We start from the raw sequence: 144,179 nt of genomic DNA, 5'->3' as shown, positions 1-144,179 counted from the left end.
AGAATTCTCCTGCACTCAGCACTTCAGCGTGAAAATTCTCCCACGCTGTCAGTGACGTACATGAGGTCAGCTGAGTTCATTGGACATGAATGAGCTCACCTCATGCACGTCACTGACAGCGTGGGAAAATTCTCACGCTGAAGCGCTGAGTGCAGGAGAATTTTCCCACGCTGTCAGTGACGTGCATGAGGTGAGCTCATTCATGTCCAATGATCTCAGCTCACCTCATGCACGTCACTGACAGCGTGGGAAAATTCTCCTGCACTCAGCGCTACAGCGTGAGAATTCTCCCACGCTGTCAGTGACGTGCATGAGGTGAGCTCATTCATGTCCAATGAACTCAGCTGACCTCATGCACGTCACTGACAGCGTGGGAGAATTCTCACGCTGAAGTGCTGAGTGCAGGAGAATTCTCCCACGCTGTCAGTGACGTGCATGAGGTGCGCCGAGTTCATTGGACATGAACTCGTCTCATCTTTATGCCGTCACAGCCAGACACTGCAGAGCGCAAGCATGCCTGCGCTTCTCAGTGTCTGCGGGATGACAGGCTGGATGGCAGCGTTCTGCTGCGGTCCAGCCTGTTATCTCGATGTAGCAGAGCTGAAGCTGTCGTGGGAACCATGGAAAGGTAAGGATGAGGTTGCTTTATTATTTTTCTTTTATTGCAGGAGATCGTTGGCTTCAGCTGGAATGGGCGTGATGGTAAGTATGGTTTAATTTAGAACAATAAAGGAATGTGTCTTTATTTCAATTAAAGGACTTTATTCTGGGTGTTTGTGTTTTCTTTTAACTTTGACTATGGGGTTAGTAATGGGGGTGTCTTATAGACGCCTCTCCATTACTAACCTGGGCTTGATGTCAGCTGGCATTATAAGCTGACATCAACCCCAACCATATTACCCCCTGCCACCGCACCAGGGCAGCGTGGAAGAGCGAGGCTAAGTGCCAGAATTGGCGCATCCTATGGATGCGCCATTTCTGGGGCGGCTGACGGCTGGTGTTTCTAGCCTGGGAGGGGGCCAATATTCATGGTTCCCTTCCTGGGCTATTAATATCAGCCCCCAGCTGTCTGCCTAGCCTTTGCTAGCTATTAAATTAGGGGGGACCCCACGTCATTTTTTTGGGGGGTCCCCCATTTTAATAGCTAGTAAAGGCTAGGTATTCAGCTGGGGGCTGATATTAGTAGTCTGGGAAGCTCCGTGGGTATTACCCCCTTCCCAGGTTTCAAACATCTGCCCCAGCTGTCTGCTTAACCTCCGCTAGAGACTAAAATTACGGGGAACCCCACGCCAATTTTTTTTAATAATAAATCCTTTATTTTAATACTAAATGACAAGTACAGTAACCAACACTGTCACTGTACTTATTATATATGTGACTGACATGTTTCTATCTATCTAATCTATGTGTGAAGCTCTATTCTGTCTGTTATAAATTGTCGTTTACAGATGCTGAATTGCCGGCCGGCTTTTTTAAAGAGACGGTGCATGAAAACACTATTATTTTTTTTAATAAATCCTTTACACAAAATGACAAGTACAGTAAGAAACACTGTCACTGTACTTCATATATATGTGGCTGACATGTTTCTATCTATCTAATCTATGTGTGATTCTCTATTCCTTCTATTCTAAATTGTCGGGTACAGATGCTGAATTGCCAGCCGGCTGTTTTAAAGAGACGGTGCATGAAAACACTATTATTTTTTTTAATAAATCCTTTGCAGTAAATGACAAGTACAGTAAGCAACACTGTCACAGTACTTCATATATATGTGACTGACATGTTTCTATCTATCTAATCTATGTGTGAAGCTCTATTCTGTCTGTTATAAATTGTCGGGTACCGCTGCTGAATTGCCGGCCGGCTTTTTTAAAGAGACGGTGCACGAAAACACTATTATATTTTTTAATAAATCCTTTACACTAAATGACAAGTACAGTAAGCAACACTGTCACTGTACTTCCTATATATGTGGCTGACATGTTTCTATCTATCTAATCTATGTGTGATTCTCTATTCCTTCTATTCTAAATTGTCGGGTACAGATGTTGAATTGCCGGCCGGCTTTTTTAAAGAGACGGTGCATGAAAACACTATTATTTTTTTTGATAAATCCTTTACACTAAATGACAAGTACAGTAAGCAACACTGTCACTGTGCTTCTTATATGTGTGACTGACATGTTTCTATCTATCTAATCTATGTGTGATTCTCTATTCTTTCTGTTCTAAATTGTCGGGTACCGGTGTATGCCGCTGCTGAATTGCCGGCTTTTCATGTTTCACTGTGAGCACTGTTCCCATCGATTTGGGCAATCACTGTAATGCCACAACCACCATGGCTGTGGCAATACAGTGAGTGGCAGACAATCCCTGCATGATTGGTGCTCTAAATAGCGCCAGACATGCAGGACACGCTTTTGGTGCACGAACAGTTATCGAACATAACCTCGAACAGCCGAATTTTTTGCAAATCGTTCAGGTTCGTCGAACAACTCGAACACCGCCCAAAACAGCTCGAATTTGAGATTGGCGAACAGTTCTAGTCGAACACCGCTCATCTCTAGTTAACAGCAGCTCAGATTAGAGACCAGGTCAATGCCACACAGAGTTCTAGCAGCAGACACATCTCTTCAATAACTGTTAAGAGGAGACTTTGTGCAGCAGGCATTCATGGTAAAATAGCTGCTAGGAAACCACTGCTAAGGACAGGCAACAAGCAGAAGAGACTTGTTTGGGCTAAAAAACACAAGGAATTGACATTAGACCAGTGGAAATCTGTGCTTTGGTCTGATGAGTCCAAATTTGAGATCTTTGGTTCCAACCACCATGTCTTTGTGCAACGCAGAAAAGGTGAACGGATGGACTCTACATGCCTGGTTCCCACCGTAAACCATGCAGGAGGAGGTGTGATGGTGTGGGAGTGCTTTGCTGTTGACACTGTTGGGGATTTATTCAAAATTGAGGGCATACTGAACCAGCATGGCTACAAGAGCATCTTGCAGCGGTATGCTATTCCATCCGGTTTGCATTTAGTTGGACCATCATTTATTTTTCAACAGGACAATGACCCCAAACACACCTTCAGGCTATGTAAGGGCTATTTGACCAAGGAGAGTGATGGGGTGCTACGCCAGATGACCTGGCCTCCACAGTCACCAGACCTGAACCCAATTGAGAAGGTTTGGGGTGAACTGGACCGCAGAGTGAAGGCAAAAGGGCCAACAAGTGCTAAGCATCTCTGGGAACTCCTTCAAGATTGTTGGAAGACTATTTCCGGTGACTACCTCTTGAAGCTCATCAAGAGAATGCCAAGAGTGTGCAAAGCAGTCATCAAAGGAAAAGGTGGCTACTTTGAAGAACCTAGAATATAAGGCATATTTTCAGTTGTTTCACACTTTTTTGTTAAGTATATAATTCCACATGTGTTAATTCATAGTTTTGATGCCTTCAGTGTGAATGTACAATTTTCATAGTCATGAAAATACAGAAAAATCTTTAAATGAGAAGGTGTGTCCAAACTTTTGGTCTATACTGTACCTCTCATTAACTACAGTTGAAACCAGAAGTTTACAGTTACAGAAGAAGTTACACTATATAAAAAGACATGAAATCAGAATAAACCTTGCCCGTTTTTAGGTCAATTAAGATTACCATAATTTTTAATATTCGCCAAATGCCAGAATAATGAGAGAGAGAATGTTTTAATGAATTTTATTACTTACTGCCAAGTCAAAAGTTTACATACACTAACATTACTTTGCCTTTAAACAATTCTGGCCTGCCCATATGATGATGTCATGTGTTTGGAAGCTTCTGATAGTTTTTTTGGCAACATCTGAGTTAATAAGAGACACGCATGTGGAAGTATTTTAATGCACACCTGAAACACACTGCTTCTTTGTGTAGCATCATGGGTAAGTCTAAAGAAATCAGGCAAGATATCAGGAAGAGAATTATGGACTTGCACAAGTTTGGCTCATCCTTGGGTACAATTTCGAGATACCTTAAGGTGCCTTATTCATGTGTACAAACAATTATACTTAATTATGGTAATCCAATTTGACCTAAAACGGGAAAGGTTTATTCTGATTTCATGTCAGATATTGAGAAAAGCATGCATATATGTCTTTTTCTATAGTGTATGTAAACTTCTGGTTTCAACTGTATGTGTCCGGTAGCTGCCTTACAATATATATATTGTGAGGTCACTGGCAAAATACTGGATTGGAGATATGTCACTCAGGATGTTAGCCTCAGTGATATGAACCTGTAAAATATGCTCCAGCATACAAAGTGCTGAGAGGGGTTAATTGGCCATGTTATGGGCTGGGTTTTTGTGAACAGCTGAAGAGTGGGAGGCTGTTCACTATATCTCTACCCCAGGGAGTGTTCCAGAAGGCAAATGTAGAGCTGTTGGCTCATTCAGTGTTCGGTGTGTCTGGAGATTAGATCTCCAGAGCTGTGGTAGTGTTAAAGAGAACTGAACCTTGTTTTTGAATCCCCACAGCCACACAAACTGTACTGTATGCTATTTTGTTTTTCCCATTATGCCTGATGGGCCATGTTTGTTTACCTATTTTTGGACTGGTTTATGCAGTACATTTTTAATAAACTAGTTGAAAACTTAAATGGAGAGTGTTCCTGTGACTGCCTCTTTAAGTAGCTGAGTGAGTGGCTATCTATATAGCTGTATATATATATATATTAGGAAATGGTGCACTGCCCACACAGAGATTAACTTAGGTTTCAAGCCAACCTAGACCAATTGTAATGTATTAGTATTGACCCTTAAAAAAATGTAAAGATGTCCTCAAATTATCCTATTGGCACTGCAAACTTAACCATTGTTATTACTTTCTTACCTTTTCAAATTTATTGGTTTTTCCTACATAGTAAACTCTTACTATGGGGGATGGGTTGATGAGTGAATTTTTCTATACCCGCAAGATCTTTACATAAAAATTGTACAGTTCCATTTTCTTTATTTTATTTGAAAAAAAATTGAAACGTTGAAAAACTCTTGAAAATGAAATGACAGTTTAAAATGTTTTAGATTACTTGAGTTCTCCTATAAAAACATGTTCAATCTGTATTAAGGATAATAATATAATCTTCTGGCAAATCGCTCTGCAATTCATTTTACCCTTTAGATTTAAGTCCCTGCTTCTTTGTAAAAGGGCAATATCCCACATATCTTTAGATATATTTTACAAATCCCTTAGTGAATTACAAAATGAATTTATTATAAATGATAGTGCATTATGTCATATAAGGGTAACATCCCTACTGGGTTGGTTTGACCCCCAAAGTAAAGGCTCTGTCTTTTGTTTGGAGAATACTCTTATAGGCCTAAGGCCATAACAAAGTGATAGAGTAAACTTGCCTCAGGTACTGGCAGATTGAGAATTTGACCCAAAGTCCCAGTATTTATGAAACAGTAAACTGGGACAAAAGAAGTCAAGTTTACCCAGCTCTGTAAATCCTCATAATCTATCTTTCTCAGTCGGAAATTCAGCAGAACACACATGAGTATTTCAGACACTTGAAAATTACAAAGAAGCTTTAGACTGTGTGCACAATTGACAACTTGGGTGTTTTTTGTTCAGCTTTCTCCTGATAATTTATTTTATGTGCTGTTTTAGGCTATGTGCACATGTTAAATATTTGCTGCAGACATTTCTGCACCAAAAATTTGCCTCTTTATACTTTGCAGAGGTTATTTTCATATCTTCAGGGACACTTAAAGGGCCTACCAAATCTCTCCCCATGATTCCTGTCCAAAATATGACTCCACCACCTCCTATTTGATGTTGCAGCCTTGCTGGGAAATTATGGCCATCCACCAACCATCCACTACTCCATCCATCTTGACGATCCAGGGTTGCACGGCACTCATCAGTAAACAAAACTGTTTTGAAATTATTCTTCATGTATATCTTTTGCCAACATCAACTGATTCTCCTCATGAACACTGTTTTGGGGGTGGCTAAATGCTAGTTTTATAGATAAGTGCAAGCCTCTGGGTGATCCTATACCTTGTGGTTTCCGAGACTTCAGAGGTACCAGCAGCTTGAAATATTTGTTTGCTGCATGATAAGGGTATTTTATCCCCTTTGCTCTTAATTTGATTAATTTGTCTTTCAGAAACCTTCCTTGCTATGCCTTTATCTGCACAAACCCGTCTGTGTTCTGTATCAGCCGAAAATTTCTTCACAGTACGATGATCATGCTTAACTCCTTCCCGACCAATGCAGTATATATACATCATGGCAATCACGTATGCACAGGGGGCTGTGATTGGGGGCAATCGCCCCAAGGTGTCTGCTGATTCTGACAGCTGACACCCGGCACTCAGTTCCAGTAGGGATGCGAGCACTGCTCCCGGCATTTTAATGCGCTAAATGCTGTGACCAATATTGATCTCAGCATTTAGAGAAGAGGCACAGGGAGGAAGCCACTCTGCTCTTGGATCGGCTCCCATGCAATGTCATCGCGGGGGCCTGATCGTTGTAATGGTGATCCCCTGTCGTCACGATGACATCCGGGTCACCAGAACTAGCAGTTGCTAGGCCATAAAGTTGCTAGATCATACTCAGTGCATGATCTACCAAGTTTTCTTGTCAGTGCAGCACTGACAGTTTATAAGGCATAGGAATGCTCCTGATCCCTATGCTTTATAAGCAATCAGGCTGAAAAAAGTGAACGTCCCATAAAGGGACAAAGTAAAAAAGTAAAAAAAATGTAAAAAAGTGAATTTTTTAAAAAAATATATATAAAAAAACAAGTCACAAAATTATTTTAATAAAAAAATAGATTATAACCATAAATAAATAATTTTATGAAAAAAACAAAAACAAACTACACATATTTGCTATCACCACGCTCAGAACGAACCGACCTATCAAACTGTCCCCCTATTTAATCCCTTCAGTGAACACCGTAAAAAAAAAAACCTAGGCAAAATAAGATGGTTTAGCATCATACCACTGGACAAAAAGTGGAATAAAATGTGATCAAACAGACAAATGTAAATATGGTATTTCTGAAAAATGTCATCTTATCCCACAAAAAGCAAGTTGCCATACAGCTCCATCAGCTAAAAAATAAAAGTCATAGCTCTCAGAATAAAGCGATGCGAAATTAATTTTTTTTCTATAAAATAGTTTCTATTGCATAAAAACGCCAAAACATAAAAAATATATAAATGTGATATTGCTGTAATTGCACCAACCCGAAGAATAAAGCCACCTTATCAATTTTCCCCCACACAGAATAGCATAAAAAAAAAAAACTATTCCTGAATTGCTGTTTTTTGTTAATTCTGCCTCCCAAAAATCAAAATAGAAAACGATCAAAAAATGTCATGTTCCTAAAAATGGTATCAATAAAAACGTCAACTCATCCTGCAAAAAAAGAGGCTGTCACATGACTCTGTCAGCAGAAATATGGAAAAATTATAGGCAATGCAAAACCTAGGTTTTGCAATAAAAAAGTGTCTTTTAGTGTGGGACAGCTGCCAAACATAAAAAACAGATATAAATCTGGTATCGCTGTAATCGCACCAACAATAAGAATAAAGTCATCTAATCACTTATGCCGCAGGAGGAACGGCATAAAAAATAAATAAAACCAACTTCACCTGCTGTTAATTTGTTCATTCTGCCTCCCAAAGATTGGTGTAAGTCTCGGCTCACATTTGTCCTGCGCTCTGCGTTGAGCGCGTACACCGAGATTTCCATGTAAATCTCTGAAATACGTCATTCAGATGGAATCCTCAGAGGAAGATTCCCTATAATAAGGCAATGGAGTTACTGTGGACACCATCTGGCCTGTGATCCGACGATGTTGGTCTTTTTATGCGGGCATAAGAGCACAGTCCACCACAGTTTTTTGCACATCTGAAAATAAGGACACCGCTGAACAGTGGCCAGATGGAGTCCAGAGTAACTCTGCTGCCTCATTATAGTGAATGGATCCATCAGGGGTTTCATCTGAATCACGTCACTCGGAGAATTAGATGGAAATCCTGATGTAAGTGCTCAGTGTAGAGTGCAGGATTAATGTGATCCAAAATATTATGTAAAATGTTCCCAATAAAAGCTTCAACTCAATCCACAAAAAAAGCAGTTCTCCACTCAGGTCCGTCATCTGTTAACAAAAATACAGGGGGCTTCCATGTTATGGGTAGCGTAAAGGCTCAGGAAAAGCAAAATGGCTCTTTGCCCCCCAAACAAATCCAGTGAATTCTGTGCTCCCAAATCCAAATGCCCTCTTCCTTCTGAGCACCACAGTGTGTCTAAACCGCAGTTAGCGTCCACATGTTTGGCATTCCTGTAGCGATGAGAGCCCACCTAATTTATGGGTGCATATCTCCAGAAGCATAAGCTGGGCTTAACATACTGGTCACAACAACATACTGGTCATTACAGTGGCAGTTTGCAATTTTCACTCAGCAAACTCCACTGCTGATTGCTTCTGGAAAAGACCCACAGAGTCAAATTCGTCACTACACCTGTAGATAAATTCCCAAAGGGGTATAATTTCCAAAATGGGGTCTCTTAGGGGATTCTGCTCTTCTAGCCCTAGGGGCTCTGTATACAGAGTCTGCATACTATTCTAGGAAAATCTGCACTTCAGGAGGCTCCGTCCCTCCCAAGTCTCGCCGTGTGGCTAAGTGGTACTGTATAGCCACATATGGGGTATTTCTACATTCAGAAGAAATTGTGGGACAAATTTTGGTGTCATTTTTCCCAGTGTGGAAATGTAAAATTTGGAGCTAAAATGAAATGTTAGTGGAAAAAAATATAATTATTTTTTTCTTCACTGCTCAATGGTATAAAATTCTGTGATGCACCTGTGGTGTCAATATGATTACTGCATCCCTAGAAGAATTAGTTCAGAGGTGTAGTTTGTAAAATGGGGTCTTTTATGGGGGGATTCTGCTGTTCTGGCACCTCAGGGGCTCTGCCAATGTGACATGGCACCCTCAAACCAGTCCAGAAAAATCTGTACTCCAACATGGTGCTTCTTCCCTTTTAAGCTTTGCACTGTGCCTCAAAAGTAGCTTTTTACCACATATGGAGTTTCGGTGTACAAATGAGAAATTTCACAACAAATTTGGGGTTCATTTTCTCCTGCTATCATTGTGAAAATGAAAACACTTGTGGCTAAAACAACATTTTTTTTTTCATTTTTACAAATCCACGTTGTAAAATTCTGTGAATCACCTGTGGGTTCAAGGGTCACACCACACATCTAAATAAATTTCTTGAGGGATCTAGTTTCCAAAATAGGGTTACTTGTGGGGGTTTTCCTCTGTTTAGGCACATCATAAGCTCTCCAAATGTGACATGACACCTGCAGACCATTCCATCAAAGTCAGCGTTCCTTTCTGAGCCCTGCCGTGTGCCCAAACAATAGTTTTCCCCAACATATGGGGTATTTGCGTGCTCAAGAGAAAATACGCAACAAATTTTTTGGTCCATTTCTCCTGTTACTCTTGATAAAATTAAAAAAGTAGGGCTAAAAGAACTTTTTTGTGGGAAAAATTAGATTTTTTTACTTTCATGGCTCTATGTTATAAACTTCTGTGAAGTACTTGGGGGTTCAAGGTGCTAACCACACATCTAGATAGGTTCTTTGAGGGGTCTAGGTCCAAAATTGTGTCACTTGTGGGTGTTTCCTCTGTTCAGGCACATCAGAGGCTTTTCAAATGCGACATGGTGTGTGCAAATTATTTCAGCAAATTTTGCATTCAAAAAGTCAAATGACGCTCCTTATTTTGAAAGCCCAGCTTTTCGCCAAAACCATATCTTTCCTTCACATATTGGGTATCGGTGTACTCAGGAGAAATTGTACAACATATTTTATTGTGCAATTTCTTCTATTACCCTTGTGAAAATGCAAAATTTGGGGCTAAAAAATATTTTTGGGGGAAAAATTTGATTTTTTTTATTTTCATGGCTTAACATTATAGTTTTTGTGAAGCACCAGGGGTTAAAGGTGGTCACCACACCTTTAGATAAGTTACTTGAAGGGTGTAGTTTCCAGAATAGTGTCACTTGTATGAGATTTCTACTGTTTAGGCACATCAGGGGCTCTCCAAATGCAACATGGCGTCCGATATGATTCCAGCAAATTTTAGATTCGAAAAGTCAAATGGCACTACTTCCCTTCCGTGCCCTGCCATGCGCCCAAACAGTGTTTTTTCCCCACATATGGGCTATCGGCATACTCAGGAGAAATTGCACAATACATTTTCGGGGTTATTTTCTCCTGTCACCCTTGTGAAAATTGATAAATTTGGGTCTAAGATAAAATTTTTGTGAAAAAAAGTTAAATGGTCAATTTTTCTTTCTACATTCCATTAATTCCTGTGAAGCACCTGATGCCGCGCAGGGTGTGGGAGAGATACCTCCTAGTCTGGTCTAGTGTCACCCTGTCTCAATTATCATCCCTATATAAGCTCTTCACCAATCGCCGCACGCTTGCCTTGCGCTGACTTTCCCTGGTGTATGGCTAAGGCTAGGGAAGGGAGGAGACGAGCACTAGTTAATCTCCACTAAACTCTATAGACAAAAAGGGTAGATAAACATTGGGGGATTGCTTAGCTTTAGACAACTTCAGCCAAATGCGCACACGGTCTCAAGCTTGAGAGAGGACGAAGTACTGCTCTTGCTAAAGCCTCACAAGTATTAATGAATATCGCCGGCACCTCCCTCTCAGACACACCAGGTATTTATACACTCAGGCTAGGGAGCTAATTAGTCAGAGGGAGGTAGCCGCTGGGTCCTAGAGACAGCCAGCCTCTAAGAAGATGTCTGTAATGCCAAACGTAGAGATCTCTTGCAACCAACTGTAGGGCAACTGTCTGTCACCTCTGACAGACCCGTGACACCTGAAGGGTTAATTAACTTCTTGAATGCGGTTTTGAGCACCTTGAGGGGGTGCAGTTTTTAGAATGATGTCACTTTGTGGGTGTTTTCTGTCATATGGACCCCTCAAAGTCACTTCAAATATGATGGGGTCCCTAAAAAATGGTTTTGTAAATTTTGTTGGAAAAATTAGAAATCGCTGGTCAACTTTTAACCCTTATAACTTCCTAACAGAAAAAAATATATTTTTCAAAAATTGTGCTGATGTAAAGTAGACATATGGGAAATTGTATTTATTAACTATTTTGTGTGATATAACTCTTATTTAAGGGCATAAAAATTCAAAGTATGAAAATTGCAAAAAATTTTTTACATTTTTGCCAAATTTCTTTTTTTTTCACAAATAAACACAAGTCAAATCGAATAAATTTTACCACTAGCATGAAGTACAATATGTCATGAAAAAACATTCTCAGAATCAGTTGGATCCATTGAAGAATTTCAGAGTCATTACCTTATAATTTGACAGTGGTCAGAATTGTAAAATTTGGCCATGAAGGTGAAAACAGGCTTGGGGGGTGAATGGGTTAAAGGGGTGGTCCGAAGATCAAGTAAATTTTAATCTCAATCCATTTCTATTGAGTGCTGTAATCTAAACTAATTTCTAATATACTTGCATTAAAATTTCCCTACTTTTCCCTAACTACACTAACAGCTATTGCATTTATTTCGCTATTTCTTTTGTAATGACACTTTGTTTGAGTATCCTAGTGCATCCTGGGGTATTCAAACTAAGCGGGAGCAGAGGCTGCAGTCACTGCCGCAGACTCTTCCTCTACTCTGAAACAGAGTGTCATCAATGATGCTCATTTCAGGGGGCGGGGCTGGTCCCTGATCTGTCCCTGCGCTCTGTTATTGTGTGATGTGCACAAAGACAGCACACTCTGTGTTGCCATTTTAGATTAATAGTAACGAGCCAGCAACAGAGCAACACACACAGTCAGATGGAAGTGTCTGAATACCCGGTGTTCAGAGGCCAGTGGCGTCAATTGCGAGGGCTCCGCTGGTGTCTGAATGCTGGGTATCCTGACACCGCACTCTGACAGTGCACGCTGCTCTGTTGCCGGTTTGATACTACTGATCTGAGTCAGGAACATAGAGTGCGCTGTGATTGTGCACATCACACAATAACAGTGCGCAGGGACTAGCCCCGCCCATGAAACAAACATCACTGATGACTGGTGACCACAGCCTCTGCCCCCCCCGCCCGCCCCGCTGACACTTTGTTTGAGCATCTCAGGATGCACTGGGATACTCAAATGTAGCATCATCACATAGGAGAAATGCAATAGCTGTTAGATAGTGTAGTTAGCGAACAGTAGGTCATTTTTAATTCAAGCATATTAGGAATTAGTTTAAATTACAGCACTAAATAGATAGGGATTGAGATTAAAAGTTTTTTGACCTTCGGACCACCCATTTAAGTGTTCATGAAATATCTAATGTTTTCATACCTTGTCCAAGGCATTGCATTATTTGATGCTTTTCGGTAGCAGACAGATCCCTTTTCTTTCCCATATTCCTTGAAACCTGTGGCCTGCTTAATAAAGTGAATGGCCATTTTAAGTAGTTTTTCTTTAATTAGACTCTCCTGGCAAACTAATTATCACAGGTGACTGATATTGATTTCAGTGATCCAAAGAGCCCTGAGACACAATACCATCCAATGCCATATGAAAAACAAAAAATTGCCGTATTTTTAAGACTATAATACGGACTTTTTTCCTCCAAAAATTTGGAGGAAAGTGGGTGTGGATGGTGGGGTGTGGGGGGAGCAGCAACGGTGGAGGAGCGGGGCACAGGAGGCAGGAGCTGCCTGCTGCATCTAACAGGGTGCTCACTGTTACAAAAAATGAATATTCACTGCTCCCTACGACCATGGGGCCATGAATACAAGGATGGGGGCATATAGATACCAGGATGGGGAATATTAGTACAGAATTCTGTGATATTGCCCGTATAACAGTCTCAGCAGCAGACCCCTCCCCCATAACAGGGCATCATGACCACATTTTTTGCTTTAATTTTTTTCTATTTTCCTCCTCTAAAACCTAGGTGTGTCTTATGGTCCAGTGTGTCTTGTAGTCCGAAAAATATGATACATCTTTATGTCACTTAAAACCATTTTGCATAATAATTTGGAACACAGTATATATAATCCGGGTGAAGTGTAAATAATAATAAAAATCACAGTGATATTTAGTATGAGCACTTCACATAAAAGGTAAGTAGCAGCATCGCCTAATAATAGTATATGGTCAAAGTATTGGAAGCTAAGGAATTAGCTAAAAGTAAAAAAGTAAATATAAGTTATACCCATATTATTCTCCTCCTGCTGGAATAGAGCCAGGCTCTGACATGCATTTTGGTGCTAGACTTCATCAGAGGTTAGGAAATTAATAAGAAAGGTACAGAATTCTTTTTGGAGGAACTTAAAAGGAATTCTTTTTATCTTACTTTTTAATCCACCATATAGTGAAACCAGGGTAGGTTTCCTAGACACACTGCAGAAGATAAGATCTTGACAAAAAGTTAGAGGAAAGAGGGTGACTCGAATAGTTTAATTTCTTTATCTAGTCATCACCTCCCTATCTGGCTCCGAAACACCCCAAAGGGTCAATTTATAAGAGCTAGAAAGGACTACACCAAGGAGGATGATGATTTACAATAAGAGGAAAGACTGTAAATGGAATTTCATAGTAGGGGATATAACACTGATAAACTGAAAAGAACCAAGGGAAAAATAAAAGGGAGTCTGTCAGTAAGTTTTGCAGAGTAATCAAAGAACGGCATGTTGTAGAGACAGAGACCCTGATTCTAGCAATATATCACTTACTGGTCTGCTGGTGCAGTTTTGATAGGATCTGTGTTTTGTCTGCTGTAAATGAAGCAGTTATCTGAATGCTGAGCTCTGTATAACCCCGGCAACACCCCTGATTGGCAGCTTCCTGTGTACACTGTGAATTGTCAGCAAGCTGCCAATGAGTGGTGGGGGTGGGGGTTACACAAATTAGCTGGACTGGCCTGCACATGAGACCTAGTCCTCAAGTGATAATCTCCTGCTGATAAAACTCTGATTGTTTTGAAATTGCACAACAGCATATAGCCTAATAGGTGACACATCGTTGAAATCAGAGTCTCAGTCCCTACATTATGCTGCTTTCGGGTTAAATTACAAAAACCTGCTGACAGATTTCCTTTAAAAATAGAATACGTAATAATCTACTATTAAAACAAAAAGATATTCAGAAGAAGATATGGATGCTAAAAAGAATAATATGATAATTTTGATTATTACTTAATATGACGATTGAATGGACATCTTTAAGAGACTAGTTAAAAAATATTGGCTGGATTTAAGACATGAATTGGCTATTTTAAAAAAAAACAACATTTTATTCACAGTTCTTTGCACCAGCGCTGTATGCTTTACAATATCACATCATCAATACAGTATATTTGCATTATAAAATATCCTACAGGCCATAAAAACTGGTAAATAACTTTAAATGTTGAATGGCTTTTTAGTAATATGTAGATCTGATTTTGATATAGAAAGAGTGAGGAAAATAAGTATTTGATACATTGACGATTTTGCAAGTTTTCCCACCTACAAAGAATGGAGATGTCTGTAATTTTATAGTAGGTACAATTCAACTGTTTTAAACAATCTAGAAAATAAAAACCAGAAAACCACATTGCATGATTTTTAAACAATTGAATTGCATTCGTTGCTTGAAATAAATATTTGATCACCTTCCAATCAGCAAGAATTTTGGCTCTCACAGACTTGTTAGTTTTTCTTTAAGAAGACATCCTCCTCTGCACTCATTATCTGTATTAATTTCACCTGTTTGAACTCGTTACCTGTATAAAAGAAACCTGCCCACACACTCAATCAATCACACTCCAACCTCTCCACCATGGCCAAGACCAAAGAGCTGTCTAAGGACACCAGGGACAAAATTGTAGACCTGCACAAGGCTGAGATGGGCTACAGGACAATAGACAAGCAGCTTGGTGAGAAGGCAACAACTGTTGACGCAATCATTAGAAAATGGAAGTAGCACAAGATGACTGTCAATCTTCCTCAGTCAGGAAGATCTCGCCTCGTGGGGCAAGGATGATTCTGAGAAAGGTCAGGAATTAGCCAAGAACTACACAGGAGGACCTGGTCAATTACCTGAAGGGAGCTAGGATCACAATCTCAAACATTACCAATAGTAACACACTGCACCATCATGGATTAATCCTGCACAGCACGCAAGGTCCCAAAACTCATGATAGCACATGTCCAGGCCCATTTGAAGATCGCTAATGACCATCTGGATAATCCAGAGGAGGCATAAGAGAAGGTCATATACAACCTAAGAACACCGTCCCAACTGTGAAGCATGGTGGGAGAAACATTATACTTTGAGAGTGTTTTTCTGGAAAGGGGACAGGAAAACTGCACTGTATTGAAGGGACGATGAATGGGGCCATGTATACTTCGGCCAACAACCTCCTTCCCTCAGTAAGAGTATTGAAGATGGGTCGTGGCTGGGTCCTCCAGCATGAAAATGACCTGAAAAACAGAGCCAGAGTGGCTCCGTAAGGAGCATTTAAGGTCCTGGAGTGGCGTGGCCAGTCTCCACACCATAACCCAATAAAAATTTTTTGGAGGGAGCTGAAACTCAATGTTGCCCAGTGACAGCCATGAAAACTGAAAGATCTGAAGAAGATCTGTATGGAGGAGAGGGACAAAATCTTTGCCACAGGGTGTGCAAACTTGGTCAAGAAGTACAGGAAACATCTGACCTCTGTTATTGCAAACAAAAGTTTATGTACCAAATATTAAGTTCTGTTTTTCTATTGTATCAAATACTTATTTCATGCAATAAAACGAAAATGAATTATGTAAAATTCATACAATGTGATTTTTTTGTTTTTTTTCAGATTCTGTCTCTCACAGTTGAGTGTACCTATGATAAAAATTACAGACCTCTCCATTCTTTGTAGGTGGAAAAATTTTCAAAATCGGCAGTGTATCAAATATTTATTTTCCCCATTGTATCTAATCAGAAAATCCTGAGGCAGTAACTCGATGTATAAATATGGGCAGACGTAGGTAGGTTCACTTCCTCAGACTAAACATGATGATTGATGTTGACAGATGAAAAGACTAGAATGATTCAAGCTGACAGGACAGTGACACTAACTCAAGTAACCTTGCATTAACGATAAAATACAGAAAAGATACCGTAAACCACATCCAACCTGGAAATCAATGTGCTGCAGAAGTAGAAGACCACACAATGTTCTACTGCTATCATCGATGACTAGGAAACTGAGACTTCCAGTCTGGATAGCTAAAGACTGGAATTATTTCTTCGTCTGAGTAATATAGATTTCTGCTGCACCTTATTGGTCAGGATGGTAAGATGGCATGAGGAGGTTTTCGCTTATATGCATTAGATCTTCCAATATTAGCTCCATTTTTTTAAAGAAACCTCAGTATGCTCAGTGTGACGGTAACCTTTCAAACTTCACTTAAAAGCAACTGTCCTTTTTTACAAAAAATTAACTGACTATACATCATCTTTCTAATATTTAAGTCATTTAAGTAGTTGCAAACTACAAAGTTGCAAACTGAACTTTGCAGAAGTAATTAGAATGAAGATTTTTGGGAGAGGGTCATAACAGCACAGGTCAGTGAAGGGAGAGAAACGTAATTCGTGAGAAAGGTTTGTGGTGGCAGAAAAAAGATTATTGTATTTAGTTGGTCAGTTCGTATTCAGGCAACGTTTTATTGATGATTTCACACAGCAGCCTGTTGTCAAAATGAGTTTTCTGATGTGACCTCCAAGGCTAACAAACCCAATCCAGGTACAAAAGAGTTAGGCAAGTGATTTGATTTGCTATTGTCACACCTTTTGTATTCTTTTAGCCATGCATGATAACATATTGCAAAAAGTACAAACATTATATACTCAGTCCTACATACACTCGAATATACAGTATATCCATTCAAAGCATTCAGATGCTAGATCTGTTTTTTTGTTTTTTGTTTGTACTTAAAAAGGTTGTCTACTACTTGGACAGCCCCTTCTTATACCCCAAGCTTGGCTCCGATATTATAAAAAAAGCTTATACTCACCTCATGTGCAGACACCATTCCAGCGATGTCGGCACTCACATTCTCGGGGCTGTTGTGTGGTTGTTATGACACATGAGCCACGCGCCCAATCAGTGCTGGCATCATTTGTCCTGTCTTAGGACAAATCGAGTATCAAAAGAAAGTCAGGACTGCGGCTACTCTTTCCCTTCCTCTTAATGTTCAATTTGTCTGTAGGCGGAGACAGTGATGCCAGCACTGATTGGGCACCAGGTTGACGTGTCACAACACCGCACCAGAGCTCTGGGAGTGTGAGTACTGACACCACTGGAATGGCGCTGACACGGAGGCGAGTACAAGCTTTATTTTATTGGCGCCAAACATTTAGATCAAAAAGGGGTTGTCCTTGTAGTGGACAACCCCTTTAAGCTATTTAGAAACTACTGTACCTTAAATTTTCCCATTAAAAGTAACATAAAAATGTATCCAATATTCATCTCAACAGATAATACTGTTACTCCTTGGGCTTGCTCGCGATCTGTGTTTTTGTTATGTTATGTCCTGCACTTTTTTTAAGATAAAAAATGCTGCACTTTACAGGATCATCAAAGTGAATGAGATTTTTGAAATCTCATGCACATGCTGCTTACTTCTTTCTTGCAAATTTGAACCATCAAAGCGTTTTTTTCAAATCTGCAGGGTCAAATCTTTCCATGTTTTCACATCATTTTTTACCCATTGAAATGAATGAGGAAAGAAACGCAAGAAAAAATGCATGAAAAATGCATGTTAAAACACATCAACTGCTGCTCTTATTTTACACAGCGTCTTTTTGGCCATAATCTGGTTTTTGGTGCTGTAAGATGTGCTTCAAATACTCAACATCTGCAGACACCCACTCAGTTCTTTTTTTGCAATATATAAGAATTAGTGATGAGCAAACATGCTTTCCACTACTCAGTACTTGCCCTACATGTTTGGCGCTCTTTAGAGATCCAATGAACATGCAGGGATTGCTTGCCACACACTGTAATTCTGTAGCCATATTGGTTGTGGGAATTACAGAGATTGGCTGGCCGCATAGCGTCATCGGGTCTATTTAAACCCTGGCTGTGCTCGTCACAGTCTACCTCGGAAACAGGCAGAGTAGGGAGAGGTGCTGCTGAGTCAGGGAGAGATTTTCTTGTTTATAGTTAGTATAGGTATTCCACAGCATATCTATAAATCCATCTGAACTAACAGTCTTTATGAGGACTATTCCAGCTGCATATATTCAGTGGTGATAGCAGGAGATAATTGTACATATAGCACCAGATATCAGGGGCCATGGATAATTTTTTTTTCATCTTAATCCTGGTTTGGCAGGCAGGGTATGTGACAGACTGCACTGCATACAGCACAAAAGGGTCGATTGCACGTTCTGACTGATCCTGCTATTACAGATAGTTGTAGACATAGCCCCAGGTATCAGGGGCCAGGGTTAATTTTTTTTTATCTTAATCCTGATTATGTGCTTAATAAGCAATCCAGAATACACCATTTTTCTGCTCCATTTGCTTGTTAGCACTGCAGAATACAGCCAGATCTTTTCTACATTACAGCGATAAAAATCCAGAAATTTGAACTGAACGTGGAAAATATTGGCCTCCATTTCCATTTTGCTGCAGTAAGTCGGTGAAGCTATTCACACGGGGTCGCTGTGAAGAATAGTATTAGTAACCTACAGGCCCGCTTTTTTAAACCGTGGTTCTCCTTCAGACGTATCACATATAATTGTGTTCCCAAATCAGCCATTTCTGGCTTCCATTTCCATTTTGTTGCAGTGTGTCAGTCAAGCTATTCATACGAGGTCGCTGTGAAGAATAGTATTAGAAAACTATAGGCCCAATTTTAAAAACCATGGTTTTCCGTCAGACATATCACATATAACTGCGTTCCAAATTCAGCCATTTCTGGCCTCCATTTCCATTTTGTTGCAGTGTGTCAGTAAAGCTATTCACACAAGGTTGCTGTGAAGAATGGTATTAGTAAACTACAGGCCCGCTATTTAAAACCATCGTTCTCTGTCAGACGTATCACGTATAACTGCTTTCCAAATTCAGCCATTTCTGGCCTCCATTTCTATTTTGTTGCAGTATGTCGGTGAAGCTATTCACACGAGGTCTCTGTGAAGAATAGTATTAGTAAACTACAGGCCCGCTATTTAAAACCATGGTTGTCTGTAACACGTATCACATATAACTGCGGTTCAAATCCAGCCATTTGTAGTGAACGTGCAAGGTGCATGGCAAGTGGACGTGATGGTGATGGTGCATGCAGAGGCCGAGGCCGTGGACAAGCTGAAATTGTGCCACAACAAACACCCACATCTTGTCGCTCGACCTTCCTGTCCCAATTATTAGGGGACCGCAGAACACCACTATTGAACATAGAGCAGTGTCAAAAGGTTGTTGGTTGGATAGCAGATAATGCTTCCAGTCACTTAGCCACTACAACCACCTTTATCCTGTTCTCCACATGGTCTAGTCTAAGTAGCCATGAGTCTAAAAAGCATATACTTCTGCTTGATCCACGTTCCTCCCACCATGCCAAGTGCCTGGATACTACTGATCCCACACTTGGACACTCAGAAGAGCTGTTCAATTTTCCATTTATAGATTTGGGCCTCTCGCCCGGCCAGCTTCAAGCGAGTCAAGAGGAGAACGCGAGTAGCAATGCCCAAACATTTGAGCAGCCAAAATCACACGAAGGCAACGGTGGAAAAGTGCTATTACTGTCACAAGAGGTGGATGATAACGAGCCACAATTGCCAGAAATTCAGGAGGAGAACAAGGGTGCGGAAGAGGAAGACGAGGTGATGGATGACATAGTAACTGACCCAACTTGGCAGGGGGACATGCAGAGCAGGACAGCAGCACACAGGGGGAGGGAGGTGTATCACCACAACAGGCAGGAAGAAGCAGTGCGGTTGCCGTAGACACAAGGCGGGAAAGAGTTACCGGTAACGCAAACACGGCGGAAGTTGTCAGTACAACTGTTAGGTCTTCCTGAGACTGGGTGTTTTTTAAAGACTCTGCAGATAACCCCAAAAAGGCCATTTGCACCACTTTCCAGGCCAACATCAGTAGGGGTAGAAAAACTAGAAGCCTAACCACCACCAGCATGATCAGGCACATGGCAGCAAAGCACCCGACTAAGTGGGCCAAACCTCAGAGTCCAGAAACAGTGTCTGCGGGTGACACCAATGCTTCTTCCGCTGTTGTGCGTGCATGACAATCCCCTGTCCATGACGCATGCGAAGATGCCTCCAACCCTGTACCTGTGGATGCACACTCTCAATTAGCAAGCATGTCCAGGTCCTTGTCCCAGCAGAGTGTTCAGTTGTCCCTACACCAGTCCTTGGAATGCAAGTGCAAATACGCAGCCAATGCCCCACAGGCCACATTACTAAATTCACACATTTCACGAAAGCTTGTGCTCGAAATGTTGCCTTTTAAGCTCGTGGAGATGGACGCTTTCCGCAACCTGATGGCGGCGGCCATCCCTCGGTACTCGGTCCCCAACCTCCATTATTTCTCCCGATGTGCCGTCCCTGCATTACACGAGCACATGTTCCACATCATCATCCCACAACAACGCAGTTTATGGCAAAGTCCATCAAACCACGGACATGTGGACAAGTGCTTGTGGGCAGGGACGGTACATCTTGCTGACGGCACACTGGGATAATATAGTGGAAGCCGGGACACAGTCAGATGTTGGGATGGAACACGTCCTCCTGAAGCCGAGGATTGCGGGCCCTGGGTCAATCAGGGTGTTCCCCACATTTCTACAGCTCCTGCACCTCCTCCTCCTCTTCAGCCTCCATCTCCAAAATGAACACATCAGTCACAAGTTGGAAGCACTGCAGCACTGTCTCAGCCAAGCAGCAACTGGTTGTGCTGAAGCTAATATGCTTCGGTGACAAACCTCACATTGCTGAAGAGTTGTGGACAGTTCTAAAAAAGCAGGCAGATCTGTGGCTGACACCACTGATCCTACAGCCAGGCATTGTCGTGTGTGACAATGGCCGGAACCTGCTGGCGGCTTTGAAACGAGGCGAGCTCACACACATACCATGCCTGTCTCATGTGCTTAACTTCGTGGTTCAGTGGTTCCTCAAAACCTACCCAAATCTGCTGGATCTGCAAGTCAAAGTATGCCACCTGTGTCCCCATTTTAGAAAGTTAGCTACAGCTTCCGCTGTTCTTACCATGATTCAGAAGCGTTTGCAGCTTCCATCTCACTGACTGGTGTGGGATGTCCCCACACATTGGAACTCTACATTGCAGATGTTGGGAAGGATATGTGAGCAGAAGAGGGCAGTTGTTGACTACCAGCATCAATAAGGCCATCGGTATTCAGGTCAGACTCCACACATAAGACCTCAGGCGTGGACATGGATGTGAAACATCTGTACCATCCTCCAAAACTTTGAGGACTCCACCAAGATGGTGAGCGGCGATGATGCCATAATTAGCGTCACCATCCCACTTCTCGGTCTTCTAAAACACACTCTGCTCACAATTAAGGAACATGCATTGCAGGCGGAGCACGATGAAATGAAGCAAGGAACCATGCAGGGTGATTTCACACAGCCCAGCCTCATCTCATCCCAATGTGGATTGGGTGACAATGAGGAAGTGGAGGAGGAAGAACATGAGCTAGTTTCCTGCGCTATAGATGGTACTACCTGCACAACTATCATACCATCTGTTGAGCGTGAATAGCCTGAGGACAGGGAGGAGGAGTAGGAGAAGGAGGAGGATGAAGAGAGCATGGTCAGTCATCCTCGGGAAGTCTTGCCTGTTAGCAGTCTGGCACACATGTTTGAGTTAATGTTAGCCTGCTTTTCCCTTGAACCTCGCGTTGTCCAAATTTTGAGCGCCAGTCATTACTGGTTGGTGACACTTCTAGACCCACGCTTACAAGGATAACTTTCTGTCTCTTATTTACGCGCCAGAGAGGCCTAATAAAATGGGGCAGTACCAGAAGGCCCTTGTTGCAGAATTATTAAAAAAATTCCCACCTGAAAACACTGGCAGCAGAGGTCACAGTTTGTGTGTACAACCAAGGAGTACAGGCTAAAGAGGCTCAAATCCAATCCAGCAGAGGCAGGGGAACACTGTCAAAGATCTGTGACAGTTTTCTCAGACCCTCTCATCACACAGGCCCTGAGATGTGGGGTACTGTCACAAGGAGGGAAAAGTTTGGAAAGATGCTGACGGAGTACCTTGCCGACCCTATCAACATCCTCCGTGATTCCTCTGTGCCTTATAATTATTGGGTATCCAAGCAGGACATGTGGCATGAACTGACTCTCTACGCCTTGGAAGTGCTGGCCTGCCCTGCCACTAGCATTTTGTGAGAGCAGATTTTTAGTGCCGCTGGTGGAATTATAACTGATAGGTGCATCCGCTTGTCAACTGAAAATGCTGACAGGCTGGCTCTTATAAAAATGAACAAGAGCTGGATTGGGCCAGACTTCTCAACACTACCGAATGATAGCAGCATAACATAAACTCAAATACAGTGTCTTTTTTTTGGGAGGTCTAACTCTATTCCCATGCACCTCTGTTTTCACACCCATACATGGGTATACGCTTCCTGATTTTGTCTATTTGCTCTTGTCCTCCTCCTTCTCCTCATCCTCATCTACCATATCACCATATCTACATCTCTTGCAAGGGGCATTGGAGTGCCTCCAAATTTTTCACATCCGTTGCATTCACTGCATAGGCAAACAGTATGGGAGACCCACTTCCTAATAATGGGAACTTTTTTTCAGAAGGCCCTCCTCTACTTGTCTTGCAAGGGGCATTGGTATGTCTCCAAATTTTTGTCAGATGTTGCATTCACTAGTATGGGAGACCCACTTCCTAATAATGGGAACAATTTTTTCAGGAGGCCCTCCTCTACATCTCTTGCAAGGGGCATTCAAACACCTCAAAATTTTTGGCAACCGTTGCAGTCACTGCATACGCAAGAACAGTATGGAAGACCCACTCCTTTCTAATGGGAGCAAGTTGTACTCGTGACTGAGGCCCACCTCTATGTGTCTTTAAATTGTTATTGATTTTATTTCCAAATTTTGGCAGCCCTTCGACTGCATACAATATAACTGGATAGCAGAAAACTCTCCTTTCTAATGGGAACTTGTCATTCCTCTGACCAAGCTCTATGTGTATTTAAATTGTTAGTAGGGTTTTTCCTACATTTTTGCAGCCATTGGACTCACTGCATACCCTATCACTGAATAGCAGACCCTTTCCTTTTTAGGAATATATCGTTACTGAGGTCCACCTCTATGTGTATTTAAAATAGGGTTTTTCTATTGGGGTTTTCCCAAATTTTGGCAGCACTTCTACTCACTGCACAACCTATAACATGATAGCAGACCCGCTCCTTTTTAATGGAAACATGTCATTACTGTGGCACACCTCTAGGTGTCTTTCAATTGTTATTGGGGTTTTTCCCAAATTTTGCCAGTCCTTGTACTCACTGCATACCCTATAAATGGATAGCAGACCCGCTCCTTTCTAATGGGAACATGTTGTTACTGAGGCCCAGCTCTATATGTCTTTAAATTGTTATTGGGATTTTACCTAAATTTTGGCAGCCCTTGTTCTCACTGCATACGCTATAACTGGATAGCAGAACCGCTCCTTTCTAATGGAACATGTTGTTACAGAGGCCCACCTCTAAGTGTCTTTAAATTGTTATTGTTTTTTTTTCAAAATTTTGGCAGCCCTTCTACTCACTGCATACCCTATAACTGGATAGCAGAAACGCTCCTTTCTAATGAGAAAAGGTCATTACTCTGGCCAGCTCTATGTGTCTTTAAATTGTTAGTAGGGTTTTCCCAAATGTTGGCAGCCATTGTACTCACTGCATACTCTATAACTGGATAGCAGACCCTCTCCTTTCTAATGGGAACATACCATTACTGTGGCCCACCTCTATGTGTCTTTAAATTGTTATTGGGGTTTTTCTCAAATGTTGGCAGCCATTGTACTCACTGCGTACCCTATAACTGGATAGCAGAACAGCTCCTTTCTAATGGAACATGTTGTTACTGAGGCCCACCTCTATGTGTCTTTAAATTGTTATTCGGATTTTTCCCAAATTTTGGCAGCCCTTGTACTCACTGCATACCCTATAACTGGATAGCAGAACAGCTCCTTTCTAATAGATTACGTTGTTGCTGAGGCCCACCTCTATGTGTCTTTAAATTGTTATTGGGGTTTTTTCCAAATGTTGGCAGCCCTTGTACTCACTGCATACCCTATAACTCGATAGCAGAACCGCTCCTTTCTAATGGAACATGTTGTTACTGAGGCCCACCTCTATGTGTCTTTAAATTGTTATTGGGGTTTTTCCCATATTCGGCAACCCTTCTACTCACTGCATTCCCAATAACTGGAAAGCAGACCCGCTCCTTTCTAATGGGAACATATCGTTACTGTGGCCTACCTCTAGGTGTCTTTAAATTGTTATTGGGATTTTTCCCAAAATTTGGCAGCCCTTGAATTCACTGCATACCCTATAACTGGAATGCAGACCCGCTCCTTTCTAATGGGAGCATGTCATTACTGAGGCCCACCTCTATGTGTATTTAAATTGTTATTTGGATATTTCCCACATTCGGCAACCCTTCTACTCACTGCATACCCTATAACTGTAAAGCAGAACCACTCCTTTCTAATGGGAACATGTCGTTACTAAGGCCCACCTCTATGTGTCTTTAAATTGTTATTCGAGTTTTTCCCAAATGTTGGCAGCCCTTCTACTCACTGCAAGCGCTATAACTGGATAGCAAAACTGCTCCTTTCTGAGGCCCACCTCTATGTGTATTTAAATTGTTATTAGGATTTTTCCCACATTCGGCAACCCTTCTACTCACTGAATTCCCTATAACTGGATAGCAGACCCACTCCTTTCTAATGGGAACATGTCATTACTGAGGCCCACCTCTATGTGTATTTAAATTGTTATTGGAGTTTTTACCAAATTTTGGCAGCCCTTATACTCAATGCATACCCTATAACTGGATAGTATACCCACTCCTTTCTAATGGAAAAATGTCGTTACTGTGGCCCACGTCTATGTGTCTTTAAAAATGGTATTGGGGTTTTTTCCCAAATTTAGGCAGCGTTGTACTCACTGCATACCCTATAATTGTATAGCAGAACCGCTCCTTTCTAATGGGAACATGTCGTTACTAAGACTCACCTCTATGTGTCTTCAAATTGGTATTTGTTTTTTTCCCAAATTTTGGCAGCCATTGCAGTTACTGTATATGCAATGACAGAGACTCACTCTTTAATAATGGGAACAACAAAGCATAGCCAGCTGATGGCTCTCTAACCATAGTGAGGGCCGACTGCTGGCCCTTCAAGAATAGTAAGGGCCGCCTGATGGCCCTATAAAAATAGGCTTTGTGACTTTCAGAGTTCCTACTTCATAAATGAAACTGGATGTGTCCGATCATGTCTCACACACCACATGGCCAGATAAGGTAGTAAAATCTTTAAATGACATTTACCTGCGAATGCAATGCAAAAGTGCAAAAATGCATCAAAAACGCTCCATGTGAGCATAGGAGCATTTTTGGAGGAGCATTTTTGTTTTTGGTTATTTATTTTGCCTGATATACAAGTCATTACCCTGGAAAGGATGTTCCTTAACATTTTTCCCAGGAAAATCCATTTTGGTTTGTTTTTGTATGTATTATTGTGAGTCCGTAAAAGTGTTGTAATACTCTGACAGCATTGTTCACAGCAGTGACCTGGGAGTCAGAGATGCTTCCAGGGGTCTTCCCCATGCTGTTCCCATGTCATTTGAGCACTGTTCTCTTCGATTTCGGCAATTTTTAGCCCCTCTGCAGACCGCCGGGGAGAGGGCCACCAGAAAAATGCTCGAGTTTCCCATAGACTTTTATTGGGCTCATTGCTCGGATCAAGCACCCGAGCATTCCAATTTGCTCGACCCGAGTAACGAGTAAGCAATGACTGTTTACTTCTTAAATTAAAAAAACTGTAGGTATCAGCAGATATCGTACAGGTTCTATGTGGCTTTGTGGTATCAATCAGCCATGGACTGCACTAACCACATAGTTATGGACTTAAAGGGAATTTGTCCCAAGAAAAAAAGCTATTAACCTGCCCTGCACCTATACTTAGCCTAACGCTAGCTAGCATTCTGGTTTCAGTCACAGAGGCGGCGCCGTCGTTGGTTGGTGGGCAGGTTAATAATGCAATTAAACTGCAGATTAAATACATATCTGCAGGTAATAGCGTTTTTTCTGGTGACAAGTTCTCTTTCATTATTTTCTATTAGTTAGTTATTGTCATTATGAAATAGTATTCTGCAATATATACAGTGCCTACAAGTAGTATTCAACCCCCTGCAGATTTAGCTGGTTGACACATGCGGAATTAACTTGGCATTGTGACATTTGTACTGTAGATCAGCCTGGAAGTGGGAAATGCACTGCAGCAAATTTTGTTTTTGTTTTTTTTTTTTGTCTTTTTTTTAAAATGTTAAAAGTTAATTCAGAGTGTCATTTATTATTCAACCCCTCAAACCACAAGAATTCTGTTTGGTCCCCCTAAAGTATTAAGAAGTAGTTCAGGCACCAAGAATAATGAGCTTCACATGTGTGGATTAAACATCTCTTTTGCCAGCCTTTTCTGACTATTTAAGACCCTCCCCAAACTTGTGAACAGCTCTCAGACATGGTCAACATGGGAAAGACAAAGGAGCATTCCAAGGCCATCAGAGACAAGATCGTGGAGGGTCACAAGGCTGGCAAGGGGTACAAAACCCTTTCCAAGGAGTTGGGCCTACCTGTCTCCACTGTTGGGAGCATCATCCGTAAGTGGAAGGCTTATGGAACTACTGTTAGCCTTCCACGGCCAGGACAGCCTTTGAAAGTGTCCTCCCGTGCCGAGGCCAGGCTTGTCCGAAGAGTCAAGGCTAACCCAAGGACAACAAGGAAGGAGCTCCGGGAAGATCTCATGGCAGTTGGGACATTGGTTACAGTCAATACCATAAGTATCGTACTTCACCGCAATGGTGTCCGTTCCAGACGAGCCCGTAAGGTACCTTTACTTTCAAAGCGTCATGTCAAGGCTCATCTACAGTTTGCTCATGATCACTTGGAGGACTCTGAGACAGACTGGTTCAAGGTTCTATGGTCGGATGAGACCAAGATCGAGATCTTTGGTGCCAACCACACACGTGACGTTTGGAGACTGGATGGCACTGCATACGACCCCAAGAATACCATCCCTACAGTCAAGCATGGTGGTGGCAGCATCATGCTGTGGGGCTGTTTTTCTGCCAAGGGGCCTGGCCATCTGGTCCGCATCCATGGGAAGATGGATAGCACTGCCTACCTGGAGATTTTGGCCAAGAACCTCCGCTCCTCCATCAAGGATCTTAAGATGGGTCGTAATTTCATCTTCCAACAAGACAACGACCCAAAGCACACAGCCAAGAAAACCAAGGCCTGGTTCAAGAGGGAAAAAGTCAAGGTGTTGGAGTGGCCTAGTCAGTCTCCTGACCTTAACCCAATTGAAAACTTGTGGAAGGAGCTCAAGAATAAAGTCCACATGAGACACCCAAAGAACCTAGATAACTTGGAGAAGATCTGCATGGAGGAGTGGGCCAAGATAACTCCACAGACCTGTGCCGGCCTGATCAGGTCTTATAAAAGACGATTATTAGCTGTAATTGCAAACAAGGGTTATTCCACAAAATATTAAACATAGGGGTTGTATAATAATTGACCCACACTTTTATGTTTAAAATTTAATAAAATTCAACTGAGCAACATAACTTTTTGGTTTGTAAGATTTATGCTTCTGTTCATAAAACCTACTCTCGTTTGCAGTTTGAAGGCTCTAACTTATTTGCATCTTATCAAACCAGCTAAATCTGCAGGGGGTTGAATACTACTTGTAGGCACTGTATGTAATAATGATTTCTCTAGGGCTTCACTTACATCATCATTGCTGTCAACATTGGGTTCACAATTTAAATTGTGTATCAGTTTGTCATTACAAAATAATCCCACATTGTGTTTGTACTCTTCTCATAATCATGCAAATGCACTAGGCTCACTCTTCAATAAAAAAAAATAGTAATTAGCAATTTATTGATGTTTATGAGGCATTCTAGGAAGATTTCATATAAATGAGTAAGACCACTCTGACACACGGAACTGGACTTACTGTGCTAGTTGCTGACTTTCCTTAAATGGACATTCTAGAAAAATGTATCAGACAAAATTGCTATAGATATTTTTGTCCAGAAGCCAAAGCAATATGTGTAACACAAATCTAACAATGACAATATCTCATAGGTCTTAGAATACAGAAAAACTTTTGAAGACTATGAAGACAAGTTTGTTCCAAATTTAATATATGAACTGAGAGAAATCGTAGGTATGATGCTGATAAGTATGGCTACATTGTTTAAATTGCATGGAGTTTATCGCTTACGCAACCATCAAAATTGGAAAAAACGAGAAGACATAAATACTCATAAAAACTAGTAAGATATATTTGTGGCGTTTCCTTTAAATGTTTATCATGTACTTAATACAAAAAAAATCATTGATGAGCTACTTGAGACAACCCACTTCAAATAAATGTTAAACAGTAGAGCACTGGGGGAGATCCTGAAGGGCTGACAGATTAAACCTTGATGGCACTTAAGAGAAAATGTTATTCTCCATGAAATATAACTATTAAATGGATTACGTTTGAAGAGAGGTCTGTTACAGAACCGCATTATCTAAAGTATTAGAAACCTTTTCATTCTTTGATAGGATGTAATGGAAACTCTGGAATGATTCAGGTGCTTTCTATTACATTGTTTTACATTTAATAAAAGACTTGAGAGTCAAGTATCAGATGTCAGAGAAACTCTATATTTGCTGTTCACGTTGCATTGATTTGTTTTAAATGTATATTCAGTTGGGTAAAGTATTGTTCATAATAGAATCCATGTAAAAATATGTTTTAATGGTAACTCGATGATCTTCGATCATAAAAAGTATGGATAGCCTAACATAGTAGGGTTCATTGTGCCGTATTTCTGCTCAATATATTTGGTTATTTACAAGGACATGAGATATGACTTATTGGAAAACAATTAATAGATCTTAACTTATTTAATTGTAAATTGGTTAAGGTAATGTAAAATAATTAGCAAAATGCAGAAAAAGATTAAAAAAAGTTTTTTCAATGATTAGACTACAATCTATTCATTTATGTCACCCACAATGTTGTATAGGACCAGCTGCCACTGTTGCTCCAGACTGACAGAGGATCTTTCACCAAACTTTTCATGATGATTCTGCAAACCAGAATAATATGTTTTTTTAAGTCTGGAGTACTGCAACTTTCTTGTGATGGGTCTCCCTCTAAACAAACTCTCTCCTCTCCAATCCATCCTGAATGCAGCAGTCAGGGTCGTATTTCTGTCAGGCCGCTCCACCGACGCCTCTACCCTTTGCCAGTCATTGCACTTGGTTACCCATCGCTACAGAATACAATTCAAACTCATCTCTCTCACCCACAAAACTCTCCACAGTTCTGCACCGCCTTATATCTCATCCCTCACTGCTGTGTATCACCCCTCCCGTGCCCTCCGTTCTGCAACTGATCTAATGTTATGCACACGCCCGGGCTAAGCGGCGTGTGCGTGTGATTGGTAGTGATTCCACTGGACCGTGCCGGAGAGTGAATGCCTGGAGGGGCGTGACTAAGTATTCACCCGATCCGACCAGGGTGGCACGACGGCATACGACGCCAGTGCACCAAGGAGGAACCGAGCAGAGGGACCAGGTGCTACTCCAGGACAGACCCCGGACACGGCTGTTGACCCACACAGGGGAATACAGGAACAGGCTGGTAGGCTGGCACACAGACTGGAGGGTATAGGCAGGCACGACTGGTATGCAGGCAGGCGGGTATGCAGGCAGGGGGGTAAAGGCAAGCACAGCTAGAGTGCAGACAGGGAGGCACTAGCAGGTAGGAACACAGGCGGGATAGGACCCAGTACACACCGGGACTCAGGAACAATACAGGCAGAGGGTTACAGGCAAGCACAGCTAGAGTGCAGACAAGGCTGAGCAGGGAGGACAGGGCTCTGTTCACACGGAACAGACAGGAAGGGAAAGACAGAGCCAGATACTCACACAGTACTTGCAGAGACAACAAGCAGGAGTTAGGTACGAGTTCAGACTCTGCAGAAAAAGGAAGGGAACGGACATAGAGGCAAAACAGGTAAAGGACAGGAGAGAGTTCAGACTGGAACTGAGTGTACGGAGGAGACCGACACTGCAGAGGGATACAGGAGCGGGTCTGGGAATACGGCCCCCAGAGAGGCGGAACGAACAGGCAAGGAGCGTGTTCAGACAGGACAGACCAGACGCAGGAGCGGGTCTAGGAAATCGGCCACTAGAAGGCGGAACGAACAGGCAAGGAGCGTGTTCAGACAGGACAGACCAGACACAGGAGCGGGTCTAGGAAATCGGCCACTAGAAGGCGAGAGGAACAGGCTAGGAGCGTGTTCAGACAGGACAGACAAGAGAACACAGAAAGGAGTCAGTTCAGACACGGGAGCTGAAACCGCAAAGCAGGAGACATACAGGACTCAGTTCAGACACGGGAGCTGATACCGCAAAGCAGGAGACATACAGGACTCAGTTCAGACACGGGAGCTGATACCGCAAAGCAGGAGACATACAGGACTCAGTTCAGACACGGGAACTGATACAAAAAGCAGGAGACAAGAGACGGGACCTGGCACCTTCAGAGTGCAAGCACACACTGAAGGAAACACTATGCTCAGGCAGGGATAGAAGGGAGCTGCTGAGCTATATACCAAGTGACAGACAGCAATAGGCTGAGGACGCACAAGGGGTGTGACCCACAGCAGGTACAAAAGGCAGGAAGTGATCGGGCGCCGCCCTTAAGCAGCAGAAACAGACACAAACAGACAGCATGGAGGGAAGCCAGAGAGACATTCTGGACAGGAGATCAAGTGCGCCCTCTTGCACAGTGGGAGATGGACCACCATGCAAGGACGCCGCCAGGTATGTTACAGTACCTCCCCCCTTACGCCCCCTCTTCTTCAGGCCTGCCAGAATCTTCCGCAGGGAATTCGAGGGCCAGTCGTTCACTGGGTTGGAGGGGGACAGAGACTTAAGGGTAATCTCTGCTTCGAGGTACATCTTGTCAAGCTCACAGGAAGAAATAGACGGGTTATCACGTACATAATGAGGAAAAGTCACTGTCTCTTTGTTATCTGGTGGTATCCCGGAGGATTCAGGAAACAACTGGAGGTCCTCCGCCGGGTCAGAAGAGTGCAGAGGCTCAGAGAAAACAACTGCTTCAGAGTACACTAGGTCGGACTCACTGGAGGAAGCAGGCGAGGTATCGGGTACCGAGTATAGGAAAGTCTCTGTCCATTCACCACCAGGTGGCACCCCGAAGGGTTCTGGAGACAGCTGGCGGTCCTCCGCCTGGTCAGAGGGGTGTAGAGACTCACGGGTAACCTCTGCTTCAGAGTACACTAGGTCGGACTCACTGGAGGAAGCAGGCGAGGTATCGGGTACCGAGTATAGGAAAGTCTCTGTCCATTCACCACCAGGTGGCACCCCGAAGGGTTCTGGAGACAGCTGGCGGTCCTCCGCCTGGTCAGAGGGGTGTAGAGACTCACGGGTAACCTCTGCTTCAGAGTACACTAGGTCGGACTCACTGGACGAAGCAAGCGAGGTATCAGATCCAGGATATAGGAAAGTCTCTGTCCATTCACCACCAGGTGGCACCCCGAAGGATTCTGAACACAACTGGAGGTCCTCCGCCTGGTCGGAGGGGTGTAGAGACTCAGGAGTAACCTCTGCTTCGGAGTACACTAAGTTGGACTCACTGGACGAAGCGAGCGAGGTATCAGGTACAGAGTATAGGAGAGTCTCTGTCCTTTCGCTACCAGGTAGCACCCCGAAGGGTTCAGGAGCAACTGGAGATCCTCCGCCTGGTCGGAGGGGTGTAGAGACTCGGAGGTAACTACCACTTTGGGGTACCCATTGTCAGGCTCACAGGACGAAGCGGACAAAGTATTGAGTACCGGGTGTAGAGAAGTCTCTCTCCATTTGTCATCGAGTGGTATCCCGGAGGGTTCAGGAGGCAACAGGGGATCCTCCGCCAGGTAGTAGAGGTGCACAGACTCTGAGGTAACCACAGCTTTGGAGCATCCTTGGACATGCACACCGGTTAAAGAGAAAGAAGCATCTGATGCCGGGTGCAGGAAGTTCTCCTGTGTGGAGTCTGGATGGGCAGAAGTCTCTTCGGCCAGGAGAACTGGGGCACTACCCACGCACATTACCCATTGGGGTTTCTCCGGGATACAGGGAGATGAAGCTTCAGTAGGGACTTCAAGGTTGGGGTCAGGAGGTCTCAGGGAGGACAGACCCTGGCGTGACGGCTTGCCTCTAAGTCTAGCACGTCTGGACTGCCTCTTGAGGTTGAGAGAAGTATTCCGGAAAGCGTAGTCACCCTGTGAGGATTCTGGGTGGGCAGTAGTCTCATTGGGCTGGAGGACTATTGCGCTACCCACACACATTACCCGTCGGGGCTGCTCCGGGATATTGGGAAGTGAAGCTTCAGCAGGGGCTTCAGAGTTAGGGTCCTCGAAGACCATACGAAAGGCCACCAGGAAGGCCTGCAGGTCAAGGATGACAGGATCCCATGCTTCCCATAGGGGGGTGACCCATTTCAAGGCATCACCCGCTAGGTAGTCAATCATAAAGGCCACTTTAGCCCAATCGGAAGGAAAATAGAGAGGGTAGGCCTTAAAGTGTAGCATGCATTGCTCCACAAATGCACGACACTGTCTTGGATCCCCATAGTAACGTGGCGGATCCGCAGGAACGAGAGCTGATAGATCCATCTGGACGGGTGCGTAATTCGCCTGGAACTCAGCTAAAGGGGGAAAAAAAATTTATTTATTTTATTTTAATGCATGTATTCGCTGGAAAAACTTCTCAAAGAGCGAAGGCCGTGGGGCTCAACGGGAACCATGGCCTGAGCATGCTGTTATGCACACGCCCGGGCTAAGCGGCGTGTGCGTGTGATTGGTAGTGATTCCACTGGACCGTGCCGGAGAGTGAATGCCTGGAGGGGCGTGACTAAGTATTCACCCGATCCGACAAGGGTCGCACGACGGCATACGATGCCAGTGCACCAAGGAGGAACCGAGCAGAGGGACCAGGTGCTACTCCAGGACAGACCCCGGACACGGCTGTTGACCCACACAGGGGAATACAGGAACAGGCTGGTAGGCTGGCACACAGACTGGAGGGTATAGGCAGGCACGACTGGTATGCAGGCAGGCGGGTATGCAGGCAGGGGGGTAAAGGCAAGCACAGCTAGAGTGCAGACAGGGAGGCACTAGCAGGTAGGAACACAGGCGGGATAGGACCCAGTACACACCGGGACTCAGGAACAATACAGGCAGAGGGTTACAGGCAAGCACAGCTAGAGTGCAGACAAGGCTGAGCAGGGAGGACAGGGCTCTGTTCACACGGAACAGACAGGAAGGGAAAGACAGAGCCAGATACTCACACAGTACTTGCAGAGACAACAAGCAGGAGTTAGGTACGAGTTCAGACTCTGCAGAAAAAGGAAGGGAACGGACATAGAGGCAAAACAGGTAAAGGACAGGAGAGAGTTCAGACTGGAACTGAGTGTACGGAGGAGACCGACACTGCAGAGGGATACAGGAGCGGGTCTGGGAATACGGCCCCCAGAGAGGCGGAACGAACAGGCAAGGAGCGTGTTCAGACAGGACAGACCAGACGCAGGAGCGGGTCTAGGAAATCGGCCACTAGAAGGCGGAACGAACAGGCAAGGAGCGTGTTCAGACAGGACAGACCAGACACAGGAGCGGGTCTAGGAAATCGGCCACTAGAAGGCGAGAGGAACAGGCTAGGAGCGTGTTCAGACAGGACAGACAAGAGAACACAGAAAGGAGTCAGTTCAGACACGGGAGCTGAAACCGCAAAGCAGGAGACATACAGGACTCAGTTCAGACACGGGAGCTGATACCGCAAAGCAGGAGACATACAGGACTCAGTTCAGACACGGGAGCTGATACCGCAAAGCAGGAGACATACAGGACTCAGTTCAGACACGGGAACTGATACAAAAAGCAGGAGACAAGAGACGGGACCTGGCACCTTCAGAGTGCAAGCACACACTGAAGGAAACACTATGCTCAGGCAGGGATAGAAGGGAGCTGCTGAGCTATATACCAAGTGACAGACAGCAATAGGCTGAGGACGCACAAGGGGTGTGACCCACAGCAGGTACAAAAGGCAGGAAGTGATCGGGCGCCGCCCTTAAGCAGCAGAAACAGACACAAACAGACAGCATGGAGGGAAGCCAGAGAGACATTCTGGACAGGAGATCAAGTGCGCCCTCTTGCACAGTGGGAGATGGACCACCATGCAAGGATGCCGCCAGGTATGTTACATCTAAGACTAACGTCCTCCAAAATCCGAACCTCACACCTCCGTCTCCAAGACTTCTCTCATGCTGTGTTAGTGTTTTGGAATGCACTACCCCAAACGATGCGAATAATATCTAGCCCCCACATTTTTAAGCATGCTTTAAAAACACATCTGTTTAGACAAGCCTACCACCTCAACTCACTAACCCAACTCTCCCCCGTTCCTTTCTAAATGTTAATCATAATCTGCTCCATGTTATTCATCTGTCTCTACATGCTCCATGCACATGTAAGAAGGAAGACTTGCCTAGGGACAGGTGCGGAGCTTCGGCGCCGGAACTGCCATGGTCCTGCCCAGTGTTGCCAGGGGACGGGAATAAGAGTGCACGGGGGGCTTCCTAGACAGTGCTGGGGGACAGAGGAGAGGGACAGAAGAGAGGAAGTCAGGAGTCTGGGCTCGCGCGAAAGAGGCAGTTGGTTGTGGAGAGCAGACCGGCAGTTGGGGAGAAACAGTCTGACCTGCCGACTACGAGAGAGAGATGTTCTGCCCTGTCATCAGTGAAATAGAGACGTGCTGACCTGTCTGCGGTGATGGATGAACGTGTGACACAGCTTGCCGCAAAACAAGGGGCATGCAGTCTGTACCGGGCCTACAGAAAGTGATCGTTCAGTTACTTGCATCACCACAGTTTTCCAGACATCTGACGGTGACCTACGGGTGAGGACGCACCCGGGATTAGTGATCCTAACGCAGTTTGTTGTACGCCGGAGGAGCTTGCTACGGCTCATAAAGGAGTCGTGACTGCTGTCATGTGGTCAAAAGGACTGGGGGCCCAGTGGGTGAGACCCGAGACCGCCCACTGCCGCCAGAAGATGGACACCCTCCGGAGTGAGTATCTGAAGACGGACGCAGTTATCGCTAAAGGACAGATAAATGCAAGCCTCCAGTAATCTACCTTCTCTTATTCAGCCTGAACTTTTGGGACTGCGCCGTATTGTTCATCCTTTCCGTGTTATAGTTAAACCACAATCGTTTATTGTCCGATTTTACTGTTTTATTATTGTGTTACTTAAATTTACACTCCCTGTGTGGAGAAACCAAATCTTGAATTAAACCTCTTCTATACTCTCTGCGAGCCTTTTAACACACCCAAGAGCACACGGTAACTGCACTTAGTCAGATGCTGGCTGATGACGGATCATGCAGCGTTATATAAAAAACCCTTATTTTTTAAAATGATGAGCTGGACCATACATAACAGCATATTCTACCTATTGTGTCCCCCTATTTCCATATAGATTGTAAGCTTGCGAATATGGCCCTCACTCCTCCTGTAACTGTTGAAATGTCATACATTGTATTTTTTATTTCATCTCTCTGCTGCAAAGATTTTAGCAATCACATATGACACCTTTTGATTTACTTTTTGCTAAGTCCATGTGGGCATTATCAGAGAGGTTTCATTGGGGGCGAGTCCTTCTGCCAGAAAAGGAAACAAAAGTATGGGCATAAAGGCGTCTCAGTGATTAGCACTGCAGCCTTGCAGCGCTGGGGTCTTTGGTAGAGATGAGCATTGTTCTACTCGAACTGTTCGCCAATCTCAAATTCGAGCTGTTTTGGGCGGTGTTCGAGCCGTTCGGCGAACACGAACGATTTGAGAAAAATTCGGCTGTTCGAGGTTATGTTCGATAACTGTTCGTGCACCAAAATCATAACTGGATTTTTTCTCAGTAATGATGAAAATTAATGTTAATACGCAGTTTGAGTGTACAGCGGGGTGGGGGGAGGGGCAGGGGATGGATCTCTGCAGGAATAATGAAGATCTCCATTTTTTTTTCTCTTTCCCGCATTTACAGTGGGGAGGTGCAATCTGTCAGCCTATCAGCACCTCACACACGGAGCGAAGTGATTTTTTTCACACAAGCAAGGGCATGTGTCATTGGCAGTGTATGTCACATGTCCTTGCCCTATAAGACCAAGCCATTTTCCCCGTCGCCATCATTTTCTCACTGCTGCAGCTGCGTGTTAGACGGCACCGCTGTTGCTGTGTGCGCTACACCTTGTTAATTTCAAGCCAATTTTCGCACAAATCTACAGATAGCTTGGGAGTAGGGAATAGTTGTGATTGCAGTCCTTTTAAGGACTAGGTTACAGCATTTCCTACGACTTTTATCAGGCAGGTCTGTGCTCTTAGATAGATTGTGGGAGTAAAGACTAATTGTAATTGCAGTCCTTTTCAGGACTAGGTTACATCAGTTCCTATCAGTTTTTGCCAGGCAGGTCTGTGCCAGTGCTGTGCAAGTTTTTTTCACAGCATTTGGCTGAATCTAGCAAAGCTAATCCTTTTAGCCCTATTGCAGAGTGTGTTACTCAGTGGAGTAGCCTATCTGTGTTGCAAGATATATCACCTGTGTATAGAATACCAATTTTTTTACTGCACCTAGTGAAGTAAAATCTTTTGGGCATAGCATCATTCTATTAGTCCATCTATACTGACCTCCATCAGGTTGCAAATTGAATATAATTTTTTTCTGCATCTAGCTCTGAAAAAATATTTGGGCTTCTAGCAGTGTGTGGGACTTGTTCTATTAGTCCATCTATACTGACCTCCATCAGGTTGCAAACTGAATATAATTTTTTTCTGCATCTAGCTCTGAAAAAATATTTGGCCTTCTAGCAGTGTGTGGGACTTTCTCTATTAGTCCATCTATACTGACCTCCATCAGGTTGCAAATTAAAAATATTTTTTTGTCTGCATCTAGCTCTGAAAAAATATTTGGCCTTCTAGCAGTGTGTGGGACTTTCTCTATTAGTCCATCTATACTGACCTCCATCAGGTTGCAAATTAAAAATAATTTTATCTGCATCTAGCTCTGAAAAAATATTTGGCCTTCTAGCAGTGTGTGGGACTTTCTCTATTAGTCCATCTATACTGACCTCCATCAGGTTGCAAACTGATTATATTTTTTTTCTGCGTCTACCTCTGAAAAAATATTGGGCTTCTAGCTGTGTGTGGGACTTGTTCTATTAATCCATCTATACAGACCTCCATCAGGTTGCAAACTGAATATAATTTTTTTCTGCATCTACCTCTGAAAAAATATTTGGGCTTCTAGCGGTGTGTGGGACTTGTTCTATTAGTCCATCTGTACTGACCTCCATCAGATTGCAAACTGAATATAATTTTTTTCTGCATCTAGCTCTGAAAAATATTTGGCCTTCTAGCAGTGTGTGGGACTTTCTCTATTAGTCCATCTATACTGACCTCCATCAGGTTGCAAATTAAAAATAATTTTTATCTGCATCTAGCTCTGAAAAAATATTTGGCCTTCTAGCAGTGTGTGGGACTTTCTCTATTAGTCCATCTATACTGACCTCCATCAGGTTGCAAATTAAAAATAATTTTTATCTGCATCTAACTCTGAAAAAATATTTGGCCTTCTAGCAGTGTGTGGGACTTTCTCTATTAGTCCATCTATACTGACCTCCATCAGGCTGCAAATTAAAAATAATTTTTATCTGCATCTACCTCTGAAAAAATATTTGGCCTTCTAGCAGTGTGTGGGACTTTCTCTATTAGTCCATCTATACTGACCTCCATCAGGTTGCAAACTGAATATATTTTTTTTCTGCGTCTACCTCTGAAAAAATATTGGGCTTCTAGCTGTGTGTGGGACTTGTTCTATTAATCCATCTATACAGACCTCCATCAGGTTGCAAATTGAATATAATTTTTTTCTGCATCTAACCCAGCCAATTGTTTTGGCCTAATACCACAGTTTGGCCACTCAGCTCTGCTCGGTTCCCATCCATTGTTTTTTTGTGCAAACAACTCCAGAGTTGTGAATTAGTTAACCACCAAAATGAGTGGAAAAAGGCCTGCTGCTGGTGGAAAGGGGAATAGGCGTGTTGGGAAGGGGAAAAAAGGTTGTGTCCGTGGGGTAGGTGTTAAAGCAACAGTAACATCTGCAGAAGAAAGACCATCTTCCAGCCAAACTAAAATGTCTACTTCTTTTAGCGGACAATGTGATAAGATCCCTTTCTTACGGCCACGCCAATTGCTACAAATTCCAGATGAGGCACAAAAACAGCAGGTGCTTCAACGGATATCAAGTGCTCCTTTAAGTGGGCTCTCCTCCACATCAACTTCAACATCACAAATACTCCAGTCCTCAAAGGTGTCACCCCAATCGCACTTGCTTCCTCACAGCTCCCAAATCTCCAGCTGCCCGTCTGAGTATGAGGTAGAACAGATGGTTGAGTCTGCAGAGCTGTTTACTCATACTATAGCCTGGGAATCAGAGGTCGACTCCAGCGCTTCTGTGAATCCAGACGAGGAAATGATCTGCACTGATGCCCAGAATCTTTATGAGTCGGATCCAGGACCAGACGCAGAAGGTTCTGACCATAATGTAGACCCTCATTCCCAAACTGTAACTCCTGTTGGTGGAGACAATGAGGAAGACGGTGATGAGACTCAAATACCTGATTGGAGCGACAACTTTAGTTTTTTGTCAGGGCAGGAACAGGTTGGCTCTGAGGATGACGGGTGTGATAACGCAAAGGGTGATGATGATGAGGTTGGAGATCCCACTTACTGTCAACCCACAGTCAGCCAAGAGATGAGGTCAGCAGAGGAGGTGGAGGAAGATGCTAGTGACGACGAGTTCAGGTTGCGCCTTCCTGGACAGAGACGTAGTGCTGGAAGCACGTCAACAACTGCATCCTCAAACACAACTCTGACTCTCACCACAAGTCGTGGTGGCTCTTCAGGTCACATGGGTGCTAAGCCTTGCATAGCCTGGGCATTTTTTCAGATCGATAAAGATGACCCAACTCATGTTATCTGTAACATTTGTCAGCAAAAGCTAAGTAGAGGCCAAAAAATACATAGTTTTAGTACTTCATGCATGAACCGGCACATGGACATGAAGCATAAGTTGCAGTGGGAAGCTCAGTGTGCTACAATGCGGCCTAGCCGGCCGGGCCAACCACCGTCTGCCATATCTTGTGCATCCGCGGCCTCTTCATCCTCTGTGACTGGGGGGACAGCGTTCACACCTGTTTTGGGGCGCAGACCTGCCACCTCTTTACCCGCAACAGCCAGCGTGATTGGCAGGTCATCATTTTCTTTGGAGGTGGTAACACCAGCTGGTGTTGAGCGCTGTCCGACATCGATAGCACCACCTTTGGATCAAGGCAACCTAACATGTCCGCCTGCATCTTCCTCACAGACCGGCAGTTTGCCGGGGACACCCTTATCAACCCCGTCTAAGCACAATAGCCAGCCCTCGGTCCCTCAGATGTGGACAAGTAAAAGACCATTTCCTCCTAGCCATGAGAAAGCTAAGAGGTTGAATTTCACCATCTGCAAGCTCTTGGCTACAGAAATGCTGCCTTTCCGCCTGGTGGACACAGAGGATTTTCGAGACCTTATGTCCGTCGCAGTGCCCCAGTACCAGATGCCCAGTCGGCACTACTTCTCAAAGAAAGGTGTGCCTGCGCTCCACCAGCATGTCGCACACAACATCACCGCTTCTTTGAGAAACTCTGTGTGTGACAGGGTGCATTTCACCACAGACACTTGGACAAGTAGGCATGGACAAGGGCGTTACATGTCGCTGACTGGGCACTGGGTAACTATGGTGACAGCAGGACAAGGGGCTGCTGTCCAAGTCTTGCCGTCCCCATGAGTTGTGCGTCAATCCTCTTTATGTCAAAGTTCCTCCACTGCTTTTGCCTCCTCAACCTCCTCTCGGTCTTCCACCTGCACCCAAAGCCTGTCTGGTCATGCCACAAGCTTTCTAACTGCGCAGAAGGGATCCTGCACACCTCCTTACTATGCTGGCAGTAGGGCTCAACGTCATCAGGCGGTTTTTACATTGAAATGTCTGGGAAATGTGAGTCACACAGCTGAGGAGTTGTGGTCAGCTCTGGAGAACCAATTTCATGAATGGTTGTCTCCACTGGACCTGAAACCAGGGAAGGCCGTGTGCGACAATGCTGCAAACCTGGGTGCGGCCCTTCGCCGGGGCAATGTCACACACGTGCCTTGTATGGCTCACGTGTTGAACCTGGTTGTCCAGCAATTTTTAGCCCACTATCCCAGACTAGATGGCCTTCTGCAGAGGGCACGGTCGCTGTGTGCTCACTTCCGCCGTTCGCATGCCGCAGCTCAGCGACTTACATCTCTACAGAAGTCGTTGGGCCTGCCACTTCACTGGCTAAAATGCGATGTGCCTACCCGGTGGAATTCAACTCTGCACATGTTGCAGCGACTGTGGCAGCACCGACAAGCCCTGGTGCAATACGTTCTGACGTATAGCCTGGGCCAACGAGATCCAGAGTTGGGGCAAATCACGCTGGTGGAGTGGTCTCAGATCAGGGACCTATGCACCCTTCTGCACAGTTTTGAAATGGCAACGAAGATGTTTAGTGCTGACGATGCCATTATCAGCATGACTATTCCGGTGATTTACATGCTGGAGCACATGTTAAACAGAATTCGGAGTCAGGTGGTGGCACAAGAGGAGGTGGAGGAAGTAGAGGAGGAGGAGTTGTATGCGGAAGGGCTAACATTTGCAAGGTCCAGACGGTCGGCAGCACCAAGGCGGCAGGCATGTGAGGGTGGGGGAGATGGTTTTACCAGGGCGCATGGTAGCAGCCAAACTAGTGAGGAAGGTGCAGGAGCCCAGGAAGAAGTGGAGGACGAACTGATGGAAGACTCATCAGATGAGGGAGACCTTGATCACATTTCTGTTGTGCGAGGTTGGGGGGAGAGGACAGAGGAAGGAAGCATGATTGTTACCTCGCTACCAACACAACAGGGACTTGGTGCTCCTGGATGCGCAACACACATGAGTGCCTTCTTGCTGCACTACCTGCAACATGACCCTTGAATTGTGAGAATTAGAAATAATCCTGACTACTGGGTTGCCACACTGTTAGATCCCCGGTACAAAAGTAAATTTGCAGAAATTATTCCTGCCATAGAAAGGGATGCACGCATGCAGGAGTATCAGCAGAGACTGTTGCAGAATCTTACATGTGCTTTTCCACAAAACACCAGTGGTGCACGTAGTGAATCTCACAGTTCCAACTTGCCAACCGTGGGACCGTCAAGTGTTCAGCACTCAAACCGTAACAGAACCACAGTATCTGCTGGTAACATCAATTTTGCGGAATCATTTCACCACTTTTTTAGCCCATCCTTTGCAAGGCCACAGGAGACAAGAAGTCTGACACATAGTCAACGCCTAGAGACGATGGTACAGGAGTATCTCCAAGTAAACATTGAAGCCTTGACTGTGTCACTGGACCCTTGCTCTTTTTGGGCTTCCAATCTGGATAAATGGCCGGAGCTAGCCACTTACGCCTTGGAGATCTTGTCATGCCCCGCAGCCAGCGTTCTGTCTGAACGTGTGTTCAGCGCTGCTGGTGGTGTGCTGACAGATAAGCGCACGCGGCTCTCCACTGATAATGTAGACAGACTCACGTTCATAAAGATGAACAAATCATGGATCCGAAACGACTTTTCTACCCCTGTGTCATCCTGGGGAGAGTAAAAGCTTGATGTTTGGTTAAAATCACCCTACCAACCGTTTTAAGCTTTCAAATTACTAATCATGTTTATCTGTATCTTGGCTGGAAAATAATTTGGGCTTTGTAGCAGTGTGCAGCACTGATTCTATTAGGCCATCTATAATAAGCTCCACCAGATTTAAAATTAATAATAATTTTTAGCTGCATCTAGCCCGGAAAATAATTTTGAGGCTCCGAGATGCGCAAGACACATAAGTGCCTTCTTGCTGCACTACCTGCAACATGACCCTCATATTGTCAGAATTCGAAGTAATCATGACTACTGGGTTGCCACACTCTTAGATCCCCCAAACTTTTCGATCAACCTTTTCGTTTTAATAAAGACCAAAAAAATGGTCATTTTTGAAATTATAAGCATTAGCAGGTTATTAGAAACTGAAATCAAACAGTTTTCAACTCAAAACTTTATTCTAGGTGATGTTACATTTTCACATAGGACCCCTTGTTCGAAAGGAGCTTCTGAACTCTCTCGTCCATTGAATTTGTCAGGTTTTGGATGGTTTCTGCTTCAATTGTTTTGCATGAGGACAGAATACCCTCCCAGAGGTGTTGCTTAGATGTGAACTGCCTCCCACCATCATAGACACTCCTTTTGATGATGCTCCAGAGGTTCTGAATGGGGTAGAGGTCAGGGGAGCATGGGGGTCACACCATAAGTTTGTCCCCTTTTATGCCCATATCAGCCAGAGATGCAGATGTTTTATGTGCAGCATGAGATGGTGCATTATCATGCAAAAAAATGATCTTGCTGTGAAATACACGGTTCTTCTTCTTGAACCATGGCAGGAAGTGCTGTTTGAGAAAATCCACATACATTTTGGAGTTCATCTTTAGCGCCTTCAGGGATTCTAAAGGGGCCGACAATCTCTCTCCCTATGATTCCAGCCCAAAACATTACTCCACCTCCTCCTTGTTGGCGCTGTAGCCGTGTTTGCGTGGGGTGTCCATCAACCAGCCATCCTCCACTCCATCCATCTGGACCATCGAGCGCTGCACGGCACTCATCCGTGAACAAAACAGTTTTGAAATCAGTCTTCATGTAATGTTTGGCCCACTGGAGCCGTTTCTGCTTGTGTGAAGTGGATAGAGGAGGTCGACAGGATGGCGTATGCACAGCTGCAAATCTCTGAAGGACCCTGCATCTTGTTGTTCGGGGGACGTTGGAGGCACCAGCAGCTTCAAAAACTTGTCTGCTGCTATGACAAGGTTTTTTTGCCGCTGCTCTTTTAACCTGACGTAATTGCCTGTAGGAAAGAGTCCTCAATTTGCCCTTATCAGCACGCACACGTGTGTACTGTGAATCAGCTACATACTTCTTGATTGCCAAGACACTTCATCCTGATCATCGCACAATGTTGATTGTAGTCATGCCTTGACCTAAACACTCCACAATTTGTTGCTTCTCAGCAGCCGACACATCCTTTTTCTTTCCCATTTTGGCAGAAAATGTAGGCTGCTTAATAATGTGAGAGAGCCTTCTTAAGTAGTCTTGCCTTTCATTGGACACACCTGCCAAACTAATTAGCACAGGTGTCTGCAATTGCTTACAGTGATATAAAGAGCCCTGACACACATCACCATCAATGAGTTTAACTGACAAACAAACAAATTCTTCCCTTATCACTCCTAAACACTTTTTGCATAATAATTTGGAACACAGTGTACATGTGCTTTTCCACAAAACACCAGTGGTTCACGTAGTGAATCTTACAGTTCTAACTTGCCAACCGTGGTCTGTATTGAGTTGTTCAATAAAGGGCCCAAAATTAAGATAACATAGATGGGAGAGGTCTCTATGAATAGGAATTCCTAAGTATTTGATACCCTGTGAGGGCCAGGCAAAGGGAAAGTTGGACTGGATGGAATCCTATATGGATTTGGGGAGGGAGACATCGAGGGCCTCAGACTTTGCTGCATTGATTTTAAAATTTGACCATGTAACAAAGTGATCTATTTCAGCCATAACAGCATGGATGGATATATGTGATTGAGTGATATATACTAGGACATCATCAGCAAATAGAGAGCACTTGTACTCGGTGCCTCCCACCTCAATCCACCTAATATTGGGGTTATGGCGAATTGATGAGAGCAGGTGCTCCGTCACTAGGATGTATAAGAGAGGGGACAGAGGACATCCCTGCCTTGTCCCATTGGTGATTGTGAAAGGTGATGAAAATGTTCTGATGCACCCCCTGGGCCTTGGGACACCCGGAGCCGGACCCTTTTTGGTGGATGCTGGTGGTTGTAGTCTTCGTGGCGGCGACCCGGTTCCGTGGCTCAGGGTGGTCAAACCAGTGGCGGAACTATTTATGTGGTTTTGATGTTTAAATGTCCGACTACGCCACCCGTGGATTGCGGTCAGAGTGAACCGCCGCTGCAGGGCAGACCGCTGAGGCTGGTGTTGTGGGTGCAGCAGAGCGTAGCATAACTCCCCACGGGAGGAGTATAGCCTCAGGGCAGTGTATGCGGAGGATGGGGGTGATGGTGCAGGGCAGCAGCAGTAACGACACGGAGTCAGTGATGCAGTACAGGGCCTTTACTCACAGTTCTTATTATCCAGACCACGTCTGCAGGTAACGGCTGCCCACGTCGTACTGTGCTCACCAGGTGAGGGGCTCAGACAACTCCCAGATAACTTTGGAGCGCTTCACAGGACCCCCTTTGTGTGTCCTTTGTCTGGCCTTTCTTACCAACCCTTCTGTCCGGCTGCCTCGGGCCTCCTCTTGGTAAACTTGGCGCCAGTTTCCCTGACCCTATGTGGTGCAGTCCTAGCGGGTGTAGCGAGGGGCTGCACCACATAAAATGTCACAGCCTCCGGTTTCTAGCTGAGGGTCGTTTCCTGCCTCCACTAGTTTCGGGGACCGGTCTCCCCCTTTGGCCTGACCCCTCCACGCAGGTGGATTCGGGCGTGCGGTGGCAACTCGCCCGTCCGCACCCCTGGGATCCCTTTGTTCCTCGTTCCTGGAGCCTTCTCCACTCCTCTTCCTTCCTTCTCCCTCTTCCAGGCCTGGGCCTCTGTTACTAGGCCCGCCTCCGGAGCAGAGCTCATGCAGAGCCCCTGCTCCCTGCCACTTCTGCTCAGACTTCTCTGCACTGAACTAAGATGGTGCCCACCTTTTATACTCCCTTCTCAATGCACCCAGGAACTGCTTCCTCCCTGCTCCTGCACTACAGGGTTCCCCTTCCTCAGTGTTCCCTCCCCCCACTCCAGCCAGGGACAGGGACTGTCGTGCCCATCTCAGGGGCATATTGGTCGCCCTGCCCCACGGCAATGTGGTGTAATGCATGCAGGTGTCGGGTCCTGATCCACACTCCATCCTTACCTGAGAGTGAGATATCACACCTCTGGGTGAGGTGCAATACCTCTGTAGCAACCGAGCCCTCAGGGTTCTACAGTTCCATTTATCTTCAGCCTAGGTGACGTATTGTGATACAGGGCGTGATTTTGGCTATAAAAGGGTCCCCTAGACCCCTACCCCAAGCTTTTTAAGAGAATCATATATGGCGTGCCAGGAGACTCTATGGAATGCTTTCTCAGCATCCAACGAGAGTATCTAATTACAAATTTTTAACTGCATCTAGCCCAGGAAATACTTTGTGCCTAGTAGCAGTGTCTGCTAGTCAGCGGATTATCAGGGCTGTTAAGCAAGTTACACCACCTGTAGTTTGGACACTTAATTTTTTCAAAGGAAATGCTTCGGGACCACGGGATACTCAGTGAAGAGCATCAGGAGGCACCCCAAGGCATAGGGGCTGGGACTGGCAGTAGGATGCCTTGCGGTGGACAGCCGAGCTCGATCCTTATAAAAGCTTTTTAACTGCAGCAGCTTTAGTGGACACTACTGGAGCTGGAATTACGCGGCTGCTGGCATGAGACTTGCCCTCCAATAGATCCTTGTAAATGGATTTAAAGTGTATTCATTCAAATTAGAGAGAAAATTTAAATTAAAAAGCTTAGAGCTGCCTCCACCACAGGGGGGCTCGCTCGACCCACCAGCGGACAGGCACCAGTATTGGGAGAGGGGGGCTGTCCGTCAGGGTTCACCGCGGCTCTGGCACAAACCCGGCGATACGGAGGTGGCACGGGCAGGAGCGGACTGAACGTGTCGGCTTCTCACTTTTTGGATTTTAGAAGGGTATGACATGCCTATATCTGTGTCTCCCCCTCCTTTTACTCCTCCACCTCTTTTCTTTTCGCATGACTATATGTACTTGTCACTTTTCCATGTGTTAGTTGTGTCTTCTGAGCAGTTTGTCAGCTTTTGGACACCTTTAAAGGTGTTTTCTATGTGTTTCTATGTGTTTTTTTTTGCCTGCCATTGGTTTTAATGGTGTTCGAAGGTGTTCGACGAACAGTTCGGCGAACACACGGGTGTTCGACGAACCGAACCAAACTCGAACACTACGGGGGTGGCTCAACACTAGTCTTTGGTTCAAATCCCATCAGGGACAACATCTGCAAGGAATTTGTATGTTCTCCCCGTGTTTGTGTGGGTTTCCTTCGGGTTCTCATATTTCCTTCCACACTCCAAAGACATACTGATAGAGAATTTAGATTGTGAGCCCCAATGGGGACAGCGGTATATTGAAATATAACTGATGTTCGGTAGGTGGGGATTTTGTTCCTGATTTTGCTACAACCTATTCTCCTACTCTATGTAATCATTATATTATATTTTTAGTTAGAAATGTTGCTCTCATTGTATCTGTGTTCATTAAAACTTAAAAAGGTGATGCCATACAGCCTTGATTATCTTGTATTTTATGTATAATACCTTTTAGCTAAATTATCTTTGTACTATATATTAATCTACAGTTCCAAACTGCAGCTACTGCTGATATGTTGATGAGATATGCTACAGACTATGTTCTGATAGGAATCTCAATGACAATGGTGTTATTTAGTGTGTTGGCAATTTACTACATTGCCGAGATAGATTTGAATGATGCCATCTGATTACATTATGATGTTTCGTAAGCTCTTATGTTCTATTATGATAATTCAGAGTAAAGATGAAAGGGTTAAAACCTTCATAATACTGTTGATTCAGGTTTTGCAAGTATTCTCTTGAGTATTGAGTACATCCACTTACCACCTTAGAGTCTCTAGGATCATCTCGACATGGGCTAAGTTCGGGAAGAAATTTCTGTCAAGGGAAATAAAAGGCCATCATCTCTGATTCCTAGATGGATTCTGCTTTCCTCTGCGTGGTGGTGAGAACACGACAGACCCTGTTGTTACCAGCCGTCCCTAGAGACTAACAGATTCTAGTGTGAGCAGAAACCAAGAAAATTACACTTTTCCATCTGACGCAAAGAGCAATATTGTAGCACCATGAAGAGATTGAGATCGACAGGAAGAGGAAGGAAACCCACATACAGTGAAATTATAGGATGCTTAAGTACAGACTGTGCAATATATATAGTGGCTCAGGACACTTAGACTGAACTCTGTGTACAATTGGCAAACAGGGGACAATGGATTTATGGCCCAGATACTGAGCGTTTCTTAGGAAAGTATAAAGCACAATAGGGCTATCGCAGCAGCACAAAGTCTTACCTAAAACTTTGATGCTTTTAAGAAAAATATACTGAAAGTAGGTTTCTATTTATTCCAAGGAAATAGAAAAAATAAGATTAAAGGGGTTGACCCTAAAGATGAGCAAGTTGATTAGTAACCAATCAAATCAATTACAAATTTCCAAATATTTTTATTTTTTGGGGAATGTGAAACTTTGGAGTTTTGATTAGCAAGGATTCAGCAAAATATAAACTGGTAACCGTTTTTCAGAAATCTATTGAGGGTTGGGAATGGGTTAAAAAATAATAAAATATTATATTTTCCTGTTCTAGGCCCTACAATCACCTGTCCTGTCACTGCAGCCCCGTACAGATCCTATATTCGATCCCTCCGGTCTGAAGACCCCCGTGATTGCTCAGAGACTATGATTTTTCCTACGTACAACAATACTTTTCTATTATTGTATATAGCACAAGTGTGAAGCACAGCTGTGCTTTGTATCACAAATCCTAGAAGGGTGTATTGAAGGATTCCTCCACAAGAGCCCTCATAACCATTCACACATCTCCACCTTCCACCTCAGACCACCAGAGGGAGCCCGTTAGGGATAGATAAATAGGGAGGGTGGAGCCAGGCAGCTCAGTTCCTCTGGAGAGTTCAGCAAGTACAAACCTGAATGCAGAGTCGAGCTCAGTTAGTCTAGACTGGAACTGACAGAGAGCAAACCTGTTGAGAGAGTTCCTGCAGTAGAAGCCTGAGAGAGGTAAGTCTGCGGTGGAGCGTGTACTAGACTCAGTTGTAGCTCAGAGAGGTGAGCTTTAGGTGTGCCAGCGCCATAAGATCGGTGAAGCGTGGCAAGCTGCCGTTAGTGTGAGTAGCCTATTGAGGGCCCGATTAGGCCAAGGGCGAGTAGAGAGAGTTAGTTCATAGGGGGCAGAGGAGCTTAACTAGCTCACCCCGAAGAAGCAGTTACCGGACAACGGGTCCGAAGCTTACCGGGATCTCCATGACCCAGTAAGATAAACCGGAATCCCTGGAGAACTACAAGTCCCAGGATCGCTAAAGTGCTGATATGTACCAGAGCCAGGAGACACATAGGCCCCGTAGGTCGGGAGCGTGCACTCCAAGAGAAGGCCCTACAAAAAGGTCAGCCAGCGCAGGACAGAGACAAAGTTAGGCCTAGCTCCAGGCAGGTCAGAAACTTACTACACAGAGGCAAGAAACAGGAGGCCCAAAACCCACTCATTGGGGAGGATCCGGACATACACCCTTCACCCTACAGTGCTCCGGGGAGTGCTTGAATTTCCATCAGTAAAAGGTACTGAAGTGACTATTGTGTCCGTCCCTGTTCTTGCTCTGACCCGGCTGAGTCTCTCTGTCCTGCATACCCCGTCTGTACCCTGCCCTGAGGCCTAGCTCCACCTGTGGGGAGCAATACCATCTAGCTGCCTTATCACCAGCCTCAGTGGACTGCGCAGCGCTGGTGAATATCATCAGAAACCATAGGTGGCATCACGAACTTTTATAAACTTGATAACTATCAACGCCTTTTTAAAGAGAGACCCCAGAGTACGGGCCCGGGAGCCGACCATCGCGACCTCCTTAAGGCTAAAGGCCCAGGTAACCGAGTCATCCCCCATCCCCTGGGCTTGTCATCTCTTCTGGCATCACGAACAGGATTGCGTGCCCGCTGCAACGATGCCGTATTTTGCCCATTGCCACCGGGTACTGTGCGCCTTTATTCTGAACTGTGTACGTAAAGTTGTGGTGAAGGTTGCCGCCATTGTTGGGCCGCTGAGCGAGAAGAAGGGCGTAACAGCGGGAAAATCAGGGGCGTACCTGCAAAAGAGCGAGAAGTCCCGGACACGCCCCACGCCTCGATGTAAAATCAGGAAGCGCCAGGTCCTGTACGGAGCGTCGCATCTGATGTAGGACGCAAGCGACGCAAGGTCCTGAAGATAACCGTCACCTGTGGAGCTGCTTCCTACCGGAAGAAAAACCAGAAGGTAGGCCACGGTTAACTAGGGGGGCGCTAAGATGTCCAACGAGCAGCAGAACGCCGACCTGCCGGTCAACGTCCCTGAAGTTCAACCCGCGCCCGATGATGAGCAGGCCGAAGCCGCCGCTCCACCGGCAGCGCCTGTAACACCCGTAATTCCTATGACTTTACCGTACATTCCTGGAGCAAAGTGGCTCCCCCAGTACAACGGCAAACCAGATACCCTGTCTGGATTCAAACGGAAGATATGTGGTATCTTAGACATGTACTCTATGACCGGAAAACAAAGAACTGCCGTTGTATTAGGACAACTGACTGGTGCTGCGGAACGGGAAGTGGAAACATGGTCAGCCGCAGACCAGGAGTCAGTGTCAGCAATATTCCAAAAACTACAGACTGTATTTGAGGACCTTACTGAGGCGGATCTCCAGATGAGGTTCTACAGCTGCTCCCAACAACCAGAGGACAATGTTCGGGACTATGCCTGGCGTCTCCAAGGGGCCCTGCGGGCTCTGAACCAGGTTAGTCCAACCAGCGTTGAGAATGAGTACAAAATGCTGAAGGAACAGTTTGTTCGGGGACTGAAGTCTCCAGAGGAGAGCAGGACTGTGCGTTGGTGGTCCCTGGATCATCCGGATGCCACCTTTGACAATCTTAAGGACATGGCTATAAAAGGACTGCAGCCCCTGGAAACAAATTCCATCCAACGTTACCAGGGTGGGGCTACTCCAGTGCCTGCTACACCCACCTTATCCCCAGTGGCTGCTGAAGTTAAAGTCCCAGCAACGTCCCCTAAAGAACTGGACTGTCTGCGCTCTGAGGTGCATCAGTTGAGCAAAACTCTGACCACCGTGCAGAGTGCTCTGCAGCTGCGGACGGAGCCCGAGGAAGGAGGGAAGATCCTGCTATCCAATAGTTCTGAGGATGTCCCCTGGATGCGAAGGAGGAGGAGGCCAACACCACCCTCTTCGAGGACCAGTGACCAGCGCCGTCCACCGAGGGACCCAACCTGCTACCGCTGCCGCAAGACCGGACTCCTCGCCCAGAAGTGTCTTTTAAACGAGAAAACCCTGGGTCCGAGGGCTGACACCCAGGAGAAGACTCACCAGGCCCATCAGACTGGTAGAACAGGTTCGTCGGAGGAAGACCTTTCCTGTCCATTGTACTGGACGGGATTCCGACGCATGCCCTGCTGGACACAGGATCTCAGGTAACCATCATGCCTGACTTTCTCTACAAGAGGTTCTGGTCCATGGATGACCTATGTCCGCCAGCTCCAAATTTGACTGTATATGCCTCTAATGGACTCCCCCTTAACCTACTCGGGGTTAAGAATGTGACTGTAAAGGTGGGGAGAGTGGAGCTGAAGGACCAGGGACTAATTGTAGTAGAGACCAATCCTGATGACACTAATCCGTATATGGTACTTGGCACTAACATTGTTGGTAACTGTTTGGGAGAGGTTGTGTTCTTACTCCAACAGATAGCTGACACTGCCAAATCAGGACAGAGGAGGGCACTACAGAAGGAGATCCGAGTCCTGATGTATGAACAGCAAGTAAGGCTAACAGATGGTGAAATCGGAAATGTGAGGGTAACAGACCCCATACCCATTGTCATCCCCCCAATGAGTGAAATGCTCATCTGGTGTAGAGCTGCCATACGTCTTAGAGGACAGAGCTACCAGGCGGTAGTAGAACCCCTTTTCTCCGAGCATAGACCTATGCTCTTAACCGCCAGGGGAGTGGTAGATGCACATAATGGGAGGGTGCCCGTTCATCTTCTCAACTTAGGGGAAGACGAGGTCAGACTGCCACGTTATGCCACCGTTGCCAAATTACATGCTGTCAATAATAACTGCATCCATGAGGCGGAGTCCTTAACCTCACCAGACGAAGTAGAGGATAATGACCCTGCAACCCAGGTGGAGGATTGGTGTCAACAGCTCCATGTTGGGACAGACACCACTCCTGCCCATCAAAAACAGGGTGTACACCGGGTGGTTCAGGAATACTCGCAGGTGTTCAGTAAACATCCACTTGATTTCGGGAGGGTTAACTGGGTTCAACATCATATCCCCACAGGCAACCATTCCCCAATCAAAGAACGTTATAGGCCTATACCCCCAGCTCACTACCAGAAGGCAAAGAAATGTTGCATGATATGAGGAAGGCGGGAGTGATAAGGGATAGTTGTAGTCCCTGGGCGACTCCCCTAGTGCTGGTTAGGAAAAAGGACGGGAGCATGAGAATGTGTGTAGATTACGTCAAGTAAATCGCATTACACATAAAGATGCATACCCTTTACCATGCATAGAGGAGTCCCGAGCTGCCTTGAAGTCTGCAAATTACTTTTCCATCCTTGACTTCACTAGTGGATACTGGCAAGTAGCTGTGGTTGAGGAGGATTGGGAGAAGACGGCCTTCACCACCCTGATGGGACTCTGCGAGTTCAACAGCATGCCGTTTGGACTCTGCAATGCCCCCAGAACGTTCCAGAGATTGATGGAGTGCTGCCTGGGACACCGCAACTTCAAGACTGTGTTACTTTACCTGGATGACGTAATTGTGTACTCCAGAACGTACGAGGACCACTTGAAACACCTGGCAGAGGTATTTGAGTCACTGTCCCGGTACGGGATGAAGTTGAAGCCCTGAAAGTGCCACCTGCTCAAGAAGAAGGTACAGTACCTGGGACACATTGTCAGTCCGGAAGGCATGGCACCAGACCCGGAGAAAGTCACAGCCATCCAGAAGTGGCCGGAGCCGAAGAACCTCAAGGAGGTGCGTCAGTTCTTGGGACTAGTAGGATACTACCGGAGGTTCGTAAAGGACTACACAAAGAAAGCAGCTCCTCTGCAAGACCTCCTGGTAGGGCAGTCCCCCAAAGGCAAAAACCCCCCATTCCACTGGGGTAAGGAGCAAGCCGAGTCGTTTCAGGAGATGAAGGAGATCCTGACAGGTGATGAGATCCTAGCCAACCCTGACTACAGCCAGCCGTTCCTGCTGTATACAGATGCCAGCAATGAAGGGCTGGGCGCTGTCCTAAGTCAGAAGCAGAATGGGCAAGAGAAAGTCATCGCATACGCAAGCAGGAAGCTCCGCCCGACTGAGAGGAACCCAGAGAACTATAGCAGCTTCAAGTTGGAGTTCCTGGCCTTAGTCTGGGCCATCACTGAAAGATTCAAGCACTATCTGGCTTCCAGCAAGTTCACTGCCTTTACTGATAACAACCCCTTGACCCATCTTGAAACAGCTAAGTTGGGGGCTCTGGAACAACGATGGATGGCTTGCCTGTCAAACTACCAATTTACAATCAAATACCGGGCGGGCCCCAAGAACGCCAACGCCGATGCCCTGTCTAGGATACCTCACCAGTCAGACACAGAAGAAGAAGTGGATGACCTGGAAGAGATTGAGCTACCTGCCTTTCACCGGAATGGGATGATCCATGAGCAGAGAGCCTCCAGGAAGCAGCGTGGAAAGACGATAAACCCCCTTCCTGACCACAGCTGGAAAGAGACCCAGGACAGTGACCCGGTTGTCAGCCGCATTAAACAGCTGATAACCCAAGAAGGTGCCTCCCTGGAGAAGGAAGCGTCTCTGCAAGCAAAGCAGCTGTGGAACGAGAGAAGCTGGCTGTTTATTTACCGTGAGAAGCTGTGCCGGAGGTACGTCAATCCAAAAACTCATGAGATGGTATGGCAGATAGTAGTCCCTAAGACAGACATTCAGATGGTATTGAAAGCTTACCACGATCAGGCAGGGCACTTTGGCTGGAAAAAGCTAGAGACCCTGCTGAAATGTCGATTCTACTGGGTAGGAATGCGCAGCTCCATTGAAAGGTGGTGCCGGGACTGTGGACCCTGCAGCCTAAGAAGAAAAGACTTCAGCAGCCAGAAGGCACCCCTGCAACCCATCAAGACGACTCGGCCCCTGGAGATCGTAGCCCTGGACCATGTCAAGCTGTCCCCCAGCAGGTCAGGGTACTCCTATGCTCTGACAATGGTAGATCACTACTCACGTTTTCTGGTGGTCGCCCCCGTTAAAGACCTGACGGCAGAGACAGCAGCAAAAACGTTCCAAGCATATTTCTGCCGACCCCATGGCTACCCTGAGCAGGTGCTGACAGACCAGGGCCCGGCCTTTGAGGCTGAGTTGTTCAAGGAGTTCTGCCATCTCTATGGGTGTAAAAAGATAAGAACTAAGCCTTACCACCCACAAACAAACGGTCTCTGCGAAAAGATGAACAACATCATCATCGACCTGCAAAAGACCATACCACTTGAGGAGAGAAACCAGTGGCCAGACCTACTACCAGACCTAGTGGATCTGTACAATCATATACCAGTCAGTTCCACCAATTGCACTCCGGCATATCTCATGCGGGCAAGGCCAGGAAAGCTGCCCATGGATTTGGAGCTTGGTGTTGTTGAACCTGAAGCTGATATGACCACTGAAGACTGGGACAAGACCAGACAAGAGCAGTACAGAAGGGTACAAGCTTGTGTCAAGGGCAGTCTTACTCGGGTGAGCGAAAAGCAGGAAATGCACTACAACAAAAACGCACCAGCAGAACCTTTCACACCAGGTGAAACAGTACTAAAAAGGAAAAGACGTAACCACAAACTTGATGACCAGTGGGAAAAAGACCCTTACACTGTGTTACCGTCAAGATTTGACAACAAAAAGACATGCATAATCAGTCGTGATGGAGGAAAAACATTTGCTACAGTGTCCAGGGACCACTTAAAGTTGTGTCCAGAATTACTGAAACCCCAAGAAAAAGTGCCTCTCACAATCCCGGAAGAACCTAAAGAAGCGGTGATACACACTGACCTTGGAGACTTCCCAACTGATTGGCCTCAGATAGGAGGTGCAGTAATCATTCCAGTACTCCAATTCTCTGAACAGCCAGAAAACCCTCCACAGCAAGTTGTACCTGTAAGTGCTGCAGAAGAGCCAGCTCAAGAAGTATCCCCGGATGAAGGATCCCCGGCAGGAGCAGAGCAAGAGGGCCCAGCCAATGGTAGACTTGCCAGTCCAAGAGAGAGGTTAAGGCAGTTTTACAACATTCTTACATGTTGAACTGATAGAGTAACTGAGGATACAGACACTGACACTCCACCAACCACAACACTACGCAGATCAGTACGCAGCACAAGAGGTAAACCTCCTGCTAGGTACACTGAGTAAAGTAGCAAAATTTCAGAGAGTGTAGATAGTTACCCCTGGGGTATTGTATATTAAATTGTGATGTACTGCATAGTTGTATAATTTCATGCATGCTTATCAATTTGTGATTTTTCCTATTAATTCTTTATGCCTACATAATGAACTTCATGGCTGAGGACTGTGTGCAGCCCAAAAACTTTTATTGTATACAATTGCGCTCCCTGGAGTGCCATTTAGGTGACCTCAGAAGGAAAACCTGTCTGGAGTGGCACTCTTGGAGGTCCAACTCGGGATCTTCATGCCCTGCAGCCACCCCAGGGTCTACGTAGAGGGTTTAGGACAGGTCCCTCAAAACCACCAAAGTACTCTACCTTGTGAGATGGACATCATTCTTGGGAACCTCACCACAAGAGACTTGGATTCTGAGGACACTCTGTAATTGTTTAGTTATGCAACGTTTAAGATTCGTGCCTCCCATAAAGGGAAGATTGTTCTTGTTATGTTTCCCATTGTTCCTGTTAATATAAAATGTACTTCATCCCAGTAGTGCTGAGTTTAACTAGGGGGGAATGTGAAGCCCAGCTGTGCTTGGTATCACAAATCCTAGAAGTGTGTATTGAAGGATTACTGCAGAAGAGGCCCTCATAACCATTCACACATCTCCACTTCCACCTCAGACCACCAGAGGGAGCTTGTTAGGGATAGATAAAAAGGGAAGGTGGAGCCAGGCAGCTCAGTTCCTCTGGAGAGTTCAGCAAGTACAAACCTGAATGCGGAGTCGAGCTCAGTTAGTCTAGACCGGAACTGACAGAGAGCAAACCTGTTGAGAGAGTTCCTGCAGTAGAAGCCTGAGAGAGGTCAGTCTGCGGTGGAGCGTGTTCTAGACTCAGTTGTAGCTCAGAGAGGTGAGCTTTATGTGTGCCGGCGCCATAAGATCGGTGAAGCGTGGCAAGCTGCCGTTAGTGTGAGTAGCCTATTGAGGGCCCGAGTAGGCCGAGGGTGAGTAGAGAGAGTTAGTTCATAGGGGGCAGAGGAGCTTAACTAGCTCACCCCGAAGAAGCAGTTACCGGACACCGGGTCTGAAGCTTACCGGGATCTCCATGACCCAGTAAGATAAACCGGAATCCCTGGAGAACTACAAGTCCCAGGATCGCTAAAGTTCTGATATGTACCAGAGCCAGGAGACACATAGGCCCCGTAGGTCGGGAGCGTGCACTCCAAGAGAAGGCCCTACCACAAGGTCAGCCAGCGCAGGACAGAGACAAAGTTAGGCCTAGCTCCAGGCAGGTCAGAAACTTACTACGCAGAGGCAAGAAACAGGAGGCCCAAAACCCGCTCATTGGGGAGGATCCGGACATATACCCTTCACCCTACAGTGCTCCGGGGAGTGCCTGAATTTCCATCAGTAAAAGGTACTGAAGTGACTATTGTGTCCGTCCCTGTTCTTGCTCTGACCCGGCTGAGTCTCTCCGTCCTGCATACCCCGTCCGTACCCTGCCCTGAGGCCTAGCTCCACCTGTGGGGAGCCATACCATCTAGCTGCCTTATCACCGGCCTCAGTGGACTGCGCAGCGCTGGTGAATATCATCAGAAACCATAGGTGGCGTCACAAACTTTTATAAACTTGATAACTATCAACGCCTTTTTAAAGAGAGACCCCAGAGTACGGGCCCGGGAGCCGACCACCGCGACCTCCTTAAGGCTAAAGACCCCGGTAACCGAGTCATCCCCCATCCCCTGGGCTTGTCACAAGCAATTGGACAATGGGGTAAGTCCCCTAGAGGTTAGTTAAAATACAATGAATTTGGTATTATTTCCATAGTCCACACAGTTTTTTCTTTAATTCCACACATTTTTTACAGGCTGAGATGTCTAGTTCCTAGAACTGGAGTAAACTACTCTTAATGCTCTATAAATAAAATCCTATTAAAGGAAACTTACTGCTGTAAGATATTATAATTATATTCTTTATAAACCCATTTATCACAAAGTAAAAAATCTGCTATGCTGAAAGGATGACCTTGCGTTCAGGTCCATAGTAATGTAGGTTCAAGCATTCTCGCCTCAAAGTGACCATATGGACGTAGTTTAAGGCATTATGCATTAGCTGTATTGCTTGAAAATTCAATTGCATGTCATATGGACGAGAACAGATTTCAGCTCTCTGCCAGGCTTAAATACTAAAGGGCAGATGTTGACAAAAAATTAAATTTACTCGCAGACCAGTTCAGGCTGCAACAGATGCAAGAACATTGTGTGAACAGCTCAGTACTACCACTTGCTAGAATCAACAACCATGCCACTGCCAAGGAAGGAGGAACTAAATACCTTTGGCGTGGAAGATAAATTGTGAACAGCACTAGAAAAATGTGCAGCATATCACTTGCATATTTAATGAGAAGAAAATAACATATGTATAATTAGAGTGGAGTAGATGTCCTGGTTCTTCATGTAGACATCCAGCTGCTGTATGAAGACACGCTGTGGCCCTTTTCTGTTTTTGTGCTTTCTTTTTTTTTCTCCTGTTCTTCCCTTAGCCATAACTTTTTTATATTTCTCCATCAATATGGCCATGTGCGAGCTTTTTCTTTTGCGGGACAAGTTGTACTTTTGAACGACGTCATTGTTTTTCACCATATAGTGTACTGGAAAACAGTAGAAAAATTCAAAGTGCGGTGAAATTTCAAAAAAGAAGTGCAATTCCACAATTGCTTTTTTTTTTACCACGTTTTCTAAATACTAATACTGACCTGCCATTATAATTCTACAGGTCATTACGAGTTCACGGATATCAAACATGTATAGGTTCTTTTTTATTTAAGTAATGAAAAAAAAATCCAAAGTTTGTAAAAAAAAATGGCTTCCATTTTCTGAGACCTGTTGAATCTCCATTTTTCGTGATCTGGGGCTGATTGAGGGCTTATTTTTTACGTGCTGAGCTGATGTTTTTACTGATACCATTTTGGTGTGGATACGATGTTTTGATCGCCATTTATTTCATTTTATTTCAATGTTGCGGAGAATAAAAAAACCTTAATTCTGACATTTTGATTTTTTTCTCATTACACCATTTATCGATCGAATTCATTTTTTTTATATATTGATAGATCGGGCAATTCTGAATGCGAGCGATACCAAATATGTGGATGATTTGAACTTTTATATATGTATATTTTTTAAATATTTTTAAAAACTATTTTTGTTATTTTTACTTGCTTAAGTAGTCTCCATAGGAGACTAGAAGCTGCAATCATCCGATTGCCTGTGTTACACATAGCAGCGCTTCAGCCTTGCTATGTGTAACAAAAGTGCTCATCTGCTTTGGGTGCTGACTACCACAGGGGTCTCCGGCAGACCCCAGGTTGTCATGCCAACTCATCGGTGACCCGTGATCATTTCATGTGCACGCCTAAAGGTGCGGTTTGCGACGTGCTTAAAGCGCGGCCATGCTAATTGCCGTTGTCGGAGTTTGACAGCAGCATTTAACATGCTAACAGCCACGAGTGGATCGTGATTCCACCCACGATCGTGATTCCACCCAGCTGTCATGTGCCCAGAAAGGTACGGACTCATTGCCGGAGCCCCCACAAAAGAGGGAGACACATGCACATACATATACGGCGCATGTTATGAAGGGGTTATAAAGTAACTGGCATGTTAATTTTTTATTTCATAAACCAATAATACACATAAAAATAAATAACTTTGTAATATATCTTATCAGAGAAATTGGCGTGTTTCTCTTCCTAGACTGATCATTTATCCACAATATTCTCAATTTTAAAGTAAAATTCAGTGAATACAGATTTTCTCATTACTGAGATGAGAATTGGCAGAAAGTACTTATAACATTCCATGGAGAACTGTAACTATCGTTTATGGAGAACATAAGCCACTAGCTCCTCCTCTCTTCATAGAATTTTAAAATCACCAACTGTCATCTCCTATCTCAATAATGGGAAAGTTTGTTTTCCCTGAATTCAGATTTTGCAGATTTCTACTCTTGAAGAGAGAGGAAAGATCAGTCCAGAAGGAGAAGGAAGCAAATTTTTCTGATAAGATATACTACAACGTTTCTTATTTTCATATGTACTATTGATTTATGAGATAACAATGAAAATGATGGTTACATTTTAAAGGCAATGCCACATGGGAAAAATTACCTTTTCTACAGAAAACAATTTTATCTTCATTTGTCCACCTTTTATTGTCATTTTTTATGTCCTAATTAGTGATGATCGAGCATGCTCGTTGCTCGACATTTACGAGCATGATCGGGTGAGCACCTGTTATCTTCAGCGTGCTCGAGCGTTAAGGTTTCGTCGCTCCATGAACATGATTTGCGACTGTTTGACAGCTTTAATATATGTGACGAATGCCTGTTTTTCCAGCATTCCTCACATGTATAAAAGCTGTCAAACTGTCGCAAATCATGTTTACTGAACGACGAAAACTTAACGCCTGAGCACGCTGAAGATAATAGGTGCTCACCCGAGCATGCTCGTAAATCTCGAGCAATGAGCATGCTCGCTCATCACTAGTCCTAATGTCTTTGCTCGATATTTTATTATTATACCATTAGGCTGTGCCTTTAAGATAACGTGCAGCTGCGATGGGGCTAAAATCGTGCCAGCATTGCTCTTTCATTGGTAATGACCCTGTGGTTATGCAGGAAAATGTCAGTTTATCTCACAACCATTAACAATGAAAGCAATTTTAACAGCGGTCTTTCTTAAACCACATTGATCAATATGTCAGCACAGTTTTTGGACACATGGCATATACAAAGCATCAAAATAATCAAAGAGTTGTATTTCTCTAAATCGCTTTCATAGACATAAATTAAAGAGATAACACACTGGCTGCCTGCAGATCCCACTAGATGAACCATAGGAGTTAAGTTCGTTCTGATTTATAATAAAGGGGACCTGTCATCACGAGCAGTTTGGGGGTCTGTAACTGGCACAACTCACTACACAGTGACTGACAGCCTGCTCTGCATCCTATGTGTGCAACATGTGTGTGCAGAGCAGACTGTCAGTCACACTGCCAGACAGTGATTACAGAGCTGTCACTGTGGAGAGAGTGGTGACTGGAACGGCACACTGTACTTCAACAAATGTTATGAAGTGAGCGGCTGCAGGGAGAATATGACTTAATTTTCTCTCTGTAGCCGCACTTCCAGTTAATGATCCAGGCATGGTTTAAATGCTAATTACCTACAGATTACCACTATATATGCAGGTAAGCTACATTTCTCTCTCAGTAAGTACGTTAATCAGACATACCTTTTCTAGGGGCAGCTACAGGCAATTTGCATGTTATCTTTTTAAACTTAAGATGTAGAATTTCTTATCTTGACCTGTGTGGCATGCTACACTATAATCGTAGGAAACCAAAGTCGTTTATATAGCATGGCTGCTTATTTACTTGTAACAGAGCAGCTGTGCTACATTGATTCCACATGAATCAAAGCAAAAGATGAAGATGGGTGGCACAATAACAGCGAATAATCTTGAGTACAATTTAATTTTATTCCCCAAAATACTAATGTTTTTTGTAATTTGACGATTTAGCAAGATGGTGGCCACTGCAAACCATTTTTCTTAATCATAAAAAGTCATCAAAATATTTGAAAAATCCTTATATTCACCTTATCGCTCACCTCTTCAGCCCCTCCTTGTCACTCATCCGGTCCTCGTTGCATCTTCAGCTTGTCGCTGCTTGCACTGAAATTCCCGGGACGTCCGGCTTTGATGAAGCCCGGGAGGAGTCTGTGCAAGAAAACGAAAGGTTAGCATCTAGAATTTCAGGGGTGGTTGAAATCTCTGTCCAGTTAGTTCATAAGGTACAATATACTGTACATGTGCAATGGAGTGGAAAATAAGATGGCATCCAGTGAAAAGTGTTATAGTGTTTTATTGTATTGTATTCATTGCTCCATTATGCTGTGAATTGATGTAGAGAGAATGCAAAGTGATTCTTATAAATAAAGTGTTATTTGGAAGAACAGCACTTTCAGAAACAAATATTAGGAGGGAGTTAAAGCTCTACTCCAGTATTTTTTTTAAAAGTAGCAGATACAAGCCTAAATGCAATAGATGCTAAAAGAGGGGCAAAGGGATGAATAGCAAATAATGATTATTACTTTCAAAGCCAAAGCTTAATTGTGTTCCTTTCTGTGACTATAAATTGAAACTGCTACTCTTTATCTTGTTACTTCATGCTATCACTCCATTTTTTGTAACCAGATGAAACCAGATTATAGACTCCTGCTAAAACAAGAAAACCAAAAATCCTCCTCAACCCACGCTATTTCACAGATTCACGTGGTAACACTTTAGCTGTGGTTTATACGGCTGTCAATAGTGCATTCTTGTACCTCTTTATCTGACATGATTCCTGCTTTTTCCAGGGAGAAAGCATTCAGCAAAGCCCAAATTCAGTGTAAACAATTTTTTCATTTTCTATTGTTGCCGGGTAGTGTTGAGCGAGCACGCTCGACACTGCTCGGTACTCGTTCGAGCATCTCACTACTCGGGATGTTCGACGAGCATCGAGCATTTCCGGGTTACTCGGGCGGGAGCTTGGGTCTCCGCCCTGCTCGTTTGGCGCTCTTTACAGAACCAATGAACATGCAGTGATTGCCAACAAGTCACTGGAAAGCCGCAGCCATGTTGTTTGTGGGCATTACAGTGATTGGATGGCCGCACAGCGTCACCTAGAGTATTTAAAACCGGGAGCCGCCATCTTGAACACAGTCACTCCGGATCAGACAGTGTAGTGTCAGTGCTGCTGAGTTAGGGAGAGATATAAAGTGCGAAATAGGTAGTGTAGGGTCTCTAAAGCCTGCCAAATCAAACAAACAGTCCTTCTCAGGACTAATATCCATCCCAGATATCAGGCAGGCAGGCAGGCTGTATAGGAGACGCAGTGGTTATACCAGCAAACACTGCATTACAGTACTGTGTGCTCCTGTTGGTCAAATTGCTAGACTTATATATACCCTGGTCTCAGGGGCCAGGAAAAATCCTTTTTTTTCCCCCAGTCAGACAGTACAAATAAGCGTCTTATTAACCTTTTGGAATTCCCCCCCCCAAAAAAAATTTAGTGAGTCTGTGACTGTTCAAACACCAATATATCTGTTTAAAAGAGTCTGGTTGTAGGCCAGAGAAACAGAACTGTGGTTTTGCAGTTCCATGGGTCAGTTCTCTGTATTATCCTGCTTTTGGCATTTTTTGCCGTAAAAAAAACTGTAATAGTGTCTCCCTGACTGGTCAGACACCAATACATCTGTTTAAAAGAGTCTGGTGTTGGCCAGAGAAATAGAACTATGGTTTTGCAGTTCCACGGGTCAAATCTCTGTATTATCCTGCTTTTGGCATTTTTTGCCGTAAAAAAAACCGTAATAGTGTCTCCCTGACTGGTCAGACACCAATATATTTGTTTAAGAGTCTGGTGTAGGCCAGATAAATAGAACTGTGATTTTACAGTTCCACGAGTCAAATCTCTGTATTATACTGCTTTTGGCATTTTTTGCCGTAAAAAAAAACTGTAATAGTGTCTCCCTGACTGGTCAGACACCAATGTATCTGATTAAAAGAGTCAGGAGTAGGCCAGAGAAATAGAACTGTGGTTTTCCTATTCCACAGTTCTAATCTCCTTTTTATTACCCTTTTTCCATTGATAGTGCGAGTGTAAGCTATTTTACTTCATTAACAATGGGCAAGGCGCGTGGCAAGGGACGTGGAACTGGATGTTCCGGAGATGGTGCGTGTAAAGGACGGGGCCGTGGCCAAGGTGAAAATGCGCCACAACCAACAGCCACCTTCTCGCTCCCACTTCTTGACCAAATTACTAGGGAAGCACACTACAACACCAGTATTGCGAACTGATCAGTGTGAACAGGTCATTAATTGGATAGCAGATAATACTTCCAGTTACCTGGGCACCACCACCTCCGGTCTGTCTTCCACATGGTCAAGTTTTAGTAGCCGTGAGTCTCGACCGCATACTCCTCCTCTCCCTGCTGCTCCTACCTCCCACCATGCCAAGTGTCGTCAGACAGCAACTGATCCCACACTTGGAAACTCTGAAGAGCTGTTCACTGGTCCATTTTCATATTTGTGCCCCTTGCCTGCTCTGCTTGAAGTGGTGGAGGAGGAGATCCCATGTAGCGATGCCCAAATATTTGAACAGCCACGGCCACAGGAAGTCGACGCTGGCAATTTGTCACAAGAGGTGGACGATGACGAGACACAATTGCCACGAAGTGAGGAGGAGGATCGTGGTGTGCAAGTGGAAGAGGAGGAGGTGGAGGATGATCTAGTAACTGACCCAATGTGGCAGGAGGACACGCAGAGCGAGGCCAGCAGCACACAGGGGGAGGGAGGCAGAGTACCCCAACAGGCAGGAAGAAGCAGTGTGGTGGCCGCACACAGAAGTCGGGCAACAGTTTCCCGTAACACCAACACGAGGGACGTTGCCAGGACAACCGGTAGGGCTTCCAGAGTCTGGAATTTTTTTAAAGACTCTGCTGATAACCTCAAAAAGGCCATTTGTACCACTTGCCATGCCAGAATCAGCAGGGGTGACAAAACTACCAGCCTGACCACCACCAGCATGATCAGGCACATGTCAGCAAAGCACCCGACTTTGTGGGGCAAACCCCATGGTCCACGACCAGTGTCAGCGGGTGTCACCACTGCTTCGTCCACTGTTGGGCGTGTAATAGAACCCCCTGTTGTGCGTGCAAGGCAATCCCCTGTCCATACTGCATGTAAAGATGCCCCCTCCTCTCAGTCTTCACTTGTTATGGAAGTTTCTCAAGAAACAGCATTAACGTCCACGTCCACGTCCCACCGCAGTGTTCAATTGTCCATATCCCAGAACTTTGAACGAAAGAGCAAATTTGCAGCAAACGCCCCACAGGCCACAGTCTTAAATTCGCACATTTCATGACTGCTTGCATTGGAAATGCTGCCTTTTAGGCTGGTGGAGACGGAATCCTTCCGCAACCTTATGGCGGTGGCAGTCCATCGGTACTCGGTCCCCAGCCGATACTATTTTGCCCGGTGTGCCATCCCCGCACTACACAAGCACGTGTCCCAAAACATCTACCGTGCCCTCAACAATGCAGTTACTGGGAGAGTCCACCTGACAACGGACACGTGGACAAGTGCTTGTGGCCAGGGACGGTACATCTCCCTGATGGCACTCTGAGTAAACATAGCGGAAGCCGGGACCCAGTCAGACCTTGGGATGGAACAAATCCTACCCACACGAGGATTGCGGGCCCTATGTCAGTCAGAGTTGCCCCAACAGTGTACAGCTCCTGTGCATCATCTTCCTCCTCATGTTGAGTCTCCATCTCAGATATTACCACATCAGTTACAAGCTGGAAGCACTGCAGTACTGCCTCAGCCAAGCGGCAACAGGCTGTGCTGAAACTCATAAGCTTAGGTGATAAACCTCACACCGCTTGTGAGTTGTGGACAGCTGTGAAAGAGCAGGCAGATCTGTGGCTGAGACCGCTGAACCTACATCCAGGCATGGTCGTGTGTGACAATGGCCGCAACCTGGTGGCTGCTCTGAGGCTAGGCGAGATCACACACGTACCATGCCTGGCTCAAGTGCTTAACCTCGTGGTTCAGCGGTTTCTTAAAACGTATCCCGAGTTGCCAGATCTGCTCGTCAAAGTACGCCGACTGTCAGCTCATTTTTGCAAGTCGGCTACAGCTTCCGCCGCCCTTGCTGTGTTGCAGCAGCTTTTGCAGCTTCCGTCACACCGAGTGGTGTGTGATGTCCCCACACGTTGGAACTCTACCCTCCACATGTTGCAAAGGATTTGTGTGCAGAAGAGAGCAGTTGTGGAGTACCAGCTGCAACAAGGCCGTCGATATTCAGGTCAGACTCCACACATAAGAGCTCAGTAGTGGACCAGGATGTCTGACATATTTACCATCCTGACAAACTTTGAGGAGTCCACCAAGATGGTGAGTGGTGATGACGCCATCATTAGCGTCAGCATCCCACTTGCCTATCTTTTCCAACGCTCTCTGCAGATAATTAAAGAGTAGGCATTGCAGCCAGAGCATGATGAGATGGATCAAGAAGCCGTAGCGGTCGATTACACGCAGCCCAGCCTCATCTCATCCCAACGTGCATTGGGGGAAAATGAGGGAGAGGAGGAGGAGGAGGAGGAGGAATAACAGGAGCTGGAATCATGCGCTGTAGATGGTAGTACCTGTACATCTGTCATACAGTCGGTTCAGTGTGGGTAGCGTGAGGACAGGGGGAAGGAGAAAGAGAAGGAGGAGGAGAGCATGGTCAATCGTCATCTTGGTGATGACACGGAAGTCTTGCCCATTACAAGTCGGGCACGCATGGCTGACTATATGTTACACTGCCTTAACCGAACCTTAATGGCGTTGTCAAAATGTTGGATGACAGTCATTACTGGTTGGTGACACTTTTAGACCCCCGCTACAAGGAGAACTTTCACTCTCTTGTTCCTGAGGTTCAGAGGTCTACAAAAATGGGGCAGTACCAGAAGGCCCTTGCTGCAGAACTGTTAAAAAAATTCCCATCTGAACATGCTAGCGGCGGAGGTCACAGTTCGTTGACCAACCAAGGCGTACAGGCGAGAGAGACACAACTCCAATCCACCAGAGGCAGGGGAACACTGTCAACATTCTGGGACTGTTTTCTGAGACCCGCCCAGCTTACAGGTCCTGAGGCGCGGGGTACTCTCACAAGGAGTGGAACGTTTCAAAAGATGGTGAGGGAGTACCTTGCCGACCGTACCAGGATCCTCCGTGACTCCTCAGTGCCTTTTAATTCTTGGGTATCCAAGCTGGACACTGGGAATGAACTCGCTCTGTACGCCTTGGAGGTCCTGGCCTGCCCTGCCGCTAGCGTGTTATAGGAGCGTGTTTTTAGTGCCATTGGTGGAATTATAACCGATAAGCACACTCGCCGGACAACTGACAATGCTGACAAGCTGACCCTTATCAAAATGAACAAGGGCTGGATTGGGCCAGACATCTCTTCACCATCAAATGATAGCAGAGTAGCTTAAAGTCAAATCCACTGTGTTAATTCGGGAGGTGTATTCCCCTGAACCACTTCACACCCACACATGGGTATGCGCTTCCTCATTTCGGCTGTATTTTGCTCTTCTCCTAATCCTCAGCCTCCACCACAACTATACCACCAGGGTGACCGTGGTCCATGTTGCCATTATTGCAAGTTCCTTCGTCCTAATTTTTGGCAGCTTTTGCTTGGAAGGCATAGGCAAAGACTATGGGAGACCCACTCGCCAATAATGAGAATAATGTTTTTAATATGCTGTACTGCATGGCTCTTGTAAGGGGCATGAAAACCATCTTGTTAAGCTACTCTGAACTCCACGTCTCTTCCAAGGGACATTAAAACCGTTTTGTTAAGCTACTGCGACCTCCACCACTTTTCCAAGGGGCATTGATATTGTCTTTTTATTCCACTGCAACCTCCACCATTCTTCCAAGGAGCATTAAAACCATCTTGTTAAGCTACTGCGACCTCCACCACTTTTCCAAGGGGAATTGATATTGTCTTTTTTTTCCACTCCGACCTCCACCATTCTTCCAAGGGGCATTAAAACTGTCTTGTTAATCTACTGCGACCTCCACCACTTTTCCAAGTGGCATTGATATTGTCTTTTTATTCCACTGTGACCTCCACCATTCTTCCAAGGGGCATTAGAACCTTCTTGTTAAGCTACTGCGACCTCCACCACTTTTCCAAGGGGTATTAAAACCGTCTTGTTAAGCTACTGCGACCTCCACCACTTTTCCAAGGAGCATTAAAAGCGACTTGTTGAGCTACTTCGACCTCCACGTCTCTTCCAAGGGGCATTAAAACCGTCTTGTTAAGCTACTGCGACCTCCACCACTTTTCCAAGGGGCATTTATACCGTCTTTTTAAGCTACTGCGACCTCCACGTCTCTTCCAAGGGGCATTAAAACCGTCTTGTTAAGCTACTGCAACCTCCACCACTTTTCCAAGGGGCATTGATATTGTCTTTTTAATTCCACTGTGACCTCCACCATTCTTCCAAGGGGCATTAAAACCATCTTTTTAAACTACTGCAACCTCCACGTCTCTTCCAAGGGGCATTAAAACTGTCTTGTTAGACCACTCTGAACTCCACAGCACTTCTATGGGGCATTGAAATGTTGTTTTTACTTAACTGTAACCTCCACGACTCTATCCTAATTTTAGTCAGCTTTTGCTTTTCAATGCATAGGCGAACACTAAGGGAGACCAGCTCCCCAATAATGGGTAGAAGGTTTTTAGTATGCAGTGATCAACGTTTGTTTCAAGGGACATTGCAGTTCCTCATAATTTTTGGAAAGCCTTCCATCCACTGCTTAGGCCAACAGTGCACAGGAGACCCAGTTGCTATAATTGGAAAAAAAGGTTTAGTTAAGGCCCTCTGACCTCCTTGTCACTTCCAAGGGGCATTAGAGTGCCTTGAAATTTTTGGTAGGCATTGCACTCACTGTATGCCCTATAACTGTGTAGCCGAATTGCTCCTTTTGGTACAGAAACATATCCTATAAGACATGTGTGGTTGACTGGTCTGACATTGATGTGAATGGTCCCTGTTCCTCCTGCTCTTTCTACTTTGCCACCACCTCGTCCATCATTCATCACCTGAAGCTTTGTTTTAACGGGAGTCATAGAACTGGGGTAGTAGCAGGAAAGCATCCAGCAATCCTCGGAGGAGGTAGGATATGCGCCAAAACGCTGACCACCTCAGGCCTAGCCGCTACTACATACATGCGCTTGCATTTCAAGAAAACAAAGCAGATGCTAACTTCTATCATCATCATCATGCTCCTCAACTTGGCACTCTCAACACCCCTGATGGAGAAGCCAGGGCCCACCGGAGGAGTGTGGTTCTCTGGTGGGCTCGTTCAATGCTGCCCTAAAGCAGGCCAGGCTAAGAAAAGTGTGCGGGAAGTTGACAGGAGAAATAGGGGTGGCTGGGGACCATTTATGGACACCTGGCCGCCCCCAGGCAGCTGGGGACCGTGTGTGGACACCCGGCCGCGGGGCGGCTGGCGACAGAGTATGGACACCCGGCCGCCCCCTGGCGGCTGGGGACCGTGCGTGGACACCCGGCCGCCGGGCGGCTGGGGACTGAGTATGGATACCAGGCCGCCGATGCAGCCATGACAAGGAGGCCGGCGTCTGCCTCCACATGCCTAAAAGGCCCAATTTCAAGTGCAAGCAAGCTAGCAGTATGGTATTGCAGCCTGGGGGTGGGTGGGTGGCAGGTTGCACACTTACGCTTGCATTCCACGAAAACAAAGCAGATGCTAACTTATATCATCATCATCATGCTCCTCACCTTGGCACTCTCAACTCCCCTGATGGAGAAGCCAGGGCCCACAGGAGGGGTCTGGTTCTCTGGTGGGCTCGTCCAATGCTGCCCTAAAGCAGGCCAGGCTAAGAAAAGTGTGGGGGAAGTTGACAGGAGAAACGGCTGGGGACCGTTTATGGACACCCGGCCCCCCCAGGCGGCTGGGGATCGTGTGTGGACACCCGGCCGCAGGGCGGCTGGGGACCGAGTATGGACACCCGGTCGCCCCCTGGTGACTGGGGACTGAGCATGGACACCCGGCCGCTGGGCGGCTTGGGACTGAGTATGGATGCCTCGCTGATGAAGCAGCCATGAGGTAGTGGCCAGCTTCAGCCTCCTCCAAACTAAAAGGCCCCATTTCAAGTGCAAGCTAGCAGTATGGTATTGCAGCCTGGGGGTGGGTGGGTGGCAGGCTGCATACTTGCGCTTACATTGCAAGGAATGGGGGAGGTAGAATTGAACACTGCCCTGGGACAAGGACTTGCACGGAGATAGTTGCAAGTCTGCATCTTCTGATGCGGCAAGGATCACTTCTGATGGGCACACTTTTAGGCAGTGACCTGGGTATCAGAGATGCTTCCAGGTGTCTTCCCCATGCTGTTCCCATGTCTTTTCAGCACTGTATGCATGTGTCACACAGCACATGGCAAGATAAGATTGTAAAATGTTAAAATGACATTTCCCGGTGAATGCATTTGTCACGGTTGAAAGCAATACAAAAGTGCAAAAACGCATAAAAAATGCTACTTGTGATCATAGCCCTAGGTGTGGATGAGTATTTTTGTTTTTGGTTCTTTATTTTACCTTATACACAAGTCTTTACCCTGGAAAAGAAGTTCCTTAACATATTTCACAGGAAAACCGTTTCAGCTTCGTTTTTGAACGTTTTATTGTGAGCCAGTAAAAGTGGTTTAATACCTCTGACCACGTTGTTGACAGCAGTGACCTGGGGGTCATAAATGCTTTCTGGGCCGATGCCCATGCTGTCCCCATGTCATTTGAATACTGTCACTATCATTTTGGGCACTTTTTTGGCGTTCTACAGACTGCCTGGGGTGCCGCCGCAAAAATGCTAGGGTCTCCCATAGACTAACATTGGGCTCGTTGCTCGGGTCGAGCACCCGAGTATCACAGTGAGCTCGGCCCGAGCTTCGAGCACCCGAGCATATTAGTGCTCGCTCAACACTATTGCCGGGGTTTCTAGTCTAGATTTGTTGAGTTCAACTTTAGATATGGTTTCTATTATTGGCTTTTTGTCCCTTTGCCCGCCTATGGCACTTAATGCACTTTGATTTGAACTTGCTAGATAATTATTTTTGTATCGGCATTATTTCTGTCATATTGTCTGTGTTGGCCTCCACCGAGCAGGAGCATAATGACAGCCAATGGTCACCATGGTCTTGGTGGACGGCGGGCCATCCTCAGCAGAATAAAAAAGGGGAAAGTTGAGGAAGGGATGCAGGATCAGCCTGTATCAATAAGTAATTTCCAGACCTCATGTGCAACAGGAAGAAAAACTTTTACTGGAGCAGTTGATGATGATGAGGATGATAATGATGATGATTACAGCTCTCCACAGTTATTCAGTACACTGAGCCAACAGCCCTTCATGGTGTGATGAATCCAGCTCTTTTCCGACAATGTGTAGCAGCTCGTCTCACTCCCGCTGCATATAGCACTATACGTGCACTAAAACTTCTCCCCTCAACCTGGACCTTGGCATCCAAGGCACCTCAAGTTTACAGGAAAGTACCTCAGCTCTCTTCCCACCACTGCCAACTAAGGATCCTCCATAGACATCCCTCCTATAATCCCTAACTGACGTCGTCTGGCAGTAGGGCACTTTTTGAACCGCACAAGGCACTACAGTATGTCCCATGCAGCTGCACGAATTTCGCTGTTGTCCCAACAACGACCACAGCAAAAGCACTGGCTGGCCTCCTTGATCTCTAACACTACTCAATCCCAAAGGCGCAGGGTTGTTTCTCCTGGGCTCAGTAGTTCTCCTGCGGGGGGACTTCTACCCACCAGACTTCACAATAGACCTTACACTAATTACATGTGTGTGTGTAAACAGGGCTGGCTCCAGGTTTTCCTGGGTGCCGAGCAAAAGAGTTTCAGTGGGCCCCTTTAACACATACCACCATTCATGATGCACAGATACCGCAGAGAAATATAGATATAGTACAAGGCCAAAGATTTCTCTTCTTACATTACATGAGTGATATCTATTGTAAATTCTACAATAGCTCAGAAACCGGTGAATCGCTCCACACAGTATACTGGCCCCCATAAAATGCTGCATACAGGAGACTGGCCCCCATAAAATTCTCCATACAGAATACTGGCCCCCATATAACGCTCCATACGGAATACTGGCCCCCATATAACGCTCTATACAGAATACTGGCCCCCATATAACGCTCCATACAGAATACTGGCCCCCATAAAACGCTCTGTACAGTATACTGGCCCCCATATAATGCTCCATACAGGATACTTGTCCCCTTATAATGCTCCATAAAGGATACTGGCCCCCATATAATGCTCCATGCAGGCTGTTCCCCCCACATAATGCCCTGTGCAGGATGTCCCTTTCCCCCCATATAATGCCCCATGCAGGATTTCCCTTTCCCCTCATATAATGCCCCATGCAGGATGTCACCCCCCTCTTTATAATGCCCCATGCAGGATGTCACCCCCTCTCTTTATAATGCCCCATGAAGGTTGTCACCCCCTCTGTCTATAATGCCCCATGCAGGATGTCACCACTCCCTCTTTATAATGCCCCATGCAGGATGTCACCCCCCCTCTTTATAATGCCCCATGCAGGAAGTCACCCCCTCTCTTTATAATGCCCCATGCAGGATATAATCCCCCTCTCTTTATAATGCCCCATGCAAGATGTCACCCCCCTCTTTATAATGCCCCATGCAGGATTTCACCCCCCCATATTATGCCCCATGCAGGATGTCACCACCCCATAATATGCCTCATGCCTCCATACATAAAAAAAAAAATAAAATAAAATACTCACCTCACTCCTCCTCACCTGCTGCCGCTGCTCAGGTCCGTACTCCAGTGACACCGGCGTCATCCCGCTCTGCGCTGCCTGTGATGGCTCAGGGGAGGGCGCGGTGGAAAGACATCATCACATCCTCTGACCTGAGACATCACAGGGAGCGCACAGCAGGAAGACAGCGGATCTGCGGAGGCACGGGGAGAGGTAAGTATCCGGCTGCCGGGGCCCCAAGCAAGCGGGGGAGAAGGGCGGGCACTGGTACCGCTCTCCTCCGCCCATAGCCCGGCGGGGTGCCCGACTGCAAGTGGGCCCCCCGCCTGCTCAGGGCCCCGGTACTTGCCCGGGTGCACCGGGTGCTGACGCCGGCCCTGTATGTAAAAATGGCTGAAGAGCTGACTTCTCACACCATCAGAGTTCACAGATATTTGTGACGCCTGTCTTTGCAGGGCACCACAATATATATTGTATGTGATCATTCAACAAACTTTATCTTTTGATATGTCCACATGTAACGTGGCCGAGAGCGGTAGTCATGACCGAGCTGCTGTCCCGTTTCAGTTTGGCACTTTACACTCACTTGTAGGCCACATGCCTCTGCTGTCTCCAGGCCTCCATCGTCAGGAACCAGCACACACAACTCAGGGGAGACCAAGTTCATTTCAATGAACAGACATTTACTGGACAGTACAAGTTCATCAGATTGTGACAAGTAGGATTGGGCAAAACACTTCTTGTTCCTTACTTCCTTAGTGTAACACATCTTCAGCCCTACCATCTTTCCTCCTGGACTATCCCCTATGCCCACTGGCTTCGTCAGCCCCTGGGATTTCCTGTTCAGTTCCACAGGACACCCAGGATATGTTACTTTCTCTTCACATGGTTCTGCGTCCATCTTCCCCTGTACGCCAGAGGACACGATGTGCCCTTTAGCCCCTATGCCAGGTCTTCTGCCCCTGACTTTGCCAGAATGTCCGCACAGGATTTTAATACTAACTCCCACTGCCTCAAATGGTAGATACATGCAGGCCATAGCAGCCCACTGCACTTGAACTTGACCTTATGATTGTAATTCCCTATCTGAGTCACTACCAGGAAGTGCCTGCTTTTCACTAGCACTAACCCCCTCCCACTATGGGCTAGCCCCAAACAGTAAATGTATCTTATCTTATCTGATGTCCTATCCTTATACTGCACGCTATCACATGTTCTATCCTGCTACCAAGCACTATGCATATAATACTTCACATAACTATATCAACAATACTTATGCTACCCCATATCACAGTCTATTTACAATATACACTAAAACCACAGTACATAGTTCACATTTCACATTAAATGTACAGAAACGCATGACACTATTCACATTACACAATATAAATGTGATTGGTGACTTTATGGCTATGAGCACAGCAGCACAGTCCACCACTCTAACACACACCTCAGTTTTTGCTGTTATTTGTGTGTTTTTATGTATTCTAATAAAGATGAAAACCTTTTCTAATACTGGCTCCCATCAGATTTTTGCTTTTATTGGTGATTTCAATTTGCTCTTATGCTTGTTGGCATTGCGTTATTGTAAACAGGGACTTCTGTTGCTGCTTAATATATTTGTATGGTTGCATTCTAGCCACATATGGAAGGAATGTGCAACTCAACTAGTTAGATATAATACATTTTTTAAAATAATTGTAATTTTGCTGAAAAAACAGTCTTCATGAATATTGGTGTATAAAATATAGTGTTGAGCGAACATGCTTGACACAGCTCGGTACTCGCCCGAGCATCACGCTACTCGGGATGTTCGGAGAGCACCGAGCATTTCTGGGTTACTCGGGCGGGAGCTCGGGTCTCCGCCCTGCACGTTTGGCGCTCTTTACAGAGCCAATGAACATGCAGGGATTGCCAGCCAGTCACTGTAATGCCGCAGCCATGTTGGTTGAGGGCATTACATTGATTGGCTGGCCGCACAGCGTCACCTCGAGTATTGGACACAGACGGCTGGGATCAGACAGTGTAGGGACAGCGATTCTGATTTAGGGAGGGATATATACAGCAAAATAGTTAGTGTAGGGTCTGTAAAGGCTGCCAGATCAAACAAACAGTCCTTCTCAGGACTAATATCCATCGCAGATATCAGGCAGGCAGGCAGGCAAGCTGTATAGGAGACGCAGTGGTTATACTAGCAAATGCTGCATTACAGTCCTGTGTGCTCCTGTTGCTGAAATTGCTGGACTTAACTCCAGGTCTCGGGGGCCAGGAAAAATCCTTTTTTTTTCATCTAAATCCTCTTTTTTTTTTTCCTCCTTCACACTGTACAAATACCCGTCTTATTAACCTTTTGCTGCCCCCCCCCCCCCAAAAAAAAAAAAGTGTGTCTTTGATTTTTCAGACACAAATATATCTGTTGAAAATAGTCTGGTGTGGGCTAGAGAAATAGAAGTGTGGTTTTGCAGTTCCACGGTTCAAACCTCTGTATTATCCACTTTTGGGCCATTTGTATCTAAAAAAAAACTGTTTTAGTGTGTCGCTCACTGTTCAGCTGCAAATATACAGTATATATTTAAAAAAGTCTGGTATATACCAGTAAATTATAACTGTGGTTTTGCTGTTCCATGGTAAAAAATCTCTATTATCCTGCTTTTGGCATTTTTTGCCGTAAAAAAACTAATAGTGTCTCCCTGATTTTTCAGACACAAATATATCTGTTGAAAATAGTCTGATGTAGGCCCGAGAAATAGAAGTGTGGTTTTGCAGTTCCACGGGTCAAATCTCTGTATTATCCTGATTTTGGCTTTTTTTGCCATAAAGAAATACAGTAATAGTGTCTCCTGATTGTTCAGACACAAATATATCTGTTGAAAATAGTCTGGTATAGGCCCGAGAAATAGAAGTGTGGTTTTGCAGTTCCCCGGGTCAAATCTCTGTATTATCCTGCTTTTGCCATTTTTTGCCGTAAAGAAAAACAGTAATAGTGTCTTCTGATTGTTCAGACACAAATATATCTGTTGAAAATAGTCTGGTGTAGGCCAGAGAATTCGAAGTGTGGTTTTGCAGTTCCACGGGTCAAATCTCTGTTTTATCCTGCTTTTGCCATTTTTTGCCGTTAAGAAAAACAGTAATAGTGTCTCCTGATTGTTCAGACACAAATATATCTGTTGAAAATAGTCTGGTGTAGGCCAGAGAAATAGAAGTGTGGTTTTGCAGTTCCACGGGTCAAATCTCTGTATTATCCTGCTTTTGCCATTTTTTGCCGTTAAGAAAAACAGTAATAGTGTCTCCTGATTGTTCAGACACAAATATATCTGTTGAAAATAGTCTGGTGTAGGCCAGAGAAATAGAAGTGTGGTTTTGCAGTTCCACGGGTCAAATCTCTGTATTATCCTGCTTTTGCCATTTTTTGCCGTTAAGAAAAACAGTAATAGTGTCTCCTGATTGTTCAGGCACAAATATATCTGTTGAAAATAGTCTGGTGTAGGCCAGAGAAATAGAAGTGTGGTTTTGCAGTTCCACGGGTCAAATCTCTGTATTATCCTGCTTTTGCCATTTTTTGCCATTAAGAAAAACAGTAATAGTGTCTCCTGATTGTTCAGACACAAATATATCTGTTGAAAATAGTCTGGTGTAGGCCAGAGAAATAGAAGTGTGGTTTTGCAGTTCCACGGGTCAAATCTCTGTATTATCCTGCTTTTGCCATTTTTTGCCATTAAGAAAAACAGTAATAGTGTCTCCTGATTGTTCAGACACAAATATATCTGTTGAAAATAGTCTGGTGTAGGCCAGAGAATTAGAAGTGTGGTTTTGCAGTTCCACGGTTCAAACATCTGTATTATCCACTTTTGGGCCATTTTTAGCTAAAATAAACAGTTTGAGTGTGTCGCTCACTGTTCAGCCACAAATATATCTATTTAAAATTGTCAGGTATACCCCAGTAAACAATAACTGTGGTTTTGCCATTCCACGGTAAAAAATCTCTGTTATTCAGCTTTTGGTATTTTTTCCGTAAAGAAAAACAGTAATAGTTTCTCCATGCAAAGATGCCCCCTCCTCTCAGTCTTCACTTGTTATGGCAGTTTCTCAAGAAACAGCATCAATGCCCACGTCCCACCTCAGCGTTCAATTGTCCATATTCCAGACCATTGAACAAAAGCGGAAATTCGCAGCCAACGCCCCACAGGACACAGTCCTAAATTCTCACATTTCACGACTGCTTGCGTTGGAAATGCTGCCTTTTAGGCTGGTGGAGACGGAATCCTTCCGCAACCTTATGGCAGTGGCCGTCCCTCGGTACTCGGTCCCCAGCCGACACTATTTTGCCCGGTGTGCCATCCCCGCCCTACACAAGCACGTGTCCCAAAACATCTGCCGTTCCCTCAACAATGCAGTTACTGGGAGAGTCCACCTGACAACGGACACGTGGACAAGTGCTTGTGGCCACGGACAGTATATCTCCCTGACGGCAAACTGGGTAAACATAGTGGAAGCAGGGACCCAGTCGGACCTTGGGACGGAACACATCCTCCCCACACCGAGGATTGCGGGCCCTATGTCAGTCAGAGTTGCCCCCACAGTGTACAGATTCTGCGCATCATCCTCCTCCTCCTCATGTTCAGCCTCCATCTCAGATATCACCACATCAGTTACAAGCTGGAAGCACTGCAGTACTGCCTCCGCCAAGCAGCAACAGGCTGTGCTGAAACTCATGAGCTTAGGTGAGAAACCTCACACTGCTTGTAAGTTGTGGACAGCTGTGAAAGAGCAGGCTGATCTGTGGCTGACACCACTGAACCTACATCCAGGCATGGTCAAGTGTGACAATGGCCGTAACCTGAGGCGAGATCACACACGTACCATGCCTGGCTCATGTGCTTAACCTCGTGGTTCAACGGTTTCTTAAATCGTACCCCGAGTTGCCAGACCTGCTCGTCAAAGTACGCCGCCTGTCAGCTCATTTTCGCAAGTCGGCTACAGCTTCCGCCGCCCTTGCTGTGTTGCAGCAGCTTTTGCAGCTTCCGTCAGAACGACTGGTGTGTGATGTCCCCACACGTTGGAACTCTACCCTCCACATGTTGCAAAGGTTTTGTGAGCAGAAGAGAGCAGTTGTGGAGTACCAGCTGCAACAAGGCCGTCGATATTCAGGTCAGACTCCACACATAAGACCTCAGGAGTGGACCTGGATGTCTGACATATGTACCATCTTGACAAACTTTGAGGAGTCCACCAAGATGGTGAGTGGCGATGACGCCATCATTAGCATCAGCATTCCACTTGTCTGTCTTTTGCAACGCTCTCTGCAGAGAATTAAAGAGGAGGCATTGCAGCCAGAGTATGATGAGATGGATCAAGAAGCTGTAGCGGTCGATTACACACAGCCCAGCCTCATCTCATCCCAACGTGCATTGGGGGACAATGAGGGAGAGGAGGAGGAGGAGGAAGAACAGGAGCTGGTATCATGCGCTGTAGACGGTAGTACCTGTACAACTGTCATACAGTCAGTTCAGGTGAGTGGCCTGAGGACAGGGGGGAGGAGGAGGAGGAGGAGAGCATGGTCAGTTGTCATCTTGGTGAGGACACGGAAATCTTGCCCGTTACGAGTCTGGCACGCATGGCTGACTTTACGTTACGCTGCCTTAACCGTGACCCTCGCGTTGTCAAAATGTTGGGTGACAGTCATTACTGGTTGGTGACACTTTTAGACCCCCGCTACAAGGAGAACTTTCACTCTCTTATTCCTGAGGTGGAGAGGTCTACAAAAATGGGGCAGTACCAGAAGGCCCTTGCTGCAGAACAGTTAAAAAAAATCCCATCTGAACACGCTAGCGGCAAAGGTCACAGATCGTTGCCCAACCAAGGCGTACATGCGAGAGAGACACAACTCCAATCCACCAGAGGCAGGGGAACACTGTCAACGTTCTGGGACAGTTTTCTCAGACCCTCCCTACGGACAGACCCTGAGGCGCGGGGTACTCTCCCAAGGAATGGAAAGTTTCAAAAGATGGTGAGGGAGTACCTTGCTGACCGTACCAGCATCCTCCGTGATTCCTCTGTGCCTTTTAATTATTGGGTATCCAAGCTGGACACTTGGAATGAACTCGCTCTGTATGCCTTGGAGGTCCTGGCCTGCCCTGCCGTTAGCGTGTTATCGGAGCATGTTTTTAGTGCCGCTGGGGGAATTATAACTGATAAGTGCACTCGCCTGTCAACTGACAATGCTGACAAGCTGACCCTTATCAAAATGAACAAGGGCTGGATTGGGCCAGACTTCTCATCACCCCAAATGACAGCAGAGTAACATAACGTCAAATCCACTGTGTTATTTTGGGAGGTGTATTCACATGCACCTCTTCACACCCACACATGGGTGTACGCTTCCTCATTTTGGCTGTTTTATGTTCTTCTCCTTATCCTCAGCCTCCACCACCACTATACCACCAGGGTGACCGTGGTCTGTGTTGCCATTATTGAAAGTTCCTCTGTCCTTATTTTTGTCAGCTTTTGCTTGGAAGGCATAAGCATAGACTGTGGGAGACCCACTCCCCAATAATGGGAATAACATTTTTAAGATGCTGTACTGTATGGCTCTTGTAAGGGGCATTAAAACGGTCTTGTTAAGCTACTGTGACCTCCACCACTTTTCCAAGGGGCATTAAAACCATCTAGTTAAGCTACTGGGACACCCATGTTTCTTCTGATGGGCATTAAAAGCGTCTTGGTAAACCACTCTGAACTCCACAGCTCTTCCAATGGGCATTGAAATGTTGTTTTTAATTAACTCTAACCTCCACGACTCTTCGAACGGGCATTGCATTCCCTCCTAATTTTTGGCAGCTTTTGCTTGGAAGGCATAAGCAAAGTCTTTGGGAGACCAACTCCCCAATAATGGGAATAATGTTTGTAATATGCTGAACTGCATGGCTCATGTAAGGAGCATTGCAAGTTCCTCAGTCCTAATTTTTGGCAGATTTTGCTTGGAAGGCACAAGCAAAGACTGTGGGAGACGCGCTCCCCAATAATGGGAATAATATTTTTAAGATGCTGTACTGTATGGCTCTTGTAAGGGGCAATAAAGTCATCTTGTTAAGCTACTGTGACTTCCACCACTTTTCCAAGGGGCATTAAAACCATCTTGTTAAGCTACTGCGACCTCCACCACTTTTCCGAGGGGCATTAAAACCATCTTGTTAAGCTACTAGGAGCTCCACGTCTCTTCCAAGGGGCATTCAAACCGTCTTGTTAAGCTACTGGGACCTCCACGTCTCTTCTGAGGCACATTAAAAGTGTCTTGTTAAGCTACTGTGACCTCCACCACTTTTCCAAGGGGCATTAAAACCATCTTGTTAAGCTACGGGGACCTCCATGTCTCTTTTGAGGGGCATTAAAAGCTTCTTGTTAAGCTACTGTGACCTCCACCACTTTTCCAAGGGGCATTAAAACCGTCTTGTTAAGCTACTGAGACCTCCACATCTCTTCTGAGGGGCATTAAAAGCGTCTTGTTAAGATACTGCGACCTCCACCTCTTTACCTAGGGGCACTAAAACCGTCTTGTTAAGCTAGTGGGACCTCCACGTCTCTTCCAAGGGGCATTCAAACCGTCTTGTTAAGCTACTGCGACCTCCACCACTTTTCCAAGGGGCATTCAAACCGTCTTGTTAAGCTTTTGTGACCTCCACCACTTTTCCAAAGGGAATTAAAACCGTCTTGTTAAGCAACTGGGACCTCCACGTCTCTTCTGAGGGGCATTAAAACCGTCTTGTTAAGCTACTGTGACCTCCATGTCTCTTCAAAGGGGCATTAAAAGCATCTTCTTAAGCCACTCTGAACTCCACAGCTCTTCCAAGGGGCTTTGAAATGTTGTTTTTAATTACCTCTAACCTCCACGACTCTTCCAACAGGCATTGCATTTCCTCCCAATTTAAGTCAGCTTTTGCTTTTCAATGCAAAGGCGAAAACTAAGGAAGACCCACTCCCCAATAATGGGTAGAAGGTTTTTAGTATGCTGTAATCCACGTCTGTTTCAAGGGGCATTGCAGTTCCTCATAATTTTTGGAAAGCCTTCCATTCACTGCTTAGGCCAACAGTATACAGGAGACCCAGTTGCTATAAATGGAAAAAATGGTTTAGTAAAGGCCCTCTGACCTCCATGTCATTTCCAAGGGGCATTGGAGTGCCTCGAAATTTTTGGTAGGCATTGCACTCACTGTATGCCCTATAACTGTGTAGCCGAACCGCTCCTTTTGTAACAGAAACATATCCTACAAGACATATGTGGTTGACTGGCCTGATATTGATGTGAATGGTCCCTGTTCCTCCTGCTCTTTCTCCTTTGCCACCACCTCATCCATCATTTATCACCTGAAGCTTTGTTTTAACGGGAGTCATAGAACTGGGGTAGTAGCAGGAAAACATCCAGCAATCCTTGGAGTAGGTAGGATATGCGACAAAATGCTGACCACCTCAGGCCTAGCCGCTACTACATACATGCGCTTGCATTCCAAGAAAACAAAGCAGATGCTAACTTCTATCATCATCATCATGCTCCTCACCTTGGCACTCTTAACTCCCCTGATGGAGAAGCCAGGGCCCACCGGAGGAGTCTGGTTCTCTGGTGGGCTCGTCCAAAGCTGCCCTAAAGCAGGCCAGGCTTTGAAAAGTGTGTGGGAAGGTGACAGGAGAAATAGGGGCGGCTGGGGACTGTTTATGGACACCCGGCCGCCCCCACATGGCTGGGGACCGTGTGTGGACACCCGGCCGTGGGGCAGCTGGGGACCGAGCATGGACACCCGGCCGCCGGGTGGCTGGGGATTGAGTTTGGATACCTCGCTGACGAAGCAGCCATGAGGTAGTGGCCAGCTTCGGCCTCCTCCAAACTAAAAGGCCCCATTTCAAGTGCAAGCTAGCAGTATAGTATTGCAGCCTGCGGATGGGTGGGAGGGTGGTTGGCTGCATATTTGCGCTTGCATTTCAAGGAATGGGGAGGTACAATTGAACACTGCCCTGGGACAAGGACTTGCACGGGGATAGTTGCTAGTCTGCATCTTCTGATGCGGCAAGGATGACTTCTGATTGGCACACTTTTAGGCAGTGACCTGGGTGTCAGAGATGCTTCCAGGGGTCTTCCCCATGCTGTTCCCATGTCTTTTCAGCACTGTATGCATGTGTCACACAGCACATGGCAAGATAAGATTGTAAAATGTTAGAATGACATTTCCTGGTGAATGCATTTGTCACGGTTGAAAGCAATACAAAAGTGCAAAAAAGCATAAAAAATGCTACTTGTGAACATAGCCCAAGGTGTGGAGGAGTATTTTTTGGGGGGTTATTTATTTTACCTTATACACAAGTCTTTACCCTGGAAAGGAATTTCCTTAACATATTTCACAGGAAAGCAGTTTCAGCTTCGTTTTTGAACATTTTATTGTGAGCCCTTAAAAGTGGTTTAATACCTCTGACCACGTTGTTCACAGCAGTGACCTGGGGGTCAGAAATGCTTCCTGGGGCGTACCCATGCTGTCCCCATGTCATTTGAGCACTGTCACTATCGTTTTGGGCACTTGTTAGGCTTTTAAAAGACTGCTGGGGGTGCCACCGCAAAAATGCTCGGGTGTCCCATAGACTAACATTGGGCTTGTTGCTCGGGTCGAGCACCCGAGTATCACGGCGAGCTTGGCCCGAGCTTCGAGCACCCGAGCATTTTAGTGCTCGCTCAACACTAATAAAATATCATTCATTGTATTTGTCAATATGTGAATAAAGTAAATCTATAACATCATTAGCAGTGATTCATGCTTGGATTGAAAGAAATGCTGTGCAACAATGGATAGTTTTAATTTTTTTTTAAGTAATTTGTTTGAATCATATTCCCATCACTTGTATTTTTGATTCATTTTGATCCATTTATACTTCACGATTATGATTACAGTATGTCAGGTGATATGATCTTTTGAGATACACAAGGGTAATCATTATTGGCAGCGCATTGGCCTGTGAAAGAAGGACATGCATTGCCCAGAGAATGGCAGTCAATGCACATTAAACAATCTTTTACTGGTCATTCAACTTGCATCTGAAACTGGGTCAGCCTGTGTAAACAGGCTAGTAAATTACTGCCAAATGGCAACTATGTTGTTAGTTGGTGGTCATATAACACTGCACAGTGTAAACACATCTTTAGAAAAATATTACTTATGTAGATCTGATGAGCTGCTTTATGCTCCTGTCACTTCTGCTTTCTCCCTTCTCCCTATACACAAGGAGAATTACAGGCCACGCCCCTATGACATCATCATTCAAAACTTACTTCTCTCAGAGCTCCTGGATAAGCCCCGCCCCTGTATGTAGAGCTCAGCAGGAGTTCTGTTCCACAGACAGGAAGTCTCTGTACACAGAGCTTTCAATGGACTATAGCAGGAAGCTCAGGAACAATCAAGAATTATAGCAGCAAGACAATTTTGAATTATCTTTATTTATCACAGGATATAAAATGGTTTAATAATCAGTATACCTGGACAATCCCTTTAATATTTGTTATGATTACAGGTAAAACATGAAAAACATTTTCTTCATAAAAAACAACTTAAAAAAGCTAAAAGAGAAAAATAGATGATTTCTTTGTAAGAGACCAGTCTATTAGATGCCATAGTTCATAACAGTAATCATGACTAAATGCGCACCACACTTTGGGCACTGTTCATACAGGTATTTACAGATCAGTAGTGATGAGCGAGCATGCTCGCTACTGCTCGGTGCTCGCCCGAGCATCTCACTGCTCGAGATGCTCGGCACTAGCTCGGGTCCCCTACCAGCATGTTTGGCGCTCTTTAGAGCGCTAAACAACATGCACGGATTGCCTGACACTCATTGTAATGCCGCAGGCATAGTGGTTGTGGCATTACAGTGATTGGCTGGCCACACAACGTCATCGGGTCTAAATCAGACCTGGCGCCGCTGTGCTCGTAACAGTCACTCTGGAATCAGACAGTGTATGGAGAGCTGCTGCTGAGTCAGGGAGAGATTTGCTTGTGCATTAGGTAGTGTAGGGAGAAAAAACGTACATTACACATATCCATCTTAACAAACAGTCCTTTTGAGGACTAACTAATCCATCTGCAGAGATATTAGGCAGGCAGTGTATATAGGCAGGCAGGCAAGGTATATAGCAGACTGCAGTGCATATAGCAAAGGAGGCTCCATTCCAATTCTGCCTTCTGCTGCTGTTAGATATTTCTATACAAAGGCCCAGGTCTCAGGGGCCAGGAATACTTTTTTTTTGGATCTGAATCCTCATTATTTGCTTAAAAAGCTATCCAGAGCACACAGCTTTTCTTCACAATTTGCTTGTTGGCACTGCAGAATACAGCCAGGTCCTTTCCATATTACAGCGCTAGAAATCCAGCTATTTAAAACTCTGTTTTCTCCATCACATGGATCACATATACATTGTCAGAAAATACTGCCATTTTTGGCCTCCATTCCAATTTTTTTCCACTGTGTCAGGGAAGCTTTTGACACCGGTTTGATGTTCAAACTATTTACCTACAGGCCAGGTATTTAAATCTCTGTTTTCTCCGTCACACGGATCACATATGCGTTTTCAGAAATTACTGCCATTTTTGGCCTCCAATCCAATTTTTTTTCAGTGTGTCAGCGACATTTTGACACCGGTTTGCTGTTCAAACTAGTTAACTAGAGGCCAGGTATTTAAAACTCTGCTTTCTCCGTCAGACGGATCACATATAAGTTGTCTGAAAATACTGCCATTTCTGGCCTCCATTAAAAATTTCTTTCAGTGTGTCAGTGAAGCAATTCCCACCAGTTTGCTGTTTAAACTAGTTACCTACAGGCCAGGTATTTAAAACTCTGTTTTCTCCATCACACGGATCACATATATGTTGTCAGAAAATACTGTCATTTCTAGCCTCCAATAAAAATTTCTTTCAGTGTGTCAGTGAAGCAATTCACACCAGTTTGCTGTTCAAACTAGTTACCTGCAGGCCAGATATTTAAAACTCTGTTTTCTCCATCACACGGATCACATATGCGTTGTCAGAAATACTGGCATTTCTGGCCTCCATTAAAAATTTCCTTCAGTGTGTCAGTGAAGCAATTCACATCAGTTTGCTGTTCAAACTAGTTACCTACAGGCCAGATATTTAAAACTCTGTTTTCTCCGTCACACGGATCACATATACGTTGTCAGAAAATACTGCCATTTCTGGCCTCCATTAAAAATTTCATTCAGTGTGTCAGTGAAGCAATTCCCACCAGTTTGCTGTTCAAACTAGTTACCTACAGGCCAGGTATTTAAAACTCTGTTTTCTCTGTCACACGGATCACATATAAGTTTGCTCCAAACTCAGTCATTTGTAGTGAGCGTGGAAGATACTGTACTCCATTTAAAATGGGCAAGGCACGTGGCAAGGGACGGGGAGCTGGACGTGATGGTGATGGTGCATGCAAAGACCGAGGACAAGGCCATGGGCAAGCCGAAATTGTGCAACAACAAACACCCACATCTTCTCGCCCGACCTTCCTGTCCCAATTCCTAGGGGACCGCAGCACACCACTATTAAACCCAGAGCAGTGTCAAAAGGCGACGGTGGGAAAGTGTCACAAGAGGTGGCCGATTATGAGGCACTATTGCCAGAAGGTCAGGAGGTGGACCAGGGTGCGGAAGTGGAAGAGGAGGTGGTGGATGATATAGCAACTGACCCAACCTGGCAGGAGGACATGCAAAGTGAGGACAGCAGCACACAGGGGGAGTGAGGCAGAGTACTCCAACATGCAGGAAGAAGAAGTGTGGTAGCCGCAGAGAGAAGGCAGGCAACTGTTCCCCGTAACACCAACACAAAGGAAGTTGCCAGTATAACTCTTAGGTCTTCTCGAGTCTGGTTGTTTTTTAAAGACTCTGCCGATAACCCCAAAAAGGCAATTTGCACCTCCTGCCAGGCCAGCATCAGCAGGGGTGGCAAAACGACCAGCCTGATTGCCACCAGCATGATCAGTCACATGGCAGCAAAGCACCCGACTTTGTAGGCCGAACCCGAGGGTCCAGGAACAGTGTCTGCAGGTGGCACCATTGCTTTTTCTGCTGTTGTGCATGCAAGTCAATCCCCTGTCCATGGTGCATGCGAAGATGCCTCCTGCCCTGAACCTGTCGTTGTGCACTTTCAAGTAGCAGCATCAGGAAGCACGTCCATGTCCTTGTCCCAGGGCAGCGTTCAGTTGTTCATACCCCAGTCCTTGGAACGCAAGTGCAAATACGCAGCCAACGCCCCACAGGCCATACTACTAAATTCTCACATTTCACGACTGCTTGTGCTTGAAATGTTGCATTCTAAGCTCGTGGAGACGGAAGCATTCCAAAACCTGATGGCGGCGGCCGTCCCTCGGTACTTGGTCCCCAGCCACCACTATTTCACCCGGTGTGCCGTCCCCGCCTTACACTAGCACGTGTCCCTAAACATTAGCAGTGCCCTCAACAACGCAGTTACCGAGAAAGTCCACCTAACCACGGACACGTGGAGAAGTGCTTGTGGGCAGGGACATCTCGCTGATGGCACACTGGGTTAAAATAGTGGAAGACTGGACACAGTCGGACCTTAGGACGGAACACGTCCTCCAGACGCCAAGGATTGAGGGCTGTAGGTCAATCAGGGTTGCCCCCACGGTGTACAGCTCCTGCACCTTATCCTCCTCAGCCTCCTCCTTTTCTTCAGCCTCCATCTCCGAAATGACCAAATCAGTCACAAGGTGGAAGCACTGCAGCACTGCCTCGGCCAAGCGGCAACAGGCTGTGCTGAAGCTAATATGCTTAGGTGACAAAACGCACAATGATGAAGAGTTGTGGACAGCTATGAAAGAGCATACAGATCTGTGGCTCACACCGCTGAACCTAAAGCCAGGCATGGTCATGTGTGACAATGGCCAGAACCTGGTGGTGGCTCTGAGGCGAGGCGTGCTCACACACGCACCATGTCTGGCCCATGTGCTTAACCTGGATGTTCAGAAGTTTCTCAAATCCTACCCAGAGCTGCCGGATCTGCTTGTTAAAGTGCGCCGCCTGTGTGCCCATTTTAGAATGTCAGCTACAGCTTCTGCCGCCATTGCCGTGTTTCAGCAGCGTTTGCAGCTTCCGGCTCACAGACCAGTGTGTGATGTCCCCACGTGTTGGAACTCTACACTGCAGATGTTGGGAAGGATTTGTAAGCAGAAGAGGGCAGTTGTTGAGTACCAGCATCAACAAGGCCATCGGTATTCAGTTCAGACTCCACACATAAGACCTCAGTAGTGGACATGGATGTCAGACATATGTACCATCCTCCAAAACTTTGAGGACTTAAACAAGATGGTGAGCAGCGATGACTCCACAATTAGCGACACCATCCCGCTTCTCTGTCTTCTGAAATGCTCTCTGCTCACAATCAAAGAGGATGCATTGCAGGCAGAGCACGATGAGATGGAGCAAGGAATCATACAGGGAGATTACACACAGTCCAGCCTCATCTCATCCCAACGTGGATTGGGTGACAATGAGGAAGAGGAGGAGGAGGAAGGACAGGAGCTAGTTTCATGTGCTATAGACGGTACTACCTTCACAGCTGTCATACCATCTGTTCAGCGTGGATGGCCAGAGGACAGAGAGGAGGAGGGGGTGGAGGAGGAGGTCATGGTCAGTCATCCTCTTGGTGAGGACACGGAAGTCTTGCCTGTTAGTAGTCTTGCACGCATGGCTGAGTTTAGGTTACGCTGCCTTTCCCATGACCCTCGCGTTCTCAAAATTTTGGATGACAGTCATTACTGGTTGGTGACATTTCTAGACGCACGCTACAAGGAGAACTTCATATATCTTATTCCTGAGGCGGACAGGTCTACAAAAATGAGGCTGTACCAGAAGGCCCTTGTTGCCAAACTATTAAAAAAATTCCCATCTGAAAATGCTGGCGGCAGAGGGCACACTTCGTTGGACAACCAAGGAGTACTGGCGAAAGAGACACAACTTCAATCCAGCAGAGGCAGGGGAACACTGTCAAAGTTCTGGGAGAGTTTTCTCAGCCGCTCCCATTGCACAGGCCCTGAGGCGAAGGGTACTCTCACAAGGAGTACAAAGATTGGGAAGATGCTGAGGGAGAACCTTGCTGACCATACCAACATCCTCCGTGATTCGTCTGTGCCTTATAATTATTGGGTATCCAAGCTGGATACGTGAAATGAACTGGCTCTCTTTGCTTTGGAGGTCCTGACCTGCCCTGCCGCAAGAGTTTTATCAGAGCGGGTTTTTAGTGCCGCTGTTGGAATTATAACTGATAAGCGCATCCGCCTGTCAACTTAAAATGCTGACAGGCTGACTCTTACAAAAATGAACAAGGGCTGGATTGGGCCAGACTTCTCAACACCACCGAATGATAGCAGCGTAAAATAAATTTAAATACAGTGTCTTTTCTTGGGAGGTGTATTCCTATGCACCTTTTCACACCCACACATGGGTATACTCTTCCTGATTTTGGCTATTTGCTCTTGTCCTCCTCTTCTCCTCATCCTCCACCACCATATGACTAGGGTGACCGTGGTCCGTGATGCGACACCCACATCATTTTTTTAAAGAGTTTTTATGATGCCCGTAAAAAAAAAATTGTACAGTATGTTCATGTATACCCCCCAGGGGTAAATGTTTATCAGCCCATACACTTAGTGCATGGGCATTACAAGTATAGGAGGCCCGCTCTTTCTAATGGGAACATTTTTTATGAGGCCCTCCTCCACATCTCTTCCAAGGGGCATTGAAGTACCTCCAAATTTTTTTCAGCCATTGCATTCACTGCATAGGCCAACACTATGGGAGTCTCTCTCCTTTCCAATGGGAATTTGTCATTACTGTGGCACTGCTCTGTCTCTTTAAATTGTTAGTGGGGGTTTTCCTAAATTTGGTCAGCCGTTAGACTTACTGCATACCCTATAACTGTATAGCAGACACTCTCCTTTCTAATTGGAATTTGTTGTTACTGTGGCCCTGCTCTATGTGTCTTTAATTTCTTAGTGGGGTTTTTCCAAAATTTGTTCAGCCGTTAGACTCACTGCATACCCTATAACTGTATACCAGACTCTCTCCTTTCTTATGGGAATTTGTCGTTACTGGTGCCCTGCTCTATGTGTCTTTAAATTCTTAGTGGGGTTTTTCCTAAAATTGGTCAGCCGTTGGACTCACTGCATACCCTATAAATGTATAGCAGACCCTCTCCTTTCTAATGGGAACATGTCGCACTCGTTACTGTGGCCCTGCTCTATGTGTCCTTCAGAGTCCCTCCATCATCAATGAAACAGGATGTGTCTGATGATGTGTCACACACCACATTGCCAGATAAGGTTGTAAAATGTTAAAATGACATTTCCCGGTGAATGCATTTGCCTTAAAAAATAACGTAAAAAAAAAAAAAAAACAGTAGCATATTTTAGTATAAAAACAGAGTTGCCAATGTAACCTCAATGTAATCACATTGTTCAGCTCCTGTAACTCCTCCTCCATCTCCGAATGACCACATCAGTCACAAGCTGAAAGCACTGCAGCACTGCCTTAGCCAAGCAGCAACAGGCTGTGCTGAAGGTAACATGCTTAATGCTTAGGTGACAAAACGCCCAAGGCTGCAGAGTTGTTGAAATCTGCAACACAGCAGCCTGATCTGTGGCTCTCACCGCTGAACATACAGCCAGGTATGGTTGCGTGTGACAATGGGAGGAACCTGGTGACGGAGAAATGACAACCGGAGTGGATACGGTTTATATCTATGCTAGTCCTTTCACCGAATGAAAGACAATGGCTTTGGTGAAATACAACTCCCACTGAGAAGCTGTTTCAGATTGAAAAACATTGGGCCCACCAGAGGATTTTATTCTGAGGGCTCACCTTTCTCTCCCGCTCAGGAGAGCCATAGCAGCTGCAAAGTTAGCGCTATCATGAACTCTCCTGATGTAGAAGCCAGGGCACACCAGAGGATTCTCTGGTGGGAACGTCCAACCCCGCCGAGAAGCAGTCCTGGCTAAGAAAAGTGTGTGGGAAGGTTCCCAGACACTCTATGGTTGCTTTTTTTACTGAGGTGGAAACCCACAAACATGGGGAGAACATACAAAGTCCTTGCAAATGTTGTCGTTGCTGGGATTTGAACCCAGGATCCCAGCGCTGCAAGACGTCAGTGCTAACCACTGATCCAATGTGCGGCCATTCACCCTCTAATATCTAACAGGCTGGAGAAACTTGCACCTACTGCCACTATATCTTCAGCTCCTTTGTGAGAAACTAATGTATTTGGGCAGCCACTCAGTCTACCAAATAAAATTCCTGAGAAGTAAATTGGGGGTGGCTTCGCTACTGTTACTGGGGGCAGTGCTAATACTATGGCGTCGTACCATAGTTTACTGGAAATATTCCAGGGTGGTAGGAGGCAAGCAAATTCCCACAGAAAAGTACCAGCAGTAATGTTCAAGGACCCGCGCTTGTAGAAGGCAGAGACAACACCGGGAGAAATAGTGACGGCTGGGGATCGAATATGGACACGAGGCATGAGGCATGAGGTTGTGAAAAGCTTCCTCCTCCACAATCCTAAAAGGCCACATTTCAAGTGCAAGCTGCTGCCCAGAAATCTGGCAATTTAGTATTGCAGCCTGTGGGTGGGTGGCTGGCTGGGTTATAGGAAGTTTCGCCCCCAGCAATTTGCCTCCAGCCGTTCGCCCCCATCTGTTCGCCCCCAGGTACATTTTGCCCCAGGCACATTTTGCCACTATCATTTCGCCCCCAGGAAGATTCGCCCCCGCACATTTCGCCCCCACACACTTTGCCCCCGGATGTTGGCGAACTGGGGGCAATATGTGCGGGGGTGAGATGTGCGGGGGCAAAACATCCTGGGGGCCAAATGCTGGGGACGAAATGTGCGAGGGCGAAATTTACTCGGGGCGAATTGCTGGGGGCGAACTGCTGGGGCGAACTGCTGGGGGCGAAACATCCAATTCCCTAGCTGGCTGCATACTTGCGCTGTCATACAAAGTAACTGAAAACTAAGCAGATGGTGGCCTCTATCATCATCATGGCCTCACCTCATCACTATGAACTCTCCTGAAGGAGAAGCCAGGGCTCACCGGAGGAGTCTCCGGTTTTCTGGTGGGTCCGTCCAACCCTGCCAAGAAGCAGCCCCTTGCTAAGAAAAGTGTGGGGGAAGGTTCACGGACACTCTATGGCTGTTTTTTTAATGTGGATCGGACGTGCTTATGCATGTTATTTCTCAAACCGGATTGCAGATCAGGCCACTGCCCAACTCAGTAGTGTTGAAATTAAATGCGCAAAGAAAGATGTTTGTGTGTCAAAGCACCACCGAGAAGTGCGAGTTGATTTTGGATGGGCTGCCATTGCTTCTGCAAAAGCTGCTTTAGACGACTTCCTGGGAGAAATGACACCCAGAGTAGATACGGTTTCCCTCTATGCCAGTCCTTTCACCGAGCTAAAGAATATGGCTGTGGTGAAATACAACTCTCAGCAAAAAAAGCTGTGGACTGGCTCCATGCTGTCCCTGTCCGCATTCACCTGTCGACGTGTTTGTGGGTAGGTGGTCCTTCCCAATAAGTGCACTGGGGAGGGCACAGGTAATGTTATGGGACGCGTGCTTGTGGAAGGCGGAGACGACACCGGGAGAATGAGTCTAAACTGTGACCAAGCCTAATCATTTATTGGTGTAATTGGCTTTGTTACTGTAAAGAATGGTGGTTCTGTGCTCCCACCTGGGAATGGACCCGATCCGGTACTAAGTTACTCGGGACACAGGCGCTGCCATGGTCCTGACACTGGATGCGAAGCTACTACAAGTGCATGAGAGCCTTCCCAATTTTATGGAGTATCGCATTCTGGTGTTGTAGGATGTCTCTCACTGATTTCCCAAGTTGCCAAACAGCGCAGAATGCTGCTGTGTCTGGCATTAGACAGTGGTGGGATGTTGTCCATTCTGCTCTGCAAGCTAGCAGAAAATGGTTGTCTGGGATGATTGAAAGGTATTCAACACCTGATCATTAGGTGGGCTATTTAACCCTGCTCCCTGCTCAGTCATGTTCTGTTTATTGAAACACTGGAAAGACAATTGAGCGCAAAATAGGGCTTGAACTGGTTAAAATAAATGCAAAATTAAAGCGATTTTACGCTTACCTTAATAAGTTGCTGCTCAAAAGTGGATCAATAGGCCAAACCTCCATGCAATAAGGAGTTCAAACGTTTTTTCACAGCGCTGCTGGTCATCTACACCGGCACCGACCGCGTCACCAGACACCAGTTGTCTGGCAACAATGGGCCTGGGAAGGGCTCTGCCAAAGTCCCCCTTCCATTTACTGGGATCTGGGTGAAGAGTAACATAGTAACATAGTAACATAGTTTGTAAAGCCGAATAAAGACTTGCGTCCATCAAGTTCGACCTGTTAGTTCTGTAATTGCTAAAGTTCATCCAGAGGAGGGCAAAAACCCCAAATGATTTGGCCAATCTTCACCTGAGGAAAAATTCCCTCCTGACTCTGAAACCAGCAGTCAGAATAAATCCCTGTATCAACCTGCTATTTTATTTTATTCTTAAGTATATGCTGAAATCTGCCTGGTATCTAGAAATGCATCCAGTCCCCGCTTGAACTGGTGTAATGAATCCGACATTACCGTCTCCTCACTCAGTGAATTCCATATTCTCACTGCTCTTACCGTAAAGAACCCCTTCCTATGCTGGTGCTGAAACCTTTTCTCTTCCAGTCTTAGTGAGTGCCCTCTTGGTACCGTAATATCCCTCCTTTTGAACAAATCCCGGGCAAGATCTCTATACTGTCACCTAACATATTTGTACACATTTATTATGTCCCCCCTCAACCTTCTCTTTTCCAGGCTGAATAGTCCTAGTTTTGCCAACCTCTCTGGGTATTGCAGTCCCTCCATTCCCTTTATTAATTTTGTTGCCCTCCTTTGTACCTTTTCAAGCTCATTTATATCATTTCTATATATTGGGGCCCATAACTGAGCACAGTATTCCAAGTGTGGTCTGACCAGTGCTTTGTACAGTGGAAGAACAATGTTCTCATCCTTTGCAGCTATACCTCTTCTGATAAATCCCATTACACTGTTTGCCCTTACAGCAGCGGCCTGACTTTGGGCACTCCAATTTAGTTTGCTATCAATCAAGATGCCCAAGTCCTTCTCCATCTCTGAATTCCCCAATGATTTCCCATTCAGTGAGTGCTGGTGACTTCCATTTTTCCTTCCCATATGTATGACCTTACATTTCTCCTCGTTAAACCTCATTTGCCATTTAATGCTCCACCTACCCAGCTTATCCCAATCCCTCTGTAGGTCTGCACTGTCCTCTTTTGTATTAATTGTTTTACATAACTTTGTGTCATCTGCAAATATTGATATTTTACTATTCATCCCGTTGACTATGTCGTTAATAAAGATATCAAATAACATTGGGCCTAGTACAGACCCCTGTGGTACCCCACTAGTGACGCTTACCCAATCTGAGTATATTCCATTTATAACCACCCTCTGCCTTCTATCCTTTAGCCAGTTAGTTACCCACTTGCAGACATTTTCCCCCAGCCCCATCATTCTCATTTTGTATACCAACCTATTATGTGGCACGCTATCGAACGCTTTTGAGAAGTCGAGATACACGACATCCACTGGTTCCCCCTGATCTACTCGAGAGCTAACCTCCTCGTAGAAGTCAATCAGGTTTGTTTGGCAGGAGCGATTCCTCATGAATCCATGTTGGTTCGGGATTAAAAGAATATTAGCATCAAGATGCTCCGTAATTGCCTCTTTAATGAAGCTTTCAAAAATTTTGCCCACAACGGACGTCAGACTCACCGGCCAATAGTTTCCGGCGTCACTTTTCGCTCCCTTTTTGAATATTGGCACTACATTCGCCTGTCGCCAATCAAGTGGCACAGACCCAGTCTCAACAGAGTCCTTAAATATAAGATATAACGGTCTGTATATCACATTACTTAGTTCCCTTAGTACCCGTGGGTGTATGCCATCAGGTCCTGGTGATTTGTTTATTTTAATGTTACTGAGGCGTTTCTGTACCCCAGCTTGGGTTAGATTTGTCATACTTAGTGGAGGATTAAGTTTGTCACTTGTCATTTCTCCTGTTAGTTCGATTTCCTTTGTGAAAGTTGTCGAAATAAAATTATTTAATAGATTAGCTTTATCCTCATCTTTCTCTATGATTTTGCCTTCCTCACTTTTTATCGGTCCAATATTATCCGATTTAATCCTTTTACTATTTATATACGTGAAGAACAGTTTGGGATTTGATCTACTTTCCCTAGCAATACGTCTCTCTGTTTCCTCCTTCGCTATTTTTATTTGTTTTTTACAGGTTCTCGTTTTTTCCTTGTAACACATTAGTGCCTCCTTACTGTTTTCCTGTTTTAATCTCTTGAATGCCTCTTTTTTGCTATTTAACGCCCCTTTTACGTTCTTGTTCAACCATATTGGTTTCCTCTTATTTCTTGCCCTTTTATTCCCATGCGGTATATATCTCTCGCACTGAGTATTCAGAATTCTTTTGAAGGTTTCCCATTTACTATTCGTATTCCTTTGATTAAGAACTTTGTCCCAGTCAATAAGTTGAAGGCTTTCTTTCAGCTGATCAAACTTCGCCCTCCTAAAGTTTAATGTTTTTGTTGTTCCCTTATTGATAACCCTACTGAAGGGCATTTTGAAGTCGATAATATTATGGTCGCTATTACCTAGGTGCCCCCCTATCTGTACCTCAGTTATTCTATCAGGCCTATTAGTCAATATTAAGTCCAACACGGCCTTCCCTCTCATTGGTTCCTGCACAAGTTGGGAGAGATAATTATCCTTAATATTTGTCAAGAACCTTTTTCCTTTCTGAGATCTACAGGTTTCTGTTTCCCAGTCAATATCCGGGTAGTTGAAATCCCCCATTACAATCACTTCATCATGTTTTGCTACTTTGTCTATTTGTCCTAATAGCAGATTCTCATTCTCCTCTGTTATATTGGGTGGCTTATAGCAGACCCCCAGTAATATTTTATTATTATTTTTAGTTCCCTCTATCTCTACCCACATGGACTCGACCCCCTCTTCTCCCTCTCCTATATCTTCCCTTAGTCTGGGTTTTAGACATGACTTTACACATAAGCAGACTCCTCCACCTTTCCCCTGTTTCCGGTCCCTTCTAAATAAACTATAATCTAATAAATTTGCCGCCCAGTCGTTGCTATCGTCTAGCCAAGTCTCTGTTATGTATTCCTGGCCCGCTTGCTGGGCAGCTTGTGCTAAGTGTGTCTGTGGATACGCCTTTGCTTGTTTGATGCCAGTCTTGCTGGGTCTTTCTACAGAGTATATCCACTGCTGGTGTCACAAAGCATTGAGTCTCTCACAACAACCCTTCTCCTCTATGTCTACTAGCCTTTAATGTAATGTGGAGGCATTAGGTAAAGGGCGGAGTTTGGGGTCATTATTTTCAGGGCAGGTTCTTTGACAAGGTGGTGTTTTCATCACAGCTTAACAGGGTAAGAAGATTTAATTTCACTACTGTAAAGATGTATTCATCCATTTTATTTAGTATTCTATAAACAGGTAAGTTATAATTGTACGTAAGCAATAGTTGTACTGGTTATTTTCATATTTGTGAAGTATACCGTCATTATGCCTTTATGTTCAGCGTGTTGATATATTTAGAAGTACAGCAGGCTTTTAATGCATTTTATCCGAACATTTACATTCAAACAATTTGATTGACTTTATATTTTCAGCACCGACTGCACGCAGCAAGCACCGAGTGCTTTCCATTGTTGTCAAGCCGTGATTTCTCAAATATTAAAGCAAGAGCTGAAAGAAGCAAACCACCTGTCACATACTCAATCCCTCGCTGTTTCCCTTTATTCACACACTGGATGTCATCAATATTTTAGCTGGTACATTGTTACACAATAAGGAGAATTTGGGTTCTACGTGTTTTCTTCTTGATATCACATTTTCTTACAGCAGGAAATACCGAGTCAAGGAAAAAGGAGTGAATGATGTACCGTGACAGCGGCTGACAGTTAGCATGATTAATTTGCTGTTCAATGGCATGAGTCGTTGCTGGCTGCATGGGGACCCGTTTAAAGCGAGACATATGGAATCGGCTCCGCTAATCTACTCAATCATGTCATGCTTTAGTCTTACTTCTTGATATCATTTTAATTGCTGCAGTTTTAAGGCCATATGGGGCGAAACTGGTGGCAAGACTATCTTCCCTTGTGTTTTATGAGAAATTAAACACTGTCCTCTCTTGAGGTATAGAGGTGGCCTGTTTTACAGCATTAGGGGTAAGAGAAAAAATCAAGAAAGATGGCTTTATTCTGCATTTATAAATGTTTAAAAATTAGTAGTGGAACAGGGAAAGCGATAAAAAAATAAAGCTAAAAAGGTAGAAGGGCTATCTAACTCTGTCAAGCTCCATGCAACAGCTCCTACCCTAGCAAGGGAAGTACCCAAGTGGTATACTAATAAAATGAACCCCAAAATGAAAAGTTTGTTCCCTCCCAACGTGTTTCTACCTTAGTTATAACACGTCATCATGGGAGTGTAGATGTGGGGAAGCACAAAAAAGCGGGGTAAAGTATAGCATAGAAATGCCAGGGTTGATCAAATTCACTAAAGGCTCATGGTATTAAAAAGTGCTCATAGGGAAAGGTCCTATAGTGAGAGGCACCTCTCATGTCATGTGCAGAGTGTACACAGTAAAAAGAACTTTGGCAATATGATTCTCAAGGTCAGTTTATGGAAATGCCAAATGTTACGGGTCCTGGTGGTGTTATCTACCTCAAAGACGTCCACAGCGGAGACTGGAGTTGGAGAGGTACCTGGATCATCAGAGAAGGAATCCATAAGGTGACCGGGAGTTTCAGCTTGTAGGCCATGGGATTGATTTGGTTCAGAACCTCGAACGGACCGATGAACCGCGGACCCAACTTATAGGAAGGTATCTTGAGACGGACATATTTGAAGGAAAGCCAGACCTTGTCTCCCAGACGGAATTGAGGCGGATCCAGTCATCTCTTATCAGCATGTCTCTTCATCCACTAGGAGGACTGAAGAAGTGCAGATCTAATGTCTTTCCAAATAGCCAAAAATTTGCTGACAAGAGACTCCGCGGCAGGATTGTCCACTGAAGAGGAGACGGGAAACAGAATCCGGGGGTGTCGACTGTAGACCACAAATAATGGGGATTTAGTAGAAGACTCGCTCTCATGGTTGTTATAGGAGAACTCGGCCCAGGGCTGGAGCTCAACCCAATCGTTATGGTGAGCATTGACAAAGTGCCGGAGAAATTTGTTAAGGACCTGGTTGATGCGTTCCACTTGACCATTGGACTGAGAGTGATAAGCAGAGGAAAAATCCAAGGAGACATCCAGCAGCTTGCACGTAGCTCTCCAGAAGCCTGAAGTGAACTGAACACCGCGATCAGACACAATGTGGAGGGGTAAGCCGTGAAGACGGAAGATGTGATGGATAAAGTCCTTAGCCTGCACAGATGCAGACGGAAGACCAGGCAGAGGGATGAAGTGGGCCATGGAAGGCACATGAAGAGGAAGAAGACGGCCGGATGGAAGGTGCCGGGGAACCTTGTTACGGGCTCAGGAGGAACAAGCCGCAATGAATTTCGCAACATCCTTGACAGAGAGGGCCTCCAGTAATGTCGGGCGATGAGCAGAAAGGTTTTCCTCTGACCAGCATGACCGGCTAGTTTGGATGAGTGGCCCCAGAGGAGAACCTTCTTACGATCAGGAACCACCACAAAGGTGGAAGAAGAGACAGGTCAAACGGAGCCACAGTCATTACTTTGGAGGGGTGGATGATATGTAGAGGCTCCTCCTCTTGGTCAGTGGACAGGAATGAGCGGGATAAAGTGACATCCTTAATGTTCTTGTCAGCCGGGCGGTAATGCAGAGTGAAGCAGAATCGGGCAAAGAATAGAGACCACCTGGCCTGCCGCGGATTAAGTCTTTGGGCGTTTTGTAAATCGGCGAGGTTTTTGTGGTCAGTGTAGATGACCACCGGGTGTAGAGCCCCCTCCAGCAGGTAACACCTCTCCTCCAGTGCCAATTTGATGTCTAACAGCTCACGATCTCCTATGGAGTAGTTGCACTCATACGAGGAGAAGAGCTTGGAGAAGAAGCTGCAGGTTACCATTCTCCCGGATGGGGATTTCTGGGCGAGTACCGCTCCGGCTCCAGAGGAGGATGCATCAACCTCCAGGAAGAACTGCTTGTTGCAATCTGGACGGTGCAGCACAGGGGCGGAGGAGAAGGATTGTTTTAGGGAGACAAAGGCCTCCTCCACTTCGGAAGTCCATTCCCAGGGATTTTCTCCCTTACGGGTGAGCGCGGAGATAGGAGCGGTCCGGGAGGAGAAATGAGGGATGAAGAGGCGGTAATAATTTGCGAAGCCCAGGAATCGCTGAATCGCCTTCAACCCCTCCAGTCGGGGCCACTTTAAGATGGCTGAAACATTCTCGGGATCCATCCGCAGACCAGTCTTGGAGATAATATAGCCCAGGAACGGAAGGGAGGTCTGCTCGAAGAGGCATTTCTCAAATTTTGCGTATAGGTGATTCTGCCGGAGCCTTAGCAGAACAGGACGAACATCCCTCCAGTGTCTGGGCAGGTCCGGAGAGAAGAACAAGATATTGTCCATGTACACCACCATGCAAGAATACAGGAGATCACGGAAGATGTTGTTAACCAGCTCCTAGAAGACGGCTGGGGCATTACAGAGACCAAAGGGCATCACGTGATATTCATAGTGACCGTCCCGGGTGTTGAATGCCATCTTCCACTCGTCTCCCTGGCGGATCCGGACCAAATTGCATGCCCCACGAAGATCGAGCTTGGTGAAGATTAGTGATGAGCGAGCACTAAAATGCTCGGGTACTCATTGCTCGGGTCGAGCAAATTGGAATACCCGGGTGCTCGACCCGAGAAACGAGCCCAATGTAAGTCTATGGGAAACGCGAGCATTTTTCGGGCGGCTCCCCCCAGCGGTCTGCAGAGGGCCTAAAAATTGCCCAAATCGATAAGAACAGTGCTCAAATGACATGGGAACAGCATGAGGAAGACCCCTGGAAGCATCTCTGACACCCAGATCACTGCTGTCAGAAACGTGGTCAGAGTATTACGCCACTTTTACGGACTCAAAATAAAACATACAAAAACGAAACCAAAATGGATTTTCCTGGAAAATATGTTAAGGAACCTCCTTTCCAGGGTAATGACTTGTATATAAGGCAAAATAAATAACCAAAAACAAAAATACTCCTCCACACATTGGGCTATGTTCACACGTAGCGTTTTTGATGCGTTTTTGCACTTTTGCATTGCTTTCAAACAAGACAAATGCATTCACCAGAAAATGTCATTTTAACATTTTACAACCTTATCTGGCCATGTGGTGTGTGACACATCATCAGACACATGCATACAGTGCTGAAAAGTCATGTGAACAGCATGGGGAAGACCTCTGGAAGCATCTCTGACTCCCAGGTCACTGCCTAAAAGTGTGCCCATCACAAGTGATCCTTGGCGCATGCGAAGATGCCTCCCGCCATGCACCTGTCATTGCAGACTTGCAACAATCACCGTCCACGTCCTTGTCCCAGTGCAGTGTTCAGTTGTCCCTACCCCATTCCTTGGAATGCAAGTGCAAATATGCAGGCAGCCACCCACCCACCCACAGGCTGCAATACTATACTGCCAAATTTTTGACAGCTGCTTGCACTTGAAATGTGGCCTTTTAGGCTCATGGAGGCAGAAGCTTTTCATAACCTCATGCCGGCCGCAGCCGGGTGTCCAAACTCGGTCCCCAGCCGCCACTATATTTCCCGGTATCACCTCCGCCTTCCACAAGCACGGGTCCCACAACATTACCCGTGCCCTCCCCAGTGCACTTACTGGGAAGGACCGCCAACCACAAACACGTGGACAGGTGAATGTGGCCAGAGAAGGTACGGAGCCAGTCCACAACTTTTTTTGCTGAGAGTTGTATTCATCTCGGTGAGAGGACTGACATAGAGGGAAACCGTATCTACCCTGTGTGTCATTTCTCCCAGGAAGTCCTGTAATTGAGCTTGTTGCAGAAGCAATGGCAGCCTGTCCAACATCAACTCACACTTGTCGGTGGTGCTTTGACACACACACATCTTTCTTTGTGCATTTAATGTCTGGAATACAGAGTTGGACAATGGCCTGATCTGTAATGCGTTTTGAGAAATAACATGCATAAGCATGGCCGATCCACATTAAAAAAGCAGCCATAGAGTGTCCGGGAACCTTCCCCCACACTTTTCTTAGCCAGGGCTGCTTTTCGGCAGGGTTGGATGGGCCCACCAGAGAACCGGAGACTCCTCCGACGGGCCCTTGCTTCTCCTTCAGGAGAGATCATAATATCGAGGTGAGGCCATGATAATGATAGAGGCCACCATCTGCTTAGTTTTCTGTTACTTGGAATGCAAGTGCAAGTATGCAGCCACCCACCCACCCACAGGCCGCAACACTAAACTGCCAGATGTCTGGGCACTCTTTGCACTTGTAATATGGCCTTTTAAGTAGAGATGAGCGTTGTTCTACTCGAACTGTTCGCCAATCTCAAATTCGAGCTGTTTTGGGCGGTGTTCGAGCCGGTCGGCGAACACGAACAATTTGAGAAAAATTTGGCTGTTCGAGGTTATGTTCGATAACTGTTCGTGCACCAAAATCATAACTGGATTTTTTCTCAGTAATGATGAAAATTAATGTTAATACGCAGTTTGAGTGTACAGCGGGGCGGGGGGAGGGGCAGGGGATGGATCTCTGCAGGAACAATTAAGATCTCCATTTTTTTTTCTCTTTCCCGCATTTGCAGTGGGGAGGTGCAATCTGTCAGCCTATCAGCAGCGCACACACGGAGCGAAGTGCTTTTTTTCACACAAGCAAGGGCATGTGTGATTGGCAGTGTATGTCACATGTCCTTGCCCTATAAGACCAAGCCATTTTCCCCGTCGCCACCATTTTCTCTCTGCTGCAGCTGCGTGTTAGACGGCACCGCTGTTGCTGTGTGCGCTATACCTTGTTAATTTCAAGCCAATTTTCGCACAAATATACAGATAGCTTGGGAGTAGGGAATAGTTGTGATTGCAGTCCTTTTAAGGACTAGGTTACAGCATTTCCTACGACTTTTATCAGGCAGGTCTGTGCTCTTAAATAGATAGATGTGGGAGTAAAGACTAATTGTAATTGGAGTCCTTTTCAGGACTAGGTTACATCAGTTCCTATCAGTTTTTGCCAGGCAGGTCTGTGCCAGTGCTGTGCAAGTTTTTTTCACAGCATTTGGCTGAATCTAGCAAAGCTAATCCTTTTTGGCCTATTGCAGAGTGTGTTAGTCAGTGGAGTAGCCTATCTGTGTTGCAAGATATACCACCTGTGTATAGAATACCAAATTTTTTACTGCACCTAGTGAAGTAAAATCTTTTGGGCATAGCATCATTCTATTAGTCCATCTATACTGACCTCCATCAGGTTGCAAACTGAATATAATTTTTTTCTGCATCTAGCTCTGAAAAAATATTTGGGCTTCTAGCAGTGTGTGGGATTTGGTCTATTATTCCATCTATACTGACCTCCATCAGGTTGCAAATTAAAAATAATTTTTTTCTTCATTTAGCTCTGAAAAAATATTTGGGCTTCTAGCAGTGTGTGGGACTTGTTCTATTAGTCCTTCTATACTGACCTCCAGCAGGTTGCAAATTGAATATAATTTTTTTCTGCATCTAGCTCTGAAAAAATATTTGGGCTTCTAGCGGTGTGTGGGACTTGGTCTATTAGTCCATCTATACTGACCTCCATCAGGTTGCAAATTAAAAATAATTTTTTTCTGCATCTAGCTCTGAAAAAATATTTGGGCTTCTAGCAGTGTGTGGGACTTGGTCTATTAGTCCATCTATACTGACCTCCATCAGGTTGCAAATTAAAAATAATTTTTTTCTTCATTTATCTCTGAAAAAATATTTGGGCTTCTAGCAGCGTGTGGGACTTGTTCTATTAGTCCATCTATACTGACCTCCATCAGGTTGCAAATTAAAAATAATTTTTTTCTGCATCTAGCTCTGAAAAAATATTTGGGCTTCTAGCAGTGTGTGGGACTTGGTCTATTAGTCCATCTATACTGACCTCCATCAGGTTGCAAATTGAATAAAAAAATTTTCTGCATCTAGCTCTGAAAAAATATTTGGGCTTCTAGCGGTGTGTGGGACTTGGTCTATTAGTCCATCTATACTGACCTCCATCAGGTTGCAAATTAAAAATAATTTTTTTCTGCATCTAACCCAGCCAATAGTTTTGGCCTAATACCACAGTTTGGCCACTCAGCTCTGCTCGGTTACCATCCATTGTTTTTTTGTGCAAACAACTCCAGAGTTGTGAATTAGTTAACCACCAAAATGAGTGGAAAAAGGCCTGCTGCTGGTGGAAAGGGGAATAGGCGTGTTGGGAAGGGGAAAAAAGGTTGTGTCCGTGGGGTAGGTGCAGAAGAAAGACCATCTTCCAGCCAAACTAAAATGTCTACTTCTTTTAGCGGACAATGTGATAAGATCCCTTTCTTACGGCCACGCCAATCTCTACAAATTCCAGATGAGGCACAAAAACAGCAGGTGCTTCAACGGATATCAAGTGCTCCTTTAAGTGGGCTCTCCTCCACATCAACTTCAACATCACAAATACTCCAGTCCTCAAAGGTGTCACCCAAATCGCACTTGCTTCCTCACAGCTCCCAAATCTCCAGCTGCTCGTCTGAGTATGAGGTAGAACAGATGGTTGAGTCTGCAGAGCTGTTTACTCATACTATAGCCTGGAAATCAGAGGTCGACTCCAGCGCTTCTGTGAATCCAGACGAGGAAATGATCTGCACTGATGCCCAGAATCTTTATGAGTCGGATCCAGGACCAGACGCAGAAGGTTCTGACCATAATGTAGACCCTCATTCCCAAACTGTAACTCCTGTTGGTGGAGACAATGAGGAAGACGATGATAAGACTCAAATACCTGATTGGAGCGACAACTTTAGTTTTTTGTCAGGGCAGGAACAGGTTGGCTCTGAGGACGACGGGTGTGATAACGCACAGGGTGATGATGATGAGGTCGGAGATCCCACTTACTGTCAACCCACAGTCAGCCAAGAGATGAGGTCAGCAGAGGAGGTGGAGGAAGATGCTAGTGACGACGAGGTCAGGTTGCGCCTTCCTGGACAGAGACGTAGTACTGGAAGCACGTCAACAACTGCATCCTCAAACACAACTCTGCCTCTCACCACAAATCGTGGTGGCTCTTCAGGTCGCATGGGTGCTAAGCCTTGCATAGCCTGGGCATTTTTTCAGATCGATAAAGATGACCCAACTCGTGTTATCTGTAACATTTGTCAGCAAAAGCTAAGTAGAGGCCAAAAAATACATAGTTTGAGTACTTCATGCATGAACCGGCACATGGACATGAAGCATAAGTTGCAGTGGGAAGCTCAGTGTGCTACAATGCGGTCTAGCCGGCCGGGCCAACCACCGTCTGCCATATCTTGTGCATCCGCGGCCTCTTCATCCTCTGTGACTGGGGGGACAGCAGTCACACCTGTTTTGGGGCGCAGACCTGCCACCTCTTTACCCGCAACAGCCAGCGTGATTGGCAGGTCATCATTTTCTTTGGAGGTGGTAACACCAGCTGGTCTTGAGCGCTGTCCGACATCGATAGCACCACCTTTGGATCAAGGCAACCTAACATGTCCGCCTGCATCTTCCTCACAGACCGGCAGTTTGCCGGGGACACCCTTATCAACCCCGTCTAAGCACAATAGCCAGCCCTCGGTCCCTCAGATGTGGACAAGTAAAAGACCATTTCCTCCTAGCCATGAGAAAGCTAAGAGGTTGAATTTCACCATCTGCAAGCTCTTGGCTACAGAAATGCTGCCTTTCCGCCTGGTGGACACAGAGGATTTTCGAGACCTTATGTCCGTCGCAGTGCCCCAGTACCAGATGCCCAGTCGGCACTACTTCTCAAAGAAAGGTGTGCCTGCGCTCCACCAGCATGTCGCACACAACATCACCGCTTCTTTGAGAAACTCTGTGTGTGACAGGGTGCATTTCACCACAGACACTTGGACGAGTAGGCATGGATAGGGGCGTTACATGTCGCTGACTGGGCACTGGGTAACTATGGTGACAGCAGGACAAGGGGCTGCTGTCCAAGTCTTGCCGTCCCCACGAGTTGTGCGTCAATCCTCTTTATGTCATTTTTCCTCCACTGCTTCTGCCTCCTCAACCTCCTCTCGGTCTTCCACCTGCACCCAAAGCCTGTCTGGTCATGCCACAAGCTTTCTAACTGCGCAGAAGGGATCCTGCACACCTCCTTACTATGCTGGCAGTAGGGCTCAACGTCATCAGGCGGTTTTTACATTGAAATGTCTGGGAAATGTGAGTCACACAGCTGAGGAGTTGTGGTCAGCTCTGGAGAACCAATTTCATGAATGGTTGTCTCCACTGGACCTGAAACCAGGGAAGGTCGTGTGCGACAATGCTGCAAACCTGGGTGCGGCCCTTCGCCGGGGCAATGTCACACACGTGACTTGTATGGCTCACGTGTTGAACCTGGTTGTCCAGCAATTTTTAGCCCACTATCCCAGACTAGATGGCCTTCTGCAGAGGGCACGGTCGCTGTGTGCTCACTTCCGCCGTTCGCATCCCGCAGCTCAGCGACTTACATCTCTACAGAAGTCGTTGGGCCTGCCACTTCACCGGCTAAAATGCGATCTGCCTACCCGGTGGAATTCAACTCTGCACATGTTGCAGCGACTGTGGCAGCACCGACAAGCCCTGGTGCAATACGTTCTGACGTATAGCCTGGGCCAACGAGATTCAGAGGTGGGGCAAATCACGCTGGAGGAGTGGTCTCAGATCAGGGACCTATGCACCCTTCTGCACAGTTTTGAAATGGCGACGAAGATGTTTAGTGCTGACGATGCCATTATCAGCATGACTATTCCGGTGATTTACATGCTGGAGCACATGTTAAACAGAATTCGGAGTCAGGTGGTGGCACAAGAGGAGGTGGAGGAAGTAGAGGAGGAGGAGTTGTATGCGGAAGGGCTAACATCTGCAAGGTCCAGACGGTCGGCAGCACCAGGGCGGCAGGCATGTGAGGGTGGGGGAGATGATTTTACCAGGGCGCATGGTAGCAGCCAAACTAGTGAGGAAGGTGCAGGAGCCCAGGAAGAAGTGGAGGACGAACTGATGGAAGACTCATCAGATGAGGGAGACCTTGATCACATTTCTGTTGTGCGAGGTTGGGGGGAGAGGACAGAGGAAGGAAGCATGATTGTTACCTCGCCACCAACACAACAGGGACTTGGTGCTCCTGGATGCGCAACACACATGAGTGCCTTCTTGCTGCACTACCTGCAACATGACCCTCGAATTGTGAGAATTAGAAATAATCCTGACTACTGGGTTGCCACACTGTTAGATCCCCGGTACAAAAGTAAATTTGCAGAAATTATTCCTGCCATAGAAAGGGATGCACGCATGCAGGAGTATCAGCAGAGACTGTTGCAGAATCTTACATGTGCTTTTCCACAAAATACCAGTGGTGCACGTAGTGAATCTCACAGTTCCAACTTGCCAACCGTGGTCTGTATGGAATTGTTCAATAAAGGGCCCAAAATTAAGATAACATAGATGGGAGAGGTCTCTATGAATAGGAATTCCTAAGTATTTGATACCCTGTGAGGGCCAGGCAAAGGGAAAGTTGGACTGGATGGAATCCTATATGGATTTAGGGAGGGAGACATCGAGGGCCTCAGACTTCGCTGCATTGATTTTAAAATTTTACCATGTAACAAAGTGATCTATTTCAGCCATAACAGCAGGGATGGATATATGTGATTGAGTGATATATACTAGGACATCATCAGCAAATAGAGAGCACTTGTACTCGGTGCCTCCCACCTCAATCCACCTAATATTGGGGTTATGGCGAATTGATGAGAGCAGGTGCTCCGTCACTAGGATGTATAAGAGAGGGGACAGAGGACATCCCTGCCTTGTCCCATTGGTGATTGTGAAAGGTGATGAAAATGTTGTGACGCACCCCCTGGGCCTTGGGACACCCGGAGCCGGACCCTTTTTGGTGGATGCTGGTGGTTGTAGTCTTCGTGGCGGCGATCCGGTTCCGTGGCTCAGGGCGGTCAAACCAGTGGCGGAACTATTTATGTGGTTTTGATGTTTAAATGTCCGACTACGCCACCCGTGGATTGCGGTCAGAGTGAACCGCCGCTACAGGGCAGACCGCTAAGGCTGGTGTTGTGGGTGCAGCAGAGCGTAGCATAACTCACCACGGGAGGAGTATAGCCTCAGGGCAGTGTATGCGGAGGATGGGGGTGATGGTGCAGGGCAGCAGCAGTAACGACACGCAGTCAGTGATGCAGTTCAGGGCCTTTACTCACAGTTCTTATTATCCAGACCACGTCTGCAGGTAACGGCTGCCCACGTCGTACTGTGCTCACCAGGTGAGGGGCTCAGACAACTCCCAGATAACTTTGGAGCGCTTCACAGGACCCCCTTTGTGTGTCCTTTGTCTGGCCTTTCTTACCAACACTTCTGTCCGGCTGCCTCGGGCCTCCTCTTGGTAAACTTGGCGCCAGTTTCCCTGACCCTATGTGGTGCCTTCCTAGCGGGTGGAGCAAGGGGCTGCGCCACATAAAATGTCAGAGCCTCCGGTTTCTAGCTGAGGGTCGTTTCCTGCCTCCACTAGTTCGGGGACCGGTCTCCCCCTTTGGCCTGACCCCTCCACGCAGGTGGATTCGGGCGTGCGGTGGCGACTCGCCCGTCCGCACCCCTGGGATCCCTTCATTCCTCGTTCCTGGAGCCTTCTCCGCTCCTCTTCCTTCCTTCTCCCTCTTGCAGGCCTGGGCCTCTGTTACTAGGCCCGCCTCCGGAGCAGAGCTCATGCAGAGCCCCTGCTCCCTGCCACTTCTGCTCAGACTTCTCTGCACTGAACTAAGATGGTGCCCACCTTTTATACTCCCTTCTCAATGCACCCAGGAACTGCTTCCTCCCTGCTCCTGCACTGCAGGGTTCCCCTTCCTCAGTGTTCCCTCCCCCCACTCCAGCCAGGGACAGGGACTGTCGTGCCCATCTCAGGGGCATATTGGTCACCCTGCCCCACGGCAATGTGGTGTAATGCATGCAGGTGTCGGGTCCTGATCCACACTCCATCCTTATCTGAGAGTGAGATATCACACCTCTGGGTGAGGTGCAATACGTCTGTAGCAACCGAGCCCTCGGTGCTACAGTTCCATTTATCTTCAGCCTAGGTGACGTATTGTGATACAGGGCCGTGATTTTGGCTATAAAAGGGTCCCCTAGACCCTTACCCCAAGCTTTTTAAGAGAATCATATATGGCGTGCCAGGAGACTCTATGGAATGCTTTCTCAGCATCCAACGAGAGTATCTACTTACAAAGTTTTAACTGCATCTAGCCCAGGAAATACTTTGTGCCTAGTAGCAGTGTCTGCTAGTCAGCGGATTATCCCGGCTGTTAAGCAAGCTACACCACCTGTAGTTTGGACACTTAATTTTTTCAAAGGAAATGCTTCGGGACCACGGGATACTTAGTGAAGAGCATCAGGAGGCACCCCAAGGCATAGGGGCTGGGACTGGCACTAGGATGCCTTGCGGTGAACAGCCGAGCTCGATCCTTATAAAAGCTTTTTAACTGCAGCAGCTTTAGTGGATGCTACTGGAGCTGGAATTACGCGGCTGCTGGCATGAGACTTGCCCTCCAATAGATCCTTGTAAATGGATTTAAAGTGTATTCATTCAAATTAGAGGGACAATTTAAATTAAAAAGCTTAGAGCTGCCTCCACCACAGGGGGGCTCTCTCGACCCACCAGCGGACAGGCACCAGTATTGGGAGAGGGGGGCTGGCCGTCAGGGTTCACCGCGGCTCTGGCACAAACCCGACGACACGGAGGTGGCACGGGCAGGAGCGGACTGGCCGTCTCGGCTTCTCACTTTTTGGATTTTAGAAGGGCATGACATGCCTATATCTGTGTCTCCCCCTCCTTTTACTCCTCCACCTCTTTTCTTTTCGCATGACTATATGTACTTGTCACTTTTCCATGTGTTAGTTGTGTCTTCTGAGCAGTTTGTCAGCTTTTGGACACCTTTGAAGGTGTTTTCTATGTGTTTCTATGTGTTTTTGTTTGCCTGCCATTGGTTTTAACGGTGTTCGAAGGTGTTCGACGAACAGTTCGACGAACAGTTCGGCGAACACACGGGTGTTCGACGAACCGAACTCGAACACTACGGGGGTGGCTCAACACTACTTTTAAGCTCATGGAAGCGGAAGCTTTTCACAACCTCATGCCGGCGGCGGCCAGGTGTCCATACTCGGTCCCCAGCCGCCACTATATTTCCCGGTATCGCCTTCCACAAGCATGGGTCCCACAACATTACCCGTGCCCTCCCCAGTGCACTTACTGGGAAGGACCGCCTACATTACTGCTGCTACTTTTCTGTGGGAATTTGCTTGCCTCCTACCAGCCTGGAATATTTCCAGCAAACTATGGTACAACGCCATGGTATTAGCACTGCCCCCAGTACCAGTAGCGAAACCATCCCCAATTTCCTTCTCAGGAATTTTATTTGGTACACTGAGTGGCTGCTCAAATACTTTTTCTCACAAAGGAGCTGAAGATAGAGTGGCAGTAGGTGAAAGTTTCTCCAGCCTGTTAGATATTAGAGGGTGAACGGCAGCACATTGGATCAGTGGTTAGCACTGAAACCTTGCAGCACTGGGATCCTGGGTTCAAATCCCAGCAAGGACAGCATCTGCAAGAACTTTGTATGTTCTCCCCATGTTTGCGTGTGTTTCCTCCTCAGTAAAAAAGCAGCCATAGAGTGTCCGGGAACCTTCGCACACACTTTTCTTAGCCAGGACTGCTTCTCGGCAGGGTTGGACGTTCCCACCAGAGAATCCTCTAGTGTGCCTTGGCTTCTACCTCAGGAGAGTTCATGATAGCGCTAATTTTGCAGCTGCTATGGGGCTCTTGAGCGGGTGAGGAAGGTTAGCCCTCAGAATCAAATCCTCTGGTGGACACATTGTTTTTCAATCAGAAACAGCTTCTCAGTGGGAGTTGTATTTCACCACAGCCATATTCTTTAGCTCAGTGAAAGGACTGGCATAGAGGGAAATCGTATCTACCCCGGCTGTCATTTCTCCGTCACCAGGTTCCGCCCATTGTCACACACGACCATGCCTGGCTGTTTGTTCAGCGGTGAGAGCCACAGATCAGGCAGCTGTGTTACAGCTTTCAACAACTCTGCAGCGCTGGGCGGTTTGTCAATTAAGCATTAAGCATATTATCTTCAGCACAGCCTGTTGCTGCTTGGCTAAGGCAGTGCAGCAGTGCTGTCAGCTTGTCACTGATGTGGTCATTTCACAGATGGAGGAGGAGGTGCATGAGCTGAACAATGTGATTACATTGAGGTTAAATTGGTGACGCTGTTTTTTATACTAAAGAAAGATCCTATTGTTTTGTTTTTTTTACGTTATATTTTAAGACAAATTCATTCCCTGGGAAATGTAATTTTAACATTTTACAACCTTATCTGGCAATGTGGTGTGTGACACATCATCAGACACATCCTGTTTTATTTATGATGGAGGGACTCTGAAAGTCATAAAGCATATTTTTATAGGGACATCAGATGGCCTTTACTATTCTTAAAAGGCCAGCAGTCGGCCCTAGCTATTGTTTGAGAGCCATCAGCCGGCTATGCTTTGTTGTTCCCATTACTAACAAGTGGGTCTCCTATACGGTTATTGCTTATCCAGTGACTGCAAGGGCTGACAAAAATTTGGACGCAACCCAATACCCCTTTGAGGAGACATGTTCCCATTTTAAAGGAGCGGGTCTCCTATAATGGTAATGCCAATGCTGTGACTGCAAGGGCTGCCAAAATTTGGGAAAAACCCCACAAAGAATTTACAGACACATAGAGCAGGGCCACAGTGAAAAGGTACGACATGTTCAAATTAGAAAGTAGAGGGTCTGCTATACAGTTATTGGGTATGCAGTGAGTCCAACAGCTGACCAATTTTAGGAAAAACCTCACTAAGAATTTAAAGACACATAGAGCAGGGCCACAGTAAAAATGTACGACATGTTCCCATTAGAAAGGAGAGGGTCTGCTATACAGTTATAGGGTATGCAGTGAGTCCAACAGCTGACCAATTTTAGGAAAAACCCCACTTAGAATTTAAAGACACACGGAGCAGGGCCACAGTAACAAGGTACGACATGTTCCCATTAGAAAGGAGAGAGTCTGCTATACAGTTATAGGGTATGCAGTGAGTCCAACGGCTGACCAATTTTAGGGATGACCCCACTAAGAATTTAAAGACACACGGAGCAGGGCAACAGTAACAAGGTACGACATGTTCCCATTAGAAAGGAGAGAGTCTGCTATACAGTTATAGGGTATGCAGTGAGTCCAACAGCTGACCAATTTTAGGAAAAACCCTACTAAGAATTTAAAGACACACAGAGCAGGGCCACAGTAACAAGTACGACATGTTCCCATTAGAAATAAGAGAGTCTGCTATACAGTTATAGGGTATGCAGTGAGTCCATCGGCTGACCAATTTTAGTAAAAACCCCACTAAGAATTTAAAGACACACGGAGCAAGGCCACAGTAACAAGGTACGACATGTTCCCATTAGAAAGGAGAGAGTCTGCTATGCAGTTATAGGGTATGCAGTGAGTCCAACAGCTGACCAATTTTAGGAAAAACCCTACTAAGAATTTAAAGACACACAGAGCAGGGCCACAGTAACAAGTACGACATGTTCCCATTAGAAAGAAGAGAGTCTGCTATATAGCTATAGGGTATGCAGTGAGTAAAATGGCTGACCAATTTTAGGAAAAACCCCACTAAGAATTTAAAGACACACAGAGCAGGGCCACAGTAACAAGTACGACATGTTCCCATTAGAATGGAGAGAGTCTGATATACAGTTATAGGGTATGCAGTGAGTCCAACGGCTGACTAATTTTAGGAAAAGCCCCACTAAGAATTTAAAGACACACAGATCAGGGCCACAGTAACAAGGTACGACATGTTCCCATTAGAAAGGAGAGAGTCTGCTATACAGTTATAGGGTATGCAGTGAGTCCAGCAACTGACCAATTTTAGGAAAAACCCCAATAAGAATTTAAAGACACATAGAGCAGGGCCACAGTAACGACAAATTCCCATTAGAAAGGAGAGAGTCTCCCATAGTGTTGGCCTATGCAGTTAATGTAAGGGCTGCCAAAAATTTGGAGGCACTTCAGTGACCCTTGGAAGAGACGTGGAGGAGTGTCTCATAAAAAAATGTTCCCATTAGAAAAGAGCGGGCCTCCTATACTTGTAATGCCCATGCACTAAGTGTATGGGCTAACAAACATTTACCCCTGGGGGGTGTACAAGAACATATTGTATAAAAATTTTTTTTTACAGGCATCATAAACACCCTTTAAAAAAATGATGTGGGTGTTGCATCACGGACCACGATCACCGTGGTGATATGGTGGTGGAGGATGAGGAGAAGGAGGAGGACAAGAGCAAATAGCCAAAATCAGGAAGCGTATACCCATGTGTGGGTGTGAAAAGGTGCATGGGAATACACCTCCCAAGAAAAAACGCTGGATTTGAGTTTATGTTACGCTGCTATCATTTGGTGGTGTTGAGAAGTCTGGCCCAATCAAGCCCTTGTTCATTTTTATAAGAGTCAGCCTGTCAGCATTTTTAGTTGACAGGCGGATGCACTTATCAGTTATAATTCCACCAGAGGCACTAAAAACCCGCTCTGATAAAACGCTGGCGGCAGGGCAGGCCAGGACCTCCAAGGCATAGACAGTCTGTTCATTCAACATATCCAGCTTGGATGCCCAATAATTATAAGGCACAGCGAAATCACGGAGGACGTTGGTACGGTCGGCAAGGTACTCCCTCAGCATCTTCCCAAACTTTGCACTCCTTGTGAAAGTACCCCGCACCTCAGGGCCTGTGCGATGGGAGGGTCTGAGAAAACTCTCCCAGAACTTTGACAGTGTTCCCCTGCCTCTGCTGGATTGAAGTTGTGTCTCTCTCACCTGTACTCCTTGGTTTTCCAACAAAGTGTGCCCTCTGCCGCCAGCGTTTTCAGATGGTAATTTTTTTAATAGTTCTGCAAAAAGGGCCTTCTGGTACTGCCCCATTTTTGTACACCTGTCCGCCTCAGGAATAAGGGATAGAAAGTTCTCCTTGTAGCCTGGGTCTAGAAGTGTCACCAACCAGTAATGACGGTCACCCAAAATTTTCAGAATGCGAAGGTAATGGGAAAGACAGCGTAACATAAACTCAGCCATGCATGCCAGACTACTAACAGACTAGACTTCGATCTCCTCCTCCTCTCTGTCTTCTGGCCATCCACGCTGAACAGACGGCATGACAGCTATGCAGGTAGTACCATCTATAGTGCATGAAACTAGCTCCTGTCCTTTCTTCTCCTCTTCCTCATTGTCACCCAATCCATGTTGGGATGAGATGAGGCTTGACAGTGTGAAATCACCCTGTATGGTTCCTTGCTCCATCTCATCATGCTCCGCCTGCAATGCATCCTTTTTGATTGTGAGCAGAGATCGTTTCAGAAGACAGAGAAGTGGGATGGTGACGCTAATTATGGCGTCATCGCCGCTCACCATCTTGGTGGAGTCCTCAAAGTTTTGGAGGATGGTACATATGTCTGACATCCATGTCCACTCCTGACATCTTATGTGTGGAGTCTGAACTGAATAGCGACAGCCTTGTTGATGCTGGTACTCAACAACTGACCTCTTCTGCTCACAAATCCTTCCCAACATCTGCAGTGTAGAGTTCCAACTCGTGGGGACATCACACACCGGTCTGGGAGCCGGAAGCTGCAAACGCTGCTGAAGAATGGCAAGGGCAAGAAGCTGTAGGTGACTTTCTAAAATGGGCACACAGGCTTTAACAAGCAGATCCGGCAGCTCCGGGTAGGATTTGAGAAACCGCTGAACCACGAGATTAAGCACATGGGCCAGACATGGTACGTGTGTCACACACGACCATGCCTGGCTGTAGGTTCAGTGGTGTCAGCCACAGATCTGCCTGCTCTTTCAGAGCTGTTCACAACTCTTCAGCAATGTGCGTTTTTTCAGCTAAGCATATTAGCTTCAGCACAGCCTGTTGCCGCCTGGCCGAGGCAGTGCTGCAGTGCTTCCAGCTTGTGATTGATGTGGTCATTTCGGAGATGGAGGCTGAACATGAGGAGGGGGAGGAGGATGATGCGCAGGAGCTGTACACTGTGGAGGAAACTCTGACTGACATAGGGCCCGCAATCCTTGGCGTCGGGAGGACGTGTTCCATCCCAAGGTCAGACTGGGTCCCGGCTTCCACTATGTTAACCCAGTGTGCCATCATCGAGATGTACCATCCCTGCCCATTAGCACTTGTCCATGTGTCCGTGGTTAGGTGGACTTTACCGGTAACTGCATTGTTGACAGCACGGCTAATGTTTTGGGACACGTGCTTGTGTAATGCGGGGACGGCACACCGAGAGAAATAGTGGTGGCTGGGGACCGAGTACCGAGGGACGGCCACCGCCATCAGGTTGCGGAATGCTTCTGTCTCCACAAGCTTAAAAGGCAACATTTCGAGCGCAAGCAGTCGTGAAATGTGAAAATTTAGTAGCGTGGCCTGTGGCGCGTTGGCTGCATATTTGTGCTTGCGTTCCATGGACTGGGGTATGGACAACTGAACGCTGCGCTGGGACAAGGACATGGACGTGCTTCCTGATCCTGCTACTTGAGAGAGTGCAATGACAGGTTCATGGCAGAAGGCTTCTTCGCATGCACCGTGAACAGGGGATTGACTTGCATGCACAACAGCGGATGGTGCCACCTGCAGACACTGTTCCTGGACCCTGGGGTTCGGCCCAAAAAGTCGGCTGCTTTGCTGCCATGTGCCTGATCATGCTGGTGGTGGTCAGGCTGGTCGTTTTGCCACCCCTTCTGATGCTGGCCTGGCAGGTGGTACAAATGGCCTTTTGGGGTTATCGGCAATGTCTTTAAAAAACAACCAGACTCGGGAAGACCTAACAGTTGTGCTGGCAACTTCCTTCGTGTTGGTGTTACGGGGAATGGTTGCCTGCCTTCTGTCTGTGGCCACCACACTGCCTCTTCCTGCCTTTTGGGGTGTTCTGCCCCCCTCCCCCTCTGTGCTGCTGTCTTCGCTCTGCATTTCCTCCTGCCACGTTGGGTCATTTACTATATCATCCACCACCTCGTCTTCCACTTCAGCACCCTGGTCCTCCTCCTGACTTTCTGGCAATTGTGTCTCATCATCGTCCACCTCTTGTGACACTTTCCCACCGTCGCCTTCGTGTGACCGTGGCTGCTCAAATATTTAGGCATCGCTAAACGCGATCTCCTCTTTCCCCGCTTCAAGTGGACCGGTCGAGAGGCCCGAATCTATAAATGGAAAAGTGAACAGCTCCTCAGAGTGTCCAAGTGTGGGATCAGTTGTCTCTGGGTACTCGGCATGGTGGGAGGAAGGAGGATTAGGGTGAGAAATACGCGGTCCAGACTCACGGCTACTGAGACTTGACCGTGTGGAAGACAAGGTGGTGGTGGCTAAGTGACTGGAAGCATTATACGCTATCCAACCAACAACCTTTTGACACTGCTCTGGGTTCAATAGTGGTGTGCTGCGGTCCCCTAGAAATTGGGACAGGAAGGTCAGGCAAGAAGATATGGGTGTTTGTTGTGGTACAATTTCGGCTTGCCCACGGCCTTGTCCTCGGCCTCTGCATGCACCATTGCCATCACGTCCAGTTCCCCATCCCTTGCCACGTGCCTTGTCCATTTTAAATGGAGGACAGTATCTTCCACGCTCACTACCAATGACTGAGGTTGGAGCGAACTTATATGTAATCCGTTTGACGGAGAAAACAGAGTTTTAAATACCTGGCCTGTAGGTAAGTAGTTTGAACAGCAAACTGCGGTGAATTGCTTCAATGAAACACTAAAGGAAATTTTTAATGGAGGCCAGAAATGGCAGTATTTTCTAACAACGTATATGTGATCCGTTTGACGGAGAAAACACGGTTTTAAATAGCTGAATTTCTAGCGCTGTAATATGGAAAGGACCTGGCTGTATTCTGCAGTGCCAACAAGCAAATGGCACAGAAATACGGTGTTTTCTGGATTGTTTTTAAGCAAATAATGAGGATTAAGATCCAAAGAAAAGTATTCCTGGCCCCTGAGACCTGGGCCTATTTCTAGAAATATCTAACAGCAGCAGAAGGCTGAATTGGAATGGAGCCTCTTGTGCTATATGCACTGCAGTCTGCTATATACAATGTCTGCCTATACACCCTGCCTGCCTGATATCTCTGCAGATGGATTAGTCCTCAGAAGGACTGTTTGTTAAGATGGATTTCTGTAATGTACGGTTTTTCTCCCTACACTACCTAATACACAAGCAAATCTCTCCCTGACATAGCAGCAGCTCTCCGTACACTGTCTGATCTGGAGTGATTGTGACGAGCATGGCTGCGCCAGGTCTGATATAGACCTGATGACGCTGTGCGGCCAGCCAATCACTGTAATGCCCACAGCCAACTTGGCTACGGCATTACAGTGCATGGCAGGCAATCCCTGCATGTTCATTGGCTCTCTAAAGAGCGCCAAACATGCAGGGAGTGAGATGCTCGGGCGAGCACCGAGCAGTAGCGATCATGCTAGCTCATCACTAGTGAAGATCTTCGTGCCTTTAAGGCTGTCGAACAGAGGCAGGGGGTACTTATTCTTGATGGTAATCTAGTTAAGACCCCTGTAATCGATACAGGGACGTAGTGAGCCATCTTTCTTCTTAATGAAGAAGAATCCTGCTCCAGCCGGGGAGGCAGATTTCTGGTTGAATCCCCTAGTGAGATTCACCTCTATGTACTCAGAAATGGGCCGGGTCTCAGCCAGCGACAAGGGGTAGATACGCCCGCGGGGAGGAGAAGCACCAGGTACCAGGTCGATTGGGAAATCATACTGCCTATGAGGTGGAAGTGTCTGTGCCTCCTTTTTGTCAAAGACATCCGCATAGGACCAGTAGGGTGCCGGCAGACCAGGTAGATTAGCCGGAGTAGATGGAGGTCGAGCTGGACGTACCCGAACCAGGCAGGACTCATGGCATTCCTGTCCCCAACGGAGCACTTCACCAGATCTCTAATTCAGGATGGGTTCATGTCTCTGCAACCAGGGTAGACCCAGCAGGAGGGAGTGAGAGAGACCGGACAGCACATGAAAGGAAATCCTCTCCGAGTGCAGCATTCACACCTGAAGGGTTACAGGCTCTATGATGAGCAAGATGGTCTCTGGAAGAAGTCTCCCATTCACATAAGCAACCGCCAACGGTTCAGCCAGCTGTATGGTAGGAATCTGATACCACTCCACAATAGCCTGTGAAATGAGATTCCCAGCGGCTCCGGAATCCAGGTGGGCAGTTTCAAAGAAGCTGGTCTCACCACTGGAAATAGAAACAAATACCGTCAAGGATGGAGAGGATTTACTCTTGCCTAGGACGACCTCTCCAAGCGGTCCTAGACACTGGAGTTTCCTGACTTCACCGGGCAGGAACGGATCAGATGCTCATTACTGCCACAGTAGAAGTAACTCCCCTCAGCTCGGCGCGTCTCCAGGCGAGACTTTACCATCTTGGTTTGGTCAATTTGCATAGGCTCTGGGGAACGTGTCCAAGGAATAGCTGGTTGTGAGGCTGGGTTTTGGAATGCAGGAGCGAGACGCGGAAGTCTTCTCTCCCAGGTAGTCTCCTTAGCTCATTCCAAAAAACTGATGTCAATCCAGGTAGCTAATGACACCAGGTCGTCCAGGGTGGAAGGGATGTCACGACCGGCTAGCTCATCCTTGATCCGTCTGGAAAGACCCTCCCAGAAGGTGGACACCAGGGCCTCGTTGTTCCAGGCAAGCTCTGATGCGAGTGTTTGGAAATGTATGGCATACTGGCCCATGGTGAGACTCCCTTGGCGTAGACGGAGAAGTGAGGAAGCAGTAGAAGTTTTTCGTCCAGGCTCATCGAAGACCTTCCGGAAGGCAGTGAGGAAAGCCAGAAGATCGGACACCAGGGGATCCCCTCTTTCCCAGAGAGGGTTTAGCCATGTCAATGCCTCCCCGGTGAGGTGAGACATGATGAACGCCACCTTGGCCTGGTCGGAGGGGAACTGATGTGCCAGGAGTTCAAAGTGCAGCGTGCACTGATTTAGGAAACACTGACATAAGACGGGGTCACCACCAAAACGTGGAGGCGCAGAGAGCCTGGGACCAGAGCCGGATGCCATAGCACCAGTAGGTTGAGGCGCCGCCGGAGCGGGTGCCGCTCGGCTAGAGACGGACACAGACGGGGTGGACAGTGTGTCCAGGCGGGAGTTGACAGACCGCAGGAAGGACAGGATAGTTTCCTGTTGGGATCTCTGACGTGAAACCTCCTGGTACAGGTCAGAGAGCGAAGGAGCCTGGGGGCCACTGAGATCCATGGCCTGTGCAAACTGTTACGGGTCCGGGTGGTGGAACCTCTGTGCTTTGGTGCAAGGAGGGACGAGAGAGGGACAAAAGGGGCATGACTTAGTACCTACTTGGCCTGACCACGGTCGCACGACGGCTCAATCGACTCCGTGAACCAGGGAGGGACCGAGCAGGGGGACCAGGTGCCACTCTGGGACTGACCTTGTATGAGAGCAGGTGACTCCCACGGGTCAGATGGCAGGAACTGACCGGTACAGAGGATGAGCTCGGCTGGAAGGCTGACGGGTGGTTCGGGTAGACAACCTATCGGGCACAACAGGTAAATGGCAGGTGCTCCAGGTAGGCAGGCAGGCGGGCATAACAGGTAACAGATAGGTGCTTCCAGGTAAACAGGCTGGCGGGCACGGCAGGTAACTGGCAGGTGCTTCCAGGTAAGCAGGCTGGTGAGCACGGCAGGTAATTGGCAGGCAGACTGGCGAGCAGGACTGACAGGCCGGGGACATTTTAGGATGGCGCGCGCGCCCCTTTAAGAGGGAGGGATGTGCCCTAAGCACAGTGCCCGGGAAGCTGCGCGCAGTGCACGCCACAGTAGATAGAGGACGGGAGCTGGAAGACGCCGGACCAGGTCCGTGGTTGTGAGGGGAACGGCGCCTCTGCCGGCAGGAGGCAGAGACGCCGATGCTACACCAAACATGTATAATTTTTGTTTCATTTAAGTGGTGAGAATGAAATTTGCAAAAAAAAACATTTTGCTTCTGACGCCATATTCCAAGAGCCGTAACTTTTTCACTGTATGCAACATGGTGTCCGCTAACAAATTGAATGGAAAATCGGCTCAAATTGTTAGCGGACACCATGTTGCGTTTGGAGAGCCCCTGTGTGCCCAAACATTGGAGCTCCCCCACAAGTGACCCCATTTTGGAAACTAGACCCCCCAAGGCACCTATCTAGATGCATAGTGAGCACTTGGAACCCCCAGGTGCTTCACAAATTGATTCGTAAAAATGAAAAAGTGAAAAAAAAAACACTTTTTCATTTTTATGAATCAATTTGTGAAGCACCTGGGGGTTCCAAGTGCTCACTATGCATCTAGATAGGTGCCTTGGGGGGTCTAGTTTCCAAAATAGGGTCACTTGTGGGGGAGCTCCAATGTTTGGGCACACAGGGGCTCTCCAAACGCAACATGGTGTTCGCTAACAATTTGAGCTGACAATTTGTTAGTGGACACCATGTTGCATTTGGAGAGTCCCTGTGTGCCCAAACATTGGAGCTCCCCAACAAGTGACCCCATTTTGGAAACTAGACCCCCCAAGGCACCTATCTAGATTCATAGTGAGCAGTTGGAACACCCAGGTGCTTCACAAATTGATTCGTAAAAATGAAAAAGTGGAAAAAAAATACTTTTCCATTTTTACGAATCAATTTGTGAAGCACCTAAGGGTTCCAAGTGCTCACTATGCATCTAAATAGGTGCCTTGTGTGGTCTAGTTTCCAAAATGGGGTCACTTGTGGGGGAGCTCCAAAGTTTAGGCACGCAGGGGACCTCCAAACGCAACATGGCGTCCGCTAACAATTTGAGCCGATTTTCCATTCAATTTGTTAGCGGACACCATGTCGCGTTTGGAGAGCCCCTGATGTGCCTAAATAGTGGAGCTCCCCCACAAGTGACCCCATTTTGGAAACTATACCCCTCAAGGAATTTATTAAGGTGTATAGTGAACATTTTGAACCCAGAGGTACCACACAGAATTTGATAACATTAGGTCATCATATTGAATAAGTTGACATTAGTCTTGAGCGCAAGTGCTCGCTACTTGAGTTTGCATCGGGTACTCAGGTATGCACCATGTACTGTGTGTGCTCGAGTGACATGCTCGAGTCCCCGCCCGGATGTTTCATGGTTATTAGACACCCAAAAGCAAACATGCGGGCATCGCTCGTGCATGGCAGACAATCCCCGCAAAGTTTTTTGGGCCGTGAAGCATATGGGGCGGAGACTCTAGCATGTCACTCAAATACCCACGATACTCAATGCATACCAGAACACCCGATGCAAACTCAAGTAGCGAGCACTTGCGCTCAACACTAGTCGCCATATCGTCATCTTTTTTTCTTACTTTTGAAAAAAATCCCATCACAACCCTAACCCCAACCCTAACGCCAACCCCAGCCCTAACCCTAACACAACCCTAACCGTAGCACAACCCTAACCTGAGAGTTTATTTTTTACGCCGTTCCTCTTGCGGAATAAGTGATTAGACGACCTTATTCTTTGGGTCGGTGAGACTACAGCGATACCAGAATCATAAGGGGTTTTTATGACTGACAGCTGTCACACACTAAAAGACGCATTTTTTGTAAAATCTAGTTTTTGCATCGCCATATTTTGAGAGCTATAAGTTTTCCAGATTTTGGCAGACAGTCATTTGACAGCTTTTTTTTTTGCGGGATGAGTTGACATTGTTATTGGTGCCATTTTCAGGCACGTGACATTTTTTGATCACTTTCTATTCCGATTTTTGGGAGGCAGAATAAACAAAAACCAACAATTCAGGAATTGTTATTTATTTATTTTTTTTATTCTGTTCCGCGTGTGGTAAAATTGATAAGGCAGCTTTATTCTTCGGGTCAGTACGTTTACAGCGGTACCACATTTATATTGTATTTCTATGTTTTGCACTTTTACATAATAAAAGCAATTTTATAGAAAAAATTATTTTTTACCATAGCTTTATTCTGAGAGCTATAACTTTTTTATTTTTCGGCTGATGGAGCTGTATGGTGGCTTGTTTTTTGCGGGACGAGGTGATGTTTTCAGCAGTACCATTTTTATTTATATTTGTCTTTTTGATCGCGTGTTATTCCATTTTTTGTTTGGCGGTATGGTGATAAAGCATTGTTTTTTGCTTCGTTTTTTTTTTTTTTTTTTTACCGTGTTCACTGAAGGGGTTAACTAGTGGGACAGTTTTATAGGTCAGGTTGTTCCGGACTCGGCGATACCAAATTTGTGTACTTTTATTGTTTTTTTTTGGTTTTTTTTTATAATAATATTTATTGATGGGTACATTATATTTTTATTTTTGGTGGATTATTTTTTTTATTTTTTTTTTATATTTTTACAATTTTTTTTTTTTTTTTTTTTCACTTTCTGACACTTTTTACACTTTATTACTTTGTCCCACTATGGGACTTTCACTTTTTTTTCTCTGATCGCCTGCATGGCACAGGAATGCAGCACCATCCCTGTGTCATGCAGGCTGTCAGCGCTGGACAGGGAGAAGATTGTTTGGAGATGCACTGCGCATGTCCAAAAAATCTTCCTGCTGTCTGGTGACCTGGATGTTGTCATGACGACATCGGGTCGTCATGGCAACATCCTGGAAGCCACAGCAGACAGCGCTGGAAGCCGGAAGAGGAGGTGAGTATCTGCGATCACCTCCCCTTGCCACCGCAATGCTGCGATCGACTTCAATCGCAGCATCACGGGGGTTAATGTGCTGGGAGCGGTGCGTGACCACTCCCTGCACATAGTACCGGGTGTCAGCTGTGACAATCAGCTGACACCCGGCGGCGATCGCACCCGCACAGCCTGTGTGCGCGCGCGATCGCCATGACGTACTAATGCGGGTCTGGCTCTTAAGTCCCAGGGCACAGACGCGTATTAGTACGTCAAATGTTGTTAAGGAGTTAATTTCATAATTTATTGTTGATTTCTTTTATTAACATTGGGCAATTAATGTTACGATCACCCAAAAATTAAGTAAATTATGTCAATAGTTGTCAAATGTAAATGAGCACCTTACGGGGTTCCTCCAGTCTTGGAGACTGTGAAAATACAATAGCTGGAAAATTATTAGATTTGGAAAACTCTTATAGCAAAATGTTATTACCAACAGAACATAGAACACATAGGAATTTAAAAGTCAGACATTTTTCCATTAGATTTGAAAAAAATGTAACCTATTTAGAAATTGATGGCAGCAAAACATCTGAAAAAAATTGTAATGGTGCCATGTCCACCATTGTGTATCATTATTCATCACTTCTTCTTTTTACAACAGTCTTTAAGTGTCTGGGAAGTGAGGAGGCCGATTGCTGGAGTTTTGGGGGAGGAATGTTGTCTTATTCTTGTCCTATGCAAAATTCTAACTGAACTGAAAAAATAAACTGGTCTATAAGTTGGTTTGCATGCAAAATATAGGAGCATGTTCACACTGGCCATTAAACAGACAAAATCTAAGCTAGAGACTAAATGAACATATACCCAGCTGTATGTAAGCAATAGTTCATATACTGTAAATAGCACAGGGTAAGTAGTAAACACCGGTTTTGAAAAAAAAAAAAGAGTAAAAGCCATCCCACCAGCGTCATGGTGTACCCAAATCGGGATGGTCTTAACCTCTAGTATTAAAACAGTGTTTATTAAGTAACCTATGTTATTTATATGAACGATTGCTTTCACTTATTTACTTACCGCAGGCTATGTGTTTATTTGGTTTTTATCTTAGCTTTTGTAGGATTCTAGCTGCTTAACATTTCTGGGTCTTCTTTTTTAAGCTTTTAATTTTATAATGCGCCAAAGGTTTTGTATTAATGAAAAGTCTGGACTGCAGGCAAGCAGTCAGTTCATCACCAGAACTCTTATTCTGCAAAGCCATGCTTTAGTGATGAATGCAGTATTTATTTATTTTGCTCACTTACAGTATATAGCGCCATTAATTCCACAGCACTCTACAGACATTATGGGCACTGTCCCCATTGGGGCTCACATTCTACATTCCCTATCAGTTTGTTTTTGGAGAGTGGGAGGAAACAGGAGAACCCGGAGGAAACTCACACAAACACAGGGAGAACATGCAAACTTCTTACAGATCTTGTCCTTGGTGGGATTTGAAGGCTGTAAATCATGGAGTAGAAGATTTAGCATTGTCTTGCTCAAATATGCAAGGTTTTCGCTAAAATTGATATCTGAATTGGAGCAAATGGTCTAAAACATCTCTATAATGCTCAGCGTTGATAGTGTCTTTCAAGGTGTAAGCAGCCCATGCCAGTAAGCACTAATCCCATAACATCAGAGATGTAAGTTTTGAACTATGCGTTAACAAGCTAGATGGTTCCTCTCAGGGCTGGAAGAAGGAGTAGGCAAAACAGGCACCCACCTAGAGTGCTACCTTTTGCCTCCCTGAGGGGCGCATAGATTGAAAAAAACAACAACCGTGCTGTGTCTTTCTCAGACAGCAAACTTTCAGCAAACTGACAACCGAGGCACAAGCATACAGATGAGCATCACTAACACGACTCACCACTTGTGCCTTCCCTCCCTGCACTCAATTGCATTTGCATCTTTAAGACCAAGGCAGAAAAAAAGTATTTTGGTACTCTGGGCAGATAAAGCCAATTAAAAACTCCTACCATCAGCCTGAGGCCCTTTTAAATAGTGCTAAATCCTACCTGCTCTTTAAATTTGTAGGATTTTAGCACGGGAGGTGCATGATAATAGGTTAGGGTCCCATTAAAGAATGATATGCCTTGTCATGGCTGCTGGGCTCTCATCAATTGGCAAATTTATGAGCTAAATACCTTCATTTTTATAAGAAAATTTTGTATAACAGTAATGAAGTTCAAATTGCATATATTCACGGTTTGCAAACATCTTACCGAGGCTGCTGTATTCTTTTGATTGCATATTATGCAGTAGTTGCAGCTTGTACTTGTTCACACTTGCTTGATTCTGTTCCAAGGTGCTGGTCAGTTTTTTGTTTTCTGTACTACATGAGAGCCATAGCGATGCCAGAGCGAAGCCCTCACAGATTTACATTGAGAACTTGTGACTGCAAACTTTGATTTCCACTCAGTCAGAAGTTATGATCACAAGATGGCGGATCGGCATCGGAGCTGCACTGGGAAGAGGAGAAGACAGCAGCTGGTAAGTATAATACTAGTGGCAGTGAACTGACATTAGTGGCGCCACTTTAGCACTGAAATAAAAAAATGCTGTAGTGGTGCTTTATAGCAAGACATTCAGTCAGTATTGACTTTTACGATTCCTACATCCAATAGGTGGAGCCAGAGATCAAGTCCTTTTCTCTGAAGAGCATATTAGCATATCTAAAGTAATAAAATCACAATGACTGGAAGAATTTTTTTTTTTAGATTGATTCCAATTTTTTTTTTCTCTGTACTAATATGTAATTTTAGATATAAAACATTTATAATACTAAAAACGGTTTCCAACAATTTATATTTATGTCTTCACTGCAAATAATCAGAAATGAAAATTACTAAAAAAAAAGCTCATTATAAAAGTGAAATATGTTAATATCAAGATAAAGAAAGGGATTTGTCTTAGTAGATTAAGAAGATTATACTATATCTAGATAGTCCTCAGCTAGCTGGGTTTAGCTCCTGATTGTCAAAGCTGGCTCTCTATTCTTTTAAGACACCAGATTAAAGCCCATTTCAAGGTCGGGTCGACCTGTCATTGTGAAGCATGGGGGAGATTTATTGGGCTGTAACGTACATATGTGCATTTGATCTCTCCCTTTACTAACACCTGAGAGAGGCATGAAACAGAGTTAAAAGAGGAATAGTCATGAATTATAAATGTATCCTCAAATACACCATAATATGCTCATATATTTAGGTTTTCAGGGAAAATACATCATTTTACATTAGGGAAACAGCAAAAATTGTCAGTTACATCTATATTTTTGAAACATTGAGTCTGATATATATTTATAAGGCCATTCTTTTAGCATAGTTAGTTTGTATGTGTATTTGAGAAACTGCCCTGTTCTTGCAGCTACATACTTTCGATTTGATCAGACGCATAGAAGAACTTTGTGAACATGCACTTACTAACCCTGTTGTAATTTATACTGGTTATAATCATATATGTGGACTGGATTTATATACCATATTTTGCGGACTATAAGACGCACTTTTTTCCCCCAAATTTGAGAGGAAAATGGGGGGGAGGTGCCATATAGTCTGACTGTAGCTTACCGGGAGGTGGCGGAATCGATGGAGCAGGGTCACAGGAGGCAGAGTCACCACTGCAGGAAGCCGGAGGCAGCAGGAGTTGGGTGACGCTGTGGGTGCTGAGCTGGGAGGAGGGGGTGTCCCAGCAGTGGGCTTCAAGAAAATGTTCGCTGGATGCGGCACTCGCGCAGATTCAGATCTCGGCTCAATGACGAGCCGAGACCTCAATCTGAGCATGCGCCACCTCTGGCAAACAGTTTTCTGAAGCCCACCGCCGAGAGATCAATGTGCAGAGTGGGAACTCCGCTCCTGCCTGAACTGCCGACATTTTCTTGAAGCACACAACAGGGATATTAATGGTTCCTGCCTCGCACCGCCGGGACACCACCCACTCCTCCCTGCCAGAACCCGAAGCATCGCTTCACTCCTGCCGCCGTTTTCCTGCAGCGGTGATCCTGCCTCTTGTGACCCTTCTCCACCATCGCCCCTTCCCTGCTATGCTAAATTCAGACTGTAAAACAGACCCCCATTTGACACATTAAAAACATTTTTTTACCTATTTTCCTGCTCAAAATTTGAGGCACGTCTTATGGTCTGCAAAATATGGTATACTTTATTCAACATTGAAATTGCAACACCAAGAAGGAAAAGTTGTTGAATTGTGGAAATCACAGGATGGAGAGACATTTAATGAAGCCACATCTTTGAGTGCCCATATGCGTGGGGCTGTTTAGGTATCATCTCCATCATGGTCTGTCCTGTTTAACCTGACAGGTTATATATATATATACAAACTAGCGAAGGCCAGAGACTTGTTATGAAAATTTCAACTAGATATAGCAAACAAGTGCATATAAAATATAACTTTTATTAATGAAATATTTAAAAAAGAATTTTTGCAAGATGCCCATATGGTGTATAAATATATCGTGAGTAAAAAGATATAAATATCTAAAATATAGCTAGACAGAGTATCAAGCCCTATCAGGTCCAGCACAGGTAAGGATCAAAAAAGGTACTCAAACTGTGAAGTCCAAAAAGAACCTTACATATAAGCAATAAGCCGAAGTACACATCACCAAATACCCATATAGCAATACATACGGTGATCATACCTATATCTGCATATACCCAAAAACATAACAAGCCATTATTAAATGGTAGGTATGTATACAGAAATAGAACTATGAGGAGCCTTCTATTACCATCCAGGCATTAAATCCTCATAGAAAATGGAAACATCTCACCCGGGGTCTTTTTATGTATGTTCCCCCTTTACATTACAGGTGACCAGTTGATCCACGGAACATCCCGACGCGTTTCAATCCTTCATCAGGGGTACATAGTTCCTCTTCATCAAGGGTATATAGTTCCTCATTCCCGCATTAGTTCCTCAATTACATCCTAATGCCTCGGATGGGTACATATGTTGCCGTGCTTTATATACGTGCATCAAGCCGCGCTCCTTCATAATTACCGCGCTAACCGTGACGTACTTCCGGTCCCAGAATACCCAGTTGCCGGAAGCCAACGTCACGCGTTCCTATGGACATGGAACGCACTTCCGGTCCCAGAATACCCAGTTACCGGAAGCCAACGTCACGCGTTCCTATGGACATGGAAAGCAAGCGTGATGCTAAGAGACACGCATCACCTTCCCAATACGTGGTACCGCCTCACGCCATGCTGGAGCGCACAGACTCCTCCCCTATTCGGTCCAGCAGTCATATTGAATGGGGTAATAGATATTCAACAGAGGGCAAAGAAACCCTAAACTGTCCACATCTTTATTATAGGAAATGCCCCGTATTAATGGTATGTAAAAAGGCTCTATCTGGTGATCACCAGAAAAAATGCCTAATTGCTTAAACAAACACGTACAGTTCTCTCCATATATATTTTTTACAGATAGATCACGGATTGAGAAGGTTTGTATCAAGATAGAAAAGACCATAAACGTACAATGCATCAGTATATTAAATGGGGGTTCCCATTGGACGAATAATTAGACATGGGACCAATAATTAGACAAGAAATATTGTATTAATCAGTCGCCAGAACCACAACGGACCTCTCAAGAGGAGCAGAAGAAAAAGGGGGGGGGGGCCCTATTAAAACGACTAGATAACAACTCATCTGCTTACCCTACCTACGTGGGGGTTGGCACCCTACAAATCCTGCGCAAGTGGCGCCCCCACTCTACGGTGTCTCTCCCTATCTAACTATCCCTATTCTGTCCCTATTCTGGAAGGAATGGGGCAAAGGATAGAATCTCATTCATACCAAGTGGGGTAGTGGTGCCCAGGGTAAAGATCCATCGAGTTTCCTTTTGTAGTATGCGTAAATCCCAGTTTCCTCCTCTTATCGGTGGTGTCACCTTCTCAATGCCCATAAATTTAATGACATTGGCATCACCCAGGTGCATAGTATTTACATGATTGGCTATTGGGGTATCTTTCTTGTTTTTAATATCACGTAAGTGTTCTAATATCCTTTTCTTTAACTCCCTTCGTGTCTTCCCAATATATTCCAATTTGCATATACATGTGGCCTTGTATATCACTCCCTTCGATCGACAGTTGATGAGTTCCCTGATCTTAAACTCCCTCCCCTTAACAAAACTCCTGAAAGTGTTCCCCTGGGTCATGGCAGAGCATGCCTTACAGTTGTTACACCGAAAACAGCCAGAAACCCCTCGATCCAACCATGTAGGACTACGCTCAGACATAAAATGACTATGGACGAGACGATCCCTAAGGGATCTCCCTCTACGATAAGTAATTTGTGGTTGTAGGGCCAGTTTATCTCCAACGTCCTCATCCATACGAAGGATACCCCAGTGTTTCTTGAAAATCTGTTTGACCTGTCGAGATTTATTACAAAATCGTGTTATGAATCTAATTGTAGATTCTTCTTTATGTTTAGCTTTTGGAACCAATAGGTCACTTCTCTCTCTCGCCAAAGACTCTCTGTAGGCATGATTCAGAACCTTTTTTGGGTATCCTCTATCAAGGAATCTATTTCTCAAATCCCAAGCTTGTCTTCCATAGTCATTAACATCCGAGCAATTCCTCCTGAGCCTTAAAAATTGACCCTTTGGAATGCCTCTCTTGAGTGGGACTGGGTGATTGCTTTCCCACCTCAAGAGGGCATTGGTTGCTGTTGGTTTTCTATAGGTTTCAGTCCTTAATTCGCCATTAGCTTCTCTGCGAATCAATACGTCTAGAAACGCCAATTCAGTTCTATTCACTTCCGACATAAACAGTAAACCAATCGGGTTGTCATTAAGTCCTACGACGAATTCACGGAAACTATCCGGTGTTCCGTTCCATATCACAAAAACATCGTCAATAAATCGCAGCCACATGACAACCCCATTGGCTGAGTCACTCTCATTGAAGACCATGGTTTCTTCCCACCAGCCCAGGAGCAGATTAGCATATGAGGGGGCACATGGGCTCCCCATTGCTGTGCCCCTGAGCTGGTGGAAATATTCCCCATCGAACGTGAAGACGTTGTTATTAAGACAAAATTCTAGGAGTTTCAAAGTGAACTCATTATGTATAGTGAATTGTCTACCCCTTGATCTTAGGTAATAATCAACGGCTCTTAAACCATATTCATGGGGGATCGAGGAGTATAAGGCCTCTACATCCACACTCCCCAAAATCATGTCTTGCTCCAGTACAACACCCTCGAGTTTTCTTAAGAGGTCCGCTGTGTCGCGTACATAGGAATTTAAAGCTACCACAAATGGTCTCAGAATTTTATCAATATATGTGCCTGCCTTATGTATGAGGCTATTAATTCCAGACACAATAGGTCTTGCTTTTAAAGGTTCCAGACCTTTATGGATTTTAGGAAGACCATAAAAAGTCGCTGTGATCGGGTAAGCTGGGACCAAATAGTCCTTTTCATTTTTATCAATCACTTTGTTGATGAAACCTTCCTGTACCAACTCCCTGAGTTTATTATGTAAGTCCTTTATTGGGTTATGTGATAGTCTCTGATAACCATCCTCCCGTTCGAGTAACCCCAAACACATTGCACGATAATGGTCCGTATCCATGATGACTAAGTTTCCGCCTTTATCAGACGGTTTTATTACGATATTTTTGTCCCCTTCCAATCTCAGCAAACACTCCATTTCCCCCTTAGATAGATTATGGCTCTGATCATTTCTACCATGCTCCAGGTCAATCAAGTCTTTTGTCACTAGATTTAAAAATACGTCAATAGAGCAAATATCACCAGATGATGGTGGTACCTTCTGACTTCTATTTTTTAAGGCCGTAAATGGACCTTTTCCATCAATATCAGGGTTTGAGTCACCCAAATGATACAGAAGTCTAACATCCTCCAGTAGATCTTCTTCAATCCCCAAGTCCCTACTACTTTTCTTGCCTTCCCTTATAAAGTGCTTTTTCCATTTTAGATTACGAACAAACAAATGTAAATGTTTAACCGCTTCAAAAGCATCAAAATCGGTAGTAGGGACAAAGGATAGACCCTTGCTGAGGACACACATTTCGTCCTCTGACAACTGTCTTTTAGAAAGATTAATGATCTGAAGTTCCAATTGGGGTTGTTGAATCTGCTTCTGAGAGAATATTGTAGGTCTAAAAAATTGCTCCTCTGTGGTGATCTCTTATTGGAGCTCCTCCCTTGATTAAATCCTCTACCTCTCCCCCTAATTTTGTGGTTTTTACCCTTCCCCTCAGTTTCCGATACCTCAGTTTCCGAAGAGGAAGGGTCAATATCAGCGGTCCTTGTATTTCTAATCACTGGAAAGGTGTAGGCCTTATTATCTTTAAATTCTGCCAAATCTTTACTGAAAAACTTATGTTTTCTCTCTTTTAGATGGAACTGAAATCGTTCAATCGTATTTTGCAAACTCAATTCCTTCTGTATAAATTCTGGCTCTGAGGCAAATTTTTTTGTAACCTCTATCTGCTCTTTCAAAGACTCATTAAGTGTGGATAAAGTTAATTTTTCCTCTTCCAGTAGTATCTTCATAAACCTGATTGAGCTCTCAGTGGCCTCCCTTTCCCACTTAGCCACTAAAGTAGAACTCTTATAGCGATATCCAGGTGAGAGGGCAATCCGCAGGTGTCTAGGTACAATACCCGCCTTAATATAATTTTCAAGAGACTGCACCTCCCACCAAGATGCTATTTGATCCTTATAGATTTTTGTAAGTTCTTTGAACGCTGAATTGAAAGAAGGAGTATATTTTTTCTGAGTGAACAATCTATCTGAAAATACCTCCTTTGCTTCATCTATCCATTGATCAGTATTAATACCAACAGTGAGAAAACCTGCCATGCTGTGATATAAATACAAACTAGTGAAGGCCAGAGACTTGTTATGAAAATTTCAACTAGATATAGCAAACAAGTGCATATAAAATATAACTTTTATTAATGAAATATTTAAAAAAGAATTTTTGCAAGATGCCCATATGGTGTATAAATATATCGTGAGTAAAAAGATATAAATATCTAAAATATAGCTAGACAGAGAATCAAGCCCTATCAGGTCCAGCACAGGTAAGGATCAAAAAAGGTACTCAAACTGTGAAGTCCAAAAAGAACCTTACATATAAGCAATAAGCCGAAGTACACATCACCAAATACCCATATAGCAATACATACGGTGATCGTACCTATATCTGCATATACCCATAAACATAACAAGCCATTATTAAATGGTAGGTATGTATACAGAAATAGAACTATGAGGAGCCTTCTATTACCATCCAGGCATTAAATCCTCATAGAAAATGGAAACATCTTACCCGGGGTCTATTTATGTATGTTCCCCCTTTACATTACAGGTGATCAGTTGATCCACGGAACATCCCGACGCGTTTCAATCCTTCATCAGGGGTACATAGTTCCTCTTCATCAAGGGTATATAGTTCCTCATTCCCGCATTAGTTCCTCAATTACATCCTAATGCCTCGGATGGGTACATATGTTGCCGTGCTTTATATACGTGCATCAAGCCGCGCTCCTTCATAATTACCGCGCTAACCGTGACGTACTTCCGGTCCCAGAATACCCAGTTGCCGGAAGCCAACGTCACGCGTTCCTATGGACATGGAACGCACTTCCGGTCCCAGAATACCCAGTTACCGGATGCCAACGTCACGCGTTCCTATGGACATGGAACGCAAGCGTGATGCTAAGAGACACGCATCACCTTCCCAATACGTGGTACCACCTCACGCCATGCTGTAGCGCACAGACTCCTCCCCTATGCGGTCCAGCAGTCATATTGAATGGGGTAAGAGATATTCAACAGAGGGAAAAGAAACCCTAAACTGTCCACATCTCTATTATAGGAAATGCCCCGTATTAATGGTATGTAAAAAGGCTCTATCTGGTGATCACCAGAAAAAATGCCTAATTGCCTAAACAAACACGTACAGTTCTCTCCATATATATTTTTTACAGATAGATCACGGATTGAGAAGGTTTGTATCAAGATAGAAAAGACCATAAACGTACAATGCATCAGTATATTAAATGGGGGTTCCCATAGGACGAAAAATTAGACATGGGACCAATAATTAGACAAGAAATATTGTATTAATCAGTCGCCAGAACCACAACAGACCTCTCAAGAGGAGCAGAAGAAAAAGGGGGGTAGGGGCCCTATTAAAACGACTAGATAACAACTCATCTGCTTACCCTACCTTCGTGGGGGTTGGCACCCTACAAATCCTGCGCAAGTGGCGCCCCCACTCTACGATGGCTCTCCCTATCTAACTATCCCTATTCTGTCCCTATTCTGGAAGGAATGGGGCAAAGGATAGAATCTCATTCATACCAAGTGGGGTAGTGGTGCCCAGGGTAAAGATCCATCGAGTTTCCTTTTGTAGTATGCGTAAATCCCAGTTTCCTCCTCTTATCGGTGGTGTCACCTTCTCAATGCCCATAAATTTATCCCCCCCCCCTTTTTCTTCTGCTCCTCTTGAGAGGTCCGTTGTGGTTCTGGCGACTGATTAATACAATATTTCTTGTCTAATTATTGGTCCCATGTCTAATTATTCATCCTATGGGAACCCCCATTTAATATACTGATGCATTGTACGTTTATGGTCTTTTCTATCTTGATACAAACCTTCTCAATCCGTGATCTATCTGTAAAAAATATATATGGAGAGAACTGTACGTGTTTGTTTAGGCAATTAGGCATTTTTTCTGGTGATCACCAGATAGAGCCTTTTTACATACCATTAATACGGGGCATTTCCTATAATAGAGATGTGGACAGTTTAGGGTTTCTTTTCCCTCTGTTGAATATCTCTTACCCCATTCAATATGACTGCTGGACCGCATAGGGGAGGAGTCTGTGCGCTACAGCATGGCGTGAGGCGGTACCACGTATTGGGAAGGTGATGCGTGTCTCTTAGCATCACGCTTGCGTTCCATGTCCATAGGAACGCGTGACGTTGGCTTCCGGTAACTGGGTATTCTGGGACCGGAAGTGCGTTCCATGTCCATAGGAACGCGTGACGTTGGCTTCCGGCAACTGGGTATTCTGGGACCGGAAGTACGTCACGGTTAGCGCGGTAATTATGAAGGAGCGCGGCTTGATGCACGTATATAAAGCACGGCAACATATGTACCCATCCGAGGCATTAGGATGTAATTGAGGAACTAATGCGGGAATGAGGAACTATATACCCTTGATGAAGAGGAACTATGTACCCCTGATGAAGGATTGAAACGCGTCGGGATGTTCCATGGATCAACTGATCACCTGTAATGTAAAGGGGGAACATACATAAAAAGACCCCGGGTGAGATGTTTCCATTTTCTATGAGGATTTAATGCCTGGATGGTAATAGAAGGCTCCTCATAGTTCTATTTCTGTATACATACTTACCATTTAATAATGGCTTGTTATGTTTATGGGTATATGCAGATATAGGTATGATCACCGTATGTATTGCTATATGGGTATTTGGTGATGTGTACTTCGACTTATTGCTTATATGTAAGGTTCTTTTTGGACTTCACAGTTTGAGTACCTTTTTTGATCCTTACCTGTGCTGGACCTGATAGGGCTTGATACTCTGTCTAGCTATATTTTAGATATTTATATCTTTTTACTCACGATATATTTATACACCATATGGGCATCTTGCAAAAATTCTTTTTTAAATATTTCATTAATAAAAGTTATATTTTATATGCACTTGTTTGCTATATCTAGTTATATATATATATATATATATATATATATATATCTTTTTGACAGGTTATGTGTTGCAGCTTTAGCCTTAGTATATCTATCTGCAGCCATACAGCAATACTAAATTGTGTTGTTTGGTGCTAATCTACCATTGTGCAAGCAGTATAATACGAACAGGTATATTGTATACATAACTTTTGTGCACTTGGTTTGGAGATTTCATGTCTCTCACTTTATAACAATGAATAAGATCTACACAGATCCTAATATTCATTATAATTGATCTCATATTTAAATCTTAACATTGCATATTATTTCCCAATGCACTTTAACACTTTAATACCTGCTGCTAATCTAAATGTATGTGTATTTAGAAAACCATACTGTACTTGTAATAGGCTCACCTGCATATGTGGCACCCCAGAGGGTCTGGTTGCCACAGTGGTATTGCTTCCCTCAAAAGAGGTAATGCCATGTCTGGAGGCAAGCGCAGGGGTTTCCTTGTCAGGAACATAATAATGCAGCACTTCCTGGCTCTAGACCAGCAAGGGGAGAACCCTCCCCTTGGCAACTGGATCTGGAGGCGGGGTTAGTTTAGTTTAGTGCAGAGAGTTGAGTTTAGGACTTCGAAGAGAGAGGAGCTAGGGACTGGAGATGGAGATAGCTTGTCCTAGATCTAGCACATAAAGAACCGGACACCGGAGTCCGAGGCTGTGGGGGATTCCAGACCCAGCAGCAGATACCGTAGGGAAGGAGATTGCAGGTCTCCTGACCCCCATCAGACACCCGGAGGCTCAGCAGCACCGAGGGACCAGTACCGCTACGGAGGAGCGAGGCATCCACAAGACACGAGCTGCCAGCCATACGGGTGAGCACTGCACGTTACACTCAGGGACGTGGGCTACATCACAGCTACAAGCAGAATAGCCAAAGAGAATAGTGAGAACGGCAGGCCTACAACTCCACCTGCCCAGGAGGGCTCCATGCTTGCTCCCAGACTGACCAGACTCTTATCTCTAGCCAGTACTCCAGTCCAGGCCTGTCTAATTGCTACAAGTAAAGACCCTGGGACTGCACTGCACGGACTTTGTGTTTATTTCTGCACCGCGACACTCTGCACAACCACCATCATCCACACACACTGCCCTGAAGCTAACTCTTCCTGTGGGGAGTTATACCACCTTTGCTGCTATACCACCGGCTACAGAGGACTGTTCCGCAGCGGCGGTCTCTATTAACCCCACTCCACAGTTGGCGTAGTCGGACATTAAATAACCTATATACATCTACTACCCTTGGATTGACCACCTGGGTCACGGACCGGGTCACCGTCATGGTAACTACAACCCCCAGCATCTACAGGCCCGGCTCCGGGTACCCCACGGCCCAGGGGGCTCATCAACTTTGGCGTAGTCGGCACGATAGCGTGCCCGTTGCCACCAGGTACTGTGTGCCTTAAAGAACTGTGTCGCATACCGTGGTGAAGTTTTCACGCCAATTGCAGCTGTTTCCCGCCATTGTCCGCCATTTCCGGGTCGCCGCGCGGGAAGAAGAGGGGCGTAACCGCTAGAAGCGCGCGAAGCCCAAGCCCCGCCTCACACACTGATGCAGCGCCAGGTCCTGGAAGGAGCCCCAGCAAGCGCTGACGTCAGAAGCAAGCGACGCCAGGTCCTCAAAGGAGACCATCGCCTGCAGAACTGCGGCCTACGGAAGCAAAGTGAAAGAAGGTAGGCCACGGTTAACTAGGGGGGAGGAAGACGCCCAATATGGAGGGAACTTCAGCCGCAGGCGCGGCCGCGGCCGCGGTAATGCCATTCTCCATGCCATATATACCGGGGACGGCGTGGTTGCCCCAGTACTCAGGAGAGTCGCACACCCTGAGTGACTTTAAAGAAAGACTGAGCAGCTTGTTCAAAGTATACCCCCTGTCCGAGGAGCAGAAAATGAGCATCCTCATAGGCCAGTTAATTGGAGCAGCCCAGAGAGAAGTGAAGTCCTGGTCAGCCAGAGACAAAGGGACTGTGAAAGAGATACTGGCCTGCCTAAAGGACACCTTTGACACCCGTACTACAGCTTAGATAAAAATGAAGTTTTATAGGTGCAAACAATGGGCGCAGGACAGTGTACGGGACTATGCTTTAAACCTGCAGGAGGCGCTGAGGGCCATCAAACAGGTAGACCCCGACAGTGTGCATGATGAGAACAGACTGTTAACTGAGCAGTTTATTGAGGGTCTACAGTCCAGCGCTCACCGGACACAGCTGCGCATAATGGCTCTGCAAAACCCTGATCTGGACTTTGCACAATTTAAGGACAGAGCCATCCGGGTGCTGCGAGAACCAACACCAGGTGGCACTACATCTCACCAGCGCCCAGCTATCACCTACCACCAGGAGGTGGCACCCTTTTCCCCAGAGCCTGTGGGAGTTGATGCACAGACTCTGGACTATGATCCGTCTACAGACCTGCACCTTCAGGTCCAAGAGCTGAATAAAAGTGTAGCTGCACTAACTAAAACTGTGCAGTCCTTGCAGGTGTCCCCCAAAGGGAAGATCCAGCTGGCTTCCAGTCCAGAGGACGTCCCGTGGCGACAACAGAGGAGGTTACCACCAACCAGAGGGAGGAACAGTGACCGCTATGACCAGGACGGACAACCCATCTGCCGCCGCTGTCACAAGCCAGGACATTTTGCAAGGTACTGTAATTTAAATGAGCAAAACCTGGGGCAGATGGCCAACCCCCAGGAGTAAGACCACCAGGCCCACACAACTGGCGAGACAAGTATGTGGGGGGACGACCGGTCCTACCTGTTGTGCTTGATGGCATCCCGATGAGCGCGTTGCAGGACACTGGATCCCAGGTGACCACTATCCCCTACATTCTCTACCAACGCTACTGAACTGATTCAGACATTACCCATTGTCCAGTTGAACATCTAAGCTTTTATGCCAGCAATGGTCAGCCTGTACCTCAAGTGGGGTATAAAGAAGTGACCATAAAGGTTGGCAAAGTGGAATTGCCGGCGCAAGGAATGATAATTGTTGACATTGATCGCCGAGAAAGTCACCCCATGATAACCTTAGGCACTAATGTTCTTGAAAATTGTCTTTCAGAAATTATTGTCTTGTTACAGCAGGTTGCAGAGACCGCCAGTTCCAGTCAGCAGCGGGTTGTACAGAGAGAAATCAGAGCCCTGATGAGAAGACAACAGGTAGAACTGTCTGGTGGTGAAATTGGCAGTGTCAGGATGAGTGACCCGTTCCCCATTGCCATGCCCCCAAGAAGTGAAATGTTGATATGGTGCCGGGCAGCAATCGGTCTCAGGGGTAGAGATTACCAGGCCCTGGTAGAGCCCGTATACTCTGACAGTAGGCCCACCATCTTGACAGCCAGGGGGGTGGTTGATGTCCGACATGGGAGAATGCCAGTCCGCTGTCACGGGTGTGTTGCCACGAAGATCGTCACGAGTACACAGCCTGACTTCTCGCAGCTGACTTGTTGGTGCTTTGTGTTTTCTCGGCAGTGAAGGAGTTAATTCTCTCTCTCTCTGGGCTAGCTGAGGTCCAGCCTCGCCCAGCTGCAATCAATGCTTCGTTAGTGAGACTCCTTTATTTTCCTGCAGGTCTGTTTGTGAGGTGTCGGTGAAAGCTTTTCATTCAGACTTACAGAGCGGATCGTGGTGTTTGGAGTTGCTGAGATAAGTGTATTTGAAAGTGTTATTTCCCTTTCCTCGCTTTATCATTTATCTCCTTTCCCGTTGGTGTTCCCTCTGTTGTAGTTTTGTTGAAGTTGTATGCAAGGTGGTTTTGGTTTTTCCCTTGTACTGTCTCGTTCGTCTAAATACTGTGTGTGGGCATATTATCGCTGGTTCCCAATTGTTGTGATCGGGGTCCTTCTCAGGACTAGATTACTGTGGTGCAGGGATCCTCAGGAGGTAGGGGTTACGCTGGCGGCCTGGACCTCTGTACCTTTAACAGTACCTCCAGGATGAGGGATTAGTCAGGGCCCCAGCTTAGGGTCAGCTTAGGCCCCCTACCTCCAGTATTCTGTGACAGTGTGACATTTTCACCGACCAACTTAGTTTTTCTCCAGCTACCATGGATCCAGTAGCCGGTCTAGCTCAGCAGTTGCAGAGTTTGTCCATGGGGCTGGCGGACGTTAGGTCCAAGGTTTTGCATCCTCTGGAGCAAGCCGGACCAGAACCTAAAGTAGCTCTCCCTGACAGGTTCACTGGGGGGCGGGACAAGTTTTTTGTTTTCCGGGAGGCATGCAAATTGTACTTTCGGCTGCGGCCTCGGTCATCGGGCAGTGAAGAACAAAGGGTGGGAATTGTCATCTCGCTCCTACAAGGGGACCCACAATCTTGGGCGTTCTCTCTTCCCCCTAGCTCCCCAGTTCTCCAGTCAGTGGATAGGTTTTTCGCTGCTTTGGGACTCGTATATGATGACCCAGATCGGATCTCCCTTGCTGAGTCTAAGTTACGTAGGATTCAGCAGGGAGATCGTCCGGCGGAGGAATTCTGTTCGGAGTTCCGTAGGTGGGCCACGGACACCCAGTGGAATGACCCGGCCCTTAGGAGCCAGTTTTGTCATGGTTTATCCGACAAATTACAGGATGTGTTGGCACAGTATGACTCTCCCGCGTCACTGGAAGCCGCTATGGCCCTTGCTATTCGCGTTGACAGACGGCTTCGGGAGAGGTGCGGGATAACTCTACCCCCTGTAATGTCTCCACCTCTTACAAGGTCCCCTCATATGGTGGTTCCCCTGGTCAGTCCGGAGGAGCCTATGCAATTAGGAGGGACATCATTTCGGGGAAGGGGACCGGTGGTGCGCCATAAGACAGGAAGGTGTTTCCTCTGCGGGAAAAAGGGACATTTTATTGGGGGGTGTCCATCCCGCCCCTTGCTGAGTAAAGAGTCGTCGAAAAAACTGTTGATCCCAGGTTGTGTGGTGGACGGCAATCTGGGAGTAGGTATTTCGTCCCTAGGTTCGTCTCAGTTTCTCGTACCGGCGGAGGTGGTGGTGGGTACGAGAACTGAGAGGATATCTGTTCTTCTGGATAGTGGGGCCGGGGCTAATCTGGTTGATGCTCGGTTTGCCCGGGTTCAAGGTATGCGATTGAGTGAGTTGGCTAAACCCATCCCCATATTCTCGATCGATGCCAGGCCTCTCGGTCAGGGAAGTTTTTTGCAAGCTGTGCATGGCGTAAAACTTCAAGTGGGGGCAATACATAAAGAACTGTTGTCTTGCTACGTGTTGGAGGGTCTTCCCACTCCTATAGTGTTGGGCCTTCCTTGGTTAGCTAAGCATAACCCTGTTATTAATTGGCAAACCAGAGAGATAAGCCAATGGAGTAAATTCTGTAATAAAAACTGCATGAACACGGTCATCGGTGCGGTTACTCCTTGGGTCTTACCTCCATTTCTGGCAGACTTTGAGGATGTATTCTCGGAGAATGGGTGTCAGGAACTACCTCCTCATCGCGAGTATGACTGTTCTGTAAAACTGCTCCCTGAGGCCAAGTTACCTAAAGCTAGGTTGTATAACCTTTCTGGTCCTGAGAGGCAGGCCATGAAGGATTATATTTCTGAAAGTCTGGCTAAGGGGCATATTAGACCTTCATCTTCACCGGTGGCCGCGGGGTTCTTCTTTGTTAAGAAGAAAGATGGAGGCCTACGCCCTTGCCTGGATTTCCGTGAACTTAATCGGATTACGGTCCGAGATCCGTATCCGCTCCCACTTATTCCCGATCTCTTTAATCAGATCGTGGGCGCCAAATGGTTCTCTAAGTTGGATCTCAGGGGGGCGTACAATTTGATTAGGATGAAGGAGGGGGATGAGTGGAAGACGGCTTTTAACACTCCGGAGGGGCATTATGAGAACCTTGTCATGCCATTCGGTCTGACTAATGCCCCGGCGGTGTTTCAACACTTTGTTAATGATATTTTTCGCCACCTGGTGGGACAGTTTGTTGTCATATATCTGGATGATATCTTAATTTAATCGCCGGATCTGGTGTCTCATCAGGAGCATGTTAGACAGGTGTTACAGATCTTGCGGGATAATAAACTGTATGCCAAGTGGGAAAAGTGTGTGTTCGCCGTACAGGAACTCCAGTTTTTAGGCTTCCTGGTTTCTGCGTCCGGTTTTCGTATGGACCCTGGGAAAGTGCGGGCAGTTCTTGAGTGGGATCGGCCGGAGAATCTTAAGGCACTACAACGTTTCCTGGGGTTTGCTAACTATTACCGGAAGTTCATTCGTAATTTCTCGTCCGTGGTTAAGCCTCTCACAGACATGACTAAAAAGGGGACGGATTTTTCTAGGTGGTCTGACAAGGCTTGTCAAGCATTCTCCTCCTTGAAAAAATGTTTTGCCTCGGCACCCATACTCATTCAACCTGATGCGTCTCAGCCATTCTTTGTAGAGGTAGACGCTTCCGAGGTAGGGGTGGGAGCAGTATTGTCACAGGGTTCGTCCCCTGGTAAGTGGCATCCGTGCGCCTTTTTCTCTAAAAAATTGTCGTCCGCTGAGAGGAATTACGATGTCGGCAATAGGGAACTCCTGGCCATTAAGTTAGCTTTTGAGGAGTGGCGCCATTTTTTGGAGGGGGCAGTTCATCCGGTCACCGTCATCACCGATCACAAGAACCTGCTATATCTGGAGTCCGCTAAACGTCTGAATCCCAGACAAGCTAGGTGGTCATTGTTTTTTACCAGGTTTAATTTCGTCGTTACATATCGTCCTGGGTCTAAAAATGTAAAGGCGGATGCCTTATCTCGTAGTTTCCCTGGGGCCGGGAATACGGACGACCCGATTCCTGTTCTTCAGGAGGGGGTGGTGGTTTCGGCAGTATGCTCTGAGCTGGAGGAGGAGATATTGGAGGCTCAGGGGGACGCCCCTGTTGGACCTCCGGGGAGACTGTTCGTTCCAGATCAGTTACGACAAAAGGTGATCGAGGCACACCATAACTCAGTTTTTGCAGGACACCCGGGGAGTAAAGCAACTGTGGATCTCCTCTCGCGTCGGTTTTGGTGGCCTAACTTACATAAAGAGGTGGTAACTTTTGTCGCGTCCTGTGGGGTTTGTGCGCGCTCTAAGACCTCACATACCCGTCCGTCTGGGGCCCTCTTACCTTTGAAGATCCCGGAGCGTCCTTGGACTCATCTGTCTATGGACTTTACTACGGACCTCCCTCCGTCTTCGGGTAAAACGGTCATACTCGTTGTAGTGGACAGGTTCAGCAAGATGGCACATTTTATCGCTCTTCCGGCTCTCCCTAATGCTAAAACTCTTGCGCAGGTGTTCATTGGGGAGATTGTGAGGCTTCACGGGGTACCCTCCGAGGTGGTGTCTGATCGGGGGTCTCAGTTTGTGTCCAAGTTCTGGAAGGCGTTTTGTGCACGGCGGGGGATGCATTTGTCATTCTCGTCGGCTTTTCATCCTCAGACCAATGGTCAGACGGAACGTATGAACCAGAGCTTGGAGACATATCTTCGGTGTTTTGTGTCAGAGAACCAGGAGGACTGGGCTTCTTTCCTACCTCTGGCAGAGTTTGCTCTCAATAATAGGCGAAGCGAGTCCACTGGTAAGTCCCCGTTTTTTGGGGCATATGGTTTTCACCCCCAGTTTTGTACTTTCAGTAGGGGGGGCTCTTCGGGGGTTCCGGAGGAGGAACGATTTTCCTCATCTCTCGCTTCAGTATGGAGAGGGGTGCTGAAGAATCTGAATACTATGGGGAACCGATACAAACGTATGGCTGATAGGAGGAGAGTGTCTGGTCCGGACCTAAGTGTGAACGATCAGGTATGGTTGTCTACCAGGAATATTAAACTTAAGGTTCCCTCCTGGAAACTGGGTCCCAGGTTCATCGGGCCGTACAGAATCAGTTCTGTTATTAATCCGGTGGCATTCCGTCTTGACCTCCCCCCTACGTTTAAAATTCACAACGTGTTTCACAGATCATTGCTTAAGAGGTATGTGGCGCCGGTGGTACCGTCACCTTTACCTCCCCCTCCTGTGGTTGTCAATGGTAACTTGGAGTTCCAGGTATCGAGGGTCATTGATTCACGCTTTAATCGCCGGTCCCTTCAGTACTTGGTTCATTGGAAGGGGTATGGTCCTGAGGAGAGGATGTGGGTTCCTGCGTCGGATATTAACGCAGACCGATTAGTTCGGGCCTTCCACACGACTCACCCGGATAAACCTGGCCCTGAGGGTCCGGAGGCCCCTCGTAGAAGGGGGGGTACTGTCACGGGTGTGTTGCCACGAAGATCGTCACGAGTACACAGCCTGACTTCTCGCAGCTGACTTGTTGGTGCTTTGTGTTTTCTCGGCAGTGAAGGAGTTAATTCTCTCTCTCTCTGGGCTAGCTGAGGTCCAGCCTCGCCCAGCTGCAATCAATGCTTCGTTAGTGAGACTCCTTTATTTTCCTGCAGGTCTGTTTGTGAGGTGTCGGTGAAAGCTTTTCATTCAGACTTACAGAGCGGATCGTGGTGTTTGGAGTTGCTGAGATAAGTGTATTTGAAAGTGTTATTTCCCTTTCCTCGCTTTATCATTTATCTCCTTTCCCGTTGGTGTTCCCTCTGTTGTAGTTTTGTTGAAGTTGTATGCAAGGTGGTTTTGGTTTTTCCCTTGTACTGTCTCGTTCGTCTAAATACTGTGTGTGGGCATATTATCGCTGGTTCCCAATTGTTGTGATCGGGGTCCTTCTCAGGACTAGATTACTGTGGTGCAGGGATCCTCAGGAGGTAGGGGTTACGCTGGCGGCCTGGACCTCTGTACCTTTAACAGTACCTCCAGGATGAGGGATTAGTCAGGGCCCCAGCTTAGGGTCAGCTTAGGCCCCCTACCTCCAGTATTCTGTGACAGTGTGACATCCGCATCCTAAATATTGGGGAGAAAGAAGTCCATTTGCCCCAGTATGCTACCCTTGCCAAATTATTCACCGTCAGCCACAATTCTATAAAAACAGTGGAACCCTTACCTCCATCCAAACCGGCGGAGGATAATGGCTCCAAAGGGCAGATGGAGGACTGGTGTCAAAAGCTACACGTGGGCACTAACTCCACCCCTCAGCACCAAAATCATGGAGTATACCGGGTGGTCCAGGAGTATGAAAGAGTCTTCAGCAACACCTGCTCGACTTCGGGCAGGTGAAAGGTGTTCAACACCATATCCCCACGGTAGACCATCCACCCATTAAAGAGCGGTACCGGCCTTTACCCCCTGCACACTACCAAAATGCCAAAGGGATGTTATGAGAGATGAAGGAGGCTGGGGTGATAAGAGATAGTTGCAGCCCATGGGTAGCTCCATTAGTTCTCGTAAGGAAAAAAGATGGAACGATGAGAATGTGTGTAGACTACAGGCAAATCAACCACATTACCCATAAAGATGCATACCCGTTACCCAGGATTGGGGAGTCACTAGCTGCATTAAGATCTGCTAATTATTTCTCTACTTTGTATCTCACTAGTGGGTATTGGCAGGGTCCTGTAGCAGAGGCGGATAAAGAAAAGATCGCATTCACAAGGCCGATGGGCCTCAGCGAGTTCAACTGCATGCCATTCGGGCTCTGCAACACCCCAGGAACCTTCCAGCGGTTGATGGAGTGCTTTCTAGGACATAAGAACTTCGAGACAGTCCTGCTGTACCTGGATGACGTCATAGTATACTCCAAGTCCTATGAAGATCACCTGAAGCACCTAACAGAGGTGTTTGAAGCCCTAGCTGGTTTTGGCTTGAAGGTGAAGCCGTCAAAATGCTATCTGTGGAAACCCAAGGTACAGTACCTAGGTCATGTGGTAAGCGCTGAAGGTGTAGCACCAGACCCTGACAAGGTCACAATAATCAAGGACTGGCCAAGACCCTCCACTATCAAGGAAGTGCGGCAGTTCCTCGGGTTGGTGGGCTACTACCGAAGATTTATCCAAGGCTTCACCAAGATGGCGGCACCCATGCAGGACCTCCTAGTAGGCCAGTCCAGGAAGGCCAAAAACCCGAAGCCTCCATTTAAATGGGATAAGCCGGAAGAAGAATCCTTCAGTAGGCTGAAGATGGCTCTCACAGGAGACGAGATCCTGGACTACCCTGACTATGGCCAACCCTTCATACTCCATACAGATGCAAGTAACGTGGGACTGGGAGCGGTGCTTTCCCAGATACAGCAAGGCAGAGAAAGAGTGATTGCCTAAGTCAGCAGGACGCTCCGGCCCACAGAAAGGAATCCCGAAAATTACGGTTCCTTCAAGTTGGAGTTCCTCGCCGTAGTCTGGGCTGTAACAGAGCGCTTCAAGCATTATCTCGCCTCCTCCAAATTCACCGTCTTCACGGATAATAACCCGCTGACGCACCTGGACACTGCGAAACTTGGTGCCCTGTCCAGGATGCCTAACTTGCCAGATGGGGGAGAAGACCCGGAAGAGCTGGAGGAGATAGAGATCCCCTTTTTCCACCGTCATGGAGTAACCCAGTGCTCCCATTGTGTAAAGAACAGGTGCTACGCCAACAGAGAGGCCACGTTCAATCCATTGCCCCACCGTGGATGGGCAGAGACACAAGATAGTGACCCGGCTGTCCGCCTAGTCAAGGAGTTGCTGACACGAGCTGACTCATACCCTGATCCAGATGCTCCAGAGGAGACCAAACAGCTGTGGAAGGAGAAAGGCAAGCTATTCATCTATGAAGGGAAGCTGTGTCGAAGAGTCATCAACTCCCGGACACATGAATTGGTCTGGCAGGTGGTAGTCCCGAGGTGGGATGCGTCAATGGTCTTGGAAGCGTACCACGGTGGAGCAGGACACTTTGGCTGGAAGAAGTTGGAAGTCCTGCTACGTGAACGGTTCTACTGGGCTGGCATGAGGAAAGCAATCGAGAGGTGGTGTCGAGAATGTGGACCATGCAACCTGAGGCGAAAGGACCATGACAGCCAGAGGGCTCCCCTGCAGCCCATCATCACCAAACAGCCACTTGAACTGGTAGCCTTGGACCACGTGAAGCTAGCCCCAAGCAGGTCAGACCACTACTCCCGGTACCTGGTAGTAGTGCCAGTAAAGGACCAGACGGCTCAGACAGCAGCCAAAGCATTCCAACAGCACTTCTGTCGCCCGCACGGTTACCCAGAACATGTGCTTACTGACCAAGGTCCAGCCTTCGAAGTGGAGGTGTTCCAGGAATTCTGCAACATGTACGGCTGCAAGAAAATCAGGACAACGCCGTATCACCCCCAAAAAAACGGGTTGTGTGAGAAGATGAACCAGGTGGTCATAGACCTGCTGGAGACGTTGCCCCTTGAGGAACGCAGCCTGTGGCCAGAAAAGCTACCAGATCTGGTGGACCTCTATAACCGTATCCCAGTAAACTCTACCAACTGCACGCCTGCTTACCTGATGAGAGCAAGACCTGGTAAGCTGCCCATCGACCTGGACATGGGAGTCCTAACAACAGAGACGTCCTCACAAGATGCAGATTGGGACACTGAGCGGCAACAATACCGCAAAGTGCAAGAGAGTGTTGAAAGAAGTCTGTCCCAAGCAAGACAAAGACAAGAGAAGACTTACAATCAACACGCACCTGCTGTTCCATTGTCACCTGGAGAACAGGTCCTTAAGAGAAAGAGGCGACTCCACAAATTGGATGACCAGTGGGAGGTAGAGCCGTACACCATCCTACCATCAAGTCATGATAACACCAAGGTGTGCCTCATTAGTAAGGATGGAGGAGAAACATCAGCAACAGTTTCAAGAGACCACTTGAAGAAATGTCCCGAGCAATTACAACACACTAAAGAAGACCAGGATAGCCCTCAACCCACAGAGAAAGTGGAAGAAATGGTCAAAACAGTACTCGGAGAATTTCCCCGGTCGTGGACACAAGTGAACAATGCAATTGTTGTGCCAGTCCTTACCTTTCTCCAACCAGCCCATCAAGAAGCTGTAGAAGTCCCAGAAGAGTTGGAAGAACAGTTGACCCCAGAGGCAGAAGTTTCGCCAACAGCAGACCAGGAGAATCTACCCTCTGCTAATAGTGAACCTGTCGTACCCACGGTAAGCCAAAGAATCCGTAGGAAGTTGCCCAACCTACCAGTGTCACCTCAAAATACTAGTAATGCAGTTCACACTGAACCCACTACACCAGGGGTAGACACAAGGGACCAGGGTAGAGCACTGACAGATAGTGCATTACGTAGATCTACCAGAGCTACAAGAGGTCAGCCCCCTGCTCGCTGGAGAATTTAAAATGCAAAGTTTAAAGTGTAATAGTGTTGAAATGTGTGTTTTTCCAGTTACCCGAAAGGGATCCAGAGACTTTTAGGTTATGGACAGTGAATAACCAAAGAACTTTCCCTTGTGAATAGTTGCACTTGTTAAAGTGCCCCTTATTAAAAGACCACTGGACAAAAACTCGCTGGAGGTGGCCGAAGACGTGGTCCAACACCTGGATCATCTATGCCCTGCAGCCACCCCAGGGCCTCCGTGGAGGGTTTTGGACGGGTCCTTCAAATAACACCTTGCACAGTGGAATGGATTCCTGGTTGCAGATTATACTGTAACCTATCAAGGACTGTAATGTTTGTAAATATTCTAATGTGCCTGTTATTGTTATTGTTGTTGTCACTTTTGAAAAATATGTTCAGTCCCGGAGTACTGAAATTAACTAGAGGGGAATGTGGCACCCCAGAGGGTCTGGTTGCCACAGTGTTATTGCTTCCCTCAAAAGAGGTAATGCCATGTCTGGAGGCAAGCAGGGGTTTCCTGGTCAGGAACATAATACATGCAACACTTCCTGGCTCTAGACCAGCAAGGGGAGGACCCTCCCCTTGGCAACTGGATCTGGAGGCGGGGATTGTTTAGTTTAGTGCAGAGAGTTGAGTTTAGGACTTCGAAGAGAGAGGAGCAAGGGACTGGAGCTGGAGATAGCTCATCCTGGCTGGAGCACATAAAGAACCGGACTAGAGATGAGCGTTGTTCTAC

The 144,179-nt window shown here is 46.0% G+C and overlaps 1 long non-coding RNA gene across 1 annotated transcript; it reads right to left on the bottom strand.

The window, feature by feature from the left end:
- Positions 1 to 57,181: 57,181 nt before the first annotated feature.
- Positions 57,182 to 121,994, bottom strand: LOC141156351 (uncharacterized). The gene is made up of 3 exons (XR_012247591.1): positions 121,679 to 121,994; positions 60,555 to 60,675; positions 57,182 to 57,546 (listed from the first exon to the last, which is right to left on the bottom strand). It is a non-coding gene; the product is annotated as an uncharacterized lncRNA (long non-coding RNA).
- Between the last annotated feature and the right edge of the window lie 22,185 nt (positions 121,995 to 144,179).

The sequence above is a fragment of the Phyllobates terribilis genome, unplaced genomic scaffold (assembly GCF_046119375.1).
Source record: "Phyllobates terribilis strain yellow unplaced genomic scaffold, ASM4611937v1 Scaffold_8__6_contigs__length_399053987, whole genome shotgun sequence".
Classification (NCBI taxonomy): Eukaryota; Metazoa; Chordata; class Amphibia; order Anura; family Dendrobatidae; genus Phyllobates; species Phyllobates terribilis.
Note: the sequence above shows the minus strand (reverse complement) of the source record. Positions and strands in the feature narration are given on the sequence as shown.